The sequence below is a fragment of the Rhamphochromis longiceps genome, linkage group LG7 (genome assembly GCF_057381845.1).
Source record: "Rhamphochromis longiceps isolate RC_006_pf linkage group LG7, R_longiceps_female_GT1.1, whole genome shotgun sequence".
NCBI lineage: Eukaryota > Metazoa > Chordata > Actinopteri > Cichliformes > Cichlidae > Rhamphochromis > Rhamphochromis longiceps.
Window position 1 is genome coordinate 16,483,384 of NC_140563.1, and position 144,179 is coordinate 16,627,562.

Below are 144,179 nucleotides of genomic sequence, written 5' to 3' on the forward strand. Positions count from 1 at the left end.
GTCATTGTTGTAGCAAATGCACTGGGCTATCTTCTCAAGGCCAAGTCACTGCCAAGACTGCCAATTCAATCCAAGGTTCTCACTGGAAAAAAAACCCAGTTTGTTTCATATGTCTCAGCCTTGTTATCAGGAGCAGGAAAAAACACTGTGATAAAGTAGACTGTTAAAGAATGGTGTAGCTTTACAAAAGCACATTTGTCTCTCACCTTGTGAAAATAAAGTGAACATGTTTGGAGTTAACACGCAGGCCTTAGCGATCCTTACTGCGGCTGGTCAGTAAATGCCACTGGTTTGGGGCATTAAGAAATAACATTAAAAGGAGAAAACCTTTACATACATGGATTACTAAATTAATTTGATTTTCACGTGTCTGTATCTACAAGTACATTATATCATAAATTACTTATGAATAGAACACAGCTTTGGCCACTTATTGTGCCTCATATACAGAAATTTCTCTTTTTTCATGTACCTGTTTTTTCTTTTACTGGGCGTAAATGCAAAACATAATCATTTACACTGCGTTTTCTCTCGTTCTTACATGTAGGCTATGTTTATTCACTTAGGTTTCAATCTTTCCTTTGTTCTGTTGTTCAGACGATGTGTGCTCTCATTTTCTTGTAAACATTGTAAATGACTTTCTTGTAAACTACAGTTATTTAAGTTTTTGAAAGCAGTTGTTTTAGGGTTAATCGTCTCACTTAGAGTTTGAGGCACCAAAATGTCACAGTTGGAGTTTTTAATTGTAATGTCATTTACAAATCTCTATTTACCTACACACCTACTTATGTACCTACCTACCCCCCCCCCCTCCCCCCCCATACACACACACACCTACCTTTTTGAAAGCAGTAGTTTTGGGTTTAATCATCTCAGAGTTTGAGGCACCAAAATTTCACAGTTAGAGTTTTGATTGTGATGTCATTTACAAATCTCTACCTACCTTCCCACACACCTATCTACCAACCTACCTACCTACACACCTTCCTACACATCTACCTACCTACACACCTGCTTACACACACACACACCTACCTACCTATACACAAGACATTTCTGGTGAATTCTGAGCCAAAAGCTAAGCTCAAGTCTGCTTCAAAACACTGTTTTAGACTGTTTTTCTAATCTTGGCTATGTATGAAGTCAGTGCTATGGATATGCCTAATGTGGTCATTTCAGGCATACAGCTCTGGCCATGAAAGCAGGAGCCCCACCCACTTGTGATTCAAATTTTCCTGTTTATCAGATACAGCCAATCGAGAGAAAGTTGCCTTAAAAGGGAGTTCAAACTGATGATTAAAGCAGTGGATTAACTAATGGTCTGCACCGTCAGCACCAAAGCCCAGTATAAAGATAAAAAGATTTTTTTTTTTAACTGTGGAAGAAAAAAAGCTGCTACTGGAGTCCAAGCATGAAAATATGAACCTGGAAATGAGCATAATAGATCCATTTAAAATATAGCCCCGAGCCTCCTCGTTTCCTTAATCAATTAAACCCGCTGGATTTCTTGCAACCTGAGCCTTATTAATAGTTTGATGCCTATCGAGTTCTCATACACTGTAATATAGCAAACTGCAGGCTGACTCATACCCCTTCAACTCACAGTTTCTGTTTTAATTGTAACACTAAATAATAATGTGTGTTATTACAATAATCTTCTCCTGCTAATATTGTAACAGCTTAGTGCATCAAGCTTGACTTTAGGGCCAATTAATTTCTCCTGGTGGAAATGACAGCTTGTGCTGTGTTTTCCTTGGAATACTGAGGAGATCGTTGGTTAACACAGTTCTCTCCGGGGTTTAACATTAGGTCAGAAGGTTGGAAGCTCAATCTGTCCTACAAGCTGAGCGTATCCCAAAGCTCACCAACCAATAACTATAATTAACCCTCTGCTCCAGAGAAACGTGAACTTTTGAACTTTTTCCCGGTAGTTACGTTAGCTCACCCTTTAGCATCGGGACAGGGAATGGGGATTTCTCTCGGCAGACAAACTCCCTCTTGAGATAACTGGCCTGATAAAGTTGTTGACATCCTCTGCCAACTTTCACAGAACAGTTATATTGTACTGTCAGTTTTCCATTCCCAGCCACTGAGGGTTGGAAGTTTTCCACACAAAGTCAGTTTTAATGACAGCTTTGCCAAATTAAACCCATAGTTTCTCTCTCTCTCCCTCTCTTTCAAAGCATGTTGTAAAAACCGAACTCAAATTCCTGCGTTCACAAGACTGATTGCGTTTGTTGCATCTTTGTATCATTCCAAACTGAATATCTTTGGAGGTTTGGTGTATTGGTCAGAAAAAAAACAAGGAATTTAGTGACCTCATCCCTCATCGTGGCTTCTGTGATTGACAGTTCTTCACATGTTTTGTGCATTAGACTTTTCCTCATCTGTTAGTGGTGAATCATGCTGGCAGATTAATAGATAGTGAATGTTTGTTTCAATCCTACGGTCGTGCTTCTCTGTGCTGGCCTCCTTGCTTTCATTTACTGCTGTTGGTGCAGGGTGCAACTCAGTAACTACGCATTAGGCGTATCTTATTTTATAATTTTATAGTATATATTTGTTTTAAAATATGGAACCACTCTTTTGCATCTTGGACTAAACCTTCAAGTCTTGTGAGAACCGTAACTTTGAATTTCAAAATGAACATAATAGTATATCTCAGTGGGTCAAAGGTCAGCATCAACATTATTACAGTGCTACATACGCAGCTAGGCAAACCTCTGATGGGATTTAGCCGAGTTTTTGACTGTTATCTTTTTGAAATCCTAATCCACTTGCAACAGGGATATCAGTTGTAAGATGCTCTTTGGAAAGTGACCCATTCCTTTCATCCCTTGAATTTATCTTCTCCCTTTCGATGTCAGGCCTTTTCCCAGCCATAAATCCAGTCTCTTACAAAATGCTCTAAAAACCATGTAATTGTACATTGCTAACCAAACAGATTCCTTTCTTGATTACTGCTCAGATAGAGGGGCCAGCTGGAAAGTTTCCCTCGTAGATTCTGCCCTGAACACAACAGAGCAGCCAGAAGAAACATTAGTCGGGTGGCACGGTGCAGGGCAGCGGTCAAAGCTACCCACCCCACACTCGAGGGTCAAGGATTCGGTTTGTGCTCCTGTAAATACATCACTGGCAACAGCACACAATTTAAAACTACATGAAGATATCAGCGAAGACCTAAGTAATATAAGCAGATAAATTAAAGGCCCTCAGATGGTTAGGCAAACACAGTCAAGTCTTAATTCTCGTTTATCTAATAAATACCCCGATTTTCCTTTCCATTGTTTTACAAGCAGATTACGCTGTGGGTGTCCTGCACTGTTAGTATGGCTGTATCTCTCACATTCCTTTTTGTCAGACAGACTATCGTCTAGTGTGGTCTAGAAGGTAAACAGGACCCAGGGGGGTCTCTGAGCTCTAGTCTGCATTCGCTCCTCAGTGTCAGAGTCAAGTGTTAGCTAATGGAGCCTGTCAAAATCCCTCTAGCCTAAAACCACCTGCCTTGAGAGGCCTTGTGCGTCGATGTCAACTTGCTATACTACTCACTAGCCCTGGAGCTAGAACCAATACTGTGCTATCACACTTGATTTATACACTAAGTGTGGAGGAATAAATGCTTCAATTAATCTTAATTAAGCCTTAGTAATCCTGACAGAGCTCTCTTAGCTGTGACTTGTGTGACCTTTAAATTGAAAATGCCTATGTTTTCACACGGTCACTTTAATAATAACCCTACAATAAATTAGAGTTGAGGTGCAGCTGTGTGGTTTACAAACAAGGTTGTCTTACCACTCAGGAATCCATATAGCCACTTTGTTAGGTACATCTGTTCAACTGCTTTTTAACGCAAATTAGCGAGTCATATGGCAGGAACTCAATCAGCGCCAAATCACAATAGCAGTAACCTCAAGGTGCTTTATATGATAAGGTAGACCCTACAAGAATACAAAGAAAACAGAGAAAACCAGCAAGCACAAGGAAGAAACCTGCAGCAGAACCGGGCTCAGGGAGGGGGTGGCTATCCTCCGCGGCCGGTTTGGGTGAGGAGAGGAAGACAGGACAAAAGAAATGTTGTGGAAGAGAGCCAGAGTGTACTAATACATAATAAGTAACTCAATGCATATCGACATGTAGTCAAATGGCTTGCTGAAGTACAAACTGAGAATAGGAAGAGAGGTGATTTAAGTGACTTTGAACGTGGCAAGGTTGTTGGTGCTAGATGGGCTGATCTAAGTATTTCAGAAACTGCTGATCTACTGGGATTTTCCTGCACAATCATCTCTAGGGTTTATACAGAATGGTCTGAAACAGAGAAAATATCCAGTGAGCAGCAGTTCTCTGGGTGAAAATGTCTTGTTACTCCCAGAGGAGAATGGCCAGACTGCTTCAAGCTGATAGGGAAGGTAACTCAAAAAACCACTTGTTAAAACCATGGTATGCAGAAGAGCATCTCTAAACACCAACGCATCCAGCCTCGAAGCACACAGATTATAGCAACATAGATTCAGATGGTAGGGTCAGAAATTTGTCACAAAAAAAACATGAAAGCATGGGTACATCCTGCCTCATATGTTGCCAGGTCTTGAGATACAGCTGCATTAATGCAATACACATGGCATCATGGTAAGTGAGTTTACATGTGCGTGGACCATATGTTTATTACCTGGTTAATAAATACATCATGTTTTACTGAGTAACATGTAAAAACATAATTTGTTTGTTTATGTATATTTATGATTATTTCAAATCAGTTTTCATGCCACATTGTCAAATGCCCCTTATTGACCTGTACTTACCTTTACTGTCCACTCTTTCTTATATTTTTCACAATCACTGAGTGTGAAATTCACAGTAACATATTTTCCCTGGAAAATACAGCCCTTGCACCATTAGCTGGCAAACAAACTGTGTTTGTGTCGAGCTGCACATAAACAGTTTTTGTATTTGGTGATAATTGTCACCAAGTACATAAATACCGAGGACTGAAAAGTGAATGAAAAAAAAAATATTCCATTTAGGTTTGCTTATTTTCAGTGCAGCCAGCTAGAGGCAGACGTACTACAACCGCAACTTTATTGACATGTACATAGATTAACATAATCGGGTTGAGAAGGAAAAAAGGGATGCGTGCCATATCGTGACTCAATTGCGTCCTTGGCATCATTGCCATTCTGCAGCACATGAAAAATAAACTTATTTAAAAGCATTTTACGGTGGCCCCGAGAGGCCAAACGGATCGCAACTTAAGAAAACACCAGCAAAAGCACACAAAACACAACGGAAATAGGAAAAACGAAAACAGAAATAGAAAAAACGAAAACAGAAATAGGAAAAACAGAGTTCCTAAAGCACAAGGGAAGTGTTTCTGGGGAGACAATAATCCGACGGACCAGTTGCAGGAACCAAAACATGCTAGGTAAGTGTATTTTAATCTCATGATTTATATAATACTGATGACGGATTTTTAGGCTAATGGTTAGGCTAACACACTTACCTCTCGTCTTTTCTTTCCTCACAAAACTAATAGATCCTCCACATCTTTTAAGTGTCTCCCTGTGCAATTGGTCCGTCGGATTATTGTCTCCCCAGAAACACTTCCCTTGTGCGTTTGGAAATCTGTTTTTTCGTTTTTCCTATTTCCGTTGTGTTTTGTGTGCTTTTGCAGCATTTTTATTATTGCTGGTGTTTTCTTAAGTTGCAGTCTGTTTGGCCTCTCAGGGCCACCATAGCAGGGGCATTTTGTATTTAATTCCCTAGAGTAAATTACACATTAAGTGAAAATGTAAGAATGCTATTCTGAATGATTCAGACCCACTTTGACTCCTGTATTTAATCACCCAATCAACTCAATGCTCTGTGCTACCATGGTCAGACTCAAATGTACTTAAAAACTTGAACAGCCACCAACCTAGAGTGTCTTTTAGGATTACTGAACAAGACAAAACAACATCCACTTGTCACTTAAAATTCCCATACGCTTAATATAATTTAAACAGTATGTTTCTACAAGTTGCTATCATAAATGGTAAACACTTTTTGTTAACATGTTTATTTCTGATTTAAAGTATTTCATTTTAAGTATTAAAAGTATAGAAAAAATGAACGTAGGTCCAGACACTATGACTTCACCCACTGGACTCAGTATTAGCGCCTTGGTTGTCATCATGTTGGGTGGAGGGCTCAGACTGCAACCCCCACCTCCTTCATTGCTGAAGTTGGGGTCTGTCTTGCTCTGAAGCTAACCTCCGGTGGCCATTCAATTATTTATTAGCCACTCCTAGCGTGCACTACATTTTTCATATTGTTCTGTCAGTTAGAAGCTGTAATTCATAAAATGGGTTGCTAATGTGGTTTTTATGAATGGAACAATAAAAAAAAAAATGATGTGATTTTCTTGAATGCAGTATAATTTGTCTCTATTTGATGGAAACAGCTAGTGGTCATACGTTTTACTGAATACTGCACCACTGACAGTATAATTTTAAAGGAGCATGCTACCCTGGGTAGATAAAACCACATGATGTCATAGCCTCCTGCATAGCACGCTACACAGTAGGTGTTTCAACCTTTTTCTTCAACGGAAACGCCATCCAGCTTCTCTTCCAGTCATCTTGGATCAGCCAAATATCAAGCTAAGGAAACTTGAAAACACTCCGTTCTTCCCAGATGGTGTGCCTGCTGTTAAATCCAAACATGATGTGTGTGTGTGCCCTCAGCTGTACATACAAACAAATATAAAAAGCTCTCATACGCATGCAAATGTAGCTGCAGGCTGGGCTTGTCACGCACACTCAGCTATGGTTATATGCTCATGCATCCATCTACAGGCATAAGTTCCCTTAACAGACGTTATCTTTGGATTCCTGAGTGGTTAGTTAGTCGGCAGGCTTATCTGGCCTCTGAGGCCAACGTCAGAGTGCACATGTAGAGGAAGGAGCACTTTCCCCGTGCACTAGACTAATAACAAGCTCTGCTGGCTTTTCATGCCCAGTGCAGATTATATCAGAGCCAGTGCCTGATGGTTTGGTCTATCTGAGACTCTTTTTGCTCTTACCATTTGGACTATGTGGAGGTTTTCTCCTTTGGGAAGCAGAGTAGAGTGACGCAGGGAAAGTCAAAGCCAGCACACACTGGTCCAAGCACCAGGAAGTGCAGACAGGAAGCGACCTGGGTCTTTGGAAGTCATTAAACCCTTAATCTGATACCACGGGGAATGGACACACTTCAGCAGCTGCCATTCCCTCTCCTGTCGATTTATTATTCAGTTTTTCTAGGGAAGTTTTCAGCTCGTTATTTCATTTTTTTTGCTGCACAACCAGACTGTTTTTGTTTGATTTGATTACAGACGATGGCTCAGATAAATTATTAAATTCGCGAAAGTATTAAATATTTTAAAATCTAACATATCATACAAAGTCAGATAAAAATAATCGCACCACTAATATACTTCCAACAGAGACAAGTGTTAAAATCATTACAGTCAAATATTGACTAAACAGAAACACGTCCTAGATTAGAAAGTCCTAGATTAGAAAGTCCTAGATTATACATTTTTCTTTTCTTTACTCCGTTTTCACCAGAGTTTGGTTGCTCTGTGCACCAGAAATTTAAAACCAATCCTTTTTAAGTCTCTACATGGCTTATGCCCTGTGAACATCAAACTGGTGGGACGACGAGAACAGTGCAGTGCTCAAGTCCAGCAAAAAGGGGGGTGTTTAAATTTTAAACATATGCCATTTTAGTCTTTTAATTATTGAATGCTCACAGTGAGCCATGAATAAGTTGTGCATAATGTACACCCAGAGAAATGTGTCAGCACCGTATAGTCAGAAAGATTTGGCTCACGTCTGTATTCAGCAGTTCTCATTACAAGTGTCTGAAAGAGCGGACAAAAATGAGCAGCGATAAGATTGTTGTGTGATGGGACTCGTAAGTCAGTTATGACACATGTTTTGCCAACATAAATTTCTTGATCGGAATTCCTCTATTTAAGTGAATTTGACTGTAAATGTACTGAAAAAAATAAATAAATAAAAAGCAACCAAAATTACAGAAGACACAACAGAAAACCCAGATGTCAATTTCCTGAGACAAAGCACTCAATGATTAAAGCAAAATACTTAATGACAGGGTTGCTTCATATTTTGAAAAGAAAACATAATATTTAATCGCGTGTCGAGACTATTAATCATTATCGAGCTCAGGAAATACATAACTATGCAAATGCCCAAATTAAACAAAAGAATAGAAAATAAAAAGAATAGAAACAACATTAAAGTAATAAAATTGAATTTCTAGTGGCACGAATTGAAATAAACAAAGTGTTTAAAAAATTGGTTTCCTTATTTGCATTTCATTGTGCGTTCCCATCTGGAGCGTCAAACTGATTTGAATTCCCAGGCCACATACAGCTGGACAACTTACACCGTTGCATAACAGCCCATAAAACTAAGCACACTCCATTTTTCCCGTTTCTTTTAGTGTAAAAAAGTACATTCTGAATCCGTTCACATTAAACAAACCATTCATTACAAAACAGAAAAGTGCAATTTCGATGGTATCTCTCAGGTTTTCCACAGTCAGTCGGTTTGCTGTCATTAGGAAGAAACGCTTGTGTCATCACTCAAAGAAACACATCAGTACGGCTCCTTGGCTTAACCACCTCCCTTTGGTGTGGTATGGCAGGCTGTGGGTAATATCTTTGTCAATAAGAAGGCTGCAGAAGTGACGACTGACACATCTGGCTCAGATCGTGTCGTGATGACACATGATCCATTTCTAATGACTTGTAAGACAATGCTTTAGGATGGAGAATCTAGTGAAACTGCGACAGGATTTATGCCTTTCAACTACATTTTGGTGTTTACTTTTCTGGCCTTGATGCCCCTGCTTTAGATGCTGGTACTGTATAAAACTCATTTATATTGCACTGGATATCCAAAGCACACTAAAGAGTGTACTTGCTGTATCTATGGAAAAATTTGGCTTTCAATTTTTGTTATTCCTTTTTTATAATTATTACTATTCACAAACCTTTAACTTTATATTTACCTCGACCCTGCGTAGAAAATCTGTATTATCACATTTGGCACTATTACCAGCCTAACAATACCCTGACCGCTCGCTTTTCCTTTAAAGGGTAACACAGATCTGTTGGTGCAGTCTGTGCATCACAGTGTTATAAACACTCCTGACACGGGGTAATGTTCATTGTATCTAGGGGCACACACGCTTTCTGTAAAGAAAAGTGGAGACTGAAAAAAACAGAAACAAGTGAAGCCATATATTAGCACTGGGAATGATAACATTTAAATTTATGCTTTAAAACATGCCGCTTAAGTCTAATCTTTCACGCTGAATTGAAATTTATGTCCTTAATCCGTGGCAACTCTAAGTCATTTGTTAAATAATGTCAGTCAAAACAGTTCCTATTACCAACAAAGCACTACATTTCTAGATTAGTCCAAGCAAAAGCTTTAGCTGAGCTGCTACTAAATTATGACATTATTTGTGTCCATTTCCATGGCAATCGAGTAAACATATTGAGTCAGCGAACATCTGGAGTAGTGCCTTTATGTTAATATAAAGAAAACAAGTGTAGTTTTTGCATTGTCACCAGCACCGGTTTTGGTATTTTGGCTTCTTGAAAGTATCCCTTTGTCCTGTTCTGGGTTTGACAACACTTAGATATGAATATTGCACAAGTGCATTATTTTTTTTTCTCTTTAAAGGAACATAAAACACTTGTACAAAGGGGTAGAGGTATTCACAATGGGGGTTTTTTTCAGCACATCTGGAATTCCAACACTGCTTATTCATTTAAACGTAGAAGTAGCTGTCTACGTAAGTAATCTGGGCGCTACAGCTTTAAGCAGCTGCGCGCGCTCCCGCGGACGGTAATCACGATCACTTTTTGGCACAACACCTGGAGCAAAGGGGGCAAAACAATCGCATGAGTTCTGCTGTTTGACTGAGGAAGATTAAAGTAGTCGTGGTAAGCCAATCACATGTCCACTTCTAGATGACAAAGCAACAAGGTGATATATACCAGTTTTTAAATTGTGTTGATAGGCCACATACAACCATGATGTAGATGATAAACAATATATATGCAGCGTTTTTTCCTCAATAGTTTCGTATCATCTAACATCTAAGGACAGCGCTAGCAAGCACTTTCTGCTTATGAGCAAAAAATTAAAAAACAAAACAAAAGACGCCCTTTCGTGTTGGTGGAAAAATGTACTATGTGACCAATCAAAAAAATGATATGACAACATGACATTTGGTTGTTTAGGAAGAGGGGGAAGTTTTAGGAGTGATGGCGACAGAGAGAGAGAGAGAGAGAGAGAGAGAGAGCAGAAAAAGAGAGAGAGCAAGTACGTACATATTGAATACAGAACAGCTGAGTGTTATATAAATAGTTTGAAATGGTTATAAAAAAGAGGGTAAAAGGTAAACAGCTGCAAATAACTTTGTTGTTTGCAAAACTTGTGCATATGATTTTAAAATTGACAACTTATATTTGCATTTAAAGTTATGAAATATGACTCAATAAACATGTTTGTGATTATTAAAAAAAATACAGTTTTTCCACTCGGATTTTATGTTTTTTATCTGATTATACATCAATTGTGTTAATACAGTATGTCAAAATGAAAACATAACTGTAAATTCAGAAACGTGAGGTTGTGCTGAAAAGAATGATACCAAACAAGGCAAAGTAAATCGTTTTTAAAGGTTAAATGTAGAGGTAAAATCAAAAGTGGTTAAAAATAGCCAATTATACCCTGGAGCCCAGGGGGTTAAACTTTTTTTTTAAAAGTAATGTAACTTTTCAAGTAATTAATTACTTTTAGAATCTTGTAACTCGGTTACTATTTTGAAGAAGTAACTAGTAACTATAATTAATTACCCTTTCAAAGTAACTTGCCCAACACTGATTAAGGCACACATTGTACTCAACAGATGCTTGTGAGTGGCAAGGATCATGTAAGATTTTTCCCTGTTTACAGTGTTCAGGCTCAACCAAATGACAACTGTAAGCTGTTAGCGCGATTTCTCCTCTTTGTCAGTTTACTTTAGACAGTCTTTCCTCCATTAAATGACGTCAAACGGCCACGGGCTAGACTAAGTAGGGCTTTTTAAAGTCTCTTGTCCGTCTACACGAAAGTCCTCACGCTGATCTTAATGGGGGGGATTTTAAGTCCATCTTTCTCCGCTTTATTCGAACAGTGGTGAATACTTTGTATTCTAATTTTAAGAGCTAAAAAAACCCCCTGTTGCCTTAAAAGTCTCTGTTTAGGGTATCAACGATGTAGGTGTTTCCTATAAAATGTTAGATAAATGACAGAACAAAAGTGCAGCGCGAGAGTTTGTAAATGGAGGCCTAAATCTGCCTCCTTCCTCTAGGGAGACCACACACTTTACGGATTACTTCCTCCTCTTCTCTGGTCCAAGAACAGCATAATGTGTGCCGGCGCCATGCTCTGTGATGGCAACCGGGATGAATTGTACAAACAGCGGGGGATACGAGGCAGCTTAAAAGCTTCTGTCCCAAATAAAAGTTACAAAGAACCAGAAAGGGAGAGGGGTTGTGACAATCCTGAGATGAAGAGTGGCTATGTGAGAGGCAAAGCTGATTGGACAGAGATGGGATCAGTCTGCCGTTTCTTCTGCTGCTTCTTCCCTTTCTTGGGGACGGGAAGTTCTGGCTCCCTGACTTCTCACAGCCTCTCCTTCTGTTTAGAAGCCAGTTTGCCTGTCTGCTGTTTTTGGCTGCTTTTTTGAGGACTGTTTGTAAGTCGGCCAACAGCAACCTAAAATCTCATTCTATCCTCTTTATCGCAGGACAAAATCGTGTTTTACAGTAAACTGCTAGACAAGTGATTCAGAAAGAAAACAAAACAAAAAAAACCTTTTTATGAAGGTCTGCTTAAATTCAGAGGATTTGGCCTGAGGAGAAGAAAGTTGACTTGCATGCTTCACTGAAAGCCCACAGCTGTTTGATGATTCTTAGTGGTGCCCTAAATTGTTCCGTAGGTTTTCGTCCTTGATGATTGTTTGTGTCTGGCATTTGAAAGACCACTTCAGATTCCACTGTGTATGAAGTCCTCCTTACGCAGATAGACACATTCTCCAATAGCATATTTATGCCCTAGGAGAATAAAGTGTCCAGCCAGCCTAGACAATGTTACTAAAATATTACAGCAAGGAATCTGACCTTCTCTCCTGATATGAATTTTGACCTACACTTAGGTTATACATCTGGTGCTGCAGCATACCAAATACCACTGCTCACTTGTTCCCAGATTTAAACATAAGTTACAGTCATGTGAAAAAGAAAATTTTCACTGGACTCTGTGAACGTGCTGTGAAAAACTAAGTGCACCCTTACTGTTTGTAATCAAGAGGCAGCGGTAGCAGCCAGGTGCTGCTAACGAATGACTTAACTGATTCTAACTGATTAAAAAAGCAGAAGTGTTCATTGTTTGCTGGCCTGGAAATTTCCACGTGTCTGTTAACACAATGCCACAAGTGGACATCCTAGCAAATCGGATGATTTGGCTGGAAAGGAGAAAACGTTTTCTCTCTAAAACATGGCAGTTAAGCTAAGGTTTACAAAGTTGCATCTGAACAAACCACAAGGTTTCTGGCACAATGTCTTTTGGACAGATGAAGTAGAAGTTGAGATGCCTTACTAATGCACAGCACCGCAGTTTGCAAAAACCAAGCACAGCATTTCAGCACAAACACCTCATACCAACTGTCAAGCACGGTGGTGAAAGGATGATGATTTAGGCTTATTTTACAGCCACAGGACCTGGGCACCTTGCAGGCATCGAGTCATCCTTGAACTCCTCTGCTTTCCAAACTATTCTAGAGTCAAGTTGGCGTGAAATTTGGTCATTTATGTATTTATTTATGTGCTTAAATTATCCCAAGCACAGCAGCAAGACTGTAAAAGAAAAGAATCAAGGTGTTGCAATGGCCCAGTCAAAGTTCAAATGTCAACCTGACTGAAATGCTGTGGACATTGAGTGCTTTCATAGACTGCAGAGAATTGTGTGAAAACTTTCACACTTTCACTGTATATATGACAATTTCAGTCCTTGTGTTGTCCTGTGCTAGCTTTCTGTGTTGATACAATTTTCCAGTTTAAAAAAAACTACATATAATTTTGCTAACATTAACATAATAAGCATCATAATAAGGGAACAAGGGGTCAGTATAGTCTCGAAATTACTAATCAGACAAGTAGCTTCATACCAATTTGTAACAGAGCTATATTTGGCCTTACTTTCACTAATCAGAAGCAGCTTTGTTTCTTTAAGTTGAGCTACCATTTATAACTAATGAATCTAAGAAATGCGCTCCCGAAAAAAAGGTTGCATTTGGGTCCCGATATGCAAACACTGTTAGTTTGAAAAAAGAAAAACCTGAGTTTTCAAATTGTCCAAAATATATTTTTTGAGCTTGACAGTCATGCTTTTTGACTCCATCCAGTTGCCTTGGAACGAGTTTCATCTGCAGAAGTATCCTGGGATTTTATAATCCTATAAAAGTCCTTGTGATCCTTCAGCTGAAAGTCAACAAAACTGGAACTGCACAGTTTCTCCTGACCGTGGTGTTCCCATGACAGGCGTGTGCTGCAGTTAATAAGAATTTATTTGATTGTTATTTGTGATTATGCTTTTGGAAAAGGCTGCCTGTTGCCACCATGCTTTTTTTCCTGACAGGAAAGTTGCCGTGAAGCACTTTATCCATGACCCCATGTTTCCCTGACAAGTGAATCGAGGCTATGGATCTGTTTCTGGGCCTCAGCTCCAAGTAGCATTCCTCGTGTTTAGGAAAACATGTAAACTGACGTTAAAAAAATAAAAGTGAGCAGTCAGCTCTTTTGGCCTTTCTTGCATGGCCCAGATGCCCATATGAAAGCTGACTTTTGTATGCTGGACAACTCTCACACAAGGTGGATGGCCTGTGTTTTTCCTGGCATGTCTTGAACAAACACAGACCAATTACATTGGGCTGCCTGGTGTGTCAGCCTATGATCTACAGTTGTATTTTGCATTATTTGAACAGGCTTAGGAAGTAGGTTTGCTCTTTGCAGAACAAGAGAGACAGAGATATATAATACAAGTTCATACAGTTTCCCTGGGTTAGCATAAATCCCAGGCACAAACTGATATCTAGTTTCGAAGACAGGCTACATCCTGTGCCAGCAAAGTGCCACATGGTTTAAGCGAGCTACAGTTGCAAAAAGAACTTTGAAAACTTTGATCTGAAATATTCAAAACTCATACATGCAACTTTTCTGAGGCTCCTTAGTATATATGCATTAAAATGCGTGGCTCCTATCCCACTCAAACCGTAGAATTGCATTATTCATCTGAGGCAGTGTTTCAGCGTTCTCTCCGAGGCCGCAGTGCTCCCACCCACACAACCGAGTACCTGTCTTCTAATTCACTTTGGATATTCTTTGCAGTCACACTCCAAACAGTGAGTCTTGTCAGCGCGTGCATGTTCTGACTTTTTGTGCATGATAGAGACACATATGACTATTACACCTAATCATGTCAAAGAATGAACTAGCAATAGCACACTATAAGAATATGTACTGCTTCAATTTTACTTTTGAAGAGTCATGAAAGTATTAGTTAAAAATGAATTACTTCAAATTTGGCAGGAAGGGACAAACTCAGTGGTATAATTGAGGAACCGAAGGGGCGGTTCTTGTCATATTTGGTTTGATCCACTACTAAACTGATGACAATAATTACAGACATCCAATTAAACTGATTTGATTGTGTAGGAGTCATTTGTGAGTAATAGTGGGCAAACTTTTAAGGCTCGTGCAGATTTACCATGTGGGAAGGTGGATGGGTGGCAAAAAACATGTTGAATTGAATTTTTTCTGGCCTGCTGTCTCACTGGTGATGAGACTTCTGGTTTTATCCCTCGTTTCTTTGTATTTTACTCTTGAGCAAAGTTCTTTTTGGACATTGGCTTGTTTTACAGGTATTTTCAGTGTGTACTCATAATCACTTTACTCGGCCATTTTCAGAAGAATTGTTGTTTGTTTGTTAAGCCACATAATACTTCAAAAAGCATCTAATTCTACCTTGATGAACTAGTGTTGTGTCCACACAAAACAGACAACCGAGGAACGAACGGATTTAAATTTTAGTTTTAGACTCTTTGTTATTATAAAAACCCACAATTTGTTCCCATTTCTTTACATGAATCCATGAAATATGTCAAAAGAGCACATTTTGACACGCATAAAATAGTTTTTTATGTGATAGAGATGATTCCAAAAGTGCTAACTTGGCTTATCTTGGCACATTGTTCAGCATTTGCTTAAAGAAATTTGAGTAAATGGGACAAGTGGAGGACAAATGAACAAGTGGCAGTCCTAAAAGTCCACCTAGAGCAGATTGGCAAAGTCTGAAAAACATGTTCTCAAGAAACAAAAAGAATCCAGCAAGTACTTCACCCAAGACCTGACCTGAGAGATGCGTCTGACCCTTCAGCTGATCCATATCCGGTCGTTAAGTGATGACGTGACGAATCCTACTTCCGGGCCTAAAGTAGTCTGCGTTTAATATGGCTTTTGTGTTGTTAACATGTTTAATGTTATGTATTTTCTTCTATTTAATCTCAAAAAGCTCCTAAAACAGTCAGTGATCACTGTTGACCTCCCTCGGCTTTTATTACCGCTAATCATTTATTTAAGCTCAGTTTTTAAAACCTTAGGATGTAACTACAGCCCAGCCCATGCAGCAGTATATGAATGACTAACCTCGTATTGTGGATGGATTATCTCAGTTGTTCTCCTGGCTGAAGTTTGGTCCTTTCACAGCATCCTGCCATGCGATTACATTTGTTCCTGACCACCGAGAACACTCACGTTAACTTTTATCGAGTGGAAAAAAAGTTAGCTTGTTTATATTATGCTAACATAGCTGTGTTGCTAGCGGTCACGTAGCACATCATTATATACCAGCTAGCCAAACTTCAGTAACCCTGCAAACGTCACTGCTGTTTAGTTTTTCTGTCTTCATTTATGTTGGAAGTGATAGCAGAGCTGTACGTTTTAATTTGTTTCCAAAACCCCGCAGTCAGGACATGCTATATTGTATTTAGATAGAAGCTAGCGAGCTAACTCCCTGCTAACTTCTAACTCTGTTAAATGTCGTAAATTCCGTTTTCATGGATGCCTGGATGTTAAACTCAATTGTTACACCTGGTAGAGCAGAACGCTGATCATTTTATTAAAGATGAAAGACTTTAGACAGTTTTTCAACTCTCAGTAATGCCATAGTGATCATTTGATATATGGACCTGCAGCGGAGTTTAGGCCCAGACACGGCTAGTGACGTCAGACTTAACGACCGGATACTGTTCACTGGATACTCACCTGAAATGGTCTCAGTGGAAGGTTGAGTGTAAAGAAATATTCTCAAGGAAGGTAAACAGGGAGAGAAGGCTGAAGTACGCTTAAGTAAACTGGACTTTAAATCATTGGCAGGAAATCCTACGTGGTGATGAATCCAAATTTGACATCATTATTATGTATAGAAGAGGTCAGTACAGGGCTACAACAGTGTAAAACATGGCCGAGGCTCTGTTATGGTTTGGGGTTGCATATAAGCCAGTCATGTTGGTGGGTCAAAATTGATGTAATTATGAAGGCAGAAAAATACCATCAGATCTGGATCCACTGTGCAGTACCATCTGGAAAGCATCTGATTAGCAACAACTTCCTTTTTCAGCTTGGCAGTGATCCCAAACACACTGTGAATACAATAAAAGCATGCCTGGATAGAAAGAAACACACAATGCAACACTATCAGTTATGGATTGGCGTCCCCAGAGCCTGGATCTCAACATTATTGTTGCAGTGTGGGATCATCTTTACAGAGAACACAAAGACAGCCAACAGAAGAACTTTGAATGTCCTTCAAGAAGCCTCTAGAACTATTCCTGAAGACTGCTTAAAAAAATGACAAGAAAGCTGGCTTAAAGAGCTCAGTTACCAAATATTGACTGTCAAGCTGGTTAGAGTGATACAAACTTTTTGTCTCACATACTGTTTTTCCAGATATTGTTTGCATATGTTTCATTAAATAAGTGCACCTATTTCCCATTTTCCGTGCAAAACATGGAAAAATGAGGGGTCACTCAAGACACCTTTGCTTTGTTACTCAGATCCCCCCTTCATTTGCCACATTTGGTTTCAAAGTCAAGGTCCATTTTGAGGTTTCAGGGCTTCATATTGGGACCTTGCTATCTAAAGACCATCCGTACATGTCATAAGTATGACATCTACCTTTGTGATTCAAAATGGCCACGTCCATTTTAATACATAACCCTACAGCCTTAATACGATGTGAATGCGTACAGATATAAAGCTACAGAAAGACTTTAACAGCGAGTTACATTTCCCCCCTGCTTAAATGTGTTGGAGAAATACTATCTATCCATCCATCCATCCTCTGCCGCTTATCCTGGAGCCTATCCCAGCTGTCTTGGGGCGAGAGGCAGGGTACGACTCTGGATACTGTAGCTCCTGTGAAAACTAAGGTCTCAAATCAGAAGTACCTGACTCTGTGTTATAATTCTTAAACACGTAGCCTAAATCAGATGACTCGTAAGCTGGAGAGGAAATGGCGTGTCACAAATTTAGAGGATCATCATTTAGCCTGGAGAAATAGTTTGCTGCTTTATAAGAAAGCCCTCCGCAAAGCCAGAACATCTTACTATTCGTCACTGATTGAAGAAAATAAGAACAACCCCAGGTTTCTCTTCAGCACTGTAGCCAGGCTGACAAAAAGTCAGACCTCTGTTGACCCACAGATGTAATATTATCTACAGCTACTCTTAGTAAAATTGATATTAAGTTTTTCTCCAATTGATCTTTCTGAGTTAACTTCAATAATTACTTCCTCCAAACCATCAACATGTCTTTAGCATGAATGTGCAGCATTCAATACTGTTGACCATAATATCCTATTAGAGCGATTAGAGCACGCTGTAGGTATTACAGGTACTGTGCTGCAGTGGTTTGTATCATATCTATCTATTAGACTCCAATTTGTGCATGTAAATGGAGAGTCCTCTTCGCACACTGAGGTTAATTATGGAGTTCCACAGGGTTCGGTGCTAGGACCAATTCTGTTTACATTATACATGCTTCCCTTAGGCAGTATCATTAGAAGACATAGCATACATTTTCACTGCTATGCAGATGACACCCAGCTCTATCTATCTATGAAGCCAGATAACACACACCAATTAGTTAAACTGCAGGAATGTCTTAAAGACATAAAGACCTGGATGGCCGCTAACTTTCTGCTTCTTAATTCAGATAAAACTGAAGTTATTGTACTCGGTCCTGAAAATCTTAGAAATATGGTATCTAACCAGATTCTTACTCTGGATGGCATTACCTTGGCCTCCAGTAACGCTGCGAGGAACCTTGGAATCATTTTTGACCAGGACATGTCCTTCAATGCACATATTAAACAAATATGTAAGACTGCGTTCTTCCATTTGCGCAACATCTCTAAAATTAGAAATATCCTGTCTCAGAGTGACGCTGAAAAACTAGTTCATGCATTTATTACTTCCAGGCTGGACTACTGTAATTCATTATTATCAGGATGTCCAAAAAACTCCCTGAAAAGCCTTCAGCTAATCCAAAATGCTGCAGCAAGAGTCCTGACAGGGACTAGAAAGAGAGAGCATATTTCTCCTGTTTTGGCTTCCCTTCATTGGCTTCCTGTTAAATCCAGAATTGAATTCAAAATCCTGCTCCTCACATACAAGGTCTTAAATAATCAGGCCCCATCTTATCTTAATGACCTTGTAGTACCATATCACCCTATTAGAGCACTTCGCTCTGCAGGCCTACTTGTTGTTCCTAGAGTATTTAAAAGTAGAATGGGAGGGAGAGGCTTCAATTTTCAGGCCCCTCTTCTGTGGAACCAGCTTCCAGTTTGGATTTGGGGGACAGACACTATCTCTACTTTCAAGATTAGGCTTAAAACTTTCCTTTTTGCTAAAGCATATAGTTAGGGCTGGACCAGGTGATGCTGAATCCTCCCTTAGTTATGCTGCAATAGACGTAGGCTGCCGGGGGATTCCCATGATGCATTGAGTTTTTCCTTTCCAGTCATCTTTCTCACTCACTATGTGTTAATAGACCTCTCTGCATCGAATCATGTCTGTTATTAACCTCTGTCTCTCTTCCACAGCATGTCTTTATCCTGTCTTCCTTCTCTCACCCCAACCGGTCGCAGCAGATGGCCGCCCCTCCCTGAGCCTGGTTCTGCCGGAGGTTTCTTCCTGTTAAAAGGGAGTTTTTCCTTCCCACTGTCGCCAAAGTGCTTGCTCATAGGGGGTCATATGATTGTTGGGTTTTTCTCTGTATCTATGAAGCGTCTTGAGGCGACTTTTGTTGTGATTTGGCGCTATAGTCTGTCGCAGGGCCGGAGAAATACTAAAACTATAAAAAAACAACTTGTCTTGCTATAAATTCAGTGTACTTGAAATTCAATCTACCAAATCTACATCATGTGTGTGTGTAAATATATTGGTAATAGACATCTGTTTTGGTGTGACATTTCATAACCTTCTAGACACAATATGTTGCAGTCTGTGGAGAGTCAGCAGTATTATTTACAAACAATAAAAAGGTGACTTTGTTGAATGGAATCATTTATTGTAGAATTCAGATTCTAAAACACATTGATAATTAAAGTTTCCCAAAGCCCACGTGAGTTGTCTTGTTTTTGTACGTCCACATTCTTCAAATCACTTCTCAGATTTTCAGACATTTCCTGATAAATAATCTGTCGGCAGACCTGTGACTAATCTCTTACTTATCGCAGATTATTTAGCGATAGAACATTGTTATAAAATTGTATCTTGTGCAATCTGATGGAAATTCGGAATATTGACTTGAAAATTCTGGCCGCTGTCGGTGTCACTGACCTAAACTGATAATAAAGTTTTTGCCCTGATTGTGCAGAAGAATCCGGCACAGACTAATTCCAGTTATGTTACGAACAGGCTCCTCTTTGCAGAGAAAGGATGCTCACTGATTCCTCGGTTGCTCGTGCTAGAAGGCCCGTGCTCTACAGGCACTCGTGCAACTGTGTGTACGAGTGCCTGACACAAATAAAAGACTGTGTCAGGGGATGCGTGCACGTGCATGACTGTGTATATGATGGCGGTGGCATTTGTGTCTGTGTGTGTTTGTGTGTAACGATGGGTGCCCACAGCGCCACAGTGGAAACTTGGCCACGAGCCAGCTTTTGCCCATGAGGGCTGGTAAACACACCGTGATGGATCTCGTTCTCTGCACTCAAGTGCCAAACACAATGTAAACTTGCTTCCATCACGCCACTCAGCCACTCTTCTCCTTCTGTTCTTTAGTAGTTCAACACTACATTAGGCTGCATTCGATGTGTAACGTCAAGAAACAGCTTTTTGCATCTCTTTTTAAAAATTTTTGACAAAATCAAACAGACATCTGCAATTTGTGTATACTTGAAAGCTATTTACAACACAAATTGCCTGAAGTGAAACCCAAGCGTAGTATATGGCATCAGATCATGTTCATATTGGATTCATGAAGCGCAAAGAGGCTTCTGGGTCAAGTGGTTTACTGGTAAATAAGCTGGCCTTTGGATATTCACACTTTCAGAGTACACATCTTCCTGTAGCAGTCTCACAGGCCGGCGTTGGTCTGAGAAAGGTCACTTGTGAAGACTGCACCCCCATGCAACATCAAAACCAGATGTCTGATGAATTGCTCCTCATAAAAGATTCCTCTTTTACAATGGAGCGTGGCATTGCCAAATACGGTAAGACAGTTAGGTGAGCATTCCCCAGTTGTTAAAATTCCTTTGGGTAATTCAGAATAGTAGCGTTTTGGAGAGACAGTCGCAGGAACGTTTCACAATGAGCTTGCTGTAAGATTCTAGATGTAGTGCGGGATATGCTCCAGGTTTGGAGTTATTTCCTTTCATCTGCCACAAACAGTCTGAAACAGGATGTGATGCTTTTCATTGAAGAATCTATCTGACCGTTGACGGGTTTGTGCAAAACAAGGGCAGCTGTTAGCTTTAAATTTTGATAACACAGGTGGTGTCCAAAGCATCCCAACCTGGTGTGCTTCCCTTTACACAATCTATTTTTGCAACCTATCACATAATAAAATCATGTTGCATTTCATTACCACACACAGCGATTTAACGAATGCGTGTATATCCTGTATTCTGGCTGACTTCAGCTCTGCCCTCTTTTGTCTTCCTCTTATCTTCCGTGTTTGAAGAGGGAATGTTTCTGTTCCTATCACCTATGAAATAAACCATTCTGATAAGGCAACATTGTTTCAGCTCTCCCTGAGAAAACTTACCTATGGGTTCTGATAAGCTGAAAAAAAAAGTCAGCCAGCAGCTGCCTGGTGACACGCTGCACTGAAAGGACTGTCTGGCTCTCTGCGAGCGTGTGCTGAGAGGTGATGGACAAGACCCGGCCTCCTCCCTGCTCCTATCACTCCCTGTTAGCGCGTCTTCTCCTCCCCTGCTTCTAACTAATCACAGCTGACAAGGCATACACAGGGCTCTGTAATACGCCATTGGGTGGAAGGAGTTGTGCTGACCTGTCTTAATCAGGGAAGAAGGAGCAGGAGAAGGACGTTGGGCTATAAAAGCGCGACCTCGGCTTAACAGAGACAATGCTCTGTCTTCATGAGAAGACCAGATGTTAAATGTTAAACAGCTTCAGGGTTAAAAGTGTGTGCTTAAGTGTGTGTGTGAATGTGTAAGAGAGAGAGAGGGAGAGGAGGGGGGGTGGGTCAGGGTTGAGAAAGAAAAAAAAATACTAGTCCAACGTGAGGCAACTTCTTTGCACAGCATCAAATATGAGATTACCTGTGCTTGCTTTGGTGGATCTCTGTTTGCATATGGTGCATCCAATTCACGTGATAAGGGTGTAATCCCACGAGATTATAGCAGGCCATGTGAGGAAACACACATATGCACCTCATGAACTGTGAACACCGTGCATTTATACACCCACAGGCTCTCTTGTGCTGAAACATTGATGCAGACCTTTCACTGTGACGTAATACTGTATATCATCACTGACACTTACAGTGGGATGATGGGATAAATATTTCAATGGAAGGGGGGTCGAGCTGGAGGACAACCACAGCACTGTTCCGGGAATTTCGCCGAACTACAGTTCGCATGCAGAGCGCCCCGTTTCTCTCATCAGCATCTGCGCATAGCCTCAATTTAAAATGAATTCATCTCGAGGCAATTTGAAGCTCTGAAGTTTGCTTGGTTCTCCTGAAAAAATAAAATAAAATTTTTGACAAAAAAATAATGTAAGAAAATGATAAATTAAAATAAACTCTTTGTGATGTAACGTGCTTTGAATTTTTGTTCCTAAAGACCCCGTAATTACTCCAAACAGAGAGAAACTCCAGGGAAATATAGGTCGTCCACATTTTTTTTTAATTTTTTTAAATTTTCTATCTTAAAAAAACGTATACAAATACTCATATGCATGTATATGTTACATGGTGATGTATTAAAAATGTTTTAAAAAATATATGTGAGGACAACGCCTGCTGGGCTGGCTGAGGAGGATTTGGGGGTTTCACTGCCGCTGCAATATCTTGCTCCCTGTGTGAAGTATTTACTCGGGGGTGTGAATGAGCTGAGACTCACGGCTGGTTAAAGAGCTGGTGACAAACACGCGAAACGCTGAGCGACAACCTGGCGGACACTCACTCGAGCGGCTTAAATTCCTCAGCGGCTTTTATCCTCGAAAGTAACCGGAGACTCTTACCGTTTGGGGAGAAACCGAAAAGTGTCGAAACAAATGGTTTAAGGCTGAATGTTCGCAGAACGGGACGGATGTTTTGCAAAGACTGCTACTGCTGCTGCTGGTGCTGCTGCACGGGCCGTGGATGTACAAAAGAACGAGAATGACAGCAGACAAAGTCAAAGAGACGGCGCGCCACAAAGGAGGGCAACGCGGGACATGTGTGTGCAAAGAAGCGGTGCCCTAGATCTGTAACACATCTGAGTAATTCTGTCGTCCATGCTTCTTTTATGTTGTTTTGGGGCAGCAGTTCCTCATCCCGCACCTGGAAAAACAAAAGAGTGCATTCCCTGGCAGTACATCTCCATGCGTAAATGGAGAGACGTGTGTGCGTATTCGCCGTGCTCTTTTCCTTTGTGCCTACAATAAATTACGCTTGTTTTGTCACTTGTGTCCTGTCCCATGACCGCACTATCATAGATGCATTATAGACTTCCTCATACTTCATATCTGCCATGAGTGATGGCGATGCCTTCAGAAGCTTGCAGTAACGGTGCGCAGAGTAGCACTTACGAAAGAAGCTTCGGCGCACCGGATCGCAATGGTTATGTGAAAACATGTGTCATTCCACTGTGGCGAGACCGACACTATGAGTCGTGGGTGAGACTGATGTTTACAAAAATATGGAGTTCGCAAAGACTCCGGAGTGCGGTGTGTGTGGGCTCGCTTTCGTTTTTTCTCGCTCTGCTGGTCAAATGTGCAGACTGGAAAGCTGATGCCAGCAGCAGCGCTGACAGCAGACTCTCGCATTCATCGTCTCCCCTTCACTTCGTTTCAGGCTGCGCAGCAGAGCTGTTGCAAACTTGCTGGAGTGTGGTTTCGCCATTGTTCACCCTTGTATGTGCCTTCTTTTGGGTCGGTGTGTACTTAATCCGCTGCGGGGTTCTAATCCAGACCGCCATCTCCCTCCTAACCTTGTGCCACCTGGGCGAAGTAGCGGCGTGGTCTCTTCTGGATGGGACAGATGAGCAGCTGTTTTCATTCACGACAGCGGCAGTTGTTGTGCTCCTCTGCGTGGCCACCGGCGCACTCATGGTAGTACGGTTGAATCAGGGCATATCGGTGATCGTTTTCATCAGCGTAGTCAGGACTATCTCACTCTTCTCTCTGCACAAAGTGCGGGCCACTTGGAGACCATACGTAGCGTACCTGGTTGGAGTGCTGGGCATCCTGCTGGCGAGGTATGCTGACAAGCTCCTTCCCAACCAAGGGAGACACAAGGAGGGCTGCACCCCTGTGACTGAGGCCAGGGAAGAGATCCCTGTATTTAAAAGGCGCAGGAGGTCCAGTTCTGTGATAGCCTCAGACATGGCACACAGTCAGTCCAACAGCAAGTCACATCGCCGGACCTCTCTGCCATGCATCCAAAGAGACCAGGTAAGAAGTTCTTGTCCCCTTGAACTTTTCTCTTTCTGCTTTGTGTCCTATGAATTTTTTTTGTTTGTTTTTGTTTTTTTGAGTGGAGCGGAGGAAAGATGGGAACAGTCTGAGCAGTGGCATCAAAACATGGACCACTGGCCCTTTATGGATCTGATCACAAATTTCAATGTTATTTTATTATTATTAGCAGGGATTTTAACAAAGCCAGACAGTGTGCAGGATCCTAATTTGAAAAGGAAAGTCAGGCATGTCACAACAGAATAACATAACAACAGAAAGTCTAATAATATGATAATACAAGTATTATTATAATTATTGTTAAGTAATGTGTTGTTTTTTGTATTTTTTTTTAACCTTGCAGTGTGGAGATTACAGTTTACTTGGGTGTGCTTTGATCTTTGATCAGATCAAATCATTTTTGACAGATATCTTGTCATATTTTGTGGAGCTAATTGCAGCCACTCTCAGGCACAAATTCAATACTAACAAAGGATTTATTTTTCCTATTTACATCCACACTTAAACTGTTTAGACAAGTTATCATTACAAATACCTTTTTAAAAATCTAAACTGATAATACATCTTAAAAAACATATGAATTAATGCAGATTTTCCTCATTTTTCAAGAAATCGATGAACATTTCAAACCAGTGTAATGTTTTTGGAGTAGAAAAAAAACTTCGGCCTATGGTTTAATGTCAAGCTCACTTTTGTCATTTCAAAAATAAAGTACCAAATGTGAAGTGTTTTTGCTAAATGGAATGCTATTTTTGAGTCCGTGCCTTCGAGTACTGATGAGAAAGGGAAGCTGATCCCTGTCATCCCTAATTTTTTTTTTATCAAATGTTTTCCCCAGATAATGTCTGAGCCACTGCTTTTCTGTCTTGGACTTTAATGTCACTTGTTTCTCACCACTTTACTTGCTTGCTGTACTTAAACCTCTGGAATGTGGTTGCACTGACTTTCAAATTTTTACTGATACTGTTACACATGCATTCCTGCGTTAAAGAAGACAGGTTAGCTTCACTTAAATGAACTCATATCAACTCTTAAAGCCTTTCGAATGCAAAATCAATGAATGGGAAACTGACTTTTAGAGCCATCAAAGCTATCGTTGTGACCTATGAGTGTGGTTAGTGTGGCAGATGAGAGGCTGCACTGTCGGCCACTTGAAAGATGCCTTCAGGGCTAGTTAGTGTTGCAGTGTGCTAGTTTGTTTTTCTTTGTGGTCACACACATGCACACATATGGTGCACAATTTGGATATGAAAAGACTCTTAGATATTTTACACTTTGCACTTTTTTTTGATTTAGGAATGATTTTGCAACTGAAGCTTATTTTTGTGTATTTATTTTTTACTTTTTTTTACTTGAAGTAGGATGTTAAAGAGTTGTCCCACAAATAAAATAAATTATTTCATATTATATTTATTTACACATGAGGAAAGCAGTTCAATTTCTACATATAGTTTTTGATATCTTCTCAATTCTGCATGAAATATTCTCTAAATTTGCTCTTGTTTTCAGTGTACGCGACGATGCTTTTAAAACAATTCAGAAATCGAGTAAAGGTAAAAGTTCAGTAAAGTATATTTTTAATTTCTCCATGCCTCACCAAAGCAGTGAGACTACGCGGATACATTTGACGGCTAAACTGCAATAAGTCACAGCAATGCACCTTTACAAAGCTTGCAGATGTCAAAACACATAAAAAAGGGTGGACACCAGGTTTTACTTTTGGATTCAGGCTCCACTGAATTCAAAACAGTTGCTTAGAGCACAGTAAAAACAGACAAGTTATGATTTATGATGTTTTGTGTTTTCAGTCCCCATACCTCACTCAAAAGCAGGATGGAACCAGCTGACAAAGTAGGCAATATCATGAAAGAGTGCAGACATTTACAACATCTGTGACTCTCCTACATTGTCACCTCAGCCAGGCTGGAGCCCTCTGCTGAAAGACCGTCTCAATTACAGGTGTTTGTAGTGGGACGTAAAGACAGCAATGCAGGCACCCACAGCGCAACATGAAGAAGTTCACGACATATTAAAGCTTCTACAACAAAGGCCAAGTGATGCACCCTTCCCTTTCATCTCTGATGGTTCTGCTTAGCAGTTGACCAGTCACCGCCTGCATGTAATTGAGCCACACATGGCGTGCATATGCTGTCTTGTCTGTGTGGTCTGTAATGTGTAAACAAGCTTGCGCTGATCCACACTAGTCATCACCTTATTCCCACTGGGCTCTGGCATCCCAGGGGGTTGGTGGGGGTGAAGGGGATCAGTCACACTTTTCGGGGCCCGCGAAGCAACCGCCACATGGTGATGGGAACAGGAGAGATGCCAGACAGCAAATATATACATCTATATATTTTTTTAAAAATCCGTCTGGCAGATGAAAATATATGTATTTAGTGTTTAACAGCAACGAGGCTGTAATTTTCTAGGAGTGTCTTTGTTGTAAAGAGGCTGGTTGATGTTTTAACAGTTTGCCCTTTTGCTGTTTTCAAGAGAGTTATGATGTTTTAAAGAAGCAGCATAACAAGGAGTACATCTGCGCTGTGTTGACCCGATGATGTTTACACTAGTGCTGTGTGACTGAAGTGTTTGAAGAACAGTGTAATCCTGGATGGAGCATTACATTTGATACTTAACTTTATTTTTCTCAGGAAGCTTCTCTCAAAGACCTTTGAGTCTTATTAAAAAAAACAAAAAAAAAAGAAACAAAGCTGTTCAGATTCATAGTCACGATGTAAAAACTGTTTATTCAGAAAATAAACAGAGCAAAGAGAAATCTGTTTCTTTGCTTCATCACAAATCTCAAAGCTACTCTACCCCCCATTCTCATCACCATCCTTCCAAAGTCACGCTTTGAGGCACTGCTCAAATTCGCACAACAGTAGATTTGATAAACAGTAATTTTCCCTTTTTTTAAACACAAATTGGCTGCCGACATCTATCAGCTCACTAAATAGATGCATTTTGCAATGCTGGGGTTGTCCCCCCCACCTCCCACCCCCATCTTTGGCTTAATAAAAGAAAGTCATTATCAGCTGATCTGATAGCAGCTAGCAGGGGCCTCTGCGGGATAGTTCTTCGTCTTGGTTTAATACGAAATGACAAGCCGGTCTTCTGTATTTCAGTTGGGGATATTGAACTGGAGAATAAGGTGTGGACTCGTGTGGATCACTTTTCACAGCATGTGAGGAAATTTGAGTCCAAGGCTGTCCTGCTGCAGACATAAGCGCCACCATAGAACTTTCTGTGCGCAGAAGCAGAGGAAAGCAGTTTTGACCTCTCCTACCTGAGCTGCAAAGTTTGGGCAGAGCTGATCAGGCCGGTAATGGGGAGTAAAGTACTACACCCTTTGCAAGGTCTTTGAAGCCACTCCCCTTTCTCTCACTAACCCTGCCCCTTTCCATAGCTATTTCTCCACTCTCTGTACTCTCTCTGACACCAGCACAAATATTATCCCAGCCAGAGGAGGAAATTCTTTCTTAACTCGGATGATGAAGATATTCTTGAAATCTATGATAATGACTTCCTGCAGAATGGGTTCCAAACACAATTACTGTTGCTCTTGTAAAGGTTTCCTCTTACTCTATTTTTACCGCACTGTCCGTAATTGAATTGTGTTTGGGATGGAGGAGGTTGTTGATAGCCTGTAGGGCAGTGATTTACCACTGCACACTCTCATCCTGAGCAGCTTGTTTGTATTCTAAACTCGTAGCCTCATGGGACATGATGCGTTTTAACTTTTTTTTTTTTCTTAAATATTTTTCAAAAACTTGAATGGCCTCTGGGTTAGGAATGGTCTCACTGAAAGCCTCCTTTTGCACTTGGAAAGGAAGCTGATATCAGCATGGGGTTCCGTGTCTTGTGATTGGGCGTTCCACTTCACACTTTCAGTCCTCATTCAGTCCCCGTGTATTAGCTGTGCTGTGCGTGTGTGAAGAGGAGGCGAGGGGTGGAGGAATCGGGGTAGGAATGAAAGTAGGTCATTTGAGGTTTTGTTTAGTAGCCAGGCAAAACACCAGGCTTACTCTTACCCCCCCCCCCCCCCCCCCCCCCCCCCCGAATGGTGGAAGAGTCTTGCGTTTTACTGATGCAGAGTAGCAACTTTTAACGTGCTTATGCTCCAGATTTGTATGTGTTACCTCTGCCATGTTGGCTAACCAGCATGAAGCCACATCACTCCAGGTTTTGGTCTTGAAGTTGCCCGTCCAAGCCTCCAAAGGTTCTCTTGGAATTATGAGAACTGGGTGCTGTTTCCATAGTTTTGTCAATCACTTCAATCAAATATGTCGTCATTGTGCACACTGAAGTGATTAATATGTAGTTCAGCTGGCTTAAGTATCAGATAAATGGCTTTGACACTATGTAACCAAACCAAACAGGTTATCTATGCCAGTGGCTTTTGTTTTTTAATTTCTTTTAAATAATGTATCCAGCTGATCAACAAATAGTTTTAAACAATGCCTTTACCAAAAGCTAAGACTTTGTCCAGTGTTTTTTTCCCAGATTTTTCCACAAACTGTCAAGTTTTCAAACCGTTCCAACGTCTTCTTCTGTACATCTGTATGTCTCTCAGCTTCCATACTGGAATAGCATTCAAATGGCGGTAAAAAACCACTACGATTGTACACTTGTGTCTTCAACCAAACTACAGTTGCCATGGCGCAACGTGCCAGGTTACAAAATCAAGAGCTGCACGACTGACTGAAGTGCTACAGAGATTGTTGTGCGCGACACAGGCTTACAGGATGTGATGTCAAATTTGCCGCATGACACAGTGCTATATTTTGACAATGAGCTAATTTTCTTGTCCATAATCACTTGTTAGTGATATTACCTTGATCCTAGAGCTTAGCATTTAACTGAGCGAGAACAAAGTTATCAGTATTGATCGCAAAACAACACAAATAACGCCCAGGCTTTGATTAACCAGAATTATTCTTTAAACTTCTCTCCTGAATCACACATCTGTGTCCACTTCTTTCATTTCAGTCATTTACAGCAACAAGATCTAGCTCATTCCCTGTATCTCTGATCATTTAAGCCAACCAAACTAGAGGTCCGGGACTGAATTGAATATCCTTCCCTCTCTTCCCTAACCCTGGCACAACCACGCTCTGGTTCTCTACTGATTACCATGGAAATTGCAGACGTCTGTGTGAGCATGTGTGCACATGTGTGTGTGTGTGTGTATGTGGTGCCAGCAGCTTGATGGCTGCCAGCTGCTGTAGGCTGAGAGGTTGAATCCGCTCTGAGAAACATGGAGGGCCTCTAACCACAGACGCAACCCAACACAGCTGGAACGGCTAGACAGATGCAGGCCTCCAGCTCTAACACACATCACACATATTAACACCTCAGGTTCCCAGTAACTGGCTCACACTGGACTACAGCAGAATCTAAAGTGAAGTACAGATTTTTTAAACTTCTTTTTTTGCGTGAATTGAATAGTAGATTATGAACTGTACTCATTTCTCCTGTGTTCTTGACTAAGGCAACTATGTCACTCAAGTTTTCTGTGTTACCATAAGAGATGGACTATTTCTGTAATGGAGGTGAACAGAATGTTCCTGGCACAAAAGTGTTTATGAGTAGAGTATGTGGGCGTCCGTGCTTGTGCATGAGTGTGTGTCTGTGTATGTGAGACAAAGATAGAGAGAAAGTGTGCGCACGTGGTGGTGAAGAAGTGGATGTCCGTGCATACCAATAGGGCTGGATAGTGTTTGTAATACTACGTAGCCAATACTCGCGTCAGCATGTCATTACCATAACTTGTTGATTTTTTATTTTGAGAACTGTAGACATGTTTTTATTTTTCTAGAGAAAAGTTTTTTTTACTTGTTATAGCTCATTAATGTCTTTTTATCTTACTGCTAGAACAACTGAATTTGTAATGATTGTATAAATATATATATTTTTGGTCTATTTAAGACTGCACTTTTAAGAACTGGCCGGGAACAACTTTAAAAAATTAGTCTATATGGGGAAATCTGGCTTAACAGTAAGCATTATCCCTGCTAGATAGATCTAAATGCATGAAGAAATATTAGATAGCCCACTTTGTAAATGTGGTAAACTGCCCTTAAAGAAAAATAATAATACCAAAGAAACTGCAGAAGTAAAGAATATTCAGCTTTATTTGTCATTACCATAACATCGTTTATAGAAACATGCAGCCTAAAGTGATTTTAGAGCACAGACGGTGGTAAAAACATAAATAGAGATTTTATAAGATCTTAAAGTCCTCAGATCTACTAGGAGATCAGTATCTTCTTATTGATCTATTTGGTAGATATATTGATTCTTTTAAAAAGCCACAACATCGCTCTGACCCTTGAAATATGAACATAGGTCCTTTTTGGGGTGTCCTGTGATGCCTGTGGTACCAGGAGGGTGGCAGTGGTGTCTTGTGGCTTGCAGGTTGGAGCCCTGAGGGATCAAACTTAGTGTGGCACATCCTGCAGATGCTCAGACTGCAAACAATGTTTTGGTGGGTAGGCTTGTCATAGTTACCCAGACATAAATGACAGAACCCGAGAATTTTATTCAGTTCACCTAGTCAGAGGTTTTAGTGTTGTGGCTGATCACTGTAGGTCAAATGCATGCCTGAGAGATGGTGCCAGACTACAGGGGCAATACAGGATATATCTAGTAAAGGATTGTTCCAGGAAAAAGTCCTGCTGGTTCCAGATTCCAATAACGGTTGTGGAATTTTTATGGTGGATCTTTTTTCATAATTAGGCATTGTGGTCCTTAGGCCATGGCTGCTTTCTGGCTAACATTTCTAGCATCACTGTCAGGCCTTTACAATGCATATGAAACGAGGGTATATGTTGAAAATTTACTTACAAACTTATATTAGCAAGCAAACATCTAACATCTAAAAGAGTCATAAGATAGCTTTTCCTAAATTCTGAAGTCTGAAACCGAAAAAAATTTGAATAACTTCAGTATTTTCTTGAATCCAAACATTTGTGTCTGTAACCCTGAAGCCAAGCCATTTTGCTCTCTAAGGGATGGGCAATACATTCGTTTGGGGAAATGAATGCAATGCCTCAGGCTTTCATGTCTATTTATCATCCTAGGGGCCTTTCAATCACAAGAGGAGCCCACCTTTAAGACAGTAATCCCTTACATGAGGAGACATTCCAGCCGTTGCCCTGCTGCTATATGAATTGGAATGTGCAGGTTGAAGGGCCTGAAGGACAGGCCCACGGGCCCATTTACTCAGCCCTTTCCCTTTCTCTCCCTGCACACCGTGACCTGAGCCAACACCACCATCCCAGGCTGTCACCAGGTGTACAGCTGGCCTCTGCCGAATGAATAGATACTCTCACATTTCCCCAGGAGGTGTGTGCTCAAGTGAGCATGTGTACGTATTCAGGAGAGGGAGGTGGTAATGTAGTTCTAGACTGAAATAGCGACAGCCAGTAGAATGTGTGAAACACAGAATAAATAACTGTTCGTTTCCACTCTCTCTTTTCTTCCTTTTATATTTTGGAAAATACCTCCCCAGAAAAAAAAATTATCTAAGGACTCTTTCATCTGAGCTCAGATTGAGTAGGGGAAGGTCAGCTAATCCTCCTGTTCCAGTATCATTGTGTCTGCATTAGAAACAGAGCAGGCCACAGTTGCTGCTGTCGCTGCTGCTGCTGCTGCTGCCATGACTCATTTAGCGAGGGGGAACATTTTGAGCCCCTATGACTGAGGCTGCCCAATAAATCCAAACATAGTCAGCTATTAATTGATTATACATTTCAAGAGCATGACAAGAGAAGTGGTTTTCAGTGATGAATGACTGCATTTAGTAATCCACTGCCTGGTTTGTTTCTCAGGCTTTCAACTGTTCAGACTGTTGAGACTTTTTTGTTCAATTTAACTTGAACATGTAGTGTGAGTTGTCCCTTAAACATTGTACTGTTTCCAAAATGCCAGTGTTTATAGAGGTATTCAGATCCTTGATAACAGCTTGCATGAACACAGGAGTGGTGGAGATTCAAACTATTCAAATTCTGTCTTATAAATCCAAACAACTTGTTCTTTGAGTGTTTTGATTTCATGCCCCTTTGAGCTTCTATTGTGCATAAATTCAAACATATTTTGTGACACATTTACTTTGAGTATTGAGATTAGACAAAAAGATGACAACTTTCTAAATTGTAATTAAAAAAAGTAAAAGTTCTTCTTATAGTTTTGTGTTTTATTAATGAGAATCAAGTAAGTGCAACACTTAGCATTAAAGGAAGAGTGTATTTCCATAATTACACACACACACACACACACACACACACACACACACACACACACACACACACACACACACACACACACACACACACACACACAGTGCTTTTTCTTTACATCCTCACAGTAATAAAATTGGCCTTTAGTTTAAATAGACTGCTCAGTCCACGATTTACGTTTGTGCTTAAATATATGTACTGTAAATATATGTAGATATAGGTACTTTGATGTCACTGCCTCAACAATGCTCTATATGGGAGTTAAATATACATTATATCATGGAATTACTATTACCTGTTCCTCAATATATAAAAATTACTTTAGGGATATATCTTGCTGAGTTTAGGCTCAATCTTTTACGTAGGTTAACTTTTTTCATCTGCACATTATAGCTGTAAACCTAATAGAATGAAATGTAGAATTTTTGTGTCTGGTATACAGTGTAGAGTGTAAGTATAAAGTACTGGAAAATTGAGATTTCAAGTAGATTAAAAGTTTGAGTGCAGCACAGTAAGTGGAGTAGACTTACTCAGCTACATTGTGCTAAAACAGTTTCAGCTTCATATCGTTAATGACAGAGTTCCCTGGTTAATAAAGTACATATCGTATCTCACTTTATTTCATTTGGTCAAGCTCTGACTGTGGAATATAATCTTTTAGACCCGAATGTAAAGCCGATTTAGTCAGCAGGCTTTATGTCTCTCCCGCTCAGTGGCGTGGTGCAAGGAACTGTGTTATTGTAACCTCTGCCTGGGGAGCCCTCCCCTTCAGTCCGGCCCACTGCCTCACTGGCTCACCATGAGCCCGTCTGTCCCTGCAGCCAACAAGGCTTCTGCTGTTCCCTGCTCAATGCTATGTTTTACTCTCTAAATATGTTAGAGAAAAAAAAAATCTGTCTGTACATCTGTCTGTCAGTCGGGCTATTTCACCACTTGCAGTGGCAAGAGTCTTCGGGTTTGGGTTAGGGGTTGTTTTTTCACAGTCACTTTCAATTAACCAGATATTAAAAGTGCAATGTATAACTGTAGGTACATGCTGAACTGGCATGAAGATTAATGGTGTTGATATGATTTGTTTTTTTGTTTTTTAAAAAGAACATTTTTGGGAGCATTTTATGCCTTTCTTTTTAATAATACTATTAGAGATAGACAGGTAATGCAAGGAAACAGAGTAGGGGAATAACAAGCAAACTGGTGATTCATTACCCATGTGGCATGCGCTCTAACCTCTCATCTATTGGGTCACCCCATAATTTAGATTTTTATGGACGTGCTGTGGATGAGGTAATACCAAAGTAGGTTACATTTAATTTAACAGTGCAGAGCCTCTTTTGGACAACTTTGGTTACATTTTTAATCCACTATGCAACAACAAATAGCTAATTTTTCAGAAATAAGTTAGTTTTCCATCCATACATCCATCCGTCTTCTTCTGATTATCCAATTCATTGCCAGTCTATCCAAAGACATGCATGGCGACTGCTGATTCTGAAATAGCCGTAACTGTAAGTTTTGACTGTCTTTCTCTGTTAAGTTCAGGGAGAGTTTATGTTATGTTTTAATGATGTGAACACTAAAGTTTAGAGGAACTGTTTTCTTTTTGTTCAGTGTGTGTATGATAAATATTTAAATCTTTATTTTAAGTGAGTATTGTGCACTTGACATTTACTTGTTTCAAGATGCAAAGAAAGCAACCAAATGGCCCTCCGACAGACTCACACTTGCACGACTTAATTGCTCACTCAGTGCTCTCGTATTAAGTTAGAAGTGTGGGTCTGTGTCCAGTTGTTAGAAAACAGTGAGACGAAGGCAGCGCCACTGTCCTACGTCTATCATCAAATGCTTGTGCTCTTTAAGTATAATGAAGAGCACGATGAAGTACCGCTGTGCATATTTTCTGGACAATGTAACTGCCTTCCAATATACAAACGCACAAACAGATTGCAAGGTCCCATTGATTTGTTATGGCACTGCTTGGAGACACTAAGCAATGCAAAGGGCAACTTGCTTTTATGTAGATGACATCCATTTATATTCTGCCTGAGTTTATTGCGATGAACAGCAGGCTCTTCCATGTATGCATGTTTTGCCACACAATCCTGTGTAAATATTGGACTGTTGATTCCAGGCACCCCTTCCTTCCCAAGTTAGCCAATACCAACTGCTAGCTGCTTGAAGTAGCACAAGCCAAACCAATAAATGATAATGTACACTCATATGTTTAGTGCGTGTCTGTAGTCTGTGTGTTGTGAAGAGAAACGCTGAAAGCTCATACAGTAGCAATGGGACTGAGATTAGAACAGGAGTACCAGGCTTTTTGAATGGTTATTTGCCAAGGGCCACCTTAGATTTCTCTCTCCACATTCCCTCTCTCTCCATAATATTTTCCATTAGCTGCTGTTCCATTCATACTCTCTCTGGTTCCTGCATCGTCTCCTCCGGGGCCTGACAGCTTGAATGAAATCTCCATATCTATGATTATCCTTCCCTTTTCTTCTCTTCTGTTCAGATTGGAAAAAAGTTTGCCAACATAATATGTCTGTCGTGTTGCACCCCCCCACCCCTTCCCATGTGGTCAGTCACACTTCAGTATTGCCATTCAAAAATTCTGATAGGTTTGGCTGATGATTCTTTAGGGTTAGCGTTTCCATTGTAAGGATGAAGAAAGGCATGTGGTGGTTTTGGCAAAACTCCACAAACTGGAGAGGCAGAAGGACCTTTGTCGTCATCAGGAAACGTGACCCACTTCTCAAGAGGCAAGGAGCCTTGGGCTGGTTGAGCAGATGTTGCACAGATGAGCCTGCATGCGCACGTGCATATACACACGCACACACTAACACCTAGTTTTTATGCACACATTGTACTCTGTCTTTATTTTCCGTTAAAATGCCCACAGAAAGCGAATAAATGACACAAGACATTTAGGTGGGTCTCATTTGCGTTTATGGCTGTGCGCAGACGTGAACCAATGCGGTCGTCTGCTTGTGAGATATTAGTCTAAGAGTTAAAGCATCACAGAAGTGACTTAGTGAGTCACTGAGGTAATATCTGGTGGTTTTTCTCTAACAGGTGTCCGAGCGACAGGAAAAAAGGAGCCTGAAGCCGATTCTACAGTACGTCTTTTAGTTACGCCACTTTGGTTATGTAAGGTGGATGTTCAGCTCTCCAGCAGCTCCATCAATTGTCTCCTTTTCCCATCTGCCGTGATTTCAGATGTTACATAAAGCCTTTCTTCCTGGTCTGTCAGTTAGATATGTAGGCTCTCTTTATCTCACGGCTATTTGCACCTTTTCCTGAAAATGCAACTGTGCCTGTCACGTTTTTTTGTTCCAGCAGAGTGACTGCACAGTTCAAGCTGACATGCATTCCCACTGGAGAACCAAACCTGTACAGTTTTGTTACAGGTGTGACATCTGCAATCAATATTATTATGCTGAAGCTGGGTCACATGACTTGTTGTAGCTGCACTCATAGCTTAGTCACCATTATTGCCAGAATCTGCCGTTCCAGCTCCTTCGAGCGCTTTACTATGTTTTAAATCATTGTTTTGGTTTTCTAAAGAATGCTCTGTTGCATGCAGAAATCCCAATAGGAGAAGGGTCGATTGATTCTGACATCTATTGGTTCTATAACCTGAAATCACTGAACAAGGGCACACTATTGACCAGGTGTTTGGGGGTCTTTCTTTTTTAAAAAAAATCTCTTGTTCTTGTTTTTTTATGGCAAGTGACCCTAACCAGGGAAGGTTAAATCAGATTTTAATGAAAAACAATCCTTAAAAGTTGAGTCAACACAAACATTTCTGAGAGTAAAAGAAAAAATTAAACATAGAAGCCCTGCTGGAGGTTTTCCTAAACTACATTAGAGATCGCTGTTGTGGTCTCACATGTATCTGATCAGTCTGTAATTAGAAGGTATTGAGTATATCTGTATATTCAATCATTTCATTGCCGTTTTAATGTCAGAATTCAACCCAGAAACACAATTATTATGGGTTTGTTTTTATTTATTACTTTCAATTTTTGTTTCTCTTTTAGCCTTTTCATGTGACATCATTTGAATCTGGACTCATTCTCCCGTGGGAGTTTCGTCTAATCAGATTTCACCCCCTAAACCTGATATGCAAATCTGCGGCGTAGCTGATCTTCTACATAGTTTGCGCTAATTTGAACAAATTTGATTACATCAAATAATGGAAACAGCATGTTTATTCACACAAGAGTTAGATGTGTAGTCTCTCTCATTCTTCCTTTGTTCATTCTTCAGCAGAGAAAAGGTGCAAGCAATTCTTTGCTGGCAGAACAGTCGGCGATTTTTATATGAACAAGTCCGTCTTATTGTCTTTGCAAACACCTCATTTCCAGGGATTTATCCCAGAATCTTTGCAAATATTTGGATTTTTAGACAAATATTTTGGATATCTATGTTGCATATACGTCACAATAATATGTTCAGCCTTTCTCCCTTGCTTCACTTTCTGGCATGCCACAGCTGGCAGTCAGTTTCCAATTTCTGAGAAAAAATTTGCTTATCCTAGATCTTAAGAAAGGCAAACATCAGTGCCTGTTGATCTCAATTAGTAGCTTGGCTGCGCAGTCGTGATAATGTTAGGTTTTTAATCCAGATCACTTTTTAGCAGCTGTGTCCTCTTTGTTAGTTATGGGAAGCATCAGAGGCATCATATTATTCCAGGCAGATGTTTGATCAGGCCTCTTCACGAACAAAATGGTTGGACCTCTAGAGGGTCCTCATACTGTTTATGACGAGCTGATTATTTCGGAAATGTCAGGGATAACGAAGATTGGTCACCTTCAAGAAGTGACCCAGTTTCTAAGATTTTTGCATTCCTCGCCAGCCCCTCTGGTTGCTGACGGACAGCGGGCTGAGACCCGAGCCAACTACATGTTTATAAAGATAATTATCTGCTTCATTTTACACAAAGTGCACATGCACGCATAACACGCGCGCCCACCTGCAATAAAGGGGGCCAGAGTGCAGTGTTATAAGCTGTAATAAGCACCCATTTATTTCCACATTGGCACAATGTTAACTCTGATTCAGGGACCGGCGGATGAAAAGGTCAGTGGGCTTGTTTTGAGTGTAAGATTTCCATCATCACATCGCACGCTCTAGCAGATCCAGTCCAAACTGCACAAACAGTGTCTCTGCAGCACTTGACAGCCTTGATTCTGCCATTAAGTCAATAATCTACCCTCACCCACTCCCTCTCCTCCTCCCTTCACAACTGACCTGCTGTTAGCTTACGTACTTCCCTTTTTACTTACCCTCAACAACTCTTATCCAAACAGCAGTATAATTTTCCCCCTTATGTGTTTCCCTTTCTCCCACCGTGTCATTTTCCACAATTCTTCCTTTGCATTTTTTTCTTCTCCCCACACTTCTCACCCAGCATCTTTTCATTGTTTCCAGACACAGCGGTGAAACATATTGAAGAGAATGTGTGGAACGTCAGAGTCTGTTTTCACAGAGAAAGGCAGGGATACGGACACACACACACACACACACACACACACACACACACACACACACACACACACACACACACACACACACACGGGGAGAGATGTTCCAGGAAAGTGGCATCTGTGCAGCCCATTAGGGAGGGATTCAGTGGACCTGTGTGGGCCTTTTACATATGGTGATCAGCTGCTGGAAAGGAACTGGAACCAAGGGTCACATCTGAGAGGAAACATTAGGGGAGATGAGACATGTTGGACAGATGCATTCCCTTCAAGGTCCTTTAGCGCTCTATATCAATGCCGTGGTAGCAGCAGACTGGTCAGGTTTTTCAGATCGGCAGGACTGTGCTGCAGGTTGCAGCAGCCAGCAATTCCATTGGCTGCAATCGAACCCTCCCACTAACTCAAACATGTGGATAAAATTCTAACACTCCTTGAATCATAATCCCTAACAAAAAGTTGTTCATTTGTTCTCAGGAAGTCTGAGGATCAAGAGTAAATGGTGCGGGAGAAACTGAACTCCGATCAGCAGTAGCACTGTTATTACCGCCGGTCCGCCCTAAAGTAACGGATGCAGAAATGGCTCTCTTGAGTGCAGGTGTACCCTCTTGCCCTTAGTAACAAGAGAAGTGAGTGAGGAAGAAAGCGTGGCAGAGGTTTTTGTTTTTTTTGGGAGGTGAAGTAATGAGGTGGCCTTCTCTTCAGACCCCGCAGCTGCAGTTCATCAGTATATTTGTGTTGCTAAGTCTGAAATGACTGGACTAGATCCCGACTGGATCCCGTCCATGTCGGGGCAAGATACTTCCTTCTTTGCCCACCCCTGTCTTTAGTAATTCAGTTTAATGCTAACTTGTAATGAAAATATTGTTTTCAATCCCCAAAATATCAGAATTCATTTTAAATATGAAATGTAACTCCTTCTATTACAAGTTCAGAATCAGAATCAGAATCAGAATCAGAATACTTTATTGATCCCTGGGGGAAATTATTTTTTGTTACAGTGCTCCATTTTAAACCAACATTAAGACAAGACAGACAATACGCTAACTAAGAATAGTACAATATATACATATATATACATACATACATACATACATACATACATACATACATACATACATACATAAGTCACTTATAAATAAATATTTGGAAAAGAAACATGTGTAGTTGTAGCAGCAAACAGTGTGTTAAGTGGATGCGTTGTACAGGGAGATGGCCACAGGCAGGAATGCTTTCCTGTGTCGTTCAGTGGTGCTTTTCGGTAATCTCAGTCTCTCACTGAACGAGCTCCTGTGACTGACCAACATGTCATGGAGTGGGTGGGAGGTGTTATCCAACATTGTCTTTATCTTGGACAGCATCCGCCTCTCCGACACCACCTTGAGGGAGTCCAGCTCCATCCCCACAACATTGCTGGCCTTACGGATCAGTTTATTAAGTCTGTTGGCATCTGCGACCCTCAGCCTGCTCCCCCAGCATGCAACAGCATAGAGGATCGCACTGGCCACCACAGACTCATAGAAAATCCTCAGCATTTTCTGGCAGATGTTGAAGGACCTCAGTCGCCTCAAAAAATAGAGACGACTCTGGCCCTTCCTGTAAAGTGCTGTGGTGTTTTTAGCCCAGTCCAGTTTATTGTCAATGTGTACTCCAAGGTATTTATAGTCCTCCACAATGTCAACACTGACCCCCTGGATTGAAACAGGGGTCAAGTGTTTCCTGGTCTTCCTGAAGTCCACGATCAGTTCCTTGGTCTTTGCCACGTTGAGCTGCAGATGATTCTGCTCACACCACGTGACAAAGGAGTCGACCACAGCCCGGTACTCTGTCTCATCATCCCTGCTGATGCATCCAACCACCGCAGAGTCATCAGAAAACTTCTGAAGATGGCAGGTCAGTGGCTGAAGTCTGTGGTGTAGAGGGTGAAGAGGAAGGGGGAGAGGACAGTCCCCTGTGGTGCCCCTGTGTTGCTAATCACCTTGTCAGACACACACTGTGGGAGACGTACATATTGTGGTCTTCCTGTCAGGTAATCAACAATCCAGGACACCAGAGAAGCATCCACCTGCATCGCTGCTAACTTATCACCCAGGAGGGTCGGCCTGATGGTGTTGAAAGCACTGGAAAAGTCAAAAAACATGACCCTCACAGTGCTCGCCGGCTGGTCCAGATGGGTGTAGACACGATTGAGCAGGTAGATGATGGCGTCCTCTGTTCCGAGACGAGGCTGATAAGCGAACTGAAGGGGATCCAGATGTGGTCTTACTATGGGTCGCAGCTGGTCCAGGATGAGCCTTTCCAGGGTCTTCATGATGTGGGAGGTCAGTGCCACGGGCCTGTAATCCTGGGGGCCACTGGGACGAGGCGTCTTTGGTACAGGGACGAGGCATGATGTCTTCCACATCACCGGGACCCTCTGCAGACTCAGACTCAGCATAAACAGTTTATGAAAGACTCCACACAGCTGCTGTGTAGCTTCATCGTATGTAAAGTTGGGGGGGGGGGGTTATTTTGGAGAAGAAAATACTTTTTAGCCAACAACACTAAGCAAATGTTCCTGACTCAAGCTTTACACAGTGTGTATTAGTGTGTAATTCCATCTTCTAACAAACTGATGTATTCCCGGAATCATAGAAGCTGCCATGTTGCCTTCCCATCTCGAATACATTGGCCAAGACGAATATTGCTGCTTGGCCCAGTACTTTTTATTTATGTGGCTAGAGACCGGGCATATTTGTAGTAGTAGAAAAGAAGTCGTAGGCATTTGCGACAACGTGACCGTCATTTGGATAAAATGTCATCCTCTTCCTCCTCACCTCAAACCTCATCGCCTGAACTATTTGGAGCTCTAACACAAAAAATGTGCATAAAAATGCTCATTTATTCCAGATCTTGTAAGAATTACTTGTTGTCGGCAGATTACAGAAGCTGACAAAAACTGGCTAAGCATCCACCTTTAGCTAGGATTAAGCACTTGAATTGAGAGGTGTTGACTGCAATATACTGACATCTAGTGGTGAGATTTTAAACTCTGTAACTTTAAAATAAGAACAATAACAAACACTAATGATGTTGAGAGTTGAATAGGAAAATGGAACAAGATTATATGCAAAATGATTACAAAGTAACTGACATTTTCCCGCTTTAGGCAATGTTTGTGACAGCCTTGCACCTTTTCAAAAGTTAGTTATAGTTAGCTAGCAAGATTTTAGAACAACATTTTAAAGTAAAACAGTTTCTTCTTAGCTGGTCACGGTGATATTACTAGAGGAACCGTCCTCTGGGAGGCTCCTGCTCACGTTGTTTTTTGAAGATGTGTTGTGTCAGAGCACCTGGTCATCAGAGCCTCAGGCGGTGGATGTGGCTGTGCATGCTGCATGAACGTGAGACTCATTAAGCCCACTGGCGTGCCAGGTGGACTGCAGCTTGTGCTTGTTTTAACACACACACACACACACACACACACACACACACACACACACACACACACACACACACACACACACACACACACACACACACACACACACACGTGTGCGTGCGCACGTCTCCATAAGCTTATTCTGTGATGCATCAACACATATATGTGTGCTTACTAATAGGAGCACAAATAAGACACATTTACACAATTTGCAGTGACACACAGAGGTAGGGAGAGCTACTGGCCTTGTAAGCCTCTAATTAGATCATCTCAGATATGGTATCATTGTAACCAAATTAGTGATGATGCAGAGTATAGTATATCAGGTTTTGGCCAGAGCTCAGTCACATTTGTGGCAGAGAAATGACATGGAGTACTTGTCCCAAATGCAATAACTGAACTTGCGTCATGGAAATTAAGGACAGTTAAAAATACAGATACTTCAGAGGAAGGTAGATTGATGCCTGATAAAGCTCACATGTAACATCATGTTCGAGCATAAAGAGGAAAAAGAGAACATTCATCTGGCTGGATGAATACTCCTCTTGAAATCACTCAGCAGTAGTTACAATCTGTCTTATGATCGATCAGTGCTAACCTGTGTCACTTTTTCAAGAAAAAACTCCTTTGAAATGTCAATGCAAAGAAACATATTTGTTGTTAAATTGTATTTTTTTTTTAATCATTATAACATTAAACTAAACTTGACTACTATTGCCAGCTGTCTCAAGATATTTGTTTATAATTATTGATATTTTTCTCACATGACATCATGGGGACATTTCTCAAGAGTTGTACACTATACTTGGTGTGATAAAACCACCAGTTTCTCAGGAAAAAGTGTCTATTCCCTGACTGCTTGGCAGTGGTTCCTGGAACTTTCTTGCTGTCTCTGAGTGAAATCAGTTTTAAAGTAAGGGTTGAACCCAAAAAAAAAGCAACCCCTGGTGATTGATTTGGTTGCTAGAAGATTCCCACAGTTGTCTGTGGGTTTTCATGTTGTTCGTGTTGGAAAAAAATGAAAAGAACAAGGTTCACCTTCAAAAGTAAAAGTTGGGCCTTTTTCAAAATGTACAGCTTTTACTTGGAAGGTAAACCATTTCCATTTCCAATTTGCATCACACGTTTCATAGTTTCGCTGCAGTTTGAGGGATAGCTGGACAGTGTTTGTAGACAAGTCCATCACTTCCATTCAAACCATGACTGCAGCATTATGCTAGCAACCAAAAACAATTGCAAGGAAGTTTTTGCCAACCATTTAATGATTACATGTTTTTCTCTGGTGATGGTGGTTGCCTGGAGTCACAGACTGGTCTGTAGACTTGTATGACTTCATTTTCCCAGCGACTGCCACCGACTTCAAGCAACTCTTACAACCATTTCTCCCTTCATGACTGGTGGTTGCCTGACGGTCATTTCTAAGTCTGTGTGACTGCATCTTAATCACTTGATCCTACCTCACCTACATGATTGTTACACACTCAAAATGCTGGGCAAGGTTGTTTTTCTAACCTGTCATGTCAAGCAGCTTTAGCAAGCAAAATCATGATCTGAATCCACTGTTGCACCTAAAACATTTACTTTGTGGACAAGTTAACGTCATAGTGGTCACACATCTGAAAAAACCCTCAACATGTATTATGATTTTACATTACAATAAAACAACTGGGAATAGGTGAAATACCAGATTTACCCCTTTGATGTGAAAAATCTGCTAAAACAACAATGAGCTTTAACACATTGTTTAACACAAGCACCTTTTTATGAACAATCACTCTTATTTAAAAGTTATGTCTCACTAATGTAGTTTGACCACATTTAGATTTATGACAGTCTATACTGTGTGTAGCCACATTATTGTTAAGACCACTAAACAGCATCTTGCTCATATGATTAAAAGAATTATAATATTGCAACCCAGTACCACATATAATAGACACACTGGTCCACTGTGTCGATTTCACACTTTGCCTCTCCAAAGCGTGAAAAAGACATGCATCCAGAAGTTGCAGTACTAGTTGCAGTAACAGCAGAGAAAGATATTTTATTTTATTTCAAGCCAACATGAAAAAAATCACGGGATGCAACTTCTGCATGCGTGTCCAACTTTTTCCCTATCTGGTAGCATATAAACATGCATGCTCACCGCAGTGTGCCATATTTGATATATCGCCCACTCCTGGGTGAAGTGTAATTGGTACATTTTTAATAATGTTTTAATACTACTCAAACCTTATAGTGAACAGGATAGTTAAACTAGCAACTTAATTAAGTATTAGCATATTATAATGGAGTCAGTTTTTTTAGGACCACTTCAGGCTGGTGTATTAAGTTGTGCTTTTGTGTTCTTCTCAGTCCAGAAAATAGTAGGACGTCTCCTAAATTTTTGAGCAACCCATCTTTCATCTCATTTTTCCTGCATTCTGACATTTTAATATCTCCAGCTCCTTATGGTTACTGTTTCTACTTGTTTCGACTTGATTTTAGTAACATACATTCCCACTGTTTCCATAACCCATGAATCTTTGTTTCTGTGGGCTAACTAACATTACTGCAGCTATTAGAAAACATGAGCTGGCTAACATCAAGCTAGCAGCATTTTGAGCAAATATGCATTGTTGAATACACATTTAGCAGTTTCTGGAGGACAGCTTACGGTCTGCTGTGTCTGAATCAACTCTGGTGAGTTAAGAAGTTTAATTATTTCAGTGCAATTCAAACATTAAGGTGCAAAAATTCATAAGCATTGATTGGTATTTGCAACAACACGTGCCACTTCTTTTGTGTTTATGCTAGCTGGCAGTAAAAAATAAGAAAAATGACCTCATTGGCTTTCCATGCTCTTGCCGTCCGTCTGAACTCACCTAATGGTCTTTGTGTCGGGAATGTGTAAGGCCTTTATAATAGAGTCTGCATTACATGTTTGTCTCTACATGCTCTTCTCTGATAGGCCCATTTTTCTTAATTACCAGAGTGACTGTTTATCCACTCTGTTTGCCTGGATCCTTATCAGCCCTAACAGTGTTTTAACTCCCAGTGGAGAATGTGTGGGAGAAGACGAGAGGAAGTGTGCATGCAAGTGTGTGTGTTGTGACGCACAATAGTGTACATGTAACCGTCTGTGTTTGATGTGCTTTGTCAGACACGGGTCAGAGTTTGTGGAATGCCGAACATGCAGATTCTGTCAGTGATATCCAGGTTGTGGTTGTGCTGCTGAGGTAGTGTTTTGTGTTCCTCCTGGTTGCGATGGAGAGGTGGGTTCTCTGTCTGTTGTCACCGAGTGGACACTTGTGTTGACATTTTAGAGCAAAGCGATGAGTGTTCAGGTTATTGCCTCATTCCTCAGCACTGACATTATCAAGCATACAAGGAATTTGCATGTTTTCCATGCCAAATCGGGAGCATTTGTAAAAACTGGCATTATTTTAACAAGCCTGATTGTAAAAATGTTCTTCTAGACCATCGTCTGCAGTCTTTTTCTCATTTAAAATGGAGCCGTTTGAATGAGTTGGCCATGTGTATATGTATATGCTTTTGTTTGTGCTTTTAGTGTACGTGTGTGTGCGAGTGCACACTGAAGTATGTGTGTAACCTGAGCTCTGGCCATCTCCCTGTGTGTGAGTAATGGTCCCTGTTTTATTGGCCCACTCCTCAACAGAGTCTATGAGTAATCACATAATGCATGCTCTGACGTCAGCACTGTTTCCATGGTAACACAGTGCTCCCCACTCTGGGGAGGTGCGTTCATTTTTTTTCTTTCCCCCACATCTCGTCCTAGAGCCTTCAAAGCTCCGGCTCAGGATGGAGACATTACTCCTAAAGCTAGAATCACCTCCCCCCCAATCTATAGTTTCACAATGTGCTTGTATGATTAGCACCAAGGACTTTGCTCTATTTTACCTGCCGCTTCTCCTTTTTTAGTTCTTTTCATCCTCACGTCTCTGTGTTTCACTCTAAACCTTGTAGTCTTTCATTTGATTTGTCCCCATTTTAGTCCTCCTCTGTTTCCTTTTGCCTCCCAGCTCTCTTTCATGATTAACCCTCATTTTAATCTCTGCCCTCTCTCTTCCCTTCTTTCTTCTGCTCTCAAAAACTCCGTAATGGTGAACAAACCACCTCTCACGCCAGATGTACTCATTTCCCCCACGTTTTCACGCACTGCTGAATTCCACTGAACGGACGACCCCTCTCTTTTCTAAAGGCTTTCCTTTTTTTGTACGATATTTTGCCTTTTCCCTTTTCCTTCCTTGTTCTGTTCAGAGGACCAGCTGTGTGTATCTGTTCCTACCAAAGATTAATATAATTCCAACCACCCGAGGGTTGCGACATTTCACTAAAGCAAGTTCAGGTACAGTTCATAACTAGATTGTGAATGGAGTATGTCTTATCTACACAGGTACTCTCTTAAATTCATTTAGCGTTAGATTTCTATCAAATAGATGCATTAAAAAACAAAATACTGCATTGCATAGTTTTTCCTGCAAAACTAAAACCCTAACTCTTACCCACTGCAAAGGTTTTCTAACTCCACTATGCCAAATCTATCAAAGTTCCACAAAGTCTAACTTTTTTCCAAGCCTGAAAACCATCAAAATGTCAATAATCAGGCCAGCCTCGATCTCTAGCTAGCAGCAGACTGTCTGTCTGGCTAGCCAAACACACAGTGAAGCCATTAATGGCTCTCTGTTTTGTCTGTTGTTAATGCACAGAGAGGCAGAGACTGAAAGCATTACGTTGCCCATTTTAACCATCTCCTTTTCCTACTGAAAGTGGAGCGTTGCTGTTGAGAAAAAGGGCATTGGGGTCGCCTAAACCTAGCAGTGATTTGCCACTGCCTTTCTGTCATTTAGATGCTCGACTCTGCTGCTCACTGTCAGGTGCGTAACTGGAGGCTAAGAGTGAAGACTGACTGGTTGTCTGGGTGACAAGGGAGCAGGACCGCTGTAATAGACTTTGTGTCTCTTGTTAATCAACAGGGCTCTGCTCACACAGGCGTCCATCTTCATTTTCCAATCAATTAGATCCAGTGCACACCACACACACACACACAGGTGCATGTGACTGAAGTTACTCTGTGGATGTGTGGAAAAGAGGCAAAAGAGTCAGATGGAGGAACCCCGAGGGGTAGTTATAAACATGTGTGATTCTGTGCAGTTTGCCAGTAAGGCAGTCATAAAAAAAAAAAGCTTTACTGGTCAGCCTTGGGTTTCTGGATGACTTCGCCTTGACTTTGAGAGGCCCAGGGACACACAGAGCCACAGCCATTTGTGTATTTGTGTATTGTTGCATGTGAGTTGAGTTTTGACCAAAGACCCTGAGAGTGCAACCGAACCATAAACCAGTAAGCCCCAGTTGAGGGCTTAACCGCCCGAGGCAAGGTCTGTTCTGCCAATGCAGGTGCCTTGGTTGCTGACAGTTTAACACAGCACTGCCAGCACTGCAAAAAGATCAAGTGCAATGAAGGACAAGGAAAAGGTGAACATTAGAGTCAGAGTATGGACTAAATATGAATGTAAAAAAATATATCTAAAAATTGGGAAATTTTATGAAATACAGGTATCTAAACTTGTAAATATGACACTACATTCAAGAGATGGTTAGCTAAATGTAGCATATGGAACAAAGGGATGCTGCTGCTCTCTTAATGTCTGTCATTTTCTTCCAAGCTCATACACTCTGTGATTTCTAAGCCAGTTTTGTTTTTTCTAATTTTGCTTCACCTGCTCTCAGTGTGTAAAAATTCTTGGCGCTACAATGCATAACCAAGTTATATCAATTGTTGTTTTTATGTCATTTTTTTCCCCAGGAATAGCTTTGCGATCTGAACAAGAGATTTTTGGCTTTTCTGAGGTTTTAGGTTTTTAGGTCTTGGCAATCAGGAAAGAAAAACTGTAGTTACTCACTCTATTTCACCTGAAAAATCATTTCATTCTTCTTCTGGTAATTGTATATCTGGTTAATCAGTGCTTCAGAGGAATTGCATCATCCATGTCTTTGAGCTAAGCTTAACAAAACTGTAGCTTTACTCTTGAAGGACAGATACAAGAGTGTTAAACCACATCTTCTATCATTTTACGTTGTCGATCATTGCAAATCTACTAATTGCTATTCAAATGTATAAATGATTGAAATGAATTGTGACACATGGCAAATGCAGCAGCTCATTATTGTTGCTGTGATTAGTCATGTAATGTTGTAATCACCAGCAGCGACTGTTTTGGATGTGAGCGCAGGCTGGACGAGCTCTGCCCATCTTGCTTCTTCTCTTTAGGGATTTACAATGTGACTGTGTTAGAGGTGGCCAGATCTGAATTTTGCATTCACATCCGTGCCCCTCTTTTTCAGCAGGAAAAAAGGGGTACCAGATCCACTTGGCTCAGGCCAGGCGCATGTGTACTGCTCAGGTTATAAGCGGAGCGGTGATTTACTTGGGGTCTGTTTTCAATTAATGTAGTACGCACATGCAAATGATAAACATGCAGATTTTTTTAATATAAAAATTTCCATGGTTTTTAACTCCAGGGTGGCCATTTTGTATTTACAAGTCCTACACAGTACAGCCTTATCCACTGTGCAGTTGTAGTTGTTAATGGCTTGGTTTTATGATACCTATCTTCTAGTCTACCTTTCCAATTAATTGAACTACTTCCCATTATAGCGGATTATCCTTCCCAATTGGGCATTTTTTGAGCCAGGATTGTTTTTACAATGTTCGTCATTTATTCAGAGTTGCAGCAGACTTTATTTCTTTCTGCTTTTACATGGTCTATGGAAAGTACAATTAAAGCAATTACAGATGAGAATTAACACTAGCTTCAGGCTACAGACCTGCTTTGTTGGACTTATACGGGATGTGAACCTCTGCTGAACACGATCTTAAGGCTAAGGCTAATCTTTCTTTTCATTGTTTGATTAATTATCCTGCCAACATTACTGATTGACCAATTAAGAGAATAACAAATGAGCTTTTGGACCATGTAATGACTGCGCGAGGTTAAACACAGCCTCCATCAAAATTCTCCATAACATTTTTCCTGCTTTTTTTTAAGACAGTAGCAAGATGAGCCTGCTGTTCTGTGGTGTCTTTTGAGCACGGCGTGGGGAGCAGAATGTTAAAGGCAAAGGTCTCAACAAATTGTTTCCTCAGCTGTGCTGCAAAGGGAACTGCAAAGGATAGCCTAAGAATTCAGCCCTGTTAGAGATTTGTTGTCTTAAACTTTCTCTGTTGTGAGAGTTTTCCTTGGTTTCAGCAACAGAATGCAAAATCACCTCCTGTTGTCAAGAAGAGCGAGAGGAAGTTTTTCCCAGCTCACAATACGTTCATGTTTGTGATCAAATTTACTCTGCATGTAATTGTTAACATTAGGGATGGGTATCGTTTAGGTTTTATCTGATACTGGTGCCAAATCGGTACTTTTGAAACGGTGCCGGTGCTCAAACGGTGCTCAAACCAGTGCTTAAACAATGGAAAAAATACAAACTTTGTCCAAAAACCTCTCATGTTTAGCTGTTTCCCTCTTTTTCTTTGGTCATTTTAGCCTTTTTGGCCAGGGTGAAGGGAGTATCTGCCATCAAACAAGAAGACAGCTGCATGTAGCTATGATGATGTTTGCTAGTTCACCTTACATGCATTAATGTAATAACGTGGTTAGCCTACTCAACGTAAATTACACACGAACAACATGAAGCTACTCACGCAGAGAAGAACGGCTGCTGCTGCCATCAAATACGGCGCATTTCTCGGCTTTTAAAAAAAAACCGCTATGCGTCGCCAGGTGTTTCATCGGATTCGAGGTGTTACTTCCTTTGACAGTATCACAGTATCAGCTTAAAGCACTTGTTGCAGGCTGCTGAGTTTGCATATTTTGCTGTGAAGTACAGCCAGACTTTTGACCGCTTCGCCTTGGGCATTTTTAATCTGTAGCTCTGCATAAAAGAACGTACGTACCTGGCCCCGCCTACTATCCTCGGAAACGTAAAATGATTGGCTAGAAGTGTATCACAGCTCAGGAAAAAAAAGCACTGAAATAAAGCACCGAAATGTGCGCTGCTTTTCGGTCTGGTTACTACCGTTTATGCCAGATGGCACCGGACACCGGTAACCATCCCTAGTTAACATATTAATATTCACCCTCTGTAAAAAAAAAAATCAAACATGTTTAGACTTAAAAAAATGTCACATATATTTTTTCCACACATATTTCACATTTCAGAGCTCTTTTCCCTCTTAACAAATTAAATCGTCTAATATTGAATTGGTTTGATGATCTGCAATATGAAAGTGTGACATAAGTGCAAAAATGAAGAAACTAAGAGATCACAAAGAGAGCAACTATTTTTCACAGCACGTGTAAATAAACAAAACCAGCCTTTTAACCAAAAAGAGATCTTGGTAGATAAATTACAGCATAAAAAAAATCATTGGTATGGACACTGATTAGCGGACAAATTGGAACCTAAACACAGTGTTGGTGCAGAATTTAGTAACTGCTGAATCTGTAAATGTGACAAGGTTTCCACCCATTAATGTTTAAATTACGAGTTTTTATTTGAGTTAGTGTTCAACTCATTGCTTTTTATTTTTAGTAAATACAGGGCATTATCTCTCTCTCTCTTGCTGCTTCCAGCTGCTTTATTCACCAGGGGTGGCCACAGCAGGTAGTGCCACATGTTTGATTTGTCAGATGTTTTTACGCTGGTTGGCCTTCCTCACACAATCCCAAAGGGATTTGTGTCTCCTCCTGAGACTGGACCAGGGATTTTTGCTTGTTAGGCAAATGTGTAAATGACTACACAACGGAGCCACTCAACATATCTCATAAACAAGTGAAAGATCCTGGCAAGGAAAATGTTAGTCATAGTCAGTCTACTCATCACCGTGTTTCTCTTAAAATATATTTGCTGTTGAACAGAAGCATCATTTAGGTAAACAGCATACTTCAAGTCATGCAGAGTTTGCACATTACCACTGTTCTAGTAGTATATGCCCTTGCTCTATACATTGTATATACACTCTAGAGTTACCAAATACTGTAGTCCAAAAGAAGCAGAATGCTTTTCCTGTTATGTAATGGTTGTAGTGTGGTAAGTGGTGAGTACAAGTTCCATTCCATTTACGCGATGACGTCCGGTACCCCAAGCTTTTGCTGGGTTGAGTGAGGAAGTCACGTTTCCAACATGATGCAGTGCTTCTTTGCTTTTTTAAATCAAGTTTGGCCTGAATGCTGTGAAGCTTTTCAGACCCCACTTTAACCCTGTGAAGCATGTTAATTAAATGTTAAAATGTTAAAGTTATGTAGAGTGCAGCTCATGTTTAGTACACCAGGTGCTCTCTGCTAATTTGGCATTGTGCATGCTGACTGAGGCTCAACATATACTTTAAAAGAAAAACAAATGTAGCCATCATCCTCATCTCAGAAATGGTAATTGTGATACTGAACTAGTCCAACTCCACAAAAAAAACAACTGTTTGTTGTTCAGTTTTTTTGTTTTATCTATCTTTTTTAACATCTTTGCCTACATCTAAATTTGTAGCCGTGCTAGTTATCTATTTACATTGGTGTACAAATTGAAAATGAGCCAATGGAATAAGAAAAAAACACTGCAAAACCTCACAAAAACACAATAACATGACAAGCTAATATTATGTGCTAATTGCAAATCTGTATCTACAGTATTATATGAATTGTGATTAAAACACACATTACCTTGAATCCTGTTTCTTCTCAGCAAGTCTCAGTGCTTCCTTCATGTCCTAGTTTTTGTCACTTTAACTGCTTTGGTTATATTATCGTCTCCCAAAAAATACTTCTGTTTTTGTTTTATTCAACTTCTGTTGTGTTTTGTGTGCTTTTGCAGTGTTTTGTTAAGTTGAAGTCCATTTGACCTCTCAGGGCCATCGTAAAACAATGACGCAATCAAGAACAACGGGACTTTCCCATATTTTTGATATCCTAATTTCACTGTCTGCAAACTCTCTGAAAACTATGTCAGAAAAATGTGATTTATTGGTCTGTTTCCGATCCCAAAAAACAAATACACAAGACACTATTTTGCCCCTGGTTCTCATCCAGCAAAGCTCTCTGGTGTGAGGGTAAACTCATCACAGCCTCGTGTGCCTGGGTGCACAGTCAGCCAATAAAATTTGTCCCCTTAGTGATGCTGGCAACTTTTCCTTATTTGACCTGCGGTGATAATGCTGTGTGGATTGTGATCAATCAGCAGTTTCTTGTAGACAGTTTTTAATCCGAAGTTTAATCATTTGCAACTGTGCTACAAAGGACTATTTATTTATTGGAATTATTAATAAACCACAATAATTTAAAGAATAGACTCAGTTTGTAATCTTAGTTAGAAATTCATAAAAATCAGCAAAGACATAAAACCTTTTTTTCCTTTCCCAGAAGGGAGGACGTTTGTAATTGATTCCATTTGTTTGTCTGTCTGTTTGTTAGGAGTCTAGCGTCTACCGTTTTCAGGATATCGTTTTCAAATTTTGTGTGATAGTAGGTACCAATAACAGCTTGAGCTTGATCAAGGTCACAGCAAATGAGTAAGAACTTTATATTATGCACAATTTTTTATGCATTGTCTTTATACTGCACAACAATATACTAGGCCTTGGGGGACATGATTACCTAGGTTGACTAAGAATTTGACTGTAACCTTTAATGTTAGCGTAGTGCTATGGAAAACAAAATAATTCAAGAAACCATACTGAGTAACTTTCTCTATGGAAGGGCGTGTTTTTGTTTTTTCAATATGAAAAAAATGCTTTTTGTTTTTTCAATATGATGCTCTATGACTATAGCCCTTGCCCTTCTGGGGGCTGTATAACATGAAACATAAGAAAGTCAAAGGCGCTTCCCCTTTTTTGTAGGAAACATAAAAAAGGGGGGAAAAAGGACTTTAGCCTGCTGTTTGCATGCTGTGTCACATATAGCTAGCAACCTTATTTGAAAAAGCAGCAATTCCGTTTTTTCTATGGATGTCTAGATGCTATGGATGTGCTTTAGTGGAATTATTATATTTTTAATCTTTTGCAGCTCTCATCGGTCTCTGTGTGTTTCTTTTCTTTGGACAAGCCATCATAAGTCATACATTTTTTTACAAGTTAATTTAGTCAAGCAGTAACTTAATGCCATAACAGGAGTACCAGGAGTATTGATTGTAATGATTCAAGGATATGGACCTTTTGTACATTATCATACATACATTATTGTAGGATCCTCATTCTTCCTGTTTGATTCTTTATCACATAAGCTAGAAAAATAATAGGCCGCCCACCTAACACCCAAAAGAAAAACTAAAACTGAAGTATTCCTGCATATTTATGTGGTGAGTTATTTCTTCCATGCATCCATCTCTTGACAGCAGTTTTGCAATTATTTATGGACTTGATGTTTTAAGTGGAATAGGCTATTTTGGGCAATCCCTGTCCATGAGCTAATGAAAACAGATGGCAAACATGACGCAGTGCTTATTTATTTTATCAGGATAAGATATATATATATATATATATATATATATATATATATATATATATATATATATATATATATTGCTTTTATAATGTATGATGTTTGCTACTTCTGTTCCACAGCATCTGAGACCATATCAGTGAGAACTGAGGCTCATGAATGTGTGGAATGTAAGCTGACGTCAGTGGCCCTACCGTAGCTCCAGTCACATGGCTAGGTAAACACGAGTAGCCATTTGGCCTGCTGTGCGTGGGTTGCATGAGAAGCTCTAATCAAGAGGATCTAAGAACTAAATTCCAAGTTTTTGCTCTCTGTTGTTGAGTGCGAAGAAAACCCAAATCCTCAGTGTATTTTTACTGGGATTCTTTTCATGTTTAAACAGCAGACTAACAAAGTTTTTTTTTACTACTGTTTTCCTAGCATGTGGCAAGCCTTAATACTATTCCAAGTCCTGAACACACTTGCACACTGTTACAGATATATGCTGTATATGCAATTTCAGACACAACGCAGGTATAGAGATACAATGCATGTTTATTGTAATGTACTGATAAACTAACAGACAACAGTCATGTAAACACATAAATGACCTAAGGCCAGACATGAAGGATGTTCAGATATTCAAAGGAGCTTGCAAAGAAAAGCGTCTGGACTTCTTTAAGTTGCTTGAAGACGTTTCACCTTTGCAAGCTCCTTTGACTACGATGACCTGGATGACTGAGAACCTTCACAGACAGATGTTCAGATATCATTCATTTAAGCTCAATCATGTGCTTGCACCAGTTGTGCTATATAACAAATACAAGTACATTTACTTCTTTATTTCCAATAATGCTGATTCATTCAGTTGTTTTTCCTCCATCAGACTTTTGGAGGGAACTATTGCACTTTCTACTGATATATCCAACAGTTAGCCGCAAAGAAGACACAGCTGTATCAAATAGCAAGTACCTACCATTACACCAAGCTTAAAACCCTAATAAAGTCTTAGAACTAAAGTTGTTTTTACACTTGCAGTGCACTCCTTAACTTCCCTGAGCTAACAAGTTTACAGCTAGTGAGCAGGCATCATGTGTCCTGGCTCCTGCACACTCTAGTCAGGCTGCACCTCGGACTAAACCACAGAATATCTCCAATAATGAGAGAGCAGATGACACAAAGTATCGTTTGTTGTCTACATGTGATAAAAGACAACTTCAGACTGTTTCCCTGACCTGATTTTCCTCAAATTTAAAGTTTGTAATATGTCAATGCCATGTCTGCTCAACCCTTTAGCAAGAAAAAAGAAAAAGTAAAATCCTTCTTTCACTAATGATTTAATGCATAGCGTCTGAACACCTTTAAAGCATTTGTTCTCTCAAAAAACTCTTAAAAAACAAAACAAACACCTTTGCTCCTGTAAAGACTGGTGTTGGCTCTCTCTGTGGTAGAGTATCACTTCCTGTTTCTGTTACAACATGCAGTGGTGTTTTTGTGTCTTTTATCTGCATAGCCAGTTTAATTAAAAATGTAAAGATAACGTCTTATTACGAAGTGTAATCTTAACATGCTTTATCCAAAGCACACTCTCTGTTCATTCACCTGCTAATTATATTCACAGTATTCGCTCACTGTGTCTTTAGAGATTCGCTAGCTTAACTTAGCTCGTAGCCAACTAGGGTTGCCAACTTTTTAACTATCAAATCAGGGATACTTTGATGTGCCAGAGCCACAATACACAGCCAGCTGAGCATAGTGTAAATATGCACTTTATGTTCATATTATTAAAAAAATTAAAACCAGTTCTATTTGTTGTTATACATCATCCACCTGGGTCTTACTCAAGAGTTTTTGTTTGAATTCTCAGACTTTTTATCTGATTCAGTGCTCAGCTCAGATAAAATAATTATTATGGGTGATTTTAACATCCATGCAGATACTAAAAATTACAGCCTCAACATGGCATTCATTCTATTATTAGACTCAGTTGGCTTCATTCAAAATGTAAAAGGACCCACTCAACACTTTAATCGTACTCTAGATCATGTTCTGACATATGGCATAGAAACTGAATATTTAACAGTATTTCCTGAAACCCTCTCTTGTCCGATATTTTCCTAATAACAATTTACAGCCATGGATTACACAGCAGTAGGGAATTGATTTTATCATAGTAGACGTCTTTCTGAAAGTGCTGTAACTAAGTTTAAGGATATAATTCATCCACTGTTATCTTCTTCAATGCCCTGTGCTAACACAATGCAGAGCAGCTAACTGAACCGCTATCTTGTTAATATTTTTACAACTCTGGATACTGTAGCTCATCTGAAAAAGAAAGCCTCAAATCAGAAGTGCTTGACTCCCTGGTATAGAATTCAGAATAGAATAGAATAGAATTCAACTTTATTGTCATTGAACATGTCACAAGTACAAGGCAACGAAATGCAGTTTGCATCCACCCAGAAGTGCTTTAGCCATAATATAGATATATTAAAAAATATATATTAGCAATAATATAGATATATAGATATATTACAGAAATCGGTCTATTGTAGGTATGTATGAGGGTACAAACACACCTTAAAGCAGATAAAGCTGGAGAGGCAGTGCCATCTCACTACTTTAGAAGCTCATCATTTTGTCTGGAAAGCCAGTTTGCTGCTCTATAGAAAAGCCCTCCAAAAAGCTAGAGCACCTTACTCTTCATTACTGATTGAAGGATATAAGAAAAACCGTAGGTTTCTCTTCAGCACTGTAACCATGCTGACAAAAAGCCAGAGCTCTGGCTTTAACACTGCTTTAACCAAACACTGCTTTAACATTAACTATTAATTTCTTTCTAAGTCTTTCTAAGTTTCTTCTTCTTAGTTGAAAACCCTTTGCTGGCAATGACACCCTGAAGTCTTGAGCTCATGGACATCACCAGATGCTGGGTTTTCCCTTTTTTAATGCTCTGCCAGGTCTTTACTGCAGCGGCTTTCAGTTGCTGTTTGTTTGTGGGCCTTTCTTTCCAAAATGTAGTCTTCAACAAGTGAAATGCATGCTCATTTGGGTTAATATCAGGTGACTGACTTGGCCTTTCAAGCATATTCCACTTCTCTTGAGTTTGTTTGGCTGTATGTTTTATGTCCATCTGTATTATGAAACACCGCCCAATCAATTTGACTGCATTTAGTTGGATTTGAGCAGACAGTATGTCTATGAAAATCTCCAAAAGTTGATTCTGTTCATCTGGACGAGAAATGTTTTCAGTGGGAGAAATGTTTCGTCACTCATCCAAGTGACTTCTTCAGTCTCAGCTGACTGCAGGTTTCCCCAACCTCAACAGTACATTTGGATAATGACTGAAACCAGCACCACTGAAGGAACAATGGGCTGGGAGGTCAGTTCCTTCATCATAATTATGCAAATCCTCATGGCCATTGATCAACAAAGGCCACTGATCAATGGCCATGAGTGCCATTCACAGAGAGTTGGGGAATGGATGTCTATGAAAACCTCAGAATTCATCCAGCTGCTTCTGTCAATCAAAAAACGCTAGTGTTTCAGTGCCACCGGCAACCATGCACGCCCAAGCCATCACACTGCCTCTGCCGTGTTTTACAGATGATCTGGTATGCTGTGGATCATGAACTGTTCCAAGACTTCTCCATACTTTCGGGAATGTTTTTCCCTCTGGTGGCTTTTTTAAACATTTTTTTTCAAATATTTTTTCTTTTAGCAATGTCCAATCTAGCTTTTCTCTTCTTCAGGCTTATGAGTGGCTTGCCCTTTGCAGTGAACCCTCTGTCTTTACTTTCATGCAGTCATCTCTTTATGGTAGACTTGGATATCAATACGCCTACCTTCTGGAGAGTGTTGTTCACTTTGTTGGCTATTTTGAAGTGGTTTCTCATCACCATGAAAATAATTCTGGGATCGTCCACCACTGTTGTCTTCTGTGGACATCCAGATCTTTTTGCGTTGCTGAATTCACCAATGCTTTCTTTCTTTCTTTCTTTCTTTCTTTCTTTCTTTCTTTCTTTCTTTCTTTCTTTCTTTCTTTCTTTCTTTCTTTCTCAGGATGTACCTGAGACCTCAGTACAGTGTTTGATACTGTAGACCATAATATTTTTATCACAGTGATTAGAGCATGCTGTAGATATTAAAGGTACAGTGCAGTGGTTTCAATCATATCTATCTAATAGACACCAATTTGTTCATGTAAATTGAGCATCTTCTTCACACTTAATTATGGAGTTCCACAGGGTTCAGTGCTAGGACCAAACCTGTTCACATTATACATGCTTCCCTTAGGCAGTATCATTAGAAGGCATAGCATACACTTTCTCTGCTATGCAGATGACACCCAAATTTATCTGTCCACAAAGCCAGATAACACACACCAATTAGTTAAACTACAGAAATGTCTTGAAGACATAAAGACCTTGATGGACTCAAGCTTTCGCCTTCTAAATTCAGGTAAACCCGAGGTTACAGAAATGTGGTTTCTAGCCAGATTCTTACTCTGCGTGGGAGCCAAGTTAATATAGTTCATATATATTAGTATTTATATTTCGCTGTTGTTAAACTTGTTTGTGCAATTAATAATTTAAATAGTAAATGCATGTTTATGGTGGAACTAAAATTATTTTATTGCTGTGTTGGCTTGGTTACGTAGTACCGTGAATACATGTGTCTTAAAGGCTTGTGTTTATAGTTACAGTTTTTCTCAAATGTTAAAACACAAAAGCCAATCCTGTAACCCAAATGACCAGTAGTCTAAACACATTTACTAAATGTAGCCACCATATTCCAGTACCATAAACACATGTCACATGAAGACACAATTCACAAAACACAACCCTCTGTACTCATAAATCTAAACACATTTTTCCTTGCTAAAACACATGTTGCAAAACAACTCTGCTCATATCCTCAAATGAAAGCCCATGTGATGCAAAATGCTTGCCACAGTCACCAATCTTTGAACACAGGGAACACACCTGGCGTCATTCACTACACACAATGACTCAAAATTGAAGACACTTGTTGCTAATGCTGTACCCACATGTAAAAGCAAGTTCAGAGTGCACAGTATGCTGAAGGTTCCAAACAAACACAATGGATGAAGGCAGAGTCAGGGGAAGAGGAATTTGATGCAGAGGAGGGAGATAAGATAAGATAAGATAAGATAACCTTTATTAGTCCCACACGTGGGAAATTTGTTTTGAGAAGAGCTGGCCCTGGAAGAAGAGGAGCAGGCCAATGAGGAAGAGGAGTTCAAATGAGAGGAGGAAGAGGAGCGACCAACGAGGAAGAGGAGAAGGCCAACATGGGAGAGGAGAAGGTCCAGGAGGGAGAGCAAGACAACCTCGCACCATCATTACGGACGAGATGCGAGCAACAGCTCAGCGACATGATGCCGCACAGTGATTGTGGTGTGTGTGTGGTGTGAATAACGTAAATAAAAAAACTTCACACCCTGTTCATGTTTTCAAGATTACTGTTGTGTGCAATAGATTCTGTTTTTGCATTGAGTTGTGTTACAGTAGTGTACGTACATGCAGGATTTTCTATAGATTTATACTACTCATATGAAACTCACAAATCTAAATGCCTAATCCTCTGCAGAGATCTACGACGATCCGTTACTGTATAGTTTCTAAAATATGCATTGGCAGTTATGGAACAAAGAACCTTCTCACAAATTGAGCATTGTGTTTTCAATTGTTTTGCTGTAGTGTGTAATGATGTGTATAGTGTTTACAGTTTTGACAGCTTCGAGCTGCTCTCTTGGTGTGGGAGTTTGAGTTTTGCAGTGGGAAGGTGTGGTTGTGTTTATGTAGCTTTAGAGAAGGGTGTTGTGTTTGGACATTGGGGGACCTGGTGGTAACGTTTGTGAAATGTGTTTTAGCATTTGAGAAAAACTGTAAATCCGGACGTCATGGATGTATGCAAATGAGCGCATGCGGTGCGGGAGGGGGGAGAGAGAGAAAAAAAGTTAATACGCGGGAGCTGGGGAGAACAGAGCCACACGGTTTTCCTTCCGTAGTAGGTTTTTTTTGTTGAGGATAAGTTAAACCTGACCGCTCCTGTAAGATGACCAGCAAACTGTGGAATACATTTTTTGTTACATCTTTTCATGTCGGAGTCCCGTGGAGTTCTTTTTCCTCTTCAAACTAACGTACACGAGTGAAGCACGGGAAAACTGGTCTCATGGCTATACACTCTGGATGACATTGCCCTGGACTTCTGGGAACACTGAGGAATCTTAGAGTCGTTTTTGAATTTAGCAGAATTGAATTTAAAATCCTGTTCCTCACATACAAGGTCTTGAATAATCATGCCTCATCTTAACTTAATGACCTAGTACTGTATCACCCCAATTGAACTCGCAGAGTATTTAAAAGTAGAATGGAACGCAGTTTCTTCTGCTTTCAATCCCCTCTTCCAGTTCAGATTTAGGAGGCAGACACCATCTACCTTGAAGATTAGGCTTAAAACTTTCATTTTTGACAAAGCATATAGTTAGGGCTAAATCAGATGACCCCCGAATCCTCCCTTAGTTACGCTGCAATAGGCCTAGGTTGCTACGGGGATTCCTCTATACATGGAGTGTTTCTTCTTCAGTCACCTTTTTCACTCTCTGTGTGTTTATAGTCTGTGACGGTAGGCTTCTGGGACGAGCTCATATGCCTGCAACACAGTCTTCTTCATGACGTCATAATCCAGGCCATCTTCAATTGATAAACTGGTACACACCTCCTGGGCTCACCAAAATAAAGTCAAAATAAAGACAGAGTCTGACCTCCTTAACCAACTCAAAAACAGGAGAAAACGGGTGATCAAAATAAACGGCAGCTCACCCCTACCCACTCCACTTCCACAATTTTCGCACGTATACTGCAGCCAACGGCTACCACAGGACTACTGCTGGGTGATGAGGAGAAATGCGAGGACCTCTCCCGCTGTAGCACTCCAGCCTCCTTTTATTGGGCGGGTCCTCCAGCTGGATCCAATCACGCCGGGGCAGTAAGTCCACGCACCAATCGGAACAGGGCCCTGGCACAGCTAAATTAACATAGACAAAAACACAGCACCTGCACAAACAAACACACGGACATACAAGTTCGTAACACAAAGCATATAGTTAGGGCTAAATCAGATGACCCCCGAATCCTCCCTTAGTTACGCTGCAATAGGCCTAGGTTGCTACGGGGATTCCTCTATACATGGAGTGTTTCTTCTTCAGTCACCTTTTTCACTCTCTGTGTGTTTATAAACCTCTCTGCATTTAATTATTATTATTTTTGTTATTTAATCTCTGGCTCTCTTCCACAGCAAGTCTTTTGTCCTGTCTTCATCGACTCACCCCCAACCAGTCGCAGCAGATGGCTGCACCTCCCTAAGCCTGGTTTTGCTGCAGGTTTCTTCCTGTTAAAAAGGAGTTTTTCCTTCCCACTGTTGCCAATGTGCTTCCTTATTGGGGGTCCTATGATTGTTGTTTTTTTTTTCTATGTTTTCTTTCTATTATTGTAGGGTCTTTAGCTTACAATATAAAGCACCTTGAGAAAACTGTCATTGTTATTTGGCACTATATAAATAAAACTCAAGTGAATTGAATTGAATAATCACTCTGGGTGGTCAAGTCATAGAACTACTGTCACTTTTCACCTGAGCTCTATTATCACCATGCTTTATGTGGTAGCTTTGCCAAAGGCGAAACTGCTACACAGCAGAGTGACAGCATATCATTACTTCATTATGTGTCTTTTTTTAACACATCATATATCACATTGGCAAACAAGACAGGGAGCTTTAAGGTAGTATGTATTGTTTATTGCTTGCTAAGCCTCAGTGAGCTCCACTGAGGGTGTGATTGAAGAAGATGGCTTTCTGTCACTCAAAGAGCCTGCAGCTTATTTCCCCAGAGGACAGCCGGCATCTCCCCTGACTTATGCCACTGTTTGCTTTCCACTAAGCCAGGTTTCCAGGATAGGCATTAGCATGATGGGTCATTCTTAATGGCCGCATGTTTTGTCTTGTTAAGAAAAAAAAAAGGCTCAGCAGAGACCTGTACCATCATTGTCTCCTTTAGTTCACGCTATACATGGAACTAGAGCCCAGTACCCCATGGGAATTTCATTGACAAAGCAACTATTTTACAAGCTAATTGTGAAAAACCTGCCAGTGGGGTTGACGTGAGCCTTTTCTACCTGAGCGGGCTACCTGCAAAAAAGAGGAAGCAAAGATTTATTTCCCCATGCAGACATACACACTGTTTATCTGAGCCTGGCATTTAAACACTTTCATGCACACACACACATGTTTAGTTAGTACAAGGGGGCTGTCCCGACTGCACGTTTATGTTTGAACACTGGTGATTTATGAAGGATGTAGGGATGTGATTTAAAGGCATTTAAAGGATTTAAAATGCTTCAGCGGACAATTGCTGTCTGTTTGTTTACTGAAGTCCTGTGGGAATCTTGATGGGACTGGAAATTAGGGATGGGTATCGTTTAGGTTTTATCCGATACCAGTACCAAACCGGTACTTTTGAAACGGTGCCGGTGCTTAAACGGTGCTCGAACCGGTGCTTAAAGAATGGAGAACACAAAATTGGTCCAAAAACCTCTCATGTTCAGCTGTTTTTTTGTAAAAAGATAACAATGTTAGCCTTTTCTGCAGCTATAGGGCATATATGGTATCACTCTTGGCTGGAAGCAGTGCTTAATCAATGGAAAAAACACAAACTTTGTCCAAAAACCTCTCATGTTTAACTGTTTTCCACTTTTTCTTTGGTCATTTTAGCCTTTTTGGCCAGGGTGAAGGGTAGGGCTGAACGATTATGGAAAATAATCTAATTGCGATTTTTTGCCCCAATATTGCGATTGCGATGCGATATGCGATTATTTTTTAAGGTCTTTGTCTTCTGTATTATTAAACAAAGACAAGCAATACATCTTATAGTATGGCCAATACTATATTACATTAATTTTAAACTGTTCTTTCCTGGAAGACAGACCTCTGTTATGATGACATGAGGTGATGCATGAATTGATGACTGACATTTTTATTTAACTTCTTCAATCACAACAGTATATTTGAACATACACAATAGTTTATTTTTAGCTTACAAACATCTGAGCATAAAGTGCTGACAAGGAACCCTGGTGTAAACATTAAAATGAAAGTCAGTGCAATGTGCAGATTGCAGAAATATACATAAAAGAAATCGGTGGCTTTACCACACTCAGTTTTTCGACATCTGTGAACTACTAGACAGTCATTCAATTAAAAAATAATATTAAATAAATAAAACTAATAAATAAAAAATGCACACATCTTACTGATCTCTGCAGTCAGTAACATTACACATAAAGTGCAAACATAATAGCAATTGTATAAACACACACACAAACACGCCTTTAAATTAAAACTGGCTGAACATCTTGATTATCTGCAGTAAGTAACAGCAACACAGCACAAACTAAAGTGCACAATGAGTATGGCTCAGCTAGCCATAATCATCCTAGCTCACAGGTTTTTTGCTAGGAAGACCAGCATATCTACTTTTGCTGGCTTTAAGGATGAGCGAGTGCAGGTCACTATATTCCCTCCAGTGCTGAACAGACGCTCTGAGGGGGCACTTGTGGCTGGCACACACAGATATTTGCGGGCCATCTTGCACAGTCGTGGAAAGTGAATGTTGTGCACCTTCCACCAGGCTAAGGGATCATCCTCTCCGTCAATGACAGGGGTCAACAGGTAACTATTCAACTCTGCCTCCATGACATCTTCAAGTGGCAGAGGCAAAGCTGAAGAGGCCGCACTGGTCCTCAGACGGTCGGGTAGGCCGGATGTAAACGGCCGTGAAATTGGACGGTCTAGCCTTCTGATTAGCGTCACCGCTGTCTCGGTGGAGTTTAATAAACTCGGCCGTCTGCTTCATGCTATCTAAAATATAACCAGACACTGGTGTAAATTCTCGACTGTCTCATACTTCTGTTTAATAAGTTTTCTGTTTGACGTTTAGTCAGCTGTGTGAAAACCAAGGAGGAACCCACCCGGGGGATTAATAAAGTTTTATTTTATCTAATCTAATAACTTTAATCTCAGCCAAACCGATTTACTCACGAACAAACAAAACACTGAAAAAAGCCCAACAATAACATTTTTAGGTTGTCTAAGTGACTTATATATTACGTTTAACCCGAGCAGCGAAAGTCCGCGGTGATCTGAAAATGATGTGCCGGGAGTTGTGCTGTTCTCGGCCGCATCAGTAACCCTCGAGCTCCCGGCTAGCTGTCGAGCTGGTGGGTAGCAGACGCCTCCAAAAACGTCGAAGCACTTTTGCAAATATGCGATATCTTGATAAACCGAGCAGATATTTGATGTTTACACGACTACTTTCTCGCCTGAAAATATGTTAAAAGTTTATTTTGTGACCCAGAAAGATTAGTATGAGTAATTTTAAAACTTAGTAGCGGCCGCCATTGTTGGAAACTGGAGTTTGGCTGGGCCGTGCTATGAATTCTGGAATATGGTAGGCCACGAAGGACACACCCGACCCATCCTTCAAATTCGGGGAAAAGGAGGACGCATTTGTCGGCTACATTCGGAGGAGTCTACGAATTTGGACAGCCTTCGGCGCGTCGCTGTGACGTAATCGGTCTACAAATGCGGCCTCAGGAGGATGCAGCCCATGAATTTGGACATGTCCAGAGTATAATCGCAGCCTTTGCGGTTAGAAAATTGCACTTGATCATGTCGCGATATTATCGCAAATGCGATATATCGTTCAGCCCTAGTGAAGGGAGTATCTGCCATCAAACAAGAAGACAGCCGCATGTAACTACGACAGTGTTTGCTAGTTCACCTTACATGCATTAATGTAATAACGTGGTTAGCCTACTCAACGTAAATTACACACGGACAACATTAAGCTACTCACCCAGAGAAGAACGGCTGCTGCTGCCATCATCATCCTTCATCATTTCTGCTACACTGGCAGGGCTAGGGGCCAGGACTCTCCTCTTCGGGTTTTTGGGGGATGTTGCAAACTCCGGGTCCGATAACAGGCAACCCACCCGCAGTAGATGTGCCCGGTGTGAGGTCTCGCAGCAAGCTATCAAATACGGCACATTTCTCGGTTTTTAACAAAATGCTATACGTCGCCAGGTGTTTCATTAGATTCGAGGTGTTACCTCCTTTGACAGTATCACAGTATCAGCTTAAAGCACTTGTTGCAGGCTGCTGAGTTTGTATCTTTTGCTGTGAAGTACAGCCAGACTTTTGACCGCTTCGCCTTGGGCATTTTTAACCTGTAGCTCTGCTCTAAAAGAACGTACGTACAGGTACCTGGGCCCGCCTACTGCGCTTGCAAAGGTAAAATGATTGGCTAGAATCCAAAGTGTATGACATCTCAGGAAAAAAAAGCACCGAAATAAAGCACCGAAATATGCGCTGCTTTTCGGTCTGGTTACTACCGTTTATGCCATAATGGCACCGGATACCGGTACCCATCCCTACTGGAAATGCTGAAACTGTTTCTGTGCCTGTGAAAGTGTCTATGTGTGTGTGTGTGTGTGTGTGTGTGTGTGTGTTTGTGTGTGTGTGTGTTTGTCTGTGTGTTTCAGTGGTCCCCTCTCTGATGAGTAAAGACAGAACACAGAATACAGGCCTTGCTGAGTCAGACCTGTGAATAAAAGATGAAATAATGTATGCTCTGGAGGCACAATGCAGGCATGCATGCAAAAAAATCCCTTAGTGTTTTCATAACATGCATTTCCCCAATCTGAAATTATCTTGCAGCAAAGCTTAATTTGTATTCTCGAGCCAGATAAGAGTCATTTCAAAGAGTACAGTTCCACGCATCGCTATTTAGCCAAAAATAACCCTGTTAAGAAATTCTGTGGGGTTTTCTTTGGTTTTCATGTAAAGGTCAGGTCGGAATAGGTTTGTTATTCATCTGTTCATTAACTTTGAAAATCCTGCTTGACATACTTTGCGTCTTCCAAAAGAAATATTGCCTCTTGTCCCAGTCAGACTTATGGCTTCATAAAAAGGTTTTACAGTGGAACACTGTAACACCCACTCCTGCTGTTGTCTGAGACCATTTTTCATGGCTTAAAAAACACCACTGAGCAACAAAATAGAGCAAGCTGGATTAACTCTTCTCATTTGCTGACATTTTTTGTCATCTGGCCTTTCATACACAAATGTGTAATTCACATATGCTTCATTATATATGCAAATTATTTTGCAAGACAAAGTAGAAATGTACAGTTTCTATTCTCTAATGAAAGTTCAGATCATGTAAGAAGCATGTAAGAGAGAATATCTTTCTGGTTAGCTGTTCAATACGCAGGTGTAGTCACCTTTGGGGAAAATACCCCACAGCCATGGCTTTATTTATCTGTATGGTAAATGAAAGTATTTAAATGAATTTTAATGTCGTAACTGATTTTGTTTGACATAAGCCTTCAAAAAAAGTGTGCTGTTTCCTGAGCACAGCTACCGTTGTTGACGTACTGTACACTGTTCAAATCAGTTGGGAATTAAACCGCACAAAGCCCACTGGCACCTTGCAAACCGAACAGAGTAAAGGCTTGTAAAACAAACAAACAAGTGGGGCTGCGCTCCCTTCTCAGCTCTCCAGGACCCAGCAGCAATCTTGACTGTACTATTATACACTAATGGCTTTGGCATGCTGTTTTTGGTATAGGCTGCCAGGTCTGCCCAGCCAGATCCCCTCTTTTTCACCCCGTTGCCTGTGTGGAGCTGGGAGCTCATAAGCAAGGAAAAACAGTGTAATGTTAGCAAAAATAAGTAAATAGGTGTCAATTTTACTCATGAAACACGTCTGTAAAGTCGGTATCAATAATGTAGGCCTTCACGAACAGATTTTCACTGTCTGTCTGACATATTTCATATCATTGTCTTTGAAACCTTTTAGCTCAGAATATAGGGTACCCGCACTGAGGTTTTCTCTGGGTCACGGCATCCTTGTCGTGTGTGCTTTCACCCTCAGAGACTGACAGATCTATCTCTGGCAAAGATTCATACAGTGGGTTTCTTCTAGGATCAGCCAAAGTCTCTCCCAGGAAACATAAAGAGGATAAATCCCATTAGCCGCACGTTTGAAATTATAAGCGTCTGAGTAAGAACATGTCACAGGCAAGAGAGGGGAGAGGGAAAAGCCAGTGTGCACATGCAGGACTAATGTGAGAAATATGTCACGGATCACGCTTGAGCTTGTAAGCTTTTTAAAAAAAATTTTTTTGGTGATTTTCTTCATTAATTGAGTGCTTTGCAGGAAAATGAATGTGTGCGAGAGAGTGTGTGCACACATTTAGATGTACATGTGCTAATAAAGTATGTTCCTCATTCCCCGCACACAGCCCCCTCCTCTGCCCTTGGCAGCCCACCTCAATAGTTCCCTTCCCTCTAGCGATGACGCAAATGACCCACGATGACTGACCCCCACGGTAAAACCTGTAAATCATTAGCCAGCATGAATAGGAATGACTCTCCATGCACTCAACTCAGCCTTCAGGCAGAGAAGGATTTATAAGAGTCCTCCCCAACTGCTACACTTGGGACGGATGTGGCAGAGGAGAAGGTGGGGTGAGGTTTTTGCAGTCACCTGGACAAGGAGCCACACAGTTTGGATCGCAATTTTTTTGTGCGTCTGCCTAAACAGGCTGTAGTTTCGCATTAAACTTTAGCATACACATACCGTTCAAACTATCACCCTTTAATTTTGGTTTTTATCCTTTTGAAAGTAGCTTGTGTCAAGACACATTCATTAAAGTTTACAAAGACATGTTTAAGTCATATGATAGCTTGCTTAACGAAAAAGACAGTAGAGATTACAATACAGGGTAAAAAGAAAACCTTAATGATCACACTTGTGCACCATTATGATTACTTTTATCATTAACATGGGTCCAATTCTCCGAGCTAAATGGACTTTATCTGTCTAGATTTCAGGGCCAGGAAATTATAACAAGACCCTGGTAAACCAAGCAGATCGATCATGTGTCCAGAGTGTAGCTGGTAGATAACTAAAATATTAAAGTTTATCCTGAGAAAACCCCTATATGATTTGGTCTAAATTCTGTGTTATATTCCAAATGCTACCATTATTAAATCCTGATATTATTGCATATTTGTTATCACAATATACTTATTTTCTAAAATGTCTCTAAAACTCATAAAACAAACAAACAAAACTTTTCAAAGGGCGTCCCAGGAGAAACCGTACTGTGACACTAATCATGAGAATACCTCCACCTGCAGGTGTAAAACAAGACTACACCTCGTTGTCAAAGGTAGGGCGAGCAAAGTAGAGTTTTACTGTGGTTCTAACACCCATGAAAGGGAGAATAAAGTTCTTTGATTGTTGCCTTGATGGTGTCCTTAGGGCTAAGCCGCTATAATTTCTGAAGCTTTCATATAGAAAGACTTAGTAGAATCTGACCTACTTTCTTTATGTCAGCTAGAGTGAAAGCGAGTGCAGGGATGTCTGAGTCAAACACTACAGACATCAGAATATCTTTGACACAGTGCACAGATAAAAGAACAAAGGAAAATAAAGAAAGGAAATACTCAGAGACCTCGAGGCGGTGGGTGTGTGCTCATGTATGAACAAGTTCGCGTGCGTGTGTAACGGACATATGTGTGAATTCATGACTTTGCAGACCTAACCGTAAGTGAGAGTTTAATTGGACACAGAGGTGCTTCATTAAACCTTTGGGTCAAGCTCACTGGAAATCCTGCAGACTGATCTTTTGGCCTCACAACAGCACCTTAATTAACCCGACCATACTGAAAGACCTGGACACAGCTCTTTTTCTCCCTCCCTCTTCTCTAACAGGGTGATCGGCTGGCACCGACTTCTCATCCCAGCTTCTAACAGCCCTATGTATATATATATATATATATATATATATATATATAAAAACACCCAGCACGCCCCTGCGGGCGGTTTATCCTTCAAGCTCGGGTCCTCTACCAGAGGCCTGGGAGCTTGAGGGTCCTGCGCAGTATCTTAGCTGTTCCCAGGACTGCGCTCTTCTGGACAGAGATCTCCGATGTTATTCCCGGGATCTGCTGGAGCCACTCGCCTAGCTTGGGAGTCACCGCACCTAGTGCTCCGATTACCACGGGGACCACCGTTACCTTCACCCTCCACATCCTCTCGAGCTCTTCTCTGAGCCCTTGGTATTTCTCCAGCTTCTCGTGTTCCTTCTTCCTGATATTGCTGTCATTCGGAACCGCTACATCGATCACTACGGCCGTCTTCTTCTGTTTGTCTACCACCACTATGTCCGGTTGGTTAGCCACCACCATTTTGTCCGTCTGTATCTGGAAGTCCCACAGGATCTTCCAGATCCTGTGGGATAATATATATATATATATATATATATATATATATATATATATATATACAGGATATTACGTAATACACTATTATATAAATATGCAGAACATAATGAAAAAAAAGAAAGGAAATAACCCATATCGTTGTTCAAAATAATTCATCTTGTTTAACTTGATAACAGTGGGAAGTGTTTACTGTGAGGCTTCTGGTTAGTCACAGTAAAAGTGGTGCTATAGGTGCTGCTGCTGCAGCTCCCACCACTTCACAGCCACAGAGATGTGGTTCTCAGCTGGATATTGGCGGGAGCAAGTGAAACAACAAGCATATTCCAGTAGTTTGTTTGTGCTTTGACACCATGGTGTTTGCCCAGCACCTCAGAGGCACGGCAGCGTGCCATGGTGGTAGAAAGGGCATTTTCTGTATACTGGAATCCACACAGCTGCCCTCTTAACACTCTATGCTTGAGGACGGTTGGGAGTTTACTTGGCTGGTACTGTTTGAGCCATGAGATCACAGCTTGGTTGGGATATTGTGCCTGGCTGATCCCCATTACAGTGTAAGAGCATCCTTATTCATTCTTGTAATGCGTTATGATGCAAATCCTGCTGCGCTGCATTTTACAGTCAAATGTGATCAGTTATTTACGCGAGATAATTAGAAATAAAACTAAAATAGCTGAGACGCGAGCATATAAATTGGTTAGTGTGGTTTTATTTATCAGTGCTGTGTACTTTAAATAGCACTCACACCATTTCTCTCTCTGGCTGCAGATTTTACTTTTGTGTTCATGCCATGCTGCTCTGCACCATGCAGACCGATGTCCTTAAAGAGCTTCTTTACGCTTTATTTCCACCTATTGTTGGCGTGCTTCACTGTGATTGGTGCACTTCCTTCAGAGCAACGAGACCAGAGATGTGACTGGCTAAGAGTCACTTTACTGACCACCTCACCCTTTTGGTTTAAATTCACCTTCAGCCAGTCCTTTGAACTTTATGTGCAGCTGCAAATAAAGGAACCAAAATAGCAGGTCCTGTGGGTCAGGCAGATAGACAGTGTCAGCTTTTTGTCACAACTGAAAATATTGCCTTCCCACTCCAATTGGCAAGTAGTATAAATGCAAGAAGGACTGAATGTATAGTGTAATGTGGTTACTTGTTCCTGTTACTTATTTCCATCTTATTTTACGGAAGGAGCCTCAGTCTGGCTGCATCTTATAAAGTGAAGTAATCTGCTATTACTATTACTGACGAGTACCACTCATTCAGATTATAACAAGAGTCTCATAAAAATGCCTCGGAGCTTATTGAGTGCGTCATGTTATTCAGGTAACTACAGCAGAAAGTCTGAAAGAGACGACTCTACTTTCAAATCACCACCATTAGACCTGGCTTATTCTGACTTATGGCCCGGAATAATGAATCAGAGGGTGAAACAAAGGGCACAACTTCTACAAAGTTGTTATTTTTCCCAGTAGGTGTACTGGAGCTTTAGAACAAAAACAAGTCCATTTGAAAGTTTTACTGCTTCAGCTGTGTTATGCTGTCTGGACAGTGTCCACGAAAACCAGGAGATATCTAAGAAATCATTCATGTGTGGTTTTACCTCTTCAGAAATGATACTGGCAGTGACCTTTCATGTGTTTTAAGTATTATCTTTGACCACTCTCCTCGATCCCTTTGAAGCAAAGCAAACATAAAGCAAAACCAAGACTTACTTTCTTTCTTCTAGTTGCTGTAGATTGTATACACTGATGTTTAGTCATCTAGTTCTTTTTCTTATAGACTCATATTGTTGCTTTTTGCCTCTTTAAAACAGATGATGTGTGTGCATTTGTTTGCTTATTGTTTATTCTAGCACTGGCAGCTTGTATTTAAAAGCATAAGTGATTTTCCATCTGTGGTTAAACGCACACACACATACTGGCATCCAACTGCACCCACCGTTTGAGAAGAGCAGCTACTGTACATGCACATGTATTAACATTTTTTTTTTCAGTACTCTCAGAAAAAATAAACTTCTGTGGCCGGGGAAGTCACTCTGCGCAAGAGGCTATCGGCACGACTCAAATGTTGTGCTCAGCTTAGGTATTGTGTGTGGGGGTTTTTTTTTGGCACATCAAAGGCAGCGTGTAGACTTCTGTATAGTCTATGTCCGTCTCTCAGAGCAAGGAGATGAAAGGTTGGGTTATATAAGATCGTCAAACAGAAAGGCTGTTTACTCGTGTGCGCCTGGAGAGACTCACTGATACTAGGACTTTCTAATGGAGTTCGACTCTAGCGCAACTGTAGAGTAGCCTACTGCCAGCTCCATACTGTAAGAAAAGCTGTCATTAGAGCTGTAAAGAATAAGACAAATAGCACTGACTGGGTAATACTATTGTCTACAGTGATTTACATCCACTGCATGAACATACGCCTTTTACACATTTGATTGTTGACTTCCTTTTGTACTCTATCGAGTATAGCTCTGTTAGTGCATGAGACAGTATGTTCAAGCTCGAAGGAGTTTAAAGCAACTCACAGATGTTATCGTGCATACAGTCATTGCCAAAGCACAAGAGTATGTTTTGGGTAAACCCTTCACATTGTGTTTTATTCAACATCCTAACTGTAAAACTGTGGCACGTCAGCTGCACCTAAAGAGCGATTTACATTATATAGCAGTGACCTTGTTTGCTCTCTGTCACGGTCACCACATTTTGTGCTGCAGTACCCATTGTTGTGAAAACCTTGACTAAAAGGATGAGCGATACAATAACTGTCCCACAAACTTAACAGCAGATTGCACTTTACATTTTGCCACAAAATATGTCGAAGCTGTTGCTTATTAAAGCAATTTAAAGCTGCTGTGACTCCTAAATTCAAGACCTTAAAAACTGTTTCCCCTCACTGCTAAACAACCTACTACTTCTGACTATGAGCGATGGATCCTGTGCGACTTTCTCCCAAATTTGGAGCTGCTTCTGTTTTCTCACATGAGAAGTTTCTGTCTTTGCTTCTTCTTCTTTTTTCACAATTTAGAAGTAGGTAGAGCTCAGATGGAAAAAAGGATTTGCTGGATTTTAGCAATACTTGACTTCAAGTGTGGTGACAGCTGGAGGGTTGTTTGCTTATTTTGGCCACTGTCAATCACGTGTGATTAGACGGTGCCCACGCAGTGCAGATGAAGTGTGAAACTGTTCATAGATAATACCCAGAAGCTTTATTACCAAAACTTTATTTTTGATTGCTGCTTATTGAGTATTAATTATTTAACGTTAAAGACACATACTTTAGATTTGAAGTACCCAGTAACAAAAACAATAACCTGCTTAATTTTTTTCAGTGATTTTGTACACCTGGCCGTAAACCGAGGCATTTTTTCCCAATTGTAAAAAATGACACTTAAAATTAACAAATTTTTTTGAATAAAAATTTAAATGCTGTCAATAAAAAAGCAAATTTTCTGTTGGCCTCCAAAGTGTAGTGGGGGTAAAATCCCAGTTTATTAAGAAGGTACAATCCCAGTTCATTAATGGGTACAAGAAGGCAAAAAAATATATAAAACTAAATTACCCTAATTGGGCAGCAGTAACAATAACTCTAAAATTGCATTTGTTTAAAACAAAGCAGCACTGTGGGGGAAAAAAAGCTAAACAACAGCGCTGCCCACACAAGCCCACACAAGCCCACAGCACCGGCAAATGAAAACCCACTGTTTTCCTAATGTTTTTACTCACAGCATGACACAACTCAATGACCTACACTGACACAGTAAATTACACCTGAATTATCAAATTGGCTCTTATGCTGGAGCCTCTTGCCTCAGTGTGTACAGCAGCAATTTGTCAAAGCAGCCTGCTGGGGTTCTCAGGACTTCTCACTTATGGGGCAGAAAGCCCTAACAGAGCCAGTTGGGCAGAGGGGTGGCTAACGTTGACTTGGCTCTGCAGTGTGCCCACCAACCATCAGTGACAGTCGCTGCACTCCTGCATTTAGTTACTCCCAAGAAGGTGGAAAACGGGTTTACAAGGCCTGTGGGAGGACACAGTGGCTGGTAATTAAACAGCGTAAAAATCCTCAGCCTTCAACAGCCCCTTAGGCGGTGAATAAGAGCTAAAGTAAACCAAACCTGACTGTGAAATTGCATTAGACGTCTGTGCTTAATGGAAAGTGAAAAAAATAGACAAAACCCATTTTTGCTTTTATGAGCGTTTCCATTTCCCCCACACTTCTTCCACTTCTTTGCTTCTTTTTCCTTTCTATTCTGCTTGAGCAGAGTTTATCTGCATTATGGTGGCGCTGCTGCTGTTGTAGGAAGCGAACAGAAACAGGATGTGCAGGACTGTGGTTTGAACATGTTTCTGTTTTTGTTTCCCACAGATGCTCCCCCGTTCGGATTGGGACCACAAGAGAGGCTCCCGAGGATCACAGGTTAGCAGTGTCCACAAGAAAAAGAAAAAGAGAGACAGAGAGAAGAGAGAACAGGATCTACATCCCCGATCTCTAGTATTCGCCTACATGCACCTTATAAATGACGCAAACACCATAAACCCTACCGCTAACTGGCCTGTTCACACCCACTTATTTTAGTAGTGCTTAAACAGCATTTCTCTTCCCACCAGTGTCCTTGTTGCACTGTTAGTTTAAAGGACGCGTGCATGTGAGTTGGCTCTGAGGAGCTGCGAAAGCCACCAAAGATCAAGGGAATAGTTCAGTGTAGGGGACGCAGCTTGTAGAGGGCAGGCACAGCCACATCCTCGACATTACTGTACCATCTCCATCTTTGTGTGCGCATGTGTATGTTTAAATTTATGTATTGAGTTGCTACAGTGCCACAGGGCAGGACTCTGGAGGACACGGATAACAAACAATGCCCTTGGCACTGGCGTGGCCGTATACACTATGCGTGTGTCCTGTACTGCATGGTCTCCTATCAGGAGGATATCCTTTGGAAATAAATAGACGCTGTGTCTTTGCTGACGATGTATGCTTGAGTAGCAACAGATGTTGCAAAAGCTGTAGTTCAGGGTAAGGCAGAGTGGGGGGATAGTGTCAAAAACTGTACAGAGCAGGATTAGACTTGAAAATTACAGCATATAATTTAACAAGAGATACAGCTAATGCAGTTTTGCTAAAATCAGCCTTACAGTAAAATCCCGCTCCCCTCACGGAGAAGAAATTTTCAATCGCATGCTACCCTCTTAAAATATTGTCCGAGGCCAGCGAGCACATATTTTTTGATTGATGCATTCCCTTAGCTGCCATTTAGATTCAGTGGTCAGTTCTGTCTTTTTTATTTGGACTAGTGCAGTGCATTCGTCAGTGGAATCCTGTAATAGTCCAAGGACTGACAAGACATGTAAGAAGTCGGGGCTTATGTTGGCATCTCTCTCCATCTTGTGGCTATTTTCCCTTGGCTCCGCTGTCTTGGACCACGTTGTCGGTCAGAGAGGCCGGTTGCACTTCACTATAGCACCTCATAGCGTGTGTAAATCACACAGAGAGAACCGGAGCGCTTGATTGATCTCCACTGCGTCGCATTCGCCAACATGCACACATTAGCAGGCTCATTTTCCAAACCACATCTTCTTCTTCTTCTTCTTTTTTTTCTTTTCCCCCGTGCAAAGCTTGCGGTGGATGTTTTAGCTTAGGAATTGACAGTGAAGTTATGTATGGAAAAGAGCTTTTTAAATATTTGTATTCAACTTGGAGATACATCGGTTTTGGAATATTACCCGAGGAGATTATCGGAGAAAAGAGTACTTGTAGGCCCAGATTTTGTGGATGTTATTCTAAATTACAGCATGAGCATGACATCGCAGTCATGTAGAAGATTTTTCAGAAATCGCTGTGAGCGCTTCAAACACTGATCAACATTTTTGAAACTGCAAGTTTGGAAGTTGGAAAATTTCTCTGACGTCTTTCTGGTTGGTCCCATAATAAGAATCTAGTAGATTATTTTCTCATTACGCGGTGTCCTGTGGCAAGAGTGAATTTAAGGGTGATATAGAATGAAAACACTGAACTACTTGTGCTTTTGACTATCCAATGCCTGAAAAAAATAAATAAAAAATGGAATAATATAGATGAATTGCCACTTTTAAGACTTAGTTTTTTCAAATTACTTTTAATTTTAGTATATCTGCTCATATTCTCTAAACACATGAGTGTGTGCACTGATGTGCTCATGATGAATACATTAACCTCTGGTTTTACACACACACACACACACACACACACACACACACACACACACACACACACACACACACACACATATATATATATATATATATATATATATATATATATATATATATATATATATTCTTATATATCCTTTTTTTAGCTTCTGCCTCTACCACTCTGTCTCACAGCTTCTGTTTTTTGCATATTAGCTATATTAGTGGGCTCCTTTGCTGGAATTATACACAATGAAATATGTGGAAGAGAAATGTGAAGGGTCAGTGGGCTTGACCTTTCCCAGTAAATCATAAATGAGGCAGTTATGCTTTTTTGTTTTGTTTTGACACCTCGTACAACCTCCCAGACGAGCCACGTTTTAATAAAATATATAATAGCGTGTAATTGTACCCTGGCTGCAGAGCCGGGACCTGGCTCAGTCAGTCGGAAGGTTTGTGAGGAGAGTTGGGTCGCAGTGGGGCCGAGCGTTGGTCTGAAAGTGAGAAGGGTAGTGCTGCTTCACGAGCTTTGGCTGGGATTTCGGAGCGTCTCAGTGGAGTTTTGTGTTACCCTTATGCTGTGATTCATACTGTATCACTCCTCTGTTATTCTAGAGAACATCGTCGTCTCCCTAGCTTCTGTTCGCCTAATCCAACCCGACAGATGCAATCAAGGCCATTACGTTAGCTGCGCTACCGCTGAAACTGAAAACTGCATGGTAATGATTATTTCAAAGGTGGTCAAAGTTTTGGGTAAATAAAGTCAAAGTAAGGAACACACTAAATTATTTTCAGATATATTCCCCAGCTTCTTGCTCAGCACATTCTTGCTCTTCCCATTTTTCTTTTTTTTCTTTATTTTTTTTTTTGCGTGGGGTTAATTGCAAAATAAGCTCTGCAGTATATGTACCTTATGAAAAAGCAGAGTTGCTTACATTATTGCCGGACCTTCAGCTTCCCTCTGGGACACATTATATTCTCACCATTGCACAATTTTCAGAGGCCCACATATCACTGTTACTTTACTAGAGGCTCAGATGACTGTATGTTTAGATGAGTGAGCCGAGAGGTTAAAGGTGCATCAAGTGGACTCTCTCAAAAATTACAAATATGTGACCTTCCTGTCTGTGTATTCCATTAATAATCATCATTAGACAGAAGGATTAGGATTTTGTTTGTTGCACCGAGTATATTTCATCTGTCATCCTCAAAGTTTTTGGCAAAAGACATGGGGACACAGCAGGAACACCAGTAATCATATTTCCACTGTTCTGGGTGGTTGCACTGGTCAGCAATGTTGTTTGTAACAGCTAATTCTCCAAAATGTACAGTTTGTGCATATATTTAAAATTAATTAAACATAGTGTCATAGGCCTTTAAATTAACTGTTTATCGTGAGGTCAGGTCATCTTCAGGTTAACCCCTACTAAGAAGCATCCACTAATAACACATTGTATTTTGCGGTACATTTCTACAGCTAAACCTACCTACACAATTGCGTATAGGCCATATATTAGTACAGAGGAAAAAAAACAGACTCTCACTCTTCAGGAATGATTGCTGGTTTGTTTTGAATGGCCCTCAGTTTAGTTTATATGAACTGCTGCTCGGGTGCTAATCTATGGCATGGCTATTGATGTACGGTTCTAAAGTGTGTTCACATAAACAATTAAGACCATTGATCATGTGCACTGCTGTTATTCATTGTACAATGTCATAACAGACTGTTCATGCATGGTTTAGTATATGACTTAGCTTTTTGAGCAGTCATAAATTCTGTTTATTGATGATGGTAGTCAGGTTTACCTAATGTAGCATGTCAACCCCCTAACAGTTCGGAGTGTGTGACTAATAGGGCACACATTTCTGGTAATTTTGTGATCAAACTAGGAGGATAAATTGGTGGTTAAGATCAGCAAGCTTTTTGTAAAAGGTTAATGCAAAACATGCTTTATAGCTACAAGCAGGAGTGTAGCCACGTTTGTCAAGCCTGGAGGCAACTGTTGTTGTGATTAAATTGAACTTTTCTGTTTATTTTTAAACAACTATCGAGTCAGCAAAATTAACTTAGTTAACATAGACTGTAAATAAAAGATGAGCTTAACCAGCACAAGGCCTCCCACTGTTTTTTGGACTTTTAAATAATTATGGCTGACAGGATCTTTTGAGAGCTGGGAGTAGCCATATTTAGACGAGAGTGGAGTGCAAAGTAATTGGCTAACTTCAGCAAACTTCGTTAGCAAGCTGCATTTACAGTCATGGTTAAAAAAATATTACACCTTCTTTATGGTTTTGCATAGCAGGACATAATTAAAAAAAATCTGCAAAAAAGAAAGTCTTTAGCGGGTCTTAAAATGAGATAAATACAGCCTCAAATCAACTCCAAAACACAGCATACTACACCGTCTCATTATTTATTCAACAAAAATCAACTGAATTAGTTAACACAATGCCATAAGTGGACATCCTAGCAAAGGCGTGAACGTCCCAGCAAATCCATCCCAAGATCAGACCCTGCAACGCTTGGAGAAACTCTATGTTAGTAAATACAAATCGTTATTATTCTTAGTAAGGATTTTATTTGACATATTAAAAGATTTGTGTTCAAATTACTAAGGCAGCCAGGCTGTGATATGTATGCTCAATGATTCCAAGCAGAGCAGCAAATCTACAACAGAATGGCAGAAAAAGAGAAGAATCGAGGTGTTGCAACGGTCCAGTCAAAGTCCAGACCTCAACCTGATTGAAATGCTGACCTTAAGAGAGCTATGTGTAAACAAATACCCGTAAACCTCACTAAACTGAAACAACACTGTGAAAAATAATGGGCCAAAATTCCTCCACAACCGTGAGAGACTGATAAAGTCATATAGAAAATGATTACTTTAAGTTATTGCAGCTTGTAAAAGCGGTTAGACAAACTACTGAATCATGGGGCGCACTTATTTTTTCACACAGTGCTTCTGCTTTTTGGCTCAGTGTTGTTAAATAATTAATAACACCATGTACCTTCTTGTTGATCTCTTAGCAAGTGCGCAAACTTTTCTAAATTTCAAACTTTTAATAATTGTGAAGGAGAATAGCATAAGTTCTTTTTTAAAGGAATAACCATATGTACGATGTACTATTCCTAAATGTTAAAACCCATTGTTTGAATATATTTGATCATTATTTAGTTTACAAACACGCATGTGTCTAAGTGAAGAAAGGTCTATTTTGTAGCGGTCACATCTGTCTCCAAGTGAAGCCTGCTGTTGCAGCTATGGCAGTGGCCTATGAATTAGACCAAACATCTAACCTTTACACAAAGTGCTTATATAATTTTTGGATATTACATAACTCACTTACAATGTCATCTATTCCAGGACATCCATTGATGATTCTCAAGTGTTATGTTGCAGACTGTTGAAACATTGGGAACATCGGGAGGTATTTTCTGGGCAAGACGCATCTTTTGAGGCATAAGTAAAAGCTGAAAGGCAGGGATAGTTGGGATTTCACATTCTTTATGTTTCCTACAATGTGCTTTTAATAGCTCAAAGTTTAAACTCCTCATGTCTAAATTTTATATAGGTCTCACAGAGCAAGGGAATGGCTTAAGTGTTATAGCAGACAGGCTTCGCTAGCTTTTCGAGTAATAGAAATACTACGAATTCCACTGTGTCCAAAAACTCCCACCTCAAACACTAACCCAGCACCTGGAGTCTTTCACTACGCTTGAATGTTCATGTCCTGCTCTTAGCTTTAAGTTGCTTACTCTAAGTTCAGTTTCAGACCCGGTGCTTTCATCATTAGCATCCAGACTGTGGAATTCCCTTCCTCAGGACTTACGATCCGCTGATTCATTGATTACTTTTAAAAAACAGCTAAAAACACATCTTTTTAAAACTGCCTTTTGCTAACTTTGTTTGTATTTTGTCTTTTTAATCTGTTATATCTTGTAAAGCACTTTGTGATCTCTATCTAGAAATGTGCTATATAAATAAAATTTTACTTACTTACTTACTTACTTACTCTTATGGCCACTTAGTCATGCAGTGTTCATATTCCTTACCGAGTGTTCATCTGTCCTTGCATTGCATGCTTAAAATGATGCCCTCTCTGTATTCACTTATCAGACTTTAGTGCCTTCTTTATGTTTTCACTTCGCTTCGGAGTTGCGGCTGTCGCGTGAAAACAAAAGACAGAGTTTGCAGAAGTAGCAGATGAGTTTGCGTGTGTACGTGCATGTGCGTTTGGAGCCACTGAGACCCCCTAAGGATCACTGTTGTTTTTGTCCAGCCAGATGTTTTTCAGCCACCATACTTTTGTTTAACCCCCTATTTAGCGAACTCTTAAATCAGGCAATAAATGAGCTGAAAGACAGGTGTTTACATCTCATGCTCGCAGTGTAAAGTAAAAGAGTATAGGAAATGTGAGCGGGACAACAGAGGGCAGCGGGGATAAACGATGATCTGTCCAGAAGTGTTCCATTCGCCTTTTAGAGGATGTCTGCGTGTCATCATGCGTGGGTCACCCTATGTGGAGGACTTTGCTTAAACTCAGAGAACACATGCCTTTTGTATTCTTGCAGACCAACAGGAAAACGTGTATAAATACACCAACTTATCTGATAGGATACTAGGAAAACAAAATGCGAGACCTTCTCTGTTCCCACAAGAGGAGACGAATGAAAGGTATACACACGTGTTGTTAACGTCAACCGCTTGCTACTTAGCCAGTGTAAATAAAATAAATCTGGGTGCCCGGCAGCTGGTGTCAAAGTGAATGGGACACTGGGGGGAGAAAAAAATCTGATAACATTCTTTGGGGGGAAAAGGGAACTCGTGGGCTTATTAGATAAATTAGCTGGCAGCCAGGACTGACCTGTGTTTAGCTGTGGTTGTTCAACTGCTCAAGGCACAGCAATTAAGAGTGGGTTGTGAACTTTTCACTTTACCCTGTGAAAACAAGGCTGACTCGCGCAGCGCCGATGCCTTGAAAGCTGTGCAGCAGACGGTCAGAAACAGACGATGGCTGTTGGCCATCTGAGAGGTCAGGAGTGAGGAGGCCAAAGGTCAGATTCTATTTGAGACACTGCTAATGAGTCCATTCAACAAGGATCAAGTAATCCACATCTGTGCTGAACGTGTTTCAAACTTATGTTGTTATGCGGATAGTTAACAGGCTGCTAGAATATCGAGGTCTACTACTGTGAAGTACATCGCTGTACTCCTCCTTCTCATGTTTTAAAAAGAGCCATATAAGGCAAAAATAAAGACTTTGATCTATGAGTGGATGTAAGTTTGCGTGTTTGTATGTGTGCCTGTGTAACACCACAGCTATAAAACAAACCCTGGCAAAGTCTAACACTACTACTGAATATATTTCTATACTTAATAGTGGCACAAAAAGGACTATTTCTTGTTTTTATATCTTTATGTGTTGGGTTTGGATCTTGTTTATTTATGCGATTGGCTACTTAGCATTTGTATAATTTGTTTTCTGATGTTGTTGTTTTTTCCTGAACTAAATGCACATTTCAAGGGATTTCGCAGCGTCACTCTACATAAAAGATATGCTGTAAAAGTTGAACAAAGCAATTGATGACTTTGAACTTTTTAATAATTTTTTTTAATGATTATATGCACAGACACCACTGGAAAGCAGGAAAATCAAGATCTGTATATTTTTAATGCTTAAGATTTTATTCATAGATTGTTGTCTCATTTAATTTTTCAGTCATGTTTTAATGCCCCGTAGAAAGACAGCATTGAATTAAAATGCATAATCCTGAATATATACTTAATCCCAAATTTCTATTTAGTCACTTCTGAAACACACACACAAGCCACCAACACTGCATTTACATATACCATACAGTAACATCATGACATGAATTCAATTCATATCAAATCAATTCAACTCGGTTTTATTTATGTAGCGCCAAATCAACCGTTGCCTCAAGGGGCTTTATATTGTAATGTAAAGACCCTACAACAAAACAGAGAAAACCCCAACAATTACATGACGCATATGAGCAAATGCCTTGGAGACAGTGGGAAGGAAAAACTCCCTTTTAACAGGAAGAAACCTGCAGAAGAACTAGGCTCAGGGAGGGTGGCTATCTGCAGAGGAGAGGATGACAGGACAAAGACACAATGGAAGAGAGCCAAAGATTAATGTTGTCTAATGACCAGAGATGGGCAGTAACGCGTTACTTGTAACTCGTTGCTGTAATCCGATTACTTTTTTCAAGTAACGAGTAAAGTAAGGGATTACTATTGCAAAAACGGTAATTAGATTACCGTTACTTTCCCGTAGGAACGCTGCGTTACTGCGTTACTAAAACCGTGATTTTTTTGCAGAATGTCTCATGACAGTGACGTAAGCGAGTGCGCTATTCGTGGCAACAGCTGTGTGCAGATCAACAATGGATCACATATCGAGTGCAGGAGAGAGTATGAGCGTGCAGCGTTTAAAGCGTGGAAGTACTGACCTTACTTTAAGTTTGATTCCATAAAAAGTGACAAAAACATTAGCGTCCATTAGCGTTGTGCGTGGGAAGAAAACTTCTTTTTACAGTGAAAAAAACCCCCTAAACTTCCAAGCAAGCACCGAGTGCGCAACGACGTAATGGGAAACTCGCAGAGAAACTCGCGGATTCTTCAACTGACCGCTGCAGCACACCTGCACCAGTGTAAACCTCCGCCTACGCCACTCCTGCTTTACAGGTGAAAATAGAGCAACAGGACCGCTAGTCTTTGACTTTATTTATTTTCTGCTGTGTTTTACTTGCATCTATTTGAAAGAGTGAGTGTAAACGCAAAAAAAAATAATTATATGTGCTGGAATGTGCAGAAAATAGGTTTAAATGTTAAACAAATATCTTCCAGTCAGAGAATGTTGCATATAATTAAATGTTTGCTTGATGCATAAAGTTAAAAGATTAAAACTAATAAAACAAGTTTTAAAAAGGGACTTTTCCATTTGATTACATTTTGTATGATGGATTATGCAGAAAAAGCAGAATTGGGCTGAAAGATCTATCGCTTTATCACCTATTCAGGTTGTAAATCGTGTTTTTAAAAAGTAACTAAGTAACTAAGTAATTAATTACTTTTGAAAATAAGTAACCAGTAAAGTAACGGGGTTACTTTTTTGGGGAAGTAATCAGTAATTGGTTACTGATTACTTTTTTCAAGTAACTTGACTACTAGCAGAGTGCTGTATAAAGACGTGCCATTCATATATTCCAAACTGTTTATTTAAAAGTTCAAATTCTTAAGGATGCACTGGAATTCAAGACTGAAAATCAACAGATACCACAGCATAAATTGCTAGAATAACAACTTGTACAACGATCTGACCACCACCAGTAGGCAACATGGGGTTAGTATCTTGCCCAAGGATATTTGGCATGCAGCCAGGAGGCAGCCTGGGATCGAACCACCAACCTTCTGATTATTGGCTGACCGGCTCTGCCACCTGAGCTACAGCCACCCAGATAAATATTAGCCACTGACACTGGCAGGCCAAATAACATCCAGTGATTATTTGGCATGTCAATGGATTCCCTTTGATTCTAGGACTTACAGGTCTTATAGTTTTTAAAGGTTTTATAACCCCAACTCCGAAAAAAGTTTTAGGGCACTGTGTAAAATGCCGTAATTTGCAAATCTTATAAACTCACATTTTATTCACAATGGAACATAGAAAATGTTTATATGTAATGTTTATGTTTAAACTGAGACAATTTACCATTTTAAGAAAAAATGTTAGATTTTTCATCTCATAAAATGTCTTCACTTGGTGAAAGATTTATGTGTGCTTTAGTATTGTCTTGCTGAAATATGAAAGGCCTTCCTTAAAAAGACTGCTCCCTTTCCAGATGAGCTAGCTGAATAGGCACTAATACACCCCCCATGCCACCAGACATGAAGGCTTTTGAAGTGTGTTTTGGCCAGAAAAACAGTGTTTCTGAATCATGTTCACATATGGTCTCATCTTTGTGACTTGTGTTCACAGACAATGATTTCTGGAAGTGTTTTTTCTCAGTCCATGAATTCCATGACAGAATGTTCCAGTTTATCCTAAAAGTAGTCACTAAAAAAGAAATTGTCTTAATGTAAAAACACCATCTAACCTTCAGCATAGTTTGACTACCAGTTCTTTAGCATAAACAACAAAAGAAATTCAGGTGTCACAGTTAACCACATTATATACTCAGAAAGGAGCTGCTGACATAGTTTACACACCCGCTCTTCATGCCTGCCATCGAGAAGCGGAACACGGCCGCTATCAGACTCAGCCGTTAATTAGCATCAGCTCACATCAGCTACTGTTGCAATGATGATTAACTCTTCGTTGTCTCCTTGTCATCCTACAGTCATCAGGCACAACTGTCATGGTGGACATAGCAGTGATGGGAGAAGCCCATGGACTAATTACAGACCTGCTGGCTGACCCCTCTCTCCCACCCAACACCTGCACGTCGCTGCGGGCCGTCAGCAACATGCTTACCACCCAGCTCACTTTCCAGCCCCTGCACCGGCCACGCCCTGCCCCCCTGCATAACCCCAGCGATGTCTACACCTGCTCTGACTCAGAGGAGGTACCTGAGAAAGGAGAGAAGACGTCCATCCACAAGGTAACAAAATGAGTTAACACAAAGAAATGTAGCCCTTGGAACCAAAGATGAAAGAAGGGATATTTTTCATCCTTAAAAGAAAAGTCAAACGTGTTAATCAGAAGTAGTCAAGAGGCTGAAACAAAATAATTTTATTTGGAAACAGTGAAATATTCCTTGGATGGAAATGTGGTCCACCTTATTAAGGCCAAATGATTTATATACCACACAGCACTCCCCACACATGTTAATCTTTTAGCCCATGTTTCAGCTAATGAGTGCTTCCTGCTCTCAGAACTTTTAGCATCAAATGAAGGAGTATTTTTGTAGAGTTGAGTGAAGAAAAATAGAGCGCTTGGAGCACTGTTCTTCCCTTCATAGCTGCAGCTGTGTCAACATGACAGATGTGCAGAGCCATACAGAGTGTGTGCGCACGAATGTGAGGAGCGGAGTAGAAGAGGAGAGGCGACATGGAGGTGAATGTATTCCTCTAAAGGCTGCAAAGACCGACAAGCGTGTAAGCAAACCTGGACCTCCTCCATGACCGTCCAGCTATGCGATACCTGTTCTGGCCGTTGTGGAAAGTGTTGTCACGTCGCTGGTCTGACAGGTGCACGTTTACATCATCTGAACTGTGGAAAAGTAGTCAAGATGAACTGCACCTGTGGAGTAGCCTGCGAAACTGTGCTCATTAAGACTTTCCTCCCCCGAGGGACAATGTGCCCAGTTCTGCCTGCCCAGGAGGAGAATAACAAGAGTGAAGGTTTTCCAAGCTCATTTTCTGTCCAACACAGGCATGTTCTCTGTCTCCATTGCAAAATGGCAACTCCATTGAAAGGGCTACAAAAAAAACATGAATGACAAAACAAATAACTACTTGTTAAATGTTGAAACTCACTCTGCCCTCTTAAACGGTTATACAAATGATGAAATGTCGACACTGCTGTGTGTGTTTCTGTGCCATGTATTTCTGTTTTTGGTTTTAACGTGATAGGGCTTTCTTTATGGAAATTTAAAATTACAGCCTTGCACAATTTTACCATTGGAAAAACATAGATTTTTGATGATAGAAAAAATGGTAAATATGGTTGTATTCATAGCAGAAACAAGATTTTCTTTTAAATTTGTGTGAATGGAACTAAGGTTACATCAAAGCTCTAAAGGTAATGTAAGTGAGATACATGGCTCCTAATGCTGTACATGAGTTTGTGTGTCCTAGCACTCAGCATATGAAGCCTTGTTGTGAATGGGCTCATTCAGGATTCTAAGGCAATCTTTAGTAGGTCACTCTGCAGAGGACGGAGAAAGAGAGTCTGCCATGTTTAGAGCTGCTGTGCCAAATGACTGCATGGCACAGAGCAGATGGAGGCATTGCACGGGCACAGACTGGGAATCCCAGGGAAGGAAGAATAGAGAGAATAGACATAGAAAGCCTGTGACTGACAGAACAAGACAAAAGAGACTTACAGAGAGAATAAGAAGCAGAGAGGCTAAAGCCTATATGATGAAAGGCATCTGCACAGTGCTATATAGAGCCACAGCTGCCTGCTAATGTCCGATGCGGGGTTTATTCTCCTTGGATCCAGCGAGGCAGATTGTGAAAAATGTTCCAGGTTATCACCAGCGTCATTTGTTTCAGATTGGCCAAGTGCAGAAAAAACAACAATCTCATCCAGATGATTTATTTGCCTGGAGACAAAGCAAACAAGCATTAACTTTATCTTACAGGTGGGAGTATTTTTAAAGCTTTTATCTATTTAATACAAAAGCAAATAGTCATGTTTTCTGACCCTGCGGCCACTCACTGATTTCGATTTTTATTAAACAACAAGTGATAAGATAGGTTTCCGGGGTGGTTAACTGTGTATCTGTACTGTGCATTTTGTGCAGCGTCTGAGGCGGAGCCTCCACCCCGGCCTTCTGAGGAGGATCTCTTCCACGTGGACCACCACCACCTCTGCCACAGGACTTCCCACAATTGAGCCGGGACCCGTGCGAAGGGACCGCAGCGCCAGCATCAAACCCTATCATGAAGCACTCACGTGCAGGTACCTGAGCCACAGCTGTTTCACATGCACCTCCTGTATTTTTAGACCCCAGGTTTTAGTCACTTTGGTTACTTTGTTCAAGATTTGGCAGATGTAGTTCCACTTACACCTTATGGCTTGCTTTTTCAAATCCCTGTTGGGAATTTTGTTAGATTTTTAAATAAAGGAATAGGAATAGAATAAGTCCTATTGTACTATAGATATACATGACTGAGGCACAAACACACTAAGGAGGGCTCCTACAATGCGAATCACTCTGAAGGATATTGGGTTTTTCAGCATTATGGCTGTAGTCATACTAAAGCCATCAGTGTCAGTGAAAAGCAGTGGCACAGTTCAGAAAAGGATGTGTGTGCAGTGGGAGCCAGAATGGAAATATGCCCCACAGGCGAACGCATTAACCTGAATAACTAAGACGCACATCAACCCTGAGCACATTAGTGCTGAAGATAGCACAAGGCTCACGCTACACAGAAGTATCATGGCTCCAAAGTCGATCTGTGAGCCTTTCATAGAATAGACAGTGTGTGGTTTTATGGAGGTGTTTTCAAGCTTTTTGTACTTTTTAGGAGAAATATGATGCAGGATGGAGAAAGTTAGAGGTTACATAAGTCCTGATAAGCATTTGTTTGCATACAGTACTAAAGCAGATGCAGTGAATCTGATGGGAAGTGCTAGGTTTTTCTGTTTTTTTCCTCTTGGTTTTTTTCCCCCACTAAATCACATTGTTGCATGAAATCTTGAATAAACACAGGATCCACATGTATTAAAGCTGTTGTGGTTACTAAGTGAATTGTTTAAGCACAATTTACTGTGATCAGTGCAGAGATAGCATTCCTTACAATTACTTTGTGATTACTGTAACATTATGTTTGGATTATCTTAGAGCAGCACAGGGGAAATTATGCTTTTTTCATGAATTTCAAAGGAGTTTCAGCTTGAAATTTTTCAGCTGTGCATGCTCGCATGAGTTTTCATGCATACAGTATTTCTGTGACACAAAAGCAGCACTAGACAGCACATACGCTCTGATTTTAAAATATTAAATATGCCTCAACAAGAAAGAGTCTATTAGTGTTTCATCCACCTTATTCAGTCTCTTCCCATCCAGTTTGTGGCGTTTGTCTGCAAGTACCAAAGCTTCCGGGTGTCCCTGGATTTCAAAGCAGTGTCTCAGTTTCCTGTAGTGTACCAACCAACGGGGAAAGTAGGGTTTGTGTATATGCAATTCTCAAATGCTGCATAAGAACATTTGTCTGATCTAATATCTGAAATATTAATAAGTGGGAGAATTTACGACAGCTACGTCTGATGATTCTAAGATTCACTGAAAACTGCCAGCATAGATTCAGAGAATACAACTTCAGCTCAGGATAACCTTTGCATTGTTCATTAGCATTCATTAGCCCGTGTTAAAAATAAAGAGCAGCGGTAAATGTATCTCTATGTATTTATGGCTCGTATTCTAACAAAACCCCAAATTAATACATGAAGATTTTTTTTTCCAAAATTACAGCTTCCAAGTGCAGAGATTTGAATCAGCTCACTTACATACTTACAGTCAGCAAAGCTTCAGGTAAAAGCGACCTCGCTACTTCTGCGAACTCCCTCAAAACCTATTTTAACAATTGTTTGGACTAAATGTTGCAGATGTAAAATGAGGCATGACTCTGCAACTGCATGGCCTATTTCACTCGCAGATGAATTTAGAAACTCATTTTGTGTGGATGGTTAAAAAAAATATGCTTTCAGAAGAGCTCCAATGGTCTTTGAGATATATATATATATATATATATATATATATATATATATATATATATATATATATATATATATATATATATATATATATATATATATATATATATATATATAACCAGCTGCTAGTTATATATATATATATATATATATATATATATATATACACCCAGCACGCCCCTGCGGGCGGTTTATCCTTCAAGCTCGGGTCCTCTACCAGAGGCCTGGGAGCTTGAGGGTCCTGCGCAGTATCTTAGCTGTTCCCAGGACTGCGCTCTTCTGGACAGAGATCTCCGATGTTATTCCCGGGATCTGCTGGAGCCACTCGCCTAGCTTGGGAGTCACCGCACCTAGTGCTCCGATTACCACGGGGACCACCGTTACCTTCACCCTCCACATCCTCTCGAGCTCTTCTCTGAGCCCTTGGTATTTCTCCAGCTTCTCGTGTTCCTTCTTCCTGATATTGCTGTCATTCGGAACCGCTACATCGATCACTACGGCCGTCTTCTTCTGTTTGTCTACCACCACTATGTCCGGTTGGTTAGCCACCACCATTTTGTCCGTCTGTATCTGGAAGTCCCACAGGATCTTAGCTCGGTCATTCTCCACCACCCTTGGGGGCATCTCCCATTTTGACCTCGGGACTTCTAGGTTATACTCGGCACAGATGTTCCTGTACACTATGCCGGCCACTTGGTTATGGCGTTCCATGTATGCCTTGCCTGCTAGCATCTTGCACCCATATATATATATATATATATATATATATATATATATATATATATATATATATATATATATATATATATATATATATATATAACTAGCAGCTGGTTCATTTGTGCTGCTAACCAGCTGCTAGTTAACGAGAGACACCCGGAATGGCTAACTGAAGGCCGGACGGTCCTGATCCCCAAGGACCCCAAGAAGGGACCGGTACCCTCCAACTACCGACCAATAACCTGCCTCAGTACTACATGGAAGCTCCTGTCAGGGATCATATCGGCTAAGATGAACAGGCACATGGGTCAATACATGAGCGGGACACAGAAAGGAATTGGCAAGAATACCAGAGGCGCAAAACACCAGCTACTGGTAGACAGAACAATCAGCCGAGACTGCAAGACCAGACTGACCAACCTGTGCACTGCCTGGATTGATTACAAGAAGGCCTATGACTCAATGCCCCACAGCTGGATACTGGAATGCCTAGAATTGTACAAGATCAATGGGACCCTAAGAGCCTTCATCAGGAACTCAATGGGGATGTGGCGTACAACACTAGAGGCCAACTCCAAGCCCATAGCACAAGTCACCATCAAGTGCGGGATCTACCAAGGAGATGCTCTGTCCCCACTGCTGTTCTGCATAGGCCTGAACCCCCTCAGTGAGATCATTAACAAGACTGGCTACGGATACCGACTACGGAACGGAGCAGTTGTCAGCCACCTCCTGTACATGGATGACATCAAGCTGTATGCCAAGAGTGAACGAGACATCGATTCACTGATCCACACTACCAGGCTATACAGCAATGACATTGGAATGTCGTTCGGACTGGAGAAGTGTAGTCGGATGGTATCAAAGAGAGGGAAGGTAGTCATAACTGAGGGGATTGAACTACCAGAAGGCAACATTGCAGACATAGAGGACAGTTACAAGTACCTGGGGATCCCGCAGGCAAATGGGAACCATGAAGAGGCCGCTAGAAAAGCTGCAACCACCAAGTACCTGCAGAGGGTCAGGCAAGTCCTGAGGAGTCAGCTGAATGGTAAGAACAAGATCCGGGCCATCAACACGTACGCCCTGCCCGTGATCAGGTACCCTGCTGGGGTAATAGGCTGGCCAAAGGAGGAGATAGAAGCCACTGACATAAAGACAAGAAAGCTCCTTACCATGCATGGAGGGTTTCACCCCAAGTCCAGCACCCTGAGGCTGTACGCTAAGCGGAAGGAAGGGGGCCGGGGACTGGTGAGTGTCAGCACCACAGTCCAGGATGAGACAACGAACATCCAAGAATACATTGGGAAGATGGCCCCAACTGACCGAGTGCTCAGTGAATACCTCAGGCAGCAGAAACCCAAGAAAGAGGAGGGAAACGAGGAACCATCATGGAAGGACAGGCCCCTGCACGGTATGTACCACCGGCAGATAGAGGAGGTGGCTGATATCCAGAAATCCTACCAGTGGCTGGACAAAGCTGGACTGAAAGACAGCACAGAGGCACTAATCATGGCAGCACAAGAACAAGCTCTGAGTACAAGATCCATAGAGGCTGGGGTCTATCACACCAGGCAAGACCCCAGGTGCAGGCTGTGTAAAGATGCCCCAGAGACAATCCAGCACATAACAGCAGGGTGCAAGATGCTAGCAGGCAAGGCATACATGGAACGCCATAACCAAGTGGCCGGCATAGTGTACAGGAACATCTGTGCCGAGTATAACCTGGAAGTCCCGAGGTCAAAATGGGAGATGCCCCCAAGGGTGGTGGAGAATGACCGAGCTAAGATCCTGTGGGACTTCCAGATACAGACGGACAAAATGGTGGTGGCTAACCAACCGGACATAGTGGTGGTAGACAAACAGAAGAAGACGGGCGTAGTGATCGATGTAGCGGTTCCGAATGACAGCAATATCAGGAAGAAGGAACACGAGAAGCTGGAGAAATACCAAGGGCTCAGAGAAGAGCTCGAGAGGATGTGGAGGGTGAAGGTAATGGTGGTCCCCATGGTAATCGGAGCACTAGGTGCGGTGACTCCCAAGCTAGGCGAGTGGCTCCAGCAGATCCCGGGAACAACATCGGAGATCTCTGTCCAGAAGAGCGCAGTCCTGGGAACAGCTAAGATACTGCGCAGGACCCTCAAGCTCCCAGGCCTCTGGTAGAGGACCCGAGCTTGAAGGATAAACCGCCCGCAGGGGCGTGCTGGGTGTTTTTATATATATATATATATATATATATATTTTTTTTTAGAGTAGCATAAAACAATAGCAATCACAGGGCATCGATGTTCAATCAGGTGTACAAGTCGTGGCTAATGAGGGCAGGTACCCTGGCTCAAGTGATTTCATCCATGTTGTCGTTAGCAAGTGATACCAGCCAGACTTTAGTTGTGTATTGTTAAGTTTTTTGCTTTAAGATTTGTTAAGTGAAGCTATCTAATGATAATGGTCGTACTGTAAAAGTAAGCGTTTTCCATAAAAACCACATGTGTGCTGTTTCCAAGGTAGTTTTTTACATTTTTTTATACCTTGGAGAAAAAGTCTAGTCGGCAATGCTGTGTCTTCACCTCGTGGTAAACAAACCCACAGTTTTTATTTCAGTTTGTGGTCGTTAAACTCATGTTCCATGACCAAACTGGCTTTCTTTACTTACTTACTTAATTAATTCCAACAGAGATCCCATTAGAAATTCTTTGCCAAAGACCCATAAGTATTCCCGAAATTATATTCAGGACTATGTCTAAAAATTACTGTAATACCTTAAAGGTAAATTTTTGTTAAACTCCTTGAATTAAAGCTGAAACTCTGCACTTCAATCACACCTTAAAATCCACTGCAATGGTGGAAGGAGGCAAAAACAGTTAAAATTGTGTTGTTGTCCAAGTTCCATACTCTTATGGAAAGACTTTGCAAAGGAGTCCTGGCTGATATGGTGTCAGAGTGATGCTCATAGTATTTAGGGTTAGATGTTGTATTGTGTATATTTTTCTACAAAAATGAACCTTGTGCCTCTTTTTAAAAGCTCTAACAAAAGTCTGAGTGGAGGCTTATTGTAATAATCAATCTATATTAGAAAGCCTTAAGTTCTTTTTTTACTGCATTAAACTCTTTGCACTGCTTTCTTTTGTGCCTTCAGCCCTCCAAAGACCTGCGTAGCCTGCGCCTGCCAGCGTCGTGTTTGGTCCTGTTTGCACAGTGACAGTGTGATACTTGAACACAAAGCTTCTGTACACAAAGCCCCGTTGCCTGGTCTTATATCTTAGCGCAGCCCAGCAGCATGCCCCAGCTAAGGCCACTTACTGAGTGTAAACAAACACCTGGTTCTCTCCCCAGTCACGAGAACACCACAATTAACTCACACACTCGCACTCTTAGATACAGCTGCTTCTTCTGGCTTACACGGTCCGGAAACAATTGGAAAACACAGAGATTTTCCAGGTTTCGTTCACAGCAGTGGAGAGGGCTCTTTTCTGAGCAGCACTTCAGTTAAATGCATTGTAGGCATCTAGCTCTTATCCAGATGCCTGAAATAATCAAACAGGGCTGGTAAGGCTTCGGTGTTTAGCTGAAAGACACTTAACCAGAGCCCATGCTGACTGAAAACAACTTGCTGTGTTTGGGATCCGACCTTTGATGGTCTCTTAGCAAGCAGCAACCTGCCAACACGTCATTTCTCAAGTAGGCTTTGACACCTAAATCACACATGTTAGGGAGTAATAAGGAGTGTTTTTGGTAATTTATGTACTCTAAACTGTATTTGTTAGAGTGTCTGGCCAAGACCAGAAGCCTATGAATTTCCTTTCACATCACTGACACACCACCACTAATCATTCCTGATACATCCTCACACAGAGTGTTGGGAAAGAGGGAAGGCGAGAGAGAGCGAACACATGGAAGGGAGGTTGGGCGAAAATGAACACATGGCTTCAATTGCCTTCTCTCTACTCCATCATCAAATCTGCACAATCTTAATTAGGACATTAGGCTTCTTTTTTTCCCCCTCCCTCGTTTTTCCATCATGTCAGCCTTCAATGACGTACACTGTTAAGAAGGAATAACACCAACTTCAAAGCTACATTATCACCTTTTTTTTTTTTTTATCAGATAGACCCTGTTTAAAGGGCCCAATTGAATGCCTTCCATTTCCCTCAGCCCCAGCCACTGTGTTGTTATCTTCTTCACGTCATCTGGCTCGAGAGTAGGTAGATTACTGGAAGCAGAAATAATAGCTGCGGTGTTTATCGTGGCTTTGGCACTGTCCGTCGTGGCTCTGAACCAAAGGTAATCTGTCAACCTGCTGCAAGTGGCTGAGTAAAAAATCTGCAGCGGAAAGGTTAGCAGGCTGAGGCCAGCCGGAGCTTACGGCACGGCTCAGGCCATACAAGAAGAAGTCCTCAAAAATGAGGAAAAGCAGGCAGGGCTGCAATTTAAACTGAATTACATTTGCTTGATTAAGCATCATAGTTACAGAGTGAGTGCCAAGTGCCTTTTGGTTTAGAGATGAAGAGCAATTTTTTTTTTTTATGACTTTGAAAATTATGTATGTTATAAGGCAAGAAACCAACCTTGACCTTGATGATGAGACAAAACTGCGCCTGATCCATAAAACTGATTTTAGAGCACAATGACATAATGAAAAAAGGACACGAGCAGTTGTACTAAGAAGAACCAAAAGAAGTTGTGTGGTTAGTTGATTGAAATATAGCGCGTGTCATTTTTTAAATCTAAAATTCACTGTATGATGCATGTTAAATTTCCTGTTTTTTGAAAACAGGGGAGATATTTTGGAAAAACTGTATTTCTTTTTTGTTCTTACCAACAATGAGCTTGTGTAGAATAATCATTTACACACTACCACATATTGAAATTGATTTGAAGCCCTCGGTGCGTTTATTTTTCTGTAAGACTCATCGCTCTACACAGAAATATTTTTCAATCTTTACGTGGTTAAGGTTACAGAATTGCAGATAGCGACATTGTTGTATTAGAGAAACCGCAACCTTAAAACCTTTGGCTAAATGTAACTAAATTCCACTTTGAATTCCTCAATAAAACCACACTATAGGATGGTGTCTGTTGACTCCACACAGCAAATGTGTTTACAGCTGACAGTTGCGTTCTCCCAAAAGGCAAAGTAAATTCTTACTACTGGTATATAAATGTTATTTCTAGCATAGAACATGATAGCAAAATGAAAGTGGAGTGTGTATCATGTGTACATAGTTTCTGCGTGAGTGAGAGAGCGAGAGATAAAAGCAGAGCCACTTGATATATGATTGGCAGATTCCTCGACTGAAAATGACCGGCCTCCTTATTTACATTTTGTGCTCAAGGCTCAATGTCAGTAGCCGAGGTTATTCTGCTGCATTAGCAGAATAGGAAAAGTGTCTGCCAGTTCTTCAACTTTCATTAAAAGTAAACCTTTTAAGCCAAGTGCTGCTGCCTGCCCAGACCCCCCTGACAATAATGTACTAACTGTTCAACCGCCAAACTATCAAACTATTTTATATTCCACACCTGCTAGGCATTAGACACAGTGGTCCAACCTGGCCGTACAAACACAACAGAACTCCCTTTGTTGGGGCCTTAGGAGCATTATGCTGGGTGGGTACAGCTCAAAAGTGTTCCAGAAACACTTTATCAGGAGGAGATAGACACACTACAGGCCTTTGTGCTCCCTGTGACACCATGCTCTAACGGCAGGCATTTCCTGCTCTGAGTAGGCAGGTTTTACAACATTTAGGGAGAGGTATTTTAATTGGAACCACCTACAGCCTGACAGTGGCCTCAGTGGAGAAACACGGAAAATCTGTTGGGAAAAGTCTGGGAGGCTCCCCGTGGTGTCACACAGCTAACTGACCAGTAAAGGCCAGTTCTTTCCACAGAAGATAACATTTGCTGTTTGATTTATAAAGCCAGTCATCAGATGGGAATGTTTTCATCTGAGACTGAGAAAGTGAGTTGTTGTTGAGGCCGACACTGGTCTGTCATAAATCTCAAAGAGGGTGGGCTCAGTTTCTAATGAATCATTCATAACAATGCCAGCGTTTGGAGTTTGCTTTGTTGTTTATTCCAGTTGCATTGTGTTAATGTGCGCATCCATTAGATTCATTACTACGTATTTTCTTGAAGCAAGTGTGCAACGGCTGTTTTCGTGTGGGGGCTGCACAGTAGGAACCCCATTAAGTTCTTTTTTTTCCCTACTTGACAACTTCTTCTGACTGTTTACACATCGAAGACAGATGTGGCGAACGGCGATATTCACACTTCTTTAGCAGAGCCGCAGATAGACTAATACATATATTCTGTATTTATCTTCCATGTGTTTTGCCTGTTAACTTTGAACTGCTGTGAATGGTGTGGAATTATTTGCATTCTGATAATAATCAAATAATTAAATCAAAGGAATAAAAATTTCATGTTATCGTCATCTGCTCAAAAAGATACAGGTCACTAGAGTGTGATTGTAACTCAAGTATATCCACACGCAGTAGTTAGGAATGCACATCTGAGATAAATAGAAACTCTTTTATTTAACTAACAGTGAATCCCCTCTTTTCTACAGTTGTGGGAGACCATACATCAGACTGAACCACGGTGAGGGCTCTTTAGACAAGGGAGACAGGATACCACGTTCAGGTATGCCCCCAGTCTTTCTAGCATTCCCGCAAAGCAGCATGGGAAGAGTGTTTGTGTTACGTTTGCTGGCATAAACACTGAATCGCTTTTGTTTCTCTCTCTTTGAGACTGTTTGTTTCCATTGCACTCAGCTGATATGGGAGATTGATATATATAGTAAACACGCACAGAAAACCCCAAACAAATGACTCGAGTAATGAGTTTGTGTTGATGATAAAGGAACACTACCTCTGCAGTATCTCATACAGTTAGTTGCCTCTCTACACCATCACAGTGGTTTTGAATTCAAACAGTCACAATGTGATAGAAGTGCAAACTTCAGCATTAATTCAAGGGGTTTAACAACCACTTTTCATCAACTGTTTAATAATTACAGCTATTTTCACACACAGTCTGCATTTTAAGAAGCTCAAAATTAACTCGACAAATTAACATAATTTTATACATTAATGGATGCATAAAGTCTAAAACACATTGTCATCGCCAAATTCTTGCTTCCCTCATTGAGAACACCTGGTGCTTCTTATTTGTGGATCTTCCTGCATCAAGTTTTGTATTTGACAACTGAAAAGCATGCTCCGTTGGGCTGAGATCAGGTGACTGACTTGGCCAATGACTGACTTGGGGTTTTTTTTGCCTATAGAAACTCATGGGTTGCTTTTGCACAGTGAAGAGCTGTCCAATCAGTTTGGCTGAATCTATATAGCTCCCTACACATCAGAATTCCTCCTGCTGCTCGTATCAGCAGTCACATCATCATCAACGATGAGTGACCCGGTTCCACTGGCAGCTATAAATGCCCAAGCCATAACACTGCCTCCACCATGTTTGACAAATACCTCGGTTTGCTTCAAATCACGAGCTGTTTCTCTCGACCATATTTTTATCCTCCCATCATTAATCTTGGGTTCATCTGAAATTCTTGTTCTTGAGCATAACCAGTGGTTTTTACTTTGTTGTAAACCCTCTGTATTTATGAAGGCGTCTCTTGGTTGTAGACCTTGATTGTAGACGATGATACGCCTACCTCATTGAGAGTGCTCTCAACTCGGTTAAATGCTGTGAAATAGTTTTTTCTAACTATGGAAATAATTCTGTCATCGTGCATTTTTTGTCTTCTGTGGTCTTTCGGCTCTTTTGTTGTTGCTGAGCTGGTTCATTCTTGTTAAAAATGTACTACAATGTTGTTTATTCTACTGCTCCTAAAGTTTGTGAGCAGCACTCAACATGAGCACATATAAGTTTCTGTAGAAAGAACTAAGTGTGCTGCTTTATAAAGTAGCACCTCCAAGCAGACTCACTATTAAAACTTGCTTTCAGTCACGTGAGAGGCAGCAATCGGGGATCTTTGAGTGTTAATGAAGGCAGCAGTGACTTTCTATGGGACCTGCAGAAAATAACCTATTACAACAAGCCAGGATTAAAGGAAGTGGATATAGAGAAGACGTAAATCCACATACTCCAAGAAACCTAGTGATATGCATCAGTTTAAGAAGCTTAACAGTGGATTTTCTCCCGAGGCCGCAGTGTGACATCTCTTTGTTTTTCTTACACCAGCAGAGGACCAAGTGGTTGTGTCATCAGACTATGACAGCACCCACGAAGCCAACCACAGTGACAGCAGTGATGTAGCACATACAGAGGACGATGCAGAAGAAGGAAAAAACTCCCAGAATGTCATCCTCCATGCACTAATACCTCCGGAGGTAAGGCGGGCCAAAGCAGCTGTCTCAGTCACATTAGTACTGCTAATAAAACAGGAACATGTACTCCTTATGTAATGTTTTCCTTATTGTTTTCACGTCTTTTGACCATTTGTTACTCACGCAGGACAAACCAATCTTGGCACCAGAGCCTTTAATAATGGAGGGCCTGGAACCTCTGATGAGTCAGCTGAACAATTGGAACTTCCCCATCTTCACCTTGATAGAGAAGACCAATGGGAAATGTGGACGAATCCTCAGTCAGGTCCGCCAGAGTGTCAAAGTGACAAATTATTTTATATTACAAAACAGTAGCATACTTTACTATTTATAACACTGTCTTTTAATTTTTTTCATTACATTTTTCAGTTTTACACATTTATTGAACACTTTTGTTATATTTAATATATCTGGATCTGGTGATGTCCATGGGGTCTGATATATATATATATATTTTATCTTTCAGGTATCATATAGGCTCTTTGAGGACACTGGCCTGTTTCAGACTTTTAAGATCCCCGTAAAAGAATTCATGAACTACTTCCATGCCCTTGAGAATGGTTACAGAGACATACCATGTAAGCTCGAGCATCTTCCTGCTTTTGTTTTTCACTTTGCTTCAGATTACTCGTTGCAAGGATGAAAGCAGCCACTAGATGGAAATGTTGAGCAATCTATGCAGCATTAGTACTCTGCACTGCCTTGAAGTTTAATTGAACAGACATTAGCAGCCCAACACTGCACCCTGGTGGAGACGATCACACACACTGAGCAGACTTGTTATCTTCTCTAATCCAGATCACAACAGGGTCCATGCCACAGATGTGCTTCACGCAGTCTGGTACCTCACCACGCAGCCTGTGCCTGGCCTGCCCAGCCTCATGACTGACCACGGCTCTGCCAGTGACTCAGGTATGTCCATCAGTGCATGCATGCTGACAGCTGATGTCCTGACAGGTGTGTATGTGTATCCATCAGTCCATAAAAGTATGCAAAACTTGTTGTCAAGTTTTTAAATAAGAACAATATTTGCTCTACTGTACTTTTTTGCGCTTAAGATTTTCTATATGTAGGTCATTTTTTTTTTATCCTGAATTTTTTCACATCCCCTGCAGCCATCTCATTAATGTCAAAGTATCAAACCTGCAGGAGTGTGTGTTCTTATCCCACTCAAAGTTGGTCTTATCTTACTCAGGCTTTTGGCACTTGCATACCAAACACTATTTGAAGTCTAGAACAGCATGAAATTGCAGGCAGATTAGAGTTCCCTCTTACCCATATTTCCATAACCTCATTTGTATGCCTTACTTGGGCCATCCCTTTGATCCACATATAAGTGGATTTGAACGTTAAAGTATGTGTGTGTGCTTCTGTGTGTTGTGCTCCAGAGCACGTGCGTGCGCGTGTTTAGGTGTGTGCAGATGAAGGTACTGTACAGTTGTGTGTGTCTTGTGTAAATTCTGACACCTTTCTCTTCAGCCTCCTCACTTTGTCTTCTCCCCCGTGGCTAGACTCCGACAGTGGAATAACACACAGTCACATGGGCTTCCTGGTTTCAAAGACCTACACTGTGTCAGAAGATGGTTATGGCTGCCTGTCAGGCCTCATACCTGCTCTGGAGCTCATGGCTCTTTACGTGGCTGCCGCCATGCACGATTATGATCACCCAGGGCGGACAAACGCTTTCCTCGTGGCCACCAGCGCCCCACAGGTGCTCATGCTATTCAGCCTACAGCATGGTCAACAGTATGTGATTAAATAAAAGTTTGTTTACTTGATTTACTGTCACACCCTTGTTTTTCTTTTTCACCTGAATTATGATTTGATAGATTATTTGTCTATTTCACTGTCAGCCTGCTTCAAAAAACAAACAAATCAACAGTTAGAATACCTGTTTACAGGTTACCAGGTAGAAATGTTACTGTTTGGTCTAGTTCTACATTGTGTTATCAATAAAAAGAAATCATAGAAATTATTGTATTAAGTAAATTACCCAATTTTGAGCAATGATGACATAATGATACTGAAAGAGTAGCTTGCCTATCAGAGAGCAATAATGTAGGCTTTAATTTCCCTGTCAGTAGTGTCTAACAATTATGGTTTGTTTTGTTTGACAGGCGGTGCTCTACAACGACCGCTCAGTTTTGGAAAACCACCACGCTGCCGCAGCCTGGAACCTCTTCCTGTCACAGCCAGAGTACAACTTCCTGGTCAATCTGGACCATGTGGAGTTCAAACGCTTCCGTTTCCTGGTCATTGAGGCCATACTGGCCACTGATCTGAAGAAGCATTTTGACTTCCTAGCTGAGTTCAATGCCAAGGTATTCTAAAAACATCCCTGTTCAATGTTTCACATTCATTTGACAAATTAAAGAACTCTTCAGAGGTAGTTTATCCTTTTAAGCCAGTGTAAACATTGAGTTGAGCATATCTGTTTTCAAATATAACATGAAAAGCTTACAATTGATTTTTTTTTTTGGTTATTGTTAAAATTAAATAGCCAAGTAATAAATTGCTTGGAAAAGTTGGGGTCAAACATATTCTGTAGACATGCTTTCCTAACAGATCAGTTCTTTTAAAAACTGGGACAACGCTTCAGGAAAAGGAAGCTGTCAAGTGGTCTTCAAGGAGCAGATCTGTTTGTGCAATACATTGCAGTGCTCGCAATGTAAGTCAACAACACAAAGTACCCCATAGCCTTCAAGAACTCACTGGAGTGCAGACACAGTGTTGGCTTTCGATTTGAGGGTCCGCATTCCTCTCATTGTGAGTTCTACTACAGCGTTGCTGCTCAATGGCCAAGGCCTGTCAGCTAACATTGAGGTTGCTGGTTTGGCAGCAGAAGTAACAATAAGGTCTCTCAGAGTCCCTGCTCTGCTCTTCCTGGACGCGAATTAGCTTTGGGTGAAGTAGCCGTCAAGCTTTCCTGTTTCCTGAGCCTCTTTAGATCCGAAGCTCATTAAGCTTAACTAGAAATAATCGATTCATTCAAAAAGTGCTGAGATCAACTTTATATATGATTGAGTCCTGCTTTTCTTAGAAATATGTTCAAGCTCTGTATAGGTTAAAGCACCTTATTGAAGCATTGTTTATATAGTAAGTAGCTTTGACAACAAGAATTGGGTTATGTCAGTATTAGCTTAACTACATAATCCTAAGTCTTATATATGTTTGTTTCGTCCTCAGTCCAATGAACTGATGCTGTAAACTATAGCTTAACAGAAAACATTTCAGCAGAAGATTATAGCTGTGGTTACATAACATGTTTGAATATGCTAATGCTGTCATGGCTGTCTGTCAATCCCTCAGGTAGGTGATGATCCATCTACAGGTATCGACTGGTCTAACGAGAATGACAGGTTGCTAGTCTGCCAGATGTGCATCAAACTCGCTGATATAAATGGGCCTCTGAAGTGCAAGGAGCTACATCTGCAATGGACAGAGGGCATTGTCAATGAGTTCTATGAACAGGTGTGTGAACAATCTTTTATGGGACCTAAGAACTCAGCTAAGCTAAAGGTCAGGGTGCACCTGCACACCAACATGACACCACACAGTACAGTATAGTACTGTCGCATAACACTAATCATACCAGTGTCAGTGTAACTTTTTAGCCATGACCTTTTTAGTAATATTCGGGTGGTTTATGCATTAATATGTATTATTTGTATAATAACAATAATGTGTAAATAACTGATTATGATTTCATAGACTGAAATAACATTGCTGAAGCAATGCTAGCAACAATTTAGCTTTTATTTCTATGTAATTTACAGGATATACTTAGAGGTAGTAGAATTAGACTACCCCTAATGTCATGACATGCAACACATACAATAAGATTTGTTGTCTTTAACAAGAGAAAGTTGCATTTTACACATGCCCAATAAAGCTGTAAAAACAAAACAAAATTAAAAAGTAATAAAAAATGCAATACTATAGAAATCCAATCTATAAAGCAATGTACTTAAAAGATAAAAATAAAATAAAAAAGTGCTATTTCTGTGCAACTAGTGACTTAGAGCTATTGGAAAGATACTGGGAGGGGAAAACTGAGTTCATTTTTGGCTGTTGGATAGAAACGGTTCCCGGATCTGGAAATGCAGGTCTTTAAAGTCCTACAAACAGAGGAGAAACAGAGAAACAGAAACAGAGGAGATATTTTAAGCGAGAACTGAACTCTAACTAATTTTGAGTTGAAATGAATGGCTTGAATTCTGCAACAGCAAAGGTAGAGGGACGATGTGATGGGAAAGATTTTAAATTTGATTCTGGAGCCATTGATAATAATATGGGAGAAATATGCTCTCTCTTTCTAGTCCCTGTCAGTATTCTTACTGCAGCATTTTGGATCAAGTGAAGGGAGTTTTTAGGACAGCCTGATAAGAACGAATTACAGTCTACAAGTAATAGATGCATGAACTAGTTTTTCAGCTTCACTCTGAGAAAGGATGTTTCTAATTTTAGAGATATTGAAGAACATACAACGACTTCAAGATTGCTCACAGTGTTATTGGAGGCCAAGGTAATGGAGGATGGAGGCTCACTGGCTCACAGAAGGCAGGCAGAAAGATGATTGGACTACAGCAGTGATGTCAGCAATGAGTCTGACAACATGAGAAAGTGGAAATTATGCAAAAAATAAACCAGCAGTCAAACAGCCAGGAAAGCCGGCTGGATTAGCATACAGTAACATACTCTTTCTTCAAAAAGATTCCTTCTGATTTACAATTAAATAGCAATCTATTTCCAGGATAGCACTGTATCAAAGAACCATGAAAGAAAACATAACCCTGTTAGACAGAAAATAAATAAATACATGTAATATTTGTAAAAATTGGCCCTAAGAAAAGCACAGCATGTATGTTGTGTGTGACGTCTTCCTGGATATGAATGAATAACAGCTATAGCAAGGATTCCTAGTTGCCTTGGTAACCAACCCCAAGTGTCATACTGTACACTATAGACTAGAAAGCCTCTGTTCCCACAGAGCAGAAAGATTGGAACGCAAAACCAAATGAGTTTTATAAAACGACTGGATCTCAGACAGATCTTCAATTTGATGGAATTTATTAACAGTTGGACTCACATAAAAGAGGATACAACGAGGGGAGGAGGAGCTCTGAGATCCGGTTTTCCCTGTCATTACAGTAGCCTAAACAGAAGCGTTATATAATGACAGTGAGCAGATGCTGTCTAAATTAATACAAACTCATGGCTGGAAGAAAATTTCATTAACTGCCTCCTCATGTAGGCGCCTGAATTTTCATTTATCCCAACTTCCCTTTGATGACACTTTTGTGCTCTGTTTAGTTTGTAAAAGTTGAGGCGTTCCCCATGCAGTGGCACAGTATTTATAATACTGTAGATTTATATCTGTACATTGTGTAGAAGTTGTTCTTTGCTGTTCTTTGTTTCACATCTAGGGCCTTTGGTCCATCTCCTTTATGAACTTCAGTCTTACCTGGGGCATACACACCAATCTATTATATTGCCAGATGCTCTCCAAGAAGTCAGCTTTTGTTGTTAGTTTTGGCAAGCATCCATCCATCCATTTCTTTTGCTTATCTAACTCGGCTGTCCCAGGGGCCTGGAGCCTGTCCCAGCCGTCATAGGGGGAGAGGCAGGGTACATCCTGGACAGGTCCCCAGTCTATTGCAAGACTGTTACATAGAGACAGACAACCATTTACTCTCACATTTACACCTACAGGGGGGTTAGAAAGCACACACTAAAAGATACATATAAAGGTAGGAGAAGCTGACAGGAAACCAAGAGTATTTACCTGTGGCCTCTGCCAACTCCCTGAATACTTGTGACAACTTGTAATACTTCGCCAGCGGATTGAGTAGACTGATAAAGAGCCATAACAGACAAGACTGGAGGCCTATAAGAAAAGAAAAAGTAAAAGAAAATGAAGTTGGGGAAAAAGTTAACAGAAGGAGCAGAAGGGAGAGAAAAATAGAGTAGAAGAGCAGGGCCCACGCCTATGAGGTGCCATAAGGGACATTATTACTGAAACGCTCTCACACACACTACTGAAACGCTCTCACACACACTACTGAAACGCTCTCACACACACTACTGAAATTTTAGCTCTCACACACGCTACTGAAATTTTAGCTCTCACACACGCTACTGAAACGCTCTCACACACACTACTGAAATTTTAGCTCTCACACACACTACTGAAACGCTCTCACACACACTACTGAAAAACCAAGTCATTTCAGTTGAACAGGAAGGCATTTCAGTTGAACAGGAAGGCATTTCAGTTGAACAGGAAGGCATTTCAGTTAAACAGGAAGTTAATTCTTGACAAGGAAACTGAAGGAAAAAGTGTTAGATTTCAAACAAACCACTACACAGATGTCTACTCAGCAACCTGTTAGTTAGGGGTGGGTTTTTATAATCGATTTATTGATTAAAATCGATTCTGGCTTGGATAACGTGAAATCGATTCATTAAAATCCTGAATCGATTTTTTAATATAAATTTATTTTACCCGAAATCCCAGAATCTCTGGTGAAACCTCACAAAATTTCAACAACCACCAAACAGCTAAGACAGTAAATGAGAGCAGGTACACGGCTTCTGCACAAAGACGTAAACACACAGCGCGGACCCGCGGATCAGAATCAGTGAGATGTCGCCTTTCTCACCCGACAGCACGGACACGGTCGGGGCTGAAAGCCGACAGCTCGCTGACTCGGCAGGTCCGCGCTTTGTTTTCACGCCGTTTTTGCGCCGATTCTAAAGCTGTTAGTTTGATCTCTCTCCAAACAATATTGACTGAACCAGCAGCAAAAGAAGATCCAAACTGCGCTTCACATAAACATCGTCATGAATTCCCTCACTGTTTTGCTTCCACCACGATAAAATCGCACGTCATGCACAGCCCTCTCTCTCTCTTTCTCTCTCTCTGTACTTCAAGAACAGTTTCCCGTCTAAAAATCTGTTTTCTGTATTATTCGCTTGCTTGTTATGCACAAGTCTACTGTTGTTTACAGCGCAGTCGGCCGCTGTTTTTTTTTTTTCATTTTACATACTTCCGAAAAGAAAACCTAATTTCTGCCGTTCAATACTGAATAAATTTAAACTTTTTTAAATTATGCAAAATGCAAAACGTTAGCCGTGTCTCTAATAAAACCGCTGTAACGTCAGAGGTAACGTTCATATGTTGATTAATGGTTTTCTTTCGTTTTTGATGTACTGCAGAATATTTTTTATAAAATCCCAGGCCAGGAAAACCACCTTCATGTTTTTATGTGTTTTATCTTCAGCTACTTTGACACAAAGGCATCTGCTGTGATGCTCACACCTTTGATAAAGTCTTGCGTGTGTCAGCTTCCTTTTTTAAAATACAAAAATATGTAAATGTACTGATCTGAATTATAATATTTCTGACTGTCAAAATTCCCCATAATCAAATCGAATTGAATTGAATCGAATCGTGGAACAAATCGATTCTGGACCTTAGTGAGACAGCTGCATTACTTAACAATATATTAGCCTCAGCATAAGTCAAAATTTAGAATAGCGGGAGACGTGCATTATCCTGGTTATTTTTTTGGCATATGTGCTTTTTGTCTTTTTTAGCAAAGAAAAATATCTTAAAATCATCAATAAAACCAGGGAGAGAAGGCTTAGCGTTCCTCCATTTAGCACAATGGATATGATATTTACTCAAAAGTATGATGATGTTAATAATGTCTGAGACATCCAATGCTAGATGATCCATATAAAAAAAATTATGATGTAATTCAAACAGTGGCACATCATTAATATTTAGGGAAATCCAATTTTTTAAGTTGCACCAAATACATTGTGTGATAGGGCATAGGAAAAAAAAAGATGTTCTAGGGTTTCATTTTCATCAGTACAAAAAGAACACTGATCCACCTCAAAGCCAAATCTCTTTTTTTAGAAATTCTGCCACAGTATTAGTTTTGTTTAAAGTGTGTTTCTTTAACTTTAGGTAGAATAGGCTATTTCATAAATTTTTAGTATGCTTTATCCAGTGTATATGAAATAACTAAATTAGAACCATGCCATGTAACCATTCTGTTGTAACTATGAAATATTTTGTCTTTGAAGAAACTACTAACAAATTTCTTATTGCATTTTTATCAAACAGCTGACATTGCCCTAGCAATAAATTTGGGAGCACTGATGAGAAATTATTGTATATCATAAAAATTTTAATCAAATGAAGCAGAGGCAGTGGGACCAGTTCACAAAATTTGTTATATTCTCTTTGAGAACAGTTTAGACAATATTTTTCTGAAAAGTCTGTGTAACTTAGAATGACACCGTTATCATCCAACAAATCTGTTATGAATATAATGTTTTTGTTCAAACCAGTCACTCTTGAAAATTGATTTTTGATTAAGTGTTATTACCCTATTATTCCATAAGGTTGAATTATGGGGAGAAGTTGTGGGTAAATCTCATTTTCCCAAAAATGCAACGTCTGTTTTATAAAGTTTGATATCTTTATGGGGATTTTATTTGCCGCAAAATCACATTTCGAATAAATTCTAATCCTGTATACTATTTTATTAAACAAGAATCATGGGATGTGGAGCTAAGTAGAGTCTGGCTGTGACAGACAAGATTTTAACCATTTAATTCTAAGGGTGCCAACCATAAATTCCAATTCTGGAGTTTTGATACCACCTTTATTGTATCCCTTCACAAGCTGAGATCTTTCTATGTAATGGGTTTTATTCCTCCACAAAAATTCGAACACATTTCTATTTATGGTTTTCATGGTATTTATCGTTTTTTTATTTTTATATCGTTTACGTGGCGCAAAAAAGGTTGGGGACTGCTGTACTAGCAGGTTGCTGAGTAGAAATCCTTGTAGTGTTTTGAAATATACCACTTTTTCCATCAGTTTCCTTGTCAGGAAACAACTTCCTGTTCAGCAGAAATGCCTCTGGTTTCAGTGGTGTGTGTGAGAGCGTTTCAGTAGTGTGTGTGAGAGTGTTTCAGTTGTGTGTGTGAGAGCGTTTCAGTAGTGTGCGTGAGAGCTAAAATTTCAGTAGTGTGTGTGAGAGCGTTTCAGTAGTGTGTGTGAGAGCGTTTCAGTAGTGTGTGTGAGAGCTAAAATTTCAGTAGTGTGTGTGAGAGCGTTTCAGTTGTGTGTGTGAGAGCTAAAATTTCAGTTGTGTGTGTGAGAGCGTTTCAGTAGTGTGTGTGAGAGCTAAAATTTCAGTAGTGTGTGTGAGAGCGTTTCAGTAGTGTGTGTGAGAGCTAAAATTTCAGTAGTGTGTGTGAGAGCGTTTCAGTAGTGTGTGTGAGAGCGTTTCAGTAGTGTGTGTGAGAGCATTTCAGTTGTGTGTGTGAGAGCTAAAATTTCAGTTGTGTGTGTGAGAGCGTTTCAGTAGTGTGTGTGAGAGCTAAAATTTCAGTAGTGTGTGTGAGAGCGTTTCAGTAGTGTGTGTGAGAGTGTTTCAGTAGTGTGTGTGAGAGCTAAAATTTCAGTAGTGTGTGTGAGAGCGTTTCAGTAGTGTGTGTGAGAGCGTTTCAGTAGTGTGTGTGAGAGCGTTTCAGTAGTGTGTGTGAGAGTGTTTCAGTAGTGTGTGTGAGAGCTAAAATTTCAGTAGTGTGTGTGAGAGCGTTTCAGTAGTGTGTGTGAGAGCGTTTCAGTAGTGTGTGTGAGAGCTAAAATTTCAGTAGTGTGTGTGAGAGCGTTTCAGTTGTGTGTGTGAGAGCTAAAATTTCAGTTGTGTGTGTGAGAGCGTTTCAGTAGTGTGTGTGAGAGCTAAAATTTCAGTAGTGTGTGTGAGAGCGTTTCAGTTGTGTGTGTGAGAGCTAAAATTTCAGTTGTGTGTGTGAGAGCGTTTCAGTAGTGTGTGTGAGAGCTAAAATTTCAGTAGTGTGTGTGAGAGCGTTTCAGTAGTGTGTGTGAGAGCTAAAATTTCAGTAGTGTGTGTGAGAGCGTTTCAGTAGTGTGTGTGAGAGCGTTTCAGTAGTGTGTGTGAGAGCATTTCAGTTGTGTGTGTGAGAGCTAAAATTTCAGTTGTGTGTGTGAGAGCGTTTCAGTAGTGTGTGTGAGAGCTAAAATTTCAGTAGTGTGTGTGAGAGCGTTTCAGTAGTGTGTGTGAGAGTGTTTCAGTAGTGTGTGTGAGAGCTAAAATTTCAGTAGTGTGTGTGAGAGCGTTTCAGTAGTGTGTGTGAGAGCGTTTCAGTAGTGTGTGTGAGAGCGTTTCAGTAGTGTGTGTGAGAGTGTTTCAGTAGTGTGTGTGAGAGCTAAAATTTCAGTAGTGTGTGTGAGAGCGTTTCAGTAGTGTGTGTGAGAGCGTTTCAGTAGTGTGTGTGAGAGCTAAAATTTCAGTAGTGTGTGTGAGAGCGTTTCAGTTGTGTGTGTGAGAGCTAAAATTTCAGTTGTGTGTGTGAGAGCGTTTCAGTAGTGTGTGTGAGAGCTAAAATTTCAGTAGTGTGTGTGAGAGCGTTTCAGTAGTGTGTGTGAGAGCTAAAATTTCAGTAGTGTGTGTGAGAGCGTTTCAGTAGTGTGTGTGAGAGCATTTCAGTAGTGTGTGTGAGAGCTAAAATTTCAGTAGTGTGTGTGAGAGCGTTTCAGTAGTGTGTGTGAGAGCTAAAATTTCAGTAGTGTGTGTGAGAGCGTTTCAGTAGTGTGTGTGAGAGCGTTTCAGTAGTGTGTGTGAGAGCATTTCAGTTGTGTGTGTGAGAGCTAAAATTTCAGTTGTGTGTGTGAGAGCGTTTCAGTAGTGTGTGTGAGAGCTAAAATTTCAGTAGTGTGTGTGAGAGCGTTTCAGTAGTGTGTGTGAGAGCGTTTCAGTAGTGTGTGTGAGAGTGTTTCAGTAGTGTGTGTGAGAGCTAAAATTTCAGTAGTGTGTGTGAGAGCGTTTCAGTAGTGTGTGTGAGAGCGTTTCAGTAGTGTGTGTGAGAGCGTTTCAGTAGTGTGTGTGAGAGTGTTTCAGTAGTGTGTGTGAGAGCGTTTCAGTAGTGTGTGTGAGAGCGTTTTAGTAGTGTGTGTGAGAGCGTTTCAGTAGTGTGTGTGAGAGCGTTTCAGTAGTGTGTGTGAGAGTGTTTCAGTAGTGTGTGTGAGAGCTAAAATTTCAGTAGTGTGTGTGAGAGCGTTTCAGTAGTGTGTGTGAGAGCGTTTCAGTAGTGTGTGTGAGAGTGTTTCAGTAGTGTGTGTGAGAGCGTTTCAGTAGTGTGTGTGAGAGCATTTCAGTTGTGTGTGTGAGAGCATTTCAGTTGTGTGTGTGAGAGCTAAAATTTCAGTAGTGTGTGTGAGAGCGTTTCAGTTGTGTGTGTGAGAGCGTTTCAGTAATAATGTCCCTTACGGCACCTCATACACGCCCCGCAAAGCAGCCGCCAGGAGCGAGCCAGTACACACCGGAGTATCCAGCCCCAGACACCGAGAACCAGCAATTCACTGGTGGGGGCACCAGCCACGGGCAGGGAGTGTGTCGCAGGTAAATAGGCCCCAAACCTGGTCAAGCTTGAGCTTTTCTCAGAGAGAGGGGGAGTTTAAAACTGACCTGACAAATAGACATAGACAAACAGGCACACACTGACACACATCCTGCTTTAAAAACACTTGAGTGTTTGAGCCCGTTTGAGCCTGGTGGTTGACTCTGTTGGCTCACAGCAAGAAAGTCCTGGGTTTTAATCTACCGTCTGGGCCTTTCTGTGTGGAGTTTTGCATGTTCAGGATCTCTCCAGGTACTCCAGCTTCCTTCCACAGTGCAAAGACATGCAGTTAGTGGGGTCAGGTTAATTAGTGATTCTAAATTGGCTGTAGATGTGAGCTTAATGGTTGTCTCTCTCTCTCTGTTAGCCGTGCAACAGCTTAGCAACTATGTCCAGGGTGTAACCCTCTACCTCTCGCTCTGTGACAGCTGGAAAGTATTGAGATGTATTGTTTTGCTGGTTATTTTCTCTTTCTTTCTTTTCTTTTATGGAGTTGAAATTTCAGGTGAAACCAAAAACTGATCTGACGTGAATTGCAGCTGTGCTAGCATCACCGCATACAAAACAACTAAAAGGACAGTGCTGCTAGACGTGGTGATGAACGCAAATATCCTGTAGAGCTTTTGCTCTATGTGCCTCTCCTCCCAAAAAATTCAGAGGCACATAATGCCCAGGGTGTGTCGTCACCTAGTAACCGTAGTCAAGATAAGGGCTTGAGCATATTCTTCTTGACCCAGAAGCAATTAGCTGAGGTGTGTGCCAAGCCTAAATACTGTAACAAAAATTCACTGTGGGTGGGTTTAGACTAAAGGCAAAAACAGATTCTGTTTGGTACTGCAGGACCAAAAAAAAATAGGCCATGATTACATATGATATTATTACAATGACAACGAAGCCAAGCATACATAAGGCCTACAGCATATATGAATCATTAGTTGTTGTTTTTTAAACAAAGCTATAAGATACCCCAGCTGTCTCCACTGTTCTTCTCTTATATGTAGATACAATGTAAAATTAAAATGTACAATATGTGACTGAAAAGATACAATAGTCCTGTCATGGAGTTATGACAGCTCCTTACACAATAGCAGCTCTCAGAAGGAGCACTTCCATTACTTTCTCAATATGTCAGAGGGATTAAATGAAGGAGGAATTAAGGGGAGCAAAAAATCAATCATGCCTGAAATCCAGAAGTCTACGTACAGGAAAAAAATACAGAAGAGGGCGACTATGTTTCAGTATTAGTACTTGCTCTTCTTTGATTGGCATATGACCTGGACAAAAACAAATGATATGAATCTTAAGCAGCCGGCCTTCGCAGTCATTGAGGCGACTTATGTTGTGATTTGGCGCTATATAAATAAAATTGAATTGAATTGAATTAACAGATGACTAAAAACATCTCTTATTGCAAAACAAAAAATCTATGGCAGCGGTTTTCAAATTTTGTCTTGCATATCAGAAGCTGAAGTGGGATAAATATATTAATTATGGCCGGATTCCATTTAGGAGAGATCCTGCTCTTGTGTGTGACAGGTCACTGTTATGGTGTACTGGAAAATTTGACCTCTGCCATCAGTTTTTCCACCTGGTTTCCCTTCAGTCAAACCCAATCTCAGAATCAACTATGCTTATGCTAACCACAATTACTCATTTCCTGTAAAACAATATGAAATTAACTGGCGATAATTTTATATCTAAATGGCTTGTACTTTGTGTAGGGTGATGAGGAGTCCAGCCTTGGCCTTCCTGTCAGCCCTTTCATGGATCGAGCAGCCCCACAGCTTGCCAAACTCCAGGAATCCTTCATCACCCACATCGTTGGACCCCTGTGTAACTCCTATGACTCGGCCAGCCTCATGCCTGGACGATGGGTGGAACCCAACCCGGAGGAGGAGGGGCCAGAGGTTGGAGAGAATGAGGAGGAGGATGAGGAGGATACTGCAGAAGAAGACACGTCCACCTGCTCGGAAGCGTCCCGTAAGTATTCAAATGTAAATCTGCAATAATGATAACAGTATTTATATTTGAATGTCTATCTAAAAAGAGAAATTTATTTGTTTAGAATAATTTGTTTGTGCATTCATGGGCAGCATTTTTTGATTAACAAAAAGAAAAGAAGAACTTAGATTCCTGTAAAAGATGAGACGTTTGGGGAGGCATTTCCTCCCACTCGTAAGTTTTTACCCCTGCCAAAGATGTCTGATCACAGAGAACGACGGACGTATTAATTCACGGAGGTGTTTGTTTTCTCCAGAGAAAGCAACTCCCAAGAAGAGGAGGAAAGTCTTCTGCCAGATCACGCAGCACCTGCTGGAGAACCACGAGATGTGGAAAAAGGTGATTGCAGAAGAGAACCAAAAACAGGCACAAGGAGCGGAGCCTGTCCATTTAAACAATGTAGCTGAACCTATTCTGGCTATTCATGAAGAGGAAGAGGAGTCAGGTAGCAGAGAGGAGCTGATAGAAGGAGAGGATCCAGAGGAGGAACCAGAATGGCCTGTAGCTCTGAGGGAAGACTCTAAACCTCAAGAGCAACTAGAGGAGGGGGACCCACAATGAAACAACACAGGGGAAATATGGCATCATTCAGGACAAGGACATGAAGAAGTGTTACTTGGTTTTCTATTAACTGACTCCTGTTTTTGCCAGCACATCACTTAGACACAACACTGTAGATGTTTGGGAAATGTGTGCCTATAAAGAAAAAAAAACAGGGTGGCAAAATATGTGCTTTACACATGTTATCTGAATATTTGATTTCACCAAACATATAAAGCTTTCCATATTGCAATACGGGACTATTCCTATACTTTGGGATAAAAACTCTTTTGCTACTGTCAAAAGAAGAAGAAGCCTGGTGGCACAAGCTTCAGCCCTTTGTGGTAACGCAGGACTCCAGAAATTTGCTGCCAGTTTATATATAATTACTTCCTGAGTGCATATATATATAAATATATATATGAACTTGTGTTTCAATTTTAGCATTTTTGAGCTCTCCCACTGGCTGTGTGTTATTTCTTTTGTTTTTGTTTTCTATACATGGATTATAAAGGGGGTCAAAAAAATGAGGAACATTGGTGTTTGCCAAAATAAATGACTCACCCTTGGGAATTAGCATACAATATCAACTATTTACACATTTTATGTTTTCCATTTGTTGCCATTTTAGTTTCACACAGAGACCCGAGGCTCGTCACGCTATGCATATGTGCCCATTTGTGCGTGCCTGCATGTTTAAATGAATGCGCTCATGTGCACAATTCCTCTGCAGATGACATAGATGAATTCAGAAGGTTTCTTGTTATTTGTAATACATTACTGTCCCAGATATTGTATTCAAAGGACCTGCACCGGCAGCAATCATGCATTCAAACAGAACCAGAAAACAGATCCTTTTACCACTTAAGAAAACTTAACGCCATCTCAAAAAAGGTGACATTTAATTCAAATTCATTTGTGTCCCCTCAAGTATTGTTTAAAAATCGCCTTTTGACAGGAAGTCCTTTTTTCTTCTTGTCATCATCATTTTAATACTCATGCAGCTGGACTCAGTGTGTCGTGCAATCTATAATTAGTGTTGCTTAAAATCTGTAAACGATGCTGACCTTGAACCCTCAGGAAACCCTCCCCAGCTGTTGAAATTCAACGTGAACATCACATAACAGGACATTACGTGAAAAACACACCAGAAATCTAAACTTTAACTCTGTTCATAAAATAAGGCTTAGTTTATGTCACAGCTGCTGACTTTGATTTTTTCATGGTGACTCTCTCTGAATCCCATCCTGGCACCTCAGGGAGTTAATTCTTCTCTTCAAGTTCAGTGCAGGCAGAGTGCATCAGCTGGTGGATGAAGTTTCGCAAAGAATATTGATTACATCAGTTTGCATGATACTACACGAAGGGAATGTTTCCCCTGTCATTTCAAATTTAGATGATCATAATCTGTCTGTTTTTTTAACATCACATGACTTTCTCTCACGTCAGTCTTCTCACACTGGCGGTGCAGCAGCATTGGAGCCAAAGCAATTCTCTCTGTTTATGTAACAATTGCAGCTGTTTGGAGTTTGCGCTTTATTTAATGAAACCAATGTTCAGCAGATAAATGCTGGGAACCGTTTTTATGATTTCACCCGGGTCAAGATAACAGCACTGCAGCGTGTAATGTTTTATCAATTTCACCTTTCGTCACATCAGCTTCTTTCCATGTGATTTTTGTCCCGACTGTCTCCCGTTTCTTTGTGATGGTGGGAAGTATTTATGAGTAACATTGTAAAAACTGTGAAATTTCACAGGAATTATTTTAGCAGCCAGACATTCACCAACAATTCTGACAGTTAAATGTTAAGTCACATTTTTCAACTGAAATAAAGCCATAAGTGTAAATAACCAAGTACATACAGAAGCTTGAATAAGATACAAAATCTAATGAATATCCAACTTAATTTGAATCACTGACATTTACACACAAACTAAAAAAATGAATGCATTGAATTGAATAAGTGCTCTATTTAGAATCAGCAGTTCAAATTTCTGTTACGGATGCAGTCAGCAAGCATCTCATGCTGCACCACTGCTCTCTGTCATAATCTGATTTCTTTAAACTGATCTTTGGAAAGGTGGACGGCAGATATACGAGTCTGTACACATGACACGAGAGGTGAAATTACACTGTAACACACGGCTGTGTCAACGCATTGTATTCTAGCATATCCTGCGTTGACGTAGCGTCACACAATATGTCCGGCTGTGCTGAATAGAGCGCCGCATCCACAATGGGCCGTTCTGCTTTTTCTGCCTCTCCTCTGCAGTTTGTCTTACACAGGGAGGAGCGCACGCACAAGCTCAATAATTGGTTGACCTACTGATTAGTAGGTCATCTCAGATTTACGAAACCCTTTATCAGGCCAGAATTGTTACAAGCCATTGAATCGGGACAATGTTAGTTCTTTGGGCCTCAAATGACCATGGGTTGCTGGGTGCATTGTGTCTTGTAAATGCATGCTCTTTTCTGTATGCTGATGCATTTCATGCCCAATGAGCTATAATCATCATTACCTGCACAATGGACACATTTTATTTCGCTTTGGAAAAGCCCCGTGAGTATTCATCAATGTTATGTAGGAAAGCTGTTCAGTGTATCTAAGCTTAAGTGGTGCAGAATTGGAAAAACATACATTCTGTCTATGACTCATTGTAACTTCCACTTCCAGGCTGTACAATTACACAATTGCATCACCTCAAACACTCTAGAAATCCTTCCTTTTTGAATGTATATATACATTATTTAGTGTATCTGCGAGAGCAAAACAGTGTGTGTTTGCTTCTATGTCTATTCTTCCATTGACCCCTCTAATGTGACTCCGTCCTGTATTTAATTATCTTGTACTGTTGGGGAGAAGGGGATAGAGATTGTGAAGTAATGAAGGGCAAAGCGATGCTGTGAGTAGTTCTTCAATTCTTCACGGATACTCAGATGAAATTATTATTCACAGAAAGTCCTATAGGATATTTCTCCTCGCGCTTCCTCTTTGATCTGCGTACTCTTAGCCTCACAGACATAAGCACTAGAGCATTCATCACGCAACATCTTTAAAGGCCAGCGGACTGTGTCCACTGTGTTTATTTCCTGGTGATTGCAAGTGTAACGCGTGCGCATTTTGCCCCACAGTCACATCAAGTCAATACTTGCATTTGAGTGGATACCACCGTATATCAGTTTTATATATTTTGTGTCGTCATTTGTTTTAGTTGATTGCCATGCTTATTCACACATGTAGAATAATTGTAACCAAGAGAACCAAACAAGTTTTACAATTACGTAAACAAAAGGAGATGATGTATTTTTATATAGTTGACACATAATTAACGAATTAATTGCTTTCTTCTCACAAGTACCTTGCACTTACCACATGTACTAAAGAAGAATATGTCCAAATACATAGTATTTGTGAAAGTAAAATAATTGATTTCCTTGCAGGTCGATGCTCCATTTTGTACAAAATACATACATGCTGTACAGTGAAGAAATTTTAAAACTACAAAAACTCTTTTAGATATACATTATTTATTTTTACCATTTTGTAATTTAGACACTATACTGTAGCTTCAATATTGCCAGACTTACTGGAAGTGCCTATATTGGTATTATGTATTATACAGTGAATATATTTGAAGATCAGTAGACGTCACAAACTGAACCATGTGGATGTTGTAATGTGAATACATTGAATTACAAGATTACAGTTTCTGTGGTATGCTTGTGTCGATGTGTCGCATCTTCTTTGTATTTAATTCTATAAACGCGTACATGATAACACAATTTCCTGATCACTTCAAAGTGCCATGTTTTATTAAACCATCTTTGAGCTCTGATTGCATTTAGAGTTTAACCATTTCTGTAAGTATGGGTACGTTTCTTTAAAAAGGCACCTCTAATCAAATATATACTATGCTACTGTATATACTTGAGTTGATATATTTGAGCCTGTGTATATAATTTCGGGATTTAGCTGTGATTATAGCTAATATACTGTCAAGTCTTAAAACAAATCTTAAGAATTAAAGTAATGTGGCATGTAGCTGCTATTCATACTTGCTGATATTAAAAAGGATGTTTATGTTCATGCAGGTAAACCATGCTTAGGTCACAGCTTCTAATTGTTCAAGATCCAAGAAGAAGAAGAAGCAAGTGCATAAAGTGCAAATTCACTGTGTTTGAACAAAATGCATCAATATGTGACAAATACTGAGTACTGTAATAAAACAAAGGCACAAAAGGAAGCTGGGGAAGATGGCATATGAAGATATTACTACTGAATGCTGCCATATGTAGACAAAAATGCTTCTAATTTACAGCTATTAGCTTTTCATTAAATATTTTATTATTAGCTGGGATAGGCTCCAGCCCCTCCCGCATCCCCAAATTTAATGGATGGATGAATGTATGTACCTTGATATGGTACAAACCATGAATTCTGTTCTACCATGTTTTCCGTAAAAATCCTTTTTACTTCTTAAAAAAGAAACAACAGCAGGAAAAATGGTTTTACAGTATATCTCAGTGTAGAACATCATGTTCTAATAAAAATAAAAAGATTATGGCTTAGGTTATGGTTATGGCTACTTACTGTCTATGTATGTAACTAATAGGTTCTATTAAGTGCTACTAAATCCATATTCTAATTTATTTTAGGACAGTGGGGGATCTTCAGCCATGGTCAGTCTCCTGTCTGTTAATTTATTTATTATCATTTCATGAAATTTGGTTAGGTAATATAATCTTGTTGACAGACTGACAAGAATTTGATACATATGTGAGGAACAGCGTTGCATAATGGGCACAGAGAATAAGCACACCATTCCCACCTGACAGCAGCTGTAAGAACTGGAAGCACATTAGATTCGATTACAGGCAGAATTATAGAATATTTTTAAACCTTCGCTACATAATTTTCACGTTATACTAACAATGAAGCTATATGGGGCGTTTTTGACATATTCAGTAAAAGCTACATAGGCCAGGTGTCCCCATGGCAACAGAGGAATTTAAGAGATTAGGTCCCTCCTGTGTTGATAGGCACAGTGAGGAAATCATGACTTAATTTATTGATTTTTAATTATTTTTTATCAAGGGGACAAACACTGAAAGCACATTTGAACCTTTGTTGTTTGTGCAGACTTTTACTTTTGTCTAAATTAGTTTGCCTGTTTGTTACAGAGCATGCATTTTTTTTCTGAGGCCAGTAAGAAAAGCAGTCTGAAGTTGAACTGACATTTTATCCTACATCTTATCCTATTCACGTGATACATGTCTAGGGTCAAGGCAAGTTCACTGAAATGTCCAATTAGTTTTCAAGCAAAGAACTGAATCTCGATCGAAAACTTGATTGAATATTCACTGTTGCTGGCCTACTTTTAACAGAACTGACTTTTCCAGGATTCACTAAGTTTCACTGGATAGAAAAGTATACAAGATTTGTCCAGTGCTACCATGAACACCAGACCTTAAATAGCCAGACTCACTATAACTGAGTAACACAGTCATGGTTTGATCAACAAATGCGCAGTGAAAACTGCTGCATTATTTAGTATCTGCTGTAATTACAAGTAAGAACTACGCCATCAGACTATTATCAGCTTAATGACAGTATTATGCACTTCATTTGCATTTGTCTGTGAACGTCGAATTGTTCACCTTTAGTGTCTTCACCCCTTGAAAGCTGTAAACACTGCATACTGTTCAGCGACTGGAAGCCACTGGCAAATAATCCATGCACTATTTGAGCGGAATTATGTGAAAAGCAGAGCGGCTATTGCATTTTTTTGCGGCAAATTTGCGTCACAACAGGTCTAATCTATTAGATAATCAACGCAGAAATTCACGACTTAGTTATTTGGGTTGCTTGACCTACCTGCACTCATGCACCCATATGTAACGTTTGACAGCCTGCAGATTACTAGGGCTCAATGAAACGCAGGCTGGGCATAGTTTTGCTCCCCCCCCCCCCCACTCTGTTCAGGGTATATGCGAGCTCCACCGAAGATCGTGCTCAGTGTCTACCGTGTCCAGCGAAACACGCTGTTCTCCCTTCATAGCCTAAGAGCACACCGTGTGAGTGTAGGCGACTTAATGAGGAGAGACTGAAGATTTTCTTTTAAACCACTGGATGTCATTTCATCTCCTCTTTGTGTGCTGAATAAGAAGTAGCCTCAAATACGTCGTTAGGAGAGAAAGCTTTGAAGCCCCCACAGTTGGGTAAGTATCATGATGTTCTTTCGAGTTATTATCCCCAGTCATTCATGAGAATGAGAATATTCCTTTCTTGACGTATGTGTGTATTTAGTGGATAATCAGCGGTATAATAATAGCTGTAGATTCAAGTGACAAGAAAAAAAAAGCCCCAACAGAAAACTGTCAGTGAAGCTTCAACTGTGCATCATCAAACACTTAAATGGTGCAGTGCACACAGCTGTCTGCAAGAACAGCAGGTGATTTGGAGAATTCGGTGAAAGCTTACTGAGTACACAGTGATTAATCAACCTGCACGCACTGCCACCGATGGATAATTAAACAGGGGTCACGTACTTACCATCATTTGAAGTTTCTCGGTGTTTTGAGCTCAGCTTGATTAAAAGTGTTTGCTTTTCGCTCGGTGATCATTTGTCTTGCGCAACTGAAAGCGCAAAAGATCCTGGCGTGTTTTTCCACAGTGAAACTGTAACAGAGCAAAGAGCCTCACACATTCATATCACTGATATTTGTAGCATCAGAAATGCAATTTCTGTAGGTGTGTAACCATTAATCACTGAGATTCAATAAAGGACCTGCCAACAGATGGCACTTGGATTCACCAGGACCTTTAGAGAGAAGGCGGTATGATTGTACAAAAGGAATGCTTCCTATCAACATCTCTATCGGAGGAAACTTAAACAGGCTTCAAGCCAAACATATGAAATGTTTGGGGGATTTTGTGGATGTTTATGCACACTAATGATTGAGAAACCTTTCATTACACACAGGGGGATCTTTGTTGTGTGTGCAACCTTAATTGGTCGAGGTTTTATAAAGAAAATGTAGCTTTGCCAGTGCAAAACATGAGTGTGGGCATTTGTATAGTTTCCAGACTAGCTGTGTCAAAAGAAACTGCTGCTCCACTGAATGTCTGTCCTTGTTGAGTGAGTGTTTAAGCCTTTACATCTTCAGCCCTCTCAGCTTTTTTTTCTGTAAGACAGAAAGGAGTAGTTCAAAGCCATGCTATGGTTCAGTGCACTCAGTGAGAAGTTCACATCACTGAACAAGCATCCTGGCCCTGCTGTCTCTCATTCTGTATCATTTGTAACACTAGACCACATGCCACACACAAGGTTTTTTCTTTATATTTTTATATCACCAAGTTGTTGCTTCTTCGTCTCCCCAGGATGAAATAGCCAATTTGGTGTATTTACTGAGCTGCCCTTCATCCATAAATCAGCTGCTTGTATTTTCCATTAGCTTCATGAATGAGCTGTTGTTCCTGCTGACGTGAATGCAGTTATATGCTGTCATATAGTGCTCGCATTATGAAAACACTGCTTCTTTTTTTGCATCATGAAATCATTAACATAATGTCCCCAGTGTTTAAGAACGAGTGCTGCTCTTCTGCTTGACTTACTCTAAATATTATTTGCAGTCTGTTTTGAAGACTGTCAGATGAATTCGCTATGCTTACCTAACGGCGACATTTGGAGAGTGGCTCACACATTCATTGTCTTTATCCGCTTTTTTAAAAAACAAGGGTGTGGGGATTTTTTCCCCTTTGAAATACCATTCAAGGAATTGCACTAGTCATTCTTGTAGTTCAAAAAGCTAACAATCGTGAATAAGAACAATTAACTGAAAGCAGATTTGATTGAAATCTGGTGTACAAATTTGACAAAAATTGATTGACTAGATCTAACTAATAGTCACATTTATACCACACACACATTAATTTATCGGTTCTGGAGATTTTGTAGATCTTGTAAGTCTCGTGTTGATCAAGGAAGAATTTAAGCATAAAAATGTGGAAACTTAGAAGTGGTATTGTTTAACAAATTCTTAATTTGATGCCAGCATCAAGTCTCAAAAAAGGGCATATAGGGCTGTGCCCTACATTTTTCATAGCAGGCTTGTACAAGTCATTTTATGAGTATTTCTTTAAGTTATGAAAGCTACTTTCATCTGCTTCCTTATTCATAAGACGTCACCCCAGCAGGTTGTTCCACATGATGTAAGCCCGAAGGGATTTGTGTCTCCTTCCAGGATTGAACCAGGGACTCTGCAAATGCTGTTATCCACTTATTTCCTTAAGCTATAATAACCCTTAACAATAAATATTCCTGGACAGGGCATATATTACTAATATAACTGCTAAAATAGGAAATGGTATTTCTATAGTTAAATGCCATGCAAGGTCTTTGGCACCAAAATCCATGCAATTAATCCAAGCATTGATATTTTCTAATCTTGATTATTGCCCAGTAGTATGGTCGGGTGGTACAATGGAACGGATTAAGAAATTGCAAATGTTACAAAACAAGGCAGCAAAAATGATTTGAATGGTTGTCAGCGTAGAACAAATATTGTAAGAATGCATAAATGTCTTAAGTCAGTTAATTGTAAAATTTAGATTTCTTTATTCTTTACTTGTATTTATTAGAAATATTATTGTTACAAAGGTAGTAATTCATTTGTATAAACACTGTATTTCAGTATAGACAGAATATGCTACTAGTTAGGTTAGTTAGATTTTTGTTACCCAAACCAAGAACTAGTTCAATCAAAAGAACAGTTTTGTATAAGGCTATGGAAGAACTGAATTTGTTACCAATGCAGATAATACAAGAAACCAGTAAAACTGGATTAAATAATTGGAACTGGATTTGGTCTGACTTTTGACCAGTGTTAAAAATGGCAACATGAATTTGAAATATTGTCTGTGCACTGTAGTAATGATGGTAAATCAGTCTTATCTGTGCAAAGGTTAGGTGATCAATGCTTACCCTGATACGAGACCTTTGCATTATCAAAATGTAAAGCTGCGTTGCAGCAGCTGATGGGGATCTTAATAAACTAAACTAGACTAAACTGGTTGTTGTTGCACAATAGTGGCTTGGTATGTAATCTCTAAATCTGACTTCATTCCAATAGGCCCAAGTGAGAACAGCTACAGTAAGTCATCAAAAGAGAAACCACAGTAGGAGGCTGCTATGAAGAAAATGGACAACACAGCCACAGACAGCTGGATTGTGGACAACAACCCTGACTCCTCCACAGTGAAAAACTCCTGTCACCCAAATCTGAAGGTAGTCTACTTTCTCCCTCTTACCGAAAACAATCTTAAGTGAGTTAATATTCACAAAAAACTGGCATCATGTATTTTTAATTTCTAAATATTAAAAAATATATATAATTCTTTTGTTCTCATTCTTAAAAAGTCCAAACATCAAACTGGGAGGACCTTCCTTTCTACGTTTCTTTTATAAAGCCTGTAATTACACATGAGACCAGCCAACGGAGACGGTTATGTTTACCAGAGAAAAGTCATATGAACACGTAGAAATCATTTCAGCCAAAATGGACAAAGGCCCCACATGTTTGTCATTTTCCCAAGTCATCTGACTGGCCTAGAGGGTGCACACAAATCTCTCTCTCTTCCTATCAAGTGGGGTCACGTGTGTCTAAAAGACACAGAGTAGATTCATTAGTTGGCGGCACTCATTTATGTGCTTTCATGTGTAAAAATGGTAAATGGTAAATGGCCTGTATTTATATAGCGCTTTTACTAGTCCCTAAGGACCCCAAAGCGCTTTACATATCCAGTCATCCACCCATTCACACACACATTCACACACTGTGTAAGTAAATGCTACTACTCGAGATAACTCTCCAGCCAGTTTGTGTAAAAACACTTTATCACACTTTTTTCTCTGTGTTGACGAATCTATCAAACACCTACTTAAAATCTGAGTTAAGTGTAGGGCATGTAAGCCTTGTTAATGACCATGCGAGGTCTAGTGCAACAGCTCACGGTGCCCTTTGGACTTGGTATTAAGTCGCTGTGAAAAATTTCTTAGACAAAGTTTGTGCTTTTGTAAAAGAGGTCTGAAAGGAGGTTTTGTACCTCTTTATTGGATTATGAGGCACACTGAGCAATAATTAAAAAGCTGCTTAGTGAACTGCTTAGGTAACTACAAGAAACAGTTACATGGAATTCCAGTAATGCTGCTTTTTTCCTCTGTGTGTGCTTTCCATTTCTGCATAGTAAAGCTATAACAAACCTCTCAGCTGGTTCTACTGATACAAGCGGTCTGCATACTTTTGATCTGAGCAGTCTCCATGCTTGTTAATCTCAGATTAGGCTTGTCCTATGTGCATGTGTTCTATGTCACTTGCAAACACTCTGAATATTCCAGTTGACTTTGCATGAAACTCTCGTTTAGATTCTTGTTGAAATGTGTTTCATTTGTCTAGTAATGATTTACAGAGACAAGCCACCAGAGATTTGGCTTTAGTTTTGTGGAGAAATTTCAGTGCTTGTCCAAATTTCAGCGTTTTCTTTTTAAATTAGTGTTAAGATTTTCTTTATGTGAAACGTTACCTTTTCTTCAATGTACAAAACAAAAATGTTTCTGTAAGCATATTATCTGTTTTTAATAGAGGTTTCAATAAATGTTAAATGGTAAAATTTAATGTGTTATTAAAAAATATAGGTTAAAAAAATTCTTGAAGAAATTAATACAGAAAATTCCTTCATTTTTAAAATGTACATTGTACCATATTTATACAGATTTCTTTTTACTGTGTTGGTATATATAAGCTCACGGCTGATGGTCAGTTCCTATAGAAAAGTGTTAATGGTGAAAATTGATTCGTTTGAATCAATTCGTTTTCTTTTGCTATAAAAGGAAAAGTCCAGAGTTCATTATTTTTCACAGTGTGCAATACAAAGGGAAGCATATGAAATGGAAGTAAGTAAGTAAAGTAAAGTAAGTCTGGATTGAGTGCTGCTGCTCAAATGTGGATATAGTGACAAAGCAATATGATATCCTCAATGCCTTCAATAGAGGAACGAGAGTCTGCTAATTATTAGGGCCGAGGTCACTGTAAAAGAAAAAGAACAAGTACGCTGGCAGGGCCCTTGGATGTGGATGGTTTCCTTAAGGATCTAGCTTGGGTTTGCAGAGACTTGTGGAGGTTTTTTACTGAATGATACACGTCTGTAACGTCATGTAGCAGGGGTACTAAAGAAGAGAGTTTATGCAATAGTTGACCTTTGGAGGAACAATGCAGTTTTCACTGTGGCCATGGATCACTGGGCTGGCACTGTCTCGGAGATATTCGAACGTGTATGGGAGTTTGTCCAGCTTGTGTTTTGCGCATTTATTGTGGTGTCCTGTATGGGGTGTGAATAATGATCCTATTTATGATAATTTTGTCAGTTATGCAATCATTATGTTTTGAAATTAAACTTTAAATTGTAAGAAAAAAACAAAGTGAAAAGAATTTGATATTTCTGGACAAGTAGGTTATATTGACATATTTATTATAATGCATTTATAATGCATTGCAGTTTGTTGTTTGGAAGCAGTCTCTTCTGCTTTCACTATTTTAATCCCTTACAGTGCAGGCTATGGTTACCGCACACCTGTTTCCAATTATGTGTCCAAGGATGTGTCTGTGTCCTTGTGGGATTGGCTTCTCTAATCCTCCCTTTGTGACTGACTGTCAGTGTCCACAGGCGGCTGAGCAGAAGAAGGAGGCTGCTCAATACACTCTCTGGCCCAGCGCATATTGCCAGCTGCCCTTTTATAAAGATGTATCTGAACTGCAAATTCATGTCATACACACACACATGTATCCTCAAAGAAATGCATTCACGTGCACTGCTGTAGCTCACTGGGTTCAGCATGCAACCCATATCCCATATGCCCATATAAGACTATTGCAGAGGCCCGGGTTTAAATCCACCCCCAGCAGTTTACTTTGTCTTCCCTCACTCTTTCTTCTAGCTTTTCTCTCCACTGCTCTGTCATAATAAAGCCTTAAAACCCCCGTATAAAAGAAATACATTCACTAAGTCTTGTGATAGGTTTAAGGTTAATTAGTGCAGGCTTGTGTTTTTGCTTGTTAGTCGAACTTCATTCAGAAATTCATTTTTATTTTGTAGTTGTATTTGAATCTGCGCCTGAAAAATGAAAGAAGGAAATTATGAGATGTTTGGACTGCAGTCAAAATCAAAAACAATCATATATCCATATCAGAGCCAGTGTGCCTGACATTGTATTGTTTTTTTCTTTTTGTGTCTCTGCAGATGTTCCTTGCAGCCTTGTCCTTTGCTTACTTTGCCAAGGCTTTATCTGGCAGCTACATGAAGAGCACAATTACACAGCTAGAAAGGCGATTTGATATCCCCAGCTATCTGATTGGCATCATAGACGGCAGCTTTGAAATAGGTGAGTTTCTCTGGCTCTTTGTGTACATTTCTGTATTTGGTGGCTGTATTTGTTTATTCTCTATTTATTGTATTTTTATGATACTAATGCTACAGCGAGACTGCTTAAAGGAGGCTTAAAAGTAGAGACGGGTGACAAAGCTTATAGTTAGAACTGGATCAGGTGACTCTAAACCATTCCTTAGTTATGCTGTGGAATACTGTGAGGTCTTGAACCAGGAATATTATGACGGCATGTTAATATTCCCAATACCATTGCATACTTCCATCTCATTTAAGCTTTGAATAGTGCCTTGTTGCATACCTAACTGACTATTGAAGAGTGAAAAATTGTTTTAAGCCACAGTATGCAGACTTGGAGTAATGGTTTATGTAGTTAGTTACAGACTTGTGGATCAGAATCAGTGCTTATCAAAGATAACACATCATGTGTATGATGTAGTTAGTGAGACTTTTCATGATTTATGATTCTGAGCAGTACATCTCATGTTTGGTGCCTCTGACTCCTCTCCATCTTCTTTTCTGATCATCTTAACCCTGTAGGGAATTTGCTGGTAATTGCGTTTGTGAGTTATTTTTGTGCCAAGCTCCACCGACCCAAGATCATAGCAGTCGGGTGTATTTTGATGTCTTTTGGAACCTTCCTGATCGCCATGCCTCATTTCATCATTGGCCGGTAGGCAAAGCGCAGTGTCTGAATGCATGCATCGCTGTTCATAAATTCCATTCATATATTACTTTGATCTCTGTAGTCTCTGATGTATTTGTGCTTCACATTGTGAATATCTAACAATACCTGGTGCTTTCTCCCTTCCCTTGTTTAACAGTCACATTGGTATTTTATACGCAGCTATAAGATCGAAACATCAATTAGATCTTCAGTGAATTCGACCAATAACCTCTCTCCATGTCCGGCAAGCTCACCTGAGTCCCTGAGGGCAGGTGACAGACCCTCTATACTGCCTTCTAGAGGTAAGACAAAAAACATTTATGTTGTTTATGACAACATGTGATTAAGGTTGAACTTTGTTTTTGCAGATACTGTTCGTGCTAGCATCGTTGCTAGGTCAGCACATGCGTGTTTATGTTTTAAGTCATTTTTGATGATGAATTGTGATAACTTGCACATATCCATGCTATAGTACTAAATGAGTAGGCTATTCATTCTGTTGGCTGTGAAATAAAAATGATACAGTACTTTTTAGAAGGTGCTATAGGTACATAAATGCAAAAAAGGTCATTTTAGCCCATTATAGGGAAGTTTCTAGGAAATGTGATGGTGTTATATCATACAAAGGCCAGCTTTTTTGAATATATATGCAGATATGAGAAGTTATCGTCATGAAATTAAAATGACTTGATACTTACGTAAAGCTTTGTAGGTGCATGAGGGCCAAAAATAGGTCCTTTTAGCCTGTTGCTTGGTAGTTTCTAAATGTTGATGTCAAAATATCTAATGCTGATAAGAACCTTCAGAAGTGTGTGGCCAACTTCTGATAGTGCAGGCAAAGTTGGGGGACAAAGAAACAAGCATACAGACAAACAGAGAGAGATTGCGGGGATTATAGTAAGATGTGTTGACTTATTGTGATAATAGAATATTTTTCATCAATGTTTTGTTAGTGTAAATCATAATGTATAGTTTCGGCCCATCTGGCAGATGGCGAGGCCGTTCATAGTTCACACAAGTCTTCCTATTGTATTGTTCAGAATTCAACCAATCTTACACATAACAATCACCATGTGTGTCATAATCCAAACTGTTCTCAAGGTCAAGCTCAAGGTCACAGTTGTTGTTTTATGGCCAGTAACCTGCGAAATTGAGATGGATCATGAGCTGCATAAGGCTCTATGCCATTGACATTCTGACTGCTGTTTTTAAACTGCAGGCTGTGAAAAAGAGTCCAGTGTTTCCATGTGGATCTATGTCCTGGTGGGAAATATCCTGCGTGGGATTGGAGAGACTCCAGTGCAGCCTTTGGGAATCTCCTATATTGATGACTACGCACAGTCCGATAATGCTGCTCTCTATATTGGTAATCCACCTTTGTTACAGCTGATAGCTTTGATAGGAATTGGGGGTTTTTTTAGAAATTTTTTGGAAGGTTATTTTGAAACTAGAAAATTAGATACTACTAAAGATGAGTTAACCTTCTATAGATTTCTGTAATAGGAATATTCTTGTTTCACTGTGCTTTCATGTTAGGGAATATTGGATGTCTTTAAAAGAAATTAAAAAAAACAAAAGTGCTGTCAACAGGCAGAAAAACAAAAAGTTTTGTAATGTTGTTTAAGTTGCACTTAAACAATAATATACTGCAGGGACTGTACAGGTAGGCGAACATCTGCTTATTACAGATGAGAGCAGGTTCACCCTGAGCTCATGTGACAGATGAAAAGTGGTTCTGGAGAAGCTGTGGAGAACATTATACAGCCTGTAACACTGTTCAGCATGAGTTTGGTGGTGGGTCAGTGATGATCTGGGGAGGTATATCCATGGAGGGATGCACAGACCTCTACAGGCTATGCAAAATAACCATGACTGCCATTAGTCATAAGGATGAAATCCTTGGCCCTACTATCAGACTCTAGTGCAGTCAGTCCTGGGTTCCTCCTGGTGCACAACAATACCCGGCCTCATGTGGTGAGTGTGCAGGAAGTTCCTGGAGGATGAAGGACTTGATACCACTGACTGCCCCCCTCACACACCTGAGCTAAATCCAATAAAAAAAAATCTAGGAGCTATTATGCTTCGGTTCATCCAATGTTGCCAGGTTGCACCTGGCCGTCTCATTAGGAGCATGCATTAGTATTGTCCTGCAAGCACGGTGGGGCCATACAAACTACTGAGCACCATTATGAGCTGAAATTTTGGCAAAATGGGCGATCGTGGCTCAAGAGTTGGCAGTTCGTCTTGTAATTGGAAGATCGCCGGTTCGAGCTCCGGCTCTGACAGTCCTTGGGCAAGACACTTCACCCATTGCCTACTGGTGGTGGTCAGAGGGCCTGGTGGCGCCAGTGTCCGGCAGCCTCGCCTCTGTCAGTGCGCCCCAGGGCAGCTGTGGCTACAATGTAGCTGCCATCACCAGTGCGTGAATGGGTGAATGACTGAATGTGTAAAGCGCTTTGGGGTCCTTAGGGACTAGTAAAGCGCTATACAAATACAGGCCATTTACTAAAATGGACGAGCCTCATGCATCATTTTGTCACTCTGAAAATAGCTCTTTTCCATAAAGCAATTTGGCATATTTCTTTTTTGGTAACCTATTACCTGGTCCATATCAGTATAGAGATCCAGATTATTTTTCCCCCCAATGAGATCTGACATGTTTTCGAAGTGTTCCTTTAATTTTTTGAGCAGTGTATTTGAGCCATTCCTATTGTATAAATAATATAAATATAAATAAAATTGAGGGCAGCACGGTGGCACGGTGGTTAGCACTGTTGCCGCACAGCAAGAAGGTCCTGAGTTCAATTCCACCATCAGGCCGGGGTCTTTCTGTGTGGAGTTTGCATGTTCTCCCCGTGTTTGCGTGGGTTCTCTCCGGGTACTCCGGCTTCCTCCCACCGTCCAAAGACATGCAGCTTGTGGGGATAGGTTAATTGGACAATCCAAATTGTCACTAGGTGTGAATGTGCGAATGAATGTGAGTGCGAATGGTTGTTTGTCCTTGTGTGTTGGCCCTGCGACAGACTGGCGACCTGTCCAGGGTGTACCCCGCCTCTCGCCCTATGACAGCTGGGATAGGCTCCAGCGCCCCCCGCGACCCTGAAAAGGATAAGCGGAAGCGAATGGATGGATGGATAAATAAAATTGGAACATTTGTTGTATGTAAGCACAACCAAAGCAAAGATGTCAAGTTCAGAGTATGAGGGGAAAGAAAGCCCATTTTGAGAAAATAACCTTTAAAAAAACTTAATGCATCTTTATTAGAAAACACTAAATATCATCATACAGCTGCTCCATCATACAACTAACGGTGCCTGACTACAGGTACACTGTTTTTGCCTGTAGTGGCTCTCTTCATTTTCAGTTTTCAGAAGTTTTAAGAAGATTTACTAAACTATCCAGTACAGTTTGATTTCTTTTTGTTTATAGGACATAATGTAATCCATTATGATTATGATTATGATTTTTTAACGATACAGAGATTAACCCAATATATATTAGGCTATAAGTAGGTGTTTTTTGTGTGTCTCAGGTTGTGTCCAGACAATATCAATAATTGGTCCTGTCTTTGGGTACCTGCTGGGGTCCCTGTGTGCCAAAATCTATGTCGACATTGGATATGTGGACATGGGTGAGTAACATGTCATCTAACCATCAACTACATCTTTAAGAATTTGAAAAGGTAATCAGTAAAAGTAAAAAGTGATCGTTTTTGCTTCAACTCAAGTGCTTAAGGAGCATGTGACTTTAGTAAATACATAATTGTGGTTAATTACAACCATAAAAGAATGAACAGCGCCAATAATGTGCTTCTATCTTTACAGAAACTATCACTATTACTCCTGGCGATGCCCGCTGGGTGGGCGCATGGTGGCTGGGCTATCTCATTGCTGGTGCCATCACCCTCATGTCGGCCGTTCCTTTCTGGTTCCTGCCAAAATCACTGCCGATGCCTGTGGAAAAGCATGACACCAACTGCACACCAGAGCAAACCAGATTTATTAAAGATTCCCCAGGCTTGAAGCACATGTTCAGACCCGAGGAGCCAGCTAATTTACATCTGATGGCCAGTGGTAGGATAGTGATCACAGTGTGCTTTATGAAAGAATGTTGATTTTCCATTTTAACCGTATTATTAAACTGACTGTGTGCAATTAATGGAATCTTAACGGCTCTAAGATCTGTTTTACTGCTATAGTATATATAATACTGTCATTTCTGTCGACAGTAAACACAAATAGAAGTTTATTCCTTCTTGTCAATGTGAGAAAATCAAAATAGTTTTAATGATAAATCAAAATAAAAGGCTGAGGTTACTTCAAGAAGTGAAAATCACTCATTTAAACATCCTTTCACAGAATTCGTCCCCACATTGAAGAGTCTCCTTGGAAATCCTGTGTACACCATCTACTTATGTGTGACCATTGTTCAGTTCAACTCTCTCATTGGTATGGTCACCTACAAGCCCAAATACATTGAGCAACACTACGGCCAGTCAGCTTCAAAAGCCAATTTTCTCATGGGTGAGCAAGATATTATACTAATTTATATTGTTTACCTTATTTGGATTATTTTGTTCTTTTATCTTTGTAAGTGAGATCTTTGTAGAGCTAAAAGCTTGCTTAGAACCACTGCTGTTTGGCTGAAAAGTACCTATTTAAGGATGCAAGTGATGTGAGCTGGATGGTAATCATAAGAGTTTCATGAGCTGGCTTTTGATCAATTTTTTATACCCCGACTCCAACTTCCCTCTTAAGTAAATGCTGCAAATTCAAGATGACAACCTGGTTTACCTCAGTCCTTGGGCATTTGACAGACAAACGACAGACATTGATTTAAAAGCACTTGAGGCAATCAGACCAATTAACATGTCTCCCTGATGCGAATGGAGACAACGTTGCTCTTTTTGTCCCCTGTAACCGAGTGGGTTAAGAGTACATCGGCTGATGAGAAATACGTCCCAGATCCTCTGAACCACCATAACTTATTTTCATCTTTCGCAACATGACTTAAGTAAAATATAAATGAGAGTGCTTTGATGTACATGAGTGTTCTGACTTTGATCCCTTCTGGCGAGTGATGTTGCTGCCTGATATCGCCTGTTTAAGTTCTTTCTCGATTCTCCATCCATTTAAGGATACGCTGTATTCTGCGGTGTTTCATAGGCATGATCAACATACCTGCAGTGGCCCTTGGGATGTTCTCCGGAGGGGTTGTGATGAAAAACTACAAGCTGTCTATCATGGGAGCAGCTAAATTTGCCTTTGGGACCTCTCTGCTGGGTTACTTTCTGTCACTCCTATTCTTTGCCATGGGCTGTGAGAACGCTAAGGTCGCAGGCATCACAGTTTCATATAGTGGGTATGTAATACCTTTGTATATTTTCCTTAGTGGACTTGATAGTCATCAAACCAGGAAGTAGATTCAGAGAAAAAGGGATTGGGGTTTTATTTATTTAATCTGCCACTGTTTTTAATTCCATGGCTCGTTTTTCTTGTCTGATCGATGTTTTAAAAGGGCTGACAATCACATGCCTTTTTTTTGTGTCACATGCAGACTGGGGGGCTTATCTTATCAGGAGCAGTCTCTCATCTCTGACTGTAATTCGGATTGCTCGTGCACAAGCAGAGAGTGGGATCCAGTGTGTGGAGAGAACGGGATCACCTACGTGTCCCCGTGTTTGGCTGGATGCAACTCCTCCACTGGCTCTGGCAAGAACACGGTCAGACACACACCACTGCCCTCGTGAAACTTGCATGCTTTTCAGTAAACGCAGCATGATATTCAGGCTTGATTCTCAATTTTCATTCATATCGTACCGCAGAGAAGCATGTGACATTTCCGTGATTATTTACAGACAGAACAAGTGTTTCCTGCTGTGCCGCAGCTCATTTATCACTGAGTCACACCTTGTTTTCTTTTCTGTCAGGTGTTCAACAATTGCAAGTGTCTCGCGGTGGCTAATACCCAACCAGGCAACTTGACAGCCAGCCTGGGTCAGTGTCCACACAGGGACAGCTGTGAGAAAGTCTTTCCATACTTCCTGGCTATGTCTGTCCTCAGTTCCTTCATCATCTCTCTTGGGGGTACACCTGGCTTCATGCTGCTTGTCAGGTCTGTCATATTCTGCTTTTGTGCCTTAAAGCCACTTTTTGCTGTAATGTTGTTTGTATTGTTCTGAAACGTCTCCCTCTAAGAAATACAAACGTCATTCTTTCATTGTCATTCTTTAAGTGTTGCCAGGTTAAAAGTTGAGTCCTGTCTAATACCACAGTGTTGTTTCTAAAGGTGCATTAAACCTGAGCTGAAGTCTCTCGCTCTTGGAATCCACACCTTGGCCACTCGTACCCTTGGTGAGAACCACCTTTGCTGTTCTTGGCATACATCACTGTCTATTTCATTTACATTTCAGGCTCACAGACATTTCCCTCAAGCTGACTTTCAGCATAATATATATAGTGAGCACAGTTATTGGGAGATCACCAATAAAAATTACTTTTTATGTTAAATTAACCCAAAGTATTTAGCTTAGTACGGCTAATTATCAGTTTAGCTGTATAATTATTAATATTCAAAGTTATTGTAAGGAAGTCTGACTTGTTTAGATTGTAACGTGAGTTCAGGCGAACCGTGATTTGACTTGAAATTCTGACATAAGTTACTTTATATGTTGTAACTCAGCTGGAATACCTGCCCCTATATACTTTGGAGCCATAATTGATACGACCTGCCTCAAATGGGGATACAAGATGTGTGGAGGAAGAGGAGCTTGCAGAATATATGACACTTCAGCTTACAGGTACTTGTAAGATGCCTTTATTTTAACTTTGCATGTGATTTCTATGGGATTGGCTATCCTTCAAACTCTTGATTTAGTGACCCTGTAATCAAGTTATGTGCAAGTTATTACGCACAGCCATGAGTTATGGTTGATTTATTTAAAATGCTGAACCCATAGCAGATCTTAAATGTACCGCTGGAGGAACAGTGCATTCAAAATAAAAAGTGAAGAACAATTGTTAACAACTGTCAGACCAGTGATTTTAAACACTTTCTGGCATTGATTTCTTTTTCTTTGTCTCAGCTTCAGACACCAAAACAAGCGCATGTTCATTTTTTTTTAATCACTAATGATAAAAAGGGATTCAAGTTCAATTCTACCTAAGTAAGGATTAGCATCAGAATTCTATCAGACATTTTCATTACAAAATAATATTGATTCATTCTCCACCCCCCCCTCCTCCCCCCACTGCACCAAACTACTGTTGGGGCTCTGCCCATAATCTGAAAACCACTGAACTGCACGCTGTCAGCAGTGAACTGATGGTGTTAGGCACACTAGGGAAACTATTGGTTAGAGACTTCTGCACAACAGAATTATAGCAACCATGTTTAATGACCTCCTTGCACTTGAAATGGTTGCTTCAAAGATGGAAACAAGGTCCAAGACCACTTTAGTCAGTTTTCATCTTCAGACCGACTTTGGTGAGTCAAGACCACGAAAAAAGGGCAACAGGATGGATTCAGTCAAGTATCAGTTTGTCACTGAATGGAGTCAAGTTGGCAATGACAAACAATTTGCTTGTTTACTGTGAAAAATCATTGAAAATGACAAACCTGGTTCTGTCTGTCTACATGTTTTCGTATTACTCTTACACTTTACTCTTAATGTTTTTTTCAGGGTGGAGTGATTGTACGGGATAGGTTTTTAATACATTTAAAAAAGAAAACTTGGGTGCACTCGTTTAAATTTAGTTAAATCATTCACTTAAATCTTTTAATAAGTGGCTCTACAAAACCTTTTAACTTGACGAGGCCAAGTCCTGTTAACTTCTTGTTAATGATCAAGATTGGCTACAACTGGTAGTTTCTTTTTGAACTCCTAACCACAAGTGTGCATTGAGAGTCTGCCCAGAACCTCACAGAATTAAAACAGAAATTCAGAATTTCCTCCACAAATAGTGATGTAGTTGCTGAGGAACAGCAATTTAACCACAAAGTGGCACGGGCGCTCAGCAACCCTGCTTTTATATTTCTGTCTCTCTTCCACAGCATGCCTTTTAGCCTGTCTTCCTTCTCTCTCCCCAACCGATCGCGGCAGATGGCCGCCCCTCTCTGCCGGAGGTTTCTTCCTGTTAAAAGGGAGTTTTTCATTCCCACTGTTACCAAAGTGCTTGCTCATAGGGGGTCGTTGATGGTTGGGTCGTTCTCTGTATGTATTATTGTAGGGTCTACCTTACAATACAAAGCGCCTCGAGGCGCCTGTTGGTGCTGTATAAATAAAATTGAATTGAATATAGGAACTAGAGTATAATCACTTGGCAGGCAGTTGGGTCAAGCCCCCTACTGGAAAGAAATGCATTGCAGGCAAGTATTCTTCACTTGTGATCACAACATGTTGGAAGTGTGTCTGCGTTCAGCAGCAGCTGTTTGGAAACTTTCACTCGTCTTTCTGAGACTGATTGCAGTCGGTCCAAATTGAACTGCAATTCTTTGACAGGTTGCTTCCCACCAGGTGACCGGTGCAATCGCTTTGTGACAGAAGGTGGTCATCCTAGACGTTGAGGGTGTTGCCCACCCTCTGGGCAACCAGCTGCAGTAGTTACTGCAACTACATGCAAAATGCAAAAATAGTTCAGTAACATCCCTGGGCTATTACAGATTTGACCTTGTCACAGTCAGGTTTACTGCTGTGTTTTAACGGTAGTGCCTGAGAGATTGCAGTTTTGGACCAAAGTATTTTGACTGTAATAAATAAAAAGAGCAGTAATTTTACCTTTTCTTAATTTCAAGTCCTGTCTTTAGTAGAGAGCTAAGATTGTGGCATTACAACATCTTCCAAAAGGACTAGAAGAAAATGCTATTTATACAACTTTGAATGGGAAAAAGTCCAGTAGTGACTAACCTTTAGGGATTTGTAGCTTCACTTAGAGCTGGCCTAAACCGTGACGGAGCAGTTCGTACTCTTAACTGTTGCTTTTTTTTTTGTACAGGAGAGTCTACCTGGGTCTGACTTTGGGCTTGAGAACAGTCTCCTTCTTCCTTTGTATTTTGGGATTTGCTCTAATCAAAAGACATATTAGGAAAGAAGAAAAACATGTGCTGACCAATGGGAGTGCAGAGTTGGAAACACTGAGGAAAGAGGAGAACAGCTCTATACATTGTGAGCAGTTTGTACTGGCCTTGGACTGCAATCCCGACAGAGAAACTCGCTTGTGAGCCTCGGCGCATCTTCTTTTCTTCTGACTCAGCCCGACGAGCACCTCACCTCACATCTACTGAGGAAGACACACTGTGGACATTTTTCATAGCACACAGAGTATATATATTTGTAAAGGATTTGCGTAGATGTACGGTATCTGAAATTAGTCATTTTATAAAACAGTCTGATATTTCTGGAATGTGTATGTGTTTGTGTTTTTCATGAATGGAAGACTTTCATAGAAAAAAAAAGATTGTAATTGTGTTGTACTTTCTGTTCTTCATTTTTATGATTAAACGTGATAAAATCAGATTTTGCATTTTAACATTTAAGATGCCTGAATATGATGGTTTAACATACCTGTTTGTGCTGTGCTCATGGCTTTGCTTTTAGTTCATGCATGCACAGGTCTGTCTAGTGTCTCTCACACCTGCATCGCGTTTCTACTTGTGAATGAAACAATTGGTCAAGGGGTAGATCAAAGCTTGAGCAACAGGAGTAGCTCCTTGAAAGGGTATCTCCTTTCCATACAGGGTAAAACCCATCACTTCCTGTACAGATATAAGGGGATGTATTCAGTGACCTAACTGTGCCTTACAGTATGAAATTAAATAGCACAAATTCCACAGCTGTTTTATTTTTGACGTATAGTGGCTTTCAAAGCACCTTTTCTAGGTGATTATACAATCATCTACTACAAATATACAACACTGGGCCTCTTAATCACACTGATCATAGCAACAAGTTCAGGAAATATTATTAATTATTATGAAAGTTTATTTTTCATACTCATATTTATACCATCAAACTGTCACCAGAGTATGATACAGTATGTCAAGATTAGGTTTGCCCTCCTAAAGTCAGTTCAGTTAGAGCCACTAGCTTAAAAGAAGATTATTATTTCCATCTTCCATATTTTATACTTGAAGATATGGGTCTTACAACCCAAGCCTTCCCCAGAGGCAGACGAGGCAGGCAGAGAACGAGTAGAGCTCCTCATACAGAATAAAGTGGAGGTGCTATTCAAATCGGCTTCCAATTTGGCAGTAAATAGCATAGATTATATGAGATTTGTTGATAATCAGCCATCAGCTGATGGCTCACAGACATCTGGTGAAATGGCATTTGTGAGCAGCTTATATATATGTGTATGTATATGTTTTTACAGGAATCTGTGCAGGTTTCTGGAAAACTAAGTACACCATTAATGCTTTCATAGGAATTACTATAAGAGGGTAAGTAGCAGTCAGGAGCTGCTAATCAAATGCACATGATTAACTGATCAGCAAGCTTGACTAGCTCTATAAGCAGTTCTGTCAGTTTGCTGGTCTGGAGCATTCAGGTGTATGCAAAATAATGCAACAGGCTGTGAATCTCCCACAAATTAACCTCAAAGTGACACCTTCTATTGTTCACAGAAATAGGAAAAATCTAAGAGCAACATCTCAAATTACACAGCTCTCCATTCACATGTGAAATGTTCAAGTTCATGACAGCACATCCCATTACAGTGTATAGTTTATAGTGTGCATCCCATTGATGTACAATATAAAAGTCATTACAGTAACACTAACACTTTGTGTTTATAACACAGCTTAGCAGTCAGTAAAAAAAGAAACAATGCATATTCATAATGAAGAGTTACTGTAAGTTAATAGCAAGATTTGTCTATTGCACTCAGTTCAAACTTTAAACAACAATGAAGATTCAAAGACAATAAAAACAGGTCGGGTAGCAAACTAGATACAGCACACAATCGAGAGGTATAAGGAAAAAAATGTCCATGGAAGGAAGTAAGAGCTGATACTGTGTTTTAATGTTCACCAATCCTTTTTGTCTTCAGCGCTCTGAAGATTCTGTCAATTAAAAACAGGATCAATGTGGGATTAGCAGTGTGAATATACAGGAGATATTCTGTGATGTGTGTTTGTCATGTATTACCTGGAGCTGATGGTGTTCTCTGAGCAGTCTGTCATACTCCTGAGCCAGACCTTTGGCTTGTCTCCTCATTGCCTCAATATCAGCATCAGACTTACGAACAGCTACACACACATACACGCACTTAATGATTACAAATTTGGACTACATATCATAAATGCTTTTCAAAATGTATCTATTGTACAACCATATGACCAAGAGACCTCTTTGTCTACATGCTCTGCAAACGTAGGTGCAGCTTTCCATTAACGTATTTAAATTAGGTCGCTCACCCTCCTCGGCAGTCTTCAGCTGACCCGCCAGCTTTTCCACCTCCAGCTTCAGCTGCTGCTTTGCTGCTGACATGGATTTTTCCTTTTCCAGGAAAGACTAAGCACAAAGGATTCTCCTTAGTTACTGAGCTTAAGCTGATTATTTAAACAGCAGATGACAGAGCACATGTTAAGTAGAAAGCATAGGAAAATGAAATCACAGCATGGTGTGTGCCTACAGTATGCTAATGCGTGGGCATGACCCAGAAACAAACAAACAAAAAAAAGCAAAGTAATTTTTATTATGTTACTTGACAAAAAAAAAGAAAAAGAATTAAAAAAAAAAAATTAACTCTGTTTCTCACTTGCTTGAGGGTCAGTTTGTCCTCCTGCTGCTGCTTAGCTGCTCTCACAGCATTGTCTATTTGTGACTGAAGACCTGCGCTGTCCTCCATGGTGACAGCAACCTGGTTTAGCAAAGTGGCAACCCGACGCATCATACTGTGTTGAAGTCACAAGACAGAAAAAACACAACAAAATAAGACAGTACTTCAACACGTGTGAAGGGTGTGCAGATGGAGCAAAGTAAGTGACAAAATTCCACTAACAGCCAGAGAAAGAGAGAGAAGCCAGATATGTAGAGGTTCCTCTGGGCTCTGAAAAGCTTCATGTGGACGTGGTCGTACACATTTGGGTTCACTTTAGCATCTTGCATGGGCTCAGGACCGGAATACTTCTGCACCTCGCGTAAAGCGTCTGGAAGGGTGGACAGAAACACGACCAAGTGGGATTTGAATACACTTGCTATTATTTTTTAATATCTGTCACACAAAGGAGATTATGTCTGACTCAAAAAAGCTCGCTTACCCAGGAAAAGAACAATAAGGACCATTATTATTGTAAAAAAGCATTTATTCCAGTAAGGAGATAACCAGCTCCATATTCGCCACCTGAAAATCAAACGCCACCTGCAATGTAAAGGTATAGACGGTCTGCTGGGGAAGGATTTGAATGCACTCTACTGGCTATTTGTGTGAACTGCCCGTTTGGGATGATATATCTTTTTAAATATTTCAGAAATTGTGCTCCTTAAAGCAAGTATCTAAATAAGCTTTTGATGACTTATGATATGCTTTTAAAATTGCCTTACCGCTGTGCTGATATTAAAGGCACACACAAAATAAGGTTGACTGTGATCTCTGCATACAGGAAGAAAGCCACCACCGTCCACTGGAGAGTCATTGCCACTGTGATTCTCTGCAGAGATAAGCACATTGATCTATGGGTAGTGTTTTATACTTGTGGAAATCTGTTTTGCCTCCATTGACGAGAGCATTTGTCTGATAGATACTAGCTTTTAGATTAAATTACTCTATTAAACAAGCGGAAGTGGGTGTGAAAGTGGCCAAGTATTCCTCTATTTTGATCTAAATTTCATCTAGGAAACCAGGCACCACGCACGAGTTTCTGAGCATGCATATAAATGTGTCTACAGGCCTACAAAGCAGGCCAACAGTAGCAGCTATTCGGCTGTTTTCTCTATATGGGACATTTATATCAACATTTATACCAAGTCATTCATCACCGGCTGTTCTGAATGCTGAGCTGGAGCCTACAGCGAAATATAAATCTATGCAAAGCAAAAATATAAAGTTGTTGGCTTACCGGACAAAGTTGTATGGTGCAAAGTAGGCTACTGGAAAGTCCAGACGAGCACACATGCGCGCACACATTCACGACAGCTGCTGGGGAGCCTCAGAGCACCCACAGCCCTAAATAAAACTCTGCCGGATGGCCTCATTAGGGAGTCCCCTTTGGATTGCATCAAAACCCTTAAAGTGATCAAAAGATTAGTTTTTAGTGACAGAATGATTTCAAGAAGTTGTTTTTGTTTGCCTTCATAATGTTACTGTACAAAAGAACTAGGGGAGACCGGGGATAGTTGTAACGTGGGTCAGTTGTAACACTTCCAATTTCTCCAATCAGGGCTAAGTTTCAAATGATGTGACTCATCCTGTGCATGCCCAATTCAGTTCTGCTATCACATGTGAAAAATCAGCACATTTTGTCAAACACAGACAATTTAACACGAAAAAATGTAATTTGTATGCCAAAAAGTAAGTTTTTCTACTGTATTTCAATGTTTAATAGCATTATCTGCTTTACAGTTAAACTCATCAAATTTAAATTATGTTATTTGTATGTCTATGGGGATATATTCTGTGTAGGTCTTTAGAGCTAGTGTTTTAGCCGTTGGCTGTAATGTTAGCTAGTTCATGGCTATAGGAGTCTGGGTTAGTTGTAACAGCAACAGTCTGGGTTAGTTGTAACAATAATGCAGATGTTACAACTTACCACACTATTACTTTAACTTATATTAAACAAGTTGGGGCAACGACATCAGCAGAGAGAGGTTCACTGGTCGCTTTTGTATATGTGGTTAATGCCATTGGCAACACAATTACTTCACTGTTTGTGTTCCCCACACATATATTATGCAGACCACTGTGTCAGAGATGGACCAGTAGGAAGTACTGGTAGTGGAAATAAATCAGGATGGGTGCAAGAAACAGATTTCCTCATCTTTCTGAGGCACTTTGCAAACCACACCAAGGTAAGCCAGGATAAAAAGTAATGGAATTGCGATGCTGGTGAACAAATACATTTTTTCAGCTTCATTGTTATGTTTAAAATTGGTGCAAGAGTTGTAGGTTATAATGCCCACTGAGCCAATGAGGCCAAACTCAAGGAAGACCAACCAAAATTAATGAAATATTCAGTTGCAGAAAATTCCATAATTTGTCTTTTTTGGGGGGGTTGGAATATGTTCAAAAGCTAGATTTCTGCATTCTGTCACACACACACACACACACACACACACACAGCTACATAAATGGCTCTAAGTGCATTCATGTGTTGAATAAATAAAGATTACATGTTAATATTTTGTCAGTACCCTTATTTCATTGTGTTACATTTCACCCCAGGATATGTTACAACTAACCCAGACTATGGGGTTAATTGTAACATTTCACTCTTTGTGTTTGAGGCCATACCATGCAATGGGTAATTGTGCTGCAGAGAAAATAGCTGCACTATTTAATAGCCGAGACATGTAAATACTTTGCATTACATTTTGAATCCACTACCTTAAACGAGCTCCAATTTACAGACAGAAATGTCAAAAATGTTACAACTATCCCCGGTCTCCCCTACCCAGTGATCATTATATGATTATAGCAAATCATTAAAGCAAATATAACTGATGTTTTTCCCAGATATTATAATGAAAATAAACGGAATTCATATTTGCACTTCGGGTATAAATATGTTGGCTTTTCTAAATGATTTTTCTTTTCATTGAAGACTAGAAGGCCGTCCAGAAGGGGGCGATGTTGATTAAAGTTAGCTGTTGCAGAGGCGCCTGGAGGAGGACGACTTGGATATCTTTTGCAAATACTGCATTAAACTCACTCCAACACAATTCCTCATGTGATAATCAAATATAAGCACATTGAAAAGTGTGGATAAACGGTTCTATTTACAAACCAACATAATGTAAGTGTCAGTAAAATAAGGAAATACGAGCTCATTACAAAAGCAAATTGATTTCTTAGTTGATAGAATTGCTCTTATTGTGTAACCTTTAAAAAGGCTTCAGATGAGGGTTTTTTTTTGGACATTTCTTCCTCTCAAATGTACTCAGCTTGCAAAGTGTATTCACATGGGCTTCCTCTGTGAAAGAGACTGGGCTGCTATCCTTTTTGACTGCATTTCTCAGGAGGGCTGAGGAGCAAAATCTTTACAGCTGCACCCTGTGATAGCTTTTGGAGAGCGGGTAAATGAGTATGGCAGAACTGAATGTGCTTTGATTGCGTTCCTCTCCACATCATGTTAGAGGCTACACCCACTGTTTGTACTCATAATACATCTACAGGGAGGCATCCATAAACATGAAATTATGTACACACACCAAACATTTTATTAGAAACACCTGTACACCTACTTATTCATATAGTTATCCCATCAGTCAATAATGCGGCAGCAGTGCAGAGCATAAAGTTGTTCAACTACAGATCAGGAGCAAACCATCCATGTGGACAAAAAGAAACAAAAACACGATGGAAACAAAAACAAGCAATTACAGACATGATTCTGCAGGTTGGGCAGGTTTAAATATTTCAGGAACTCACAATAGAAATAGAAAATACTTGAAAAGAAAAATGGGAGTGAATGGCAGTTCAGTGGATGAAAATGCTTCGTTCAAGAGCGAGGTCAGCCGAGAACAACCAGACCGGTTTTAGCTGACAGAAAGGTGGTATTGGTTCAGATAACCACTCGGGAAAAGAGCATTTCAGTGTGCACAATCCACCTCGAGGTACAAATAAGTAGGGTGATTTGTAACACGATTGTACAGATTACAAATACATAAGCTGAGAGTAAAAGGGGGAAAAAACTCATTTGTAAATTGACAGTTTGGACTCAAGTGGTTTATTCACTCAAATGGTCCCACTTCAGCATTTACTTACAGATGAATGTCAATGCTTCACATTTCTCTTGCTAGAAATATGATTAAGCAGTCTTTATTAACAGGCTACGTACCACAGGCTTTTAAGGTGGCAGTAGCTAAACCATTACTTAAAAAGCCCTTAACTGATCCATCTGTCTTAGTTAATAGACAGTTAGTTATTATATTCTTTTAGTAGTCTTCACAGAGTTAGCTTATTATTTGCCAAGAACTGGTTTATTTGAAGAGCTTCAGTCAGGATTTAGTGCAACAATGTACAGAAACAGCATTAGTGATGGGTACTGATAAATCTTCTTACAGTATCTGACAGTGGACTCATCTCTGAGCCTGTTAGACCTCAGTGCAACATTCAACACCAATGACCACAATTTTTTTACTACAGATATTAGAAAACATAGTTGGTATTGTAGGAATGTTTAGCTGATTTAGAGTTTAGAAATGTGTTAACATAGAATGTAGAATTATTGTAGAGACACTGACACTGCCCTCAATGTAATAAAGGCCTGACTGTGTCATGAACTTAGGAGTAGATTGTAGGAGACCCCTCCCCCAGTTGAACTGTGAAAGGTCTCAACATTTGTAACTGGAAAACTGTGGTCTGGAAGGGAGATGGGTTTTTATGACCCCTAGGGAGTCGCCTACATCCACAGTGTTTTAACTGTCATGCACACTCACTCACGTGCACACACATACACACAGGTATGCGTACACAGTCACTCACAAGCACTCACATAGACACGCGGGAACGCGCACATGTAGGTCCTCACCTGCTTGTGCACATAGACACAGACACAGAGTTTGCAGCACACCGTGGGGGGGGGGGGGGGGGGGGGGGGGTTATGATGGGGTCGCCTCTATAAAGCTGGCTGTAACTAACAAAGGGGTGAAGATTTTGCAGAGAGTCACACCGGCCTCGCCTTCCCTTCTAGAAGTGCATGCTTAAATGAAGATGAATAAAGATGAATAAAGGTTTTGTGAAATAACTACTGAGTTCCAGTGCCATCTCTGGAAGTTTCGACGAATAAAAGAACCGGGGTGAAACTGATTTCGTAACAGTATTAAAGGAACTTCACACTGTGATTTGTAATATATATATCTGATAGATGTAAATGGTCCTTCCCTTATATATTAATCATGGAGTTCCACAGGGTACTGTGTGGGGACCAGTTCTATTTACATTACACAGCTTCCAATAGGCAAAATTATTAGATAAATTCTGTATGCATTTTCATTGCTATATTGATGACACCCAGCTTTATCTATCTAAGAAGCAAGATGATACAAATCTATTACTTAAACTGTAAGCATGTCTTTAAGCTATAAAGGCCTAGATGACCTGTAATGCTAAATTAAGACAAAACTGAGGTTATTGTCCCGATCCTAAAAATCTAAGAAACATGACACTTAACTTTTATTTTATAGAGCAGTACCTTAGCCTCCAGTACGACTGCAAGGAATCCTGGAGCCATTTCTTGATCAAGAAATGCACATTAAACAAATCAGTAGGACTGCCTTGATTCATTTGTGAAATATCTCTAAAATTAGAAACTTCCTGTCACATTAAACGTGATGCTGAAAAACTAGTTCATACATTTATTATTTCTAGGCTGAACTACTTTTACTTCATTATTATCAGACTGCTCTAAAAGTAGTAGAAGAAAAGGCTTCAGTTGATACAGCATGCTGCAGCAAGAAAGAGACCATATTTCTCCCATATTAGCTTGTGTTTACTGGCTCCTTGATAAATTCAGACTTCAATTTAAAATGATTTTCCTCACACACAAAAGCTTGAATAATTAGACGGTCATATTTGAAAGACCTCATACTATCTTATTTTCTTAACCGAGCACTTTAGTTGTGGCGGCCTTACTTGTGGTTCCTAGAGTTTTCAAAGGTAGAATGGGAGGCAGAGCCTTCACTTATTGAGGCTCTTTCCTGTGGAACCGGCTCCCAGCTTAGATTTAGGAGACAGACACTCTCTATCTTGAAGATGAGGTATACAACATTTTCATATAGCTTACATTGAGGGCTGGATCAAGTATTTACCTTGCAAGATAAATCTCCTAGAGGCAACTGTTTTTGTGAATCAGCAGTATATATTAATAAAATTGAATTGCAGAGTTTATGAATAGCATCAAAATATGCACCTTTTACCTTCTTTCTGACATTTTCATGTGACAAACATATGCAATATATCTTGTTTCTCTGACATTTCAAATCAAAGCTAACTACAAACAGCTAACTTGCTAAGCTTCCAGTCCCCGGCTATGCACAGCATGCGTCAATGAATGTCAGGGAAGGCTGCCTGACATATGAGGCCCTCATAAATTTCCAAACTGATATATTTGAAAAACAGAATTGTTATTAAGCTGTAATAAAGAGACAAATATGTCCATAGTTTTACTTTCAGTTGCAGGTAGACTTACCCATATTGTAAATGGTTATGGAAGGTCACAAATGTGTTTGTATTCACTGCCGTTCACTGACTTTGGTGACTTCTTGGCAAAATTGTTCTGTGGTTGGTTACAGTTGTTATCAAGCTGATGATTTCAGCTCTCTCTGAGATTGCTTTGTTAAATGGGACATGTTGAGAGTCATTGATGCAATATTGAAGAGCCACGCCAGCCTCACAAAATCCAGGGTATTGTCTCCCCCAGCTCTTTGTCCTTACACAGGGACGTGTCATTTGGGCTTTAGATTTCCTTAAAAGTGTACTTTCCTGCCTCAATTTCCTGTCATCCCAAGCCAAAGTCAGCATTTCCTTACCTTTGCTGAAAAACAATTCTGAGGCACATTTCGCACAGCTCCTGAGAGCTTTTGCTTTGGGAACTACAAAGATTTTTATTTTTCCCCGGTACACTGCTTTCTAGACTAACAGCCACAGTTAGTGTGATGTTCATCTTTCTGTTCTCAGGTGTAGTAAGCACACGGGTTTTCAGTACATTACAACCATAATAATTTCTTAGCTAGCCTATTGTCATCAATAACAAATCACAACTGATTAAATCAACTTAATTGCAACATCAACATTTAGCCTACATTTGCAGGTGTAGAAATCTCACTGCAGTCAAAAGCCTCGAGTTATCCAAACTCATCAACCAACTATTTTGGGGGACTCCCAGAGCTTTTACTTGCCTTCTGTTGTGTTTGCTTTAGACTTAGGTATTTTAAAGACACGGAACTGTGGTCTCATTTGCATACACCTATGCAAGTGCCAAAGTCACAATCTGAACTATTATGAGCACTGAATGTGAAAGACTCCACTAAGCTAAGGACTCAGGTCACTGTCTCTGCCTTGGTTCAAAGCTACAATCTTTATATTTATAGTTAAATATAAATGTTTGTGCAACCTGATTGAAATGATGTAAAAATACACAAAAAAAACATACATGCCTTTATCCACACAACAATGTAGAGAGAAAATGAGCATTAGTGACACATAGGATAATTCAACCATGCATGCACACAATTTCAAGCCTGATCTGGAAATGAAAAATAAGGTGATGCATAATTTAACAAAAACAAAACAGACAATTTCACAGAGCATGCATCTTGTGTTATTTTTTGTAACATTTTTTTTCCCTTCACATATTGACCCAAACTCAAAAGGTGTGATTTGATAGATTTAATGTAACGTTCCTAAAGATCAAATCCAAAACATTTTGGGTTTGTAAACAAATGCTAGTTATAGTTAATAAGCAAGAAATTATAGCTCTGCAAGGATGGAGAACACTATAATTTGAGGATGGAAAGGTTTTGTACATCGTCTTTATTTTGCTAACTGAAAACGTTAAAAAATGACATAAGTTCTGAAAACAAAACCTTTTTTTAAATCGCAGAAGTAGTAACAGAGAATTATCAATCTATGTTGTTTCTACTGATGTACCATGATTGATTTAATATATAGATTGTATTGCAGCGTAGTTTGTGAAACAATAAAGTTCAGTGCTGTCTGCTGAACTGTGAATAGCAGACTGTAGCTGATAACTAGCTTTTGAAATACAACGCTGGAAACAGTGACATAACATATTGTATATATATACAAATGTTGAGGGGTATACGCATGTGCATGATCCGATATCGTCGTGTTGGTGCTGCTGCTGATCAATAAAACAGTTTGGTTTAGGTTCAACATTGTGAGTGACCAATCACATTGTAGTGATGTCATAGATTTGCAAAACACGTCACACGACACAGTAAACCACAACACTAACCCCATAACCGTAAACCTAACCCTGACTATAGCCCTGTAACCTTAACCCTAAACACAATCACATCCTAACCCCCCCAACCGCAAATGCCCCTTTTTTGAATTTCATCTGCAGTTTTTTTTCCCCAAGTTGCAAAGCTATGACAATGTAATTGGCCAGATGCAATGTTGATCCTGGACAAACAGTATTATGTGTAACAACACAAACGTGATGATATCAGACAGACCATATGGATGTAGTCATTTATAACTTGAAGACTGCTTGGTGCATATTTGTTTCAGAAACAGAGACCATTTTAGTTATGTTAACAATACACACAATACACATTTTTGTGATAAATATGGACTAAAAGTGTAAGAAAGCACTTTATTTAGGCAAAGAAAGATATTAGGTATTCCCAGCTCGACAAACACTACACCTGTGTGTAATATCCCACAACCACTGAAATTTTGCAACTCTGTTGCGACACCGGGACACTTGAAATCCAGCAGAATGTAAATTTAAAATTCAGTTGCCAATCATGTCTGCACCGAATGCAAACCGCATCGTGCCAAATTTAAGATGCTGGGCTCTGTTAGTGAGCTTTGTTATGGCGGTCCCATTGATATCATTCCACGAGGGGGGAGGAGACTGGTGTATAATCACCAGACAGCAGTCATCACTGTGAGGAGAACTGGAGGGCAGCAATTTTCTCTCTGCTGTCTACCTTCTCACACACAGTGGTTGACACTCGGTCATTGCCTGATAAACATTTGGACTGATATGTGGCTTTGTGCACACATTATATGGGCATAGCAGCACATGCTGGCATATACACTCATGAATTTAGGGTGCACACAATGCTGAATAGTGAATAGTGGACACACATGTGCACATGCAATTGGTTTCTGACTGGCAGGTGCAGTTAGACACACACAGACCGGGCATGTAGCCATGTCAGCGCAAAACTTGTGACTTCTTTTTGTCCTTCACAAGTTTGGTTCAGAATGATAAGAATGTTCAAGTCCGCCTTTTTTGTCTATTCAGACTGAAGGATGA

At 40.3% G+C, this 144,179-nt stretch overlaps 3 protein-coding genes across 5 annotated transcripts; 2 read left to right on the forward strand and 1 right to left on the reverse strand.

Annotated features, from left to right (window-relative positions):
* Window positions 1-22,206: 22,206 nt before the first annotated feature.
* Window positions 22,207-112,433, forward strand: LOC146665088 (cGMP-inhibited 3',5'-cyclic phosphodiesterase 3A-like). Of its 2 annotated transcripts, none has more exons than XM_085412540.1 (14): window positions 22,207-24,285; window positions 72,638-72,688; window positions 82,808-83,068; window positions 84,938-85,095; window positions 94,139-94,212; window positions 95,773-95,918; window positions 96,043-96,180; window positions 96,382-96,493; window positions 96,714-96,827; window positions 97,427-97,626; window positions 98,033-98,236; window positions 99,225-99,386; window positions 109,085-109,343; window positions 109,621-112,433. In XM_085412540.1, exons 1-14 carry the CDS (start codon window positions 23,371-23,373, stop codon window positions 109,923-109,925), a joined length of 3,099 nt encoding a protein of 1,032 aa, XP_085268666.1. In that variant the 5' UTR covers window positions 22,207-23,370; the 3' UTR covers window positions 109,926-112,433. The 2 variants fall into 2 exon arrangements, with proteins under 2 accessions (XP_085268666.1, XP_085268665.1); XM_085412539.1 differs by having other exon boundaries at window positions 22,208-24,285; window positions 95,770-95,918.
* Window positions 112,434-115,945: 3,512 nt separating this feature from the next.
* On the forward strand, window positions 115,946-132,388 carry LOC146665089 (solute carrier organic anion transporter family member 1C1-like). The gene is made up of 15 exons (XM_085411091.1): window positions 115,946-116,124; window positions 119,038-119,192; window positions 122,201-122,342; window positions 122,885-123,017; window positions 123,192-123,313; window positions 124,231-124,377; window positions 126,544-126,642; window positions 126,836-127,084; window positions 127,370-127,534; window positions 128,177-128,372; window positions 128,568-128,733; window positions 128,941-129,125; window positions 129,300-129,364; window positions 129,693-129,810; window positions 132,005-132,388. Exons 2-15 carry the CDS (start codon window positions 119,097-119,099, stop codon window positions 132,228-132,230), a joined length of 2,109 nt encoding a protein of 702 aa, XP_085267217.1. The 5' UTR covers window positions 115,946-116,124; window positions 119,038-119,096; the 3' UTR covers window positions 132,231-132,388.
* Window positions 132,389-132,885: 497 nt separating this feature from the next.
* Window positions 132,886-136,171, reverse strand: LOC146665090 (B-cell receptor-associated protein 29-like). Of its 2 annotated transcripts, none has more exons than XM_085411095.1 (8): window positions 136,068-136,171; window positions 135,553-135,659; window positions 135,270-135,352; window positions 135,011-135,158; window positions 134,768-134,903; window positions 134,424-134,520; window positions 134,155-134,255; window positions 132,886-134,069 (listed from the first exon to the last, which is right to left on the reverse strand). In XM_085411095.1, the coding sequence occupies exons 2-8, from the start codon at window positions 135,642-135,644 to the stop codon at window positions 134,034-134,036; spliced, it is 693 nt and encodes a 230-aa protein (XP_085267221.1). In that variant the 5' UTR covers window positions 135,645-135,659; window positions 136,068-136,171; the 3' UTR covers window positions 132,886-134,033. The 2 variants fall into 2 exon arrangements, with proteins under 2 accessions (XP_085267221.1, XP_085267218.1); XM_085411092.1 differs by having other exon boundaries at window positions 132,888-134,069; window positions 135,270-135,370.
* Between the last annotated feature and the right edge of the window lie 8,008 nt (window positions 136,172-144,179).

Coding starts and splice junctions, on each gene's coding strand:
- LOC146665088 (XM_085412539.1), top strand. CDS start 23,371: ATGGCGATGCCTTCAGAAGCTTGCAGTAACGGTGCGCAGAGTAGCACT. Junction 96,828..97,426: donor CGGCTCTGCCAGTGACTCAG/GTATGTCCATCA, acceptor CCCCGTGGCTAG/ACTCCGACAGTGGAATAACA. Junction 99,387..109,084: donor TCAATGAGTTCTATGAACAG/GTGTGTGAACAA, acceptor TACTTTGTGTAG/GGTGATGAGGAGTCCAGCCT.
- LOC146665089 (XM_085411091.1), top strand. CDS start 119,097: ATGAAGAAAATGGACAACACAGCCACAGACAGCTGGATTGTGGACAAC. Junction 127,085..127,369: donor TTTACATCTGATGGCCAGTG/GTAGGATAGTGA, acceptor ATCCTTTCACAG/AATTCGTCCCCACATTGAAG. Junction 129,126..129,299: donor GGCTTCATGCTGCTTGTCAG/GTCTGTCATATT, acceptor TTGTTTCTAAAG/GTGCATTAAACCTGAGCTGA.
- LOC146665090 (XM_085411092.1), bottom strand. CDS start 135,644: ATGACTCTCCAGTGGACGGTGGTGGCTTTCTTCCTGTATGCAGAGATC. Junction 134,904..135,010: donor TTCTCTCTCTTTCTCTGGCT/GTTAGTGGAATT, acceptor ACTTCAACACAG/TATGATGCGTCGGGTTGCCA. Junction 134,256..134,423: donor GCTGAAGACTGCCGAGGAGG/GTGAGCGACCTA, acceptor ATGTGTGTGTAG/CTGTTCGTAAGTCTGATGCT.